General features: G+C 41.4%; 9 protein-coding genes and 1 pseudogene across 16 annotated transcripts; 6 read left to right on the forward strand and 4 right to left on the reverse strand.

Moving 5' to 3' along the window:
• Positions 1–3,007: 3,007 nt before the first annotated feature.
• tcf20 (transcription factor 20) lies at positions 3,008–13,674 on the forward strand. 4 transcript variants are annotated; one of them, XM_029437434.1, is made up of 5 exons: positions 3,008–10,203; positions 10,370–10,463; positions 10,933–10,996; positions 11,179–11,257; positions 12,078–13,674. In XM_029437434.1, the coding sequence occupies exons 1-5, from the start codon at positions 3,049–3,051 to the stop codon at positions 12,108–12,110; spliced, it is 7,425 nt and encodes a 2,474-aa protein (XP_029293294.1). In that variant the 5' UTR covers positions 3,008–3,048; the 3' UTR covers positions 12,111–13,674. The 4 variants fall into 4 exon arrangements, with proteins under 4 accessions (XP_029293294.1, XP_029293295.1, XP_029293297.1 ...); XM_029437435.1 differs by having other exon boundaries at positions 3,009–10,203; positions 11,179–11,270; XM_029437437.1 differs by having other exon boundaries at positions 3,009–10,203; positions 10,933–10,982.
• Positions 13,675–16,451: 2,777 nt separating this feature from the next.
• On the forward strand, positions 16,452–23,251 carry gsg1 (germ cell associated 1). The gene is made up of 4 exons (XM_029437054.1): positions 16,452–16,746; positions 19,387–19,434; positions 19,835–19,946; positions 22,506–23,251. Exons 1-4 carry the CDS (start codon positions 16,452–16,454, stop codon positions 22,969–22,971), a joined length of 921 nt encoding a protein of 306 aa, XP_029292914.1. The 3' UTR covers positions 22,972–23,251.
• A 208-nt stretch (positions 23,252–23,459) lies between these two features.
• On the reverse strand, positions 23,460–38,334 carry LOC115012046 (epithelial membrane protein 1). Of its 3 annotated transcripts, none has more exons than XM_029437464.1 (5): positions 29,169–29,239; positions 27,329–27,420; positions 25,872–25,980; positions 24,882–25,022; positions 23,460–24,795 (listed from the first exon to the last, which is right to left on the reverse strand). In XM_029437464.1, the coding sequence occupies exons 2-5, from the start codon at positions 27,404–27,406 to the stop codon at positions 24,635–24,637; spliced, it is 489 nt and encodes a 162-aa protein (XP_029293324.1). In that variant the 5' UTR covers positions 27,407–27,420; positions 29,169–29,239; the 3' UTR covers positions 23,460–24,634. The 3 variants fall into 3 exon arrangements, with proteins under 3 accessions (XP_029293324.1, XP_029293326.1, XP_029293325.1); XM_029437466.1 differs by lacking the exon at positions 29,169–29,239 and adding an exon at positions 38,286–38,334 and having other exon boundaries at positions 24,635–24,795; XM_029437465.1 differs by lacking the exon at positions 29,169–29,239 and adding an exon at positions 29,972–30,107 and having other exon boundaries at positions 24,635–24,795.
• Positions 38,335–38,386: 52 nt separating this feature from the next.
• On the forward strand, positions 38,387–49,161 carry LOC115012044 (uncharacterized). Its single transcript, XM_029437461.1, has 14 exons — positions 38,387–38,960; positions 39,920–40,075; positions 40,515–40,633; positions 40,989–41,166; positions 41,279–41,397; positions 42,143–43,910; positions 44,735–44,836; positions 45,096–45,271; positions 45,384–45,478; positions 46,310–46,440; positions 46,547–46,727; positions 47,614–47,767; positions 48,235–48,304; positions 48,716–49,161. Exons 1-14 carry the CDS (start codon positions 38,786–38,788, stop codon positions 48,733–48,735), a joined length of 3,444 nt encoding a protein of 1,147 aa, XP_029293321.1. The 5' UTR covers positions 38,387–38,785; the 3' UTR covers positions 48,736–49,161.
• Positions 48,807–56,392, reverse strand: cd9r (CD9 molecule related). Of its 2 annotated transcripts, none has more exons than XM_029437463.1 (9): positions 56,294–56,392; positions 55,950–56,047; positions 54,982–55,087; positions 54,771–54,868; positions 52,348–52,422; positions 52,139–52,240; positions 51,889–51,984; positions 51,574–51,657; positions 48,807–49,853 (listed from the first exon to the last, which is right to left on the reverse strand). In XM_029437463.1, exons 2-9 carry the CDS (start codon positions 56,013–56,015, stop codon positions 49,764–49,766), a joined length of 717 nt encoding a protein of 238 aa, XP_029293323.1. In that variant the 5' UTR covers positions 56,016–56,047; positions 56,294–56,392; the 3' UTR covers positions 48,807–49,763. The 2 variants fall into 2 exon arrangements, with proteins under 2 accessions (XP_029293323.1, XP_029293322.1); XM_029437462.1 differs by having other exon boundaries at positions 48,807–50,831.
• Positions 56,393–59,372: 2,980 nt separating this feature from the next.
• Positions 59,373–91,267, forward strand: LOC115011824 (RNA binding protein fox-1 homolog 2-like). The gene is made up of 9 exons (XM_029437056.1): positions 59,373–60,434; positions 69,387–69,437; positions 81,385–81,585; positions 82,603–82,776; positions 83,241–83,294; positions 84,027–84,119; positions 86,161–86,264; positions 87,366–87,441; positions 87,829–91,267. The coding sequence occupies exons 1-9, from the start codon at positions 60,186–60,188 to the stop codon at positions 87,871–87,873; spliced, it is 1,047 nt and encodes a 348-aa protein (XP_029292916.1). The 5' UTR covers positions 59,373–60,185; the 3' UTR covers positions 87,874–91,267.
• A 2,604-nt stretch (positions 91,268–93,871) lies between these two features.
• On the reverse strand, positions 93,872–100,723 carry LOC115011825 (G-protein coupled receptor family C group 5 member D). The gene is made up of 4 exons (XM_029437057.1): positions 100,697–100,723; positions 95,492–96,629; positions 94,171–94,226; positions 93,872–93,981 (listed from the first exon to the last, which is right to left on the reverse strand). Exons 1-4 carry the CDS (start codon positions 100,721–100,723, stop codon positions 93,904–93,906), a joined length of 1,299 nt encoding a protein of 432 aa, XP_029292917.1. The 3' UTR covers positions 93,872–93,903.
• Positions 100,724–101,410: 687 nt separating this feature from the next.
• pde6hb (phosphodiesterase 6H, cGMP-specific, cone, gamma, paralog b) lies at positions 101,411–101,755 on the reverse strand. Its single transcript, XM_029438284.1, has 2 exons — positions 101,613–101,755; positions 101,411–101,528 (listed from the first exon to the last, which is right to left on the reverse strand). Exons 1-2 carry the CDS (start codon positions 101,753–101,755, stop codon positions 101,411–101,413), a joined length of 261 nt encoding a protein of 86 aa, XP_029294144.1.
• Positions 101,756–126,331: 24,576 nt separating this feature from the next.
• On the forward strand, positions 126,332–129,753 carry mgp (matrix Gla protein). 2 transcript variants are annotated; one of them, XM_029438100.1, is made up of 5 exons: positions 126,332–126,440; positions 128,203–128,288; positions 128,399–128,428; positions 128,850–128,955; positions 129,252–129,753. In XM_029438100.1, exons 2-5 carry the CDS (start codon positions 128,228–128,230, stop codon positions 129,406–129,408), a joined length of 354 nt encoding a protein of 117 aa, XP_029293960.1. In that variant the 5' UTR covers positions 126,332–126,440; positions 128,203–128,227; the 3' UTR covers positions 129,409–129,753. The 2 variants fall into 2 exon arrangements, with proteins under 2 accessions (XP_029293960.1, XP_029293961.1); XM_029438101.1 differs by having other exon boundaries at positions 126,379–126,440; positions 128,207–128,288.
• A 5,286-nt stretch (positions 129,754–135,039) lies between these two features.
• LOC115011829 (pleckstrin homology domain-containing family F member 2-like) lies at positions 135,040–136,474 on the forward strand (annotated as a pseudogene).
• The last annotated feature ends 5,508 nt before the right edge of the window (positions 136,475–141,982 follow it).

The raw sequence follows: 141,982 nt of genomic DNA on the forward strand, positions 1-141,982 counted from the left end.
TAAACGCTGCCTGGCTGCCCCGTGCCTTTAGCCTCTTATAACTGCCGTTTTGTGCACGTTATTAAATGCTCGTAATAATGTAATAAACGCAAACTAGCTGGCTTGCTGGCTTGCTAACGAGTGGTTGTAGCTTAGCTAGCTAACCAACATATGCGGCTGCATCGCATATTTAATTTGCAGTATGTGAGGTATCTTAGCTAACGCTAACCTTACAGAGCTAAAAGTGGCAGCGCTACAAAGCTAATTGTATTGCGTATACCTTGCTATTGGCTAATGTAGCTACTAAAGCCAGTGCTGTGTTGATGACAATCTGAGACGACACACCATCAGAATATAACAGAGCTGGTGTTTAAGTATTATCTGCAAAGACATTGCGTATGCTCTTGTCAATTAGGCAGCCATGCAATTGATTGACTTGCTGACAAACTGCATTGAGCCAGTTTTTTTTTTATTAATGCTGCACTGTTCAGTGTATTGTGAATGCTGATGCCTGGTCGTGCACAGTGAGCTGCTGTGATTTAATTAGTAACCAAGGTAGGGGCTATTAGACAAGGAAATCAATAGTGTCCTTCTAACTTTCCCCAAATAATACACTGCATCACCCACTAGCTTTGACCCTTAGATATGACACTTGAACATTAGACCTGTATGCAGGATGTTCATCTCAGAAGACAAGGTATGACCAGTCTGTTTTGTAGCCCTCCTGGTCCTGTTTTTTCCCCCTTGTTCCTTCAGTTGCTCATCACTTTCTCTGTGGAGAAATAGCTATACATTGCATTGGTGAAGATAGGTTCACACTTATGATGAGATAGACAGACAAATAACAGTAGCTACCCACTGACTGATAGCTGTAATCATAAACAGTGAGGGTTTGTTATTGTGTGGCTCAGTGTAAGGCGACACTACTATAACAAAAATCAAAAGTTCTGTTAGAGCCGTTAACCGTTTTACAGTGGGACAATAGAGGCTTGTGTCACACGCAGGCAATTATGGGGACTGACCTCATAAAGATGGCGTCATGCCTTTAATTATCACCCATAATCATTAAAGCCCATTAAAACATTTTAAATACACTAACATTAATGGTCTTATGTCTAGTTCAAAGAGGCGGGCGATGGACTGCTTCTGTCTTGGCTTTACGGGGTTGTTTGTTTACATGTGAAGTAGTGTTTGTGTCCTTGTCTATGTTACTTTGTTGCCTTAATTGCATGCTGCCGCAAACACTCTTTTCTCTCCACCGACCCTGTTTGTTATCAGTCAGAAGAGACAGCTTAGGCATGTATTGTTTAAGCTCCAAACCACAGTAAAGGTGGTACTCCCAGTGCATATTAAAACAGGGGTGTTGCTATGAGACCAGCAAGCCTTCTTAACTTGAATGTGTGCAACAGGGAAGTAATGTTTACATTTTTGTTGGTTTATTGAATATATTTGTGATGGACCTACGTGGTTTCAGTGGTAAAAATACTGATGTAATATTTGATACCGTTTTTAATTTCAAAGCCTCAAAACTAAGTTCATTAATTAAGTTTGTATTTGAATTGATAAATATTTTGTAATTTACCACTGAATTGTTGAATAAAAATACTCTGACAAACAGACTAAACTAATCCCAAAAAAGCTTTTTAGTGTTATTGTTTGACCACAGTGCATTACTCTTTATATCTACTACAACAACAGACCCGTAGCACAAGGTATAGTAAATAAATAGTGCCTTTTCCTTTTTGTGTGGTAACTTTTTTTGATTAATCTTTTTTGTAATTGCAGAGTTGTGAAGGCTTCTGGTCAGCAGCTCCCGGAAAAGGAACTTCTCTGCCTGGAAATACTGAAGAGAAAACAGGAGCTTGAATTGACTGAACTCGAAGTGGAATAAATGGATTATCCTCCTTTTGGAAAATTGTTGCCCTGGAACTAGGTAGAATTAAATGATGGTTGACAGAAAGAAAGAAAGGTAAGGCAGCTACATGCTGAAGATACAGCAGAGCTCCAAGAAGAATCTGAACTCAAGAGTCAAGAAAAGAACAATTAATAAATAGGGACCAAAGATCTCTACAGTCCGAATGAATGCATGCCGTAGCAAAAAAACAGTATTTGAAAGGGAATGACCAAGAAAAGGAACATCTCAAAAAGTATTACACTCTGCATCCAAGAGCTGATGAGAATATCAATGGAGTGTTTGCCTCTGGGAGTGTTTAATGAGGGTCTGTATTCAGACCTCCTGATTCGAGTTACTGCAGTTTTGGTCTCGCATTGGTGTGAGTCAGGTCCTGGCAAACATATCGATGAACTGAAGGATTGTTGTGACAGAACACATTCTCAATGGTTTTATTGAGATTGTTTTTGCACACGATGCTATTGGACCACAACATAATTCAATCCTAACATAGCTCTGTTTGCTTGAGCTGTTATAATAGCGGAGCGTATACATGTAAAGACATTTGAGGTTGAACATATCACATGGTGGTGTGTCAGACGTCTATGATATCATTGCCTGCTCAGTGCCAAACTGCTTCACTTTTAATCTTGTATTTTTCTGCAGAAGAAGCCTGCTCACTACATCTTTATTATTTTCTTCTATTTCTTTCTTTTTTTTGAAATTCCATTTTTTGAGACCCAGCTGTAAAGTGAACCTTTTTTCTTTCTTTTTCTTTTTTCTTTTTTTAAGTGAAAACAATGATACCATTATCACATTGAAGAATTAAGACTTTTACCATTTGGCCTTTTCATATATTGATAAAGATCCTCTTCTTTTCAACGTCCCTACCCACTTTCTGATACAAGGAAGTGATTATAACATCTGCGATAAATATATATATATATATATATATATATATATATATATATACATATATATATATATATATCTATATATTCCTCAGCTTGAACTCTTTGCTTTTTCAAAGCATTTCCTTGTTTTACTGCCAGGCCATAGACTCTCTCTTTGTCATCTATGGTCACTGCCGTAAGCCTTCTTGTATCTGATCAGAAGCATTCCCTGGTATAGTCACTGACAGATATTTCCTGTTTTAATCCCAATTTGGAAAAAAAACAATGCAGAATTTTTCTAACAGCCCGGCTCCCCCTTCTCTCCCCCCGGGGTTCAGTGGGAGGGGTGCAGGGGGAACTCCGTATCCCCCTCAGCCAGCAGACCCCCAGATCTCCCCAAGGATGACAGATGATTACGCAGGGATGCAACAGCAGAGCCTGCACCGAGCCCATCACCACCCCAGTCAAGCCAGCCACATGCTTGCTTACAGTGCTAGAAACAGAGGGGCTGTGGAGGCACCACCAACACAGGGTAATATTCACAGCGCCAACACTAACAACCCTTACAGGAAGGACGCCATGGATTATTATTTTTCAATGGGTGGAAAAGACAGGCACAGAAGGGGGGGCATGGCCTATGGGGCAGGATTTGGGTACCCTAATATCGATGGACATATACCTCACCAGTACCGGCATGCTGGATCTGGCTCAGCACCAGCATCTGGCCTGATGTCACCATATCCAGTAGACTATGGTTCCAGTGCTAGTTCAGGTGGAGGTGCTGGTGCTGGAGCGTTTTCTCCTTCTCATCAGTACAATATGAGTCAGAATGCTGCAATGCAGTCAGTGCCAGGATCTCAGATGCAGCACCGCCAGCTTGGACAAACCTTCCCGACTGCCCACCATGGACAGCAGCATCGAAGCTATCCACACTCTGGGCACAGAATGACCCCTCAATACCCACTCTACTCCCCACAGGGTGGAGCATCCACAGCGTCGTCAGGAATGTACAGCCCCCCTCCACAGAGATATCTCGACGGGGCTGCTAGCACGGGGTTCGATCCCAAAGTCAACAGTTCTCCCAGTGTCAACTCCAGTTCAAACTCAGTCTCCAGTTCAGTTGCTGCTAACAATGTGGGGCCAATGGAAAATGTTCAACAGAGTTACCATGCTTCAAATTATCCTGGATATTCCCCACAGACACTTTCACTTCACAAGCAAGCCACACTACAGCACCGCAACTCACAGCACAATTTAGGGGTAGGTTATGACAATTCTCTCAAAATGCAGCACCAGGGCCCTTCTCCAGGCTCTGTTTATTCTAAACATCATCAAGCCTCCAATCCCAGTATACCTCAAGCAGCATCTCAAGAAATGGCCAAATCCCCAATGCATCCCAATGCTCAACAAACCCAAATTAACCAAAACTTTAGCCCGATATCCAACCCCTCACCAGCTGCCTCCGCAGTGCACTCCCCCAGTTGTAGCTCCTCTCCTTCCCCTTTGATGGGTGTCTCAGAGGTACATGGAAACCCCTCAAGTCATGGTCCTTCACATCCTCATACATCAAACCCCCGTAGCAGCCATGGTCAAGGAAGATTACTGCAGACCATGCCACAGTTAAGTCCCACACCCAATTCAAATAGCAGCATCAGTAGTTGTGGTAGCAGTGGCAGTCATAAAGCTCACAGCATGAGTGCAGTTGGAGGGAGCAGTTTTCCTCCAACAGGCCGCAACAAATTGGGTCTAGGCACAGGAATCGGATCTCGAGAGGAAGGCTCCGCTATTTATTCATCCTCTCCACTTGACAAAATGCAGGATGCTGGCCTGAATAGTCTTAATGCCTTGAGTTCACAAGTAGCCAATTTACCAAACACAGTTCAGCACATGCTCCTCACCGACTCTGTGCTTTCAATGAAGAAGGGGAAAGATACAGGGCAGATGCAACAGGCAACACACGGTGTACCCCCATCACAACCAAGGAGTCGAAATGCAAGTGCAGCCTCAAGTACTAGCACGGTTAAAGATGGAAGTGCACTTGGGATAGGCGATGGTGCCAGCTTAGATGCTGGTGCTGATGAAGACTCCTCATTGATGTCAGTTGGGGGCTCGTCGGGGACCAAGGTGGAGCGTGAGGAGCAGTTTTCTGAGGGGGAACATAGGAGAGTGAGGCAGATGAGTGGCGCAAGCAGTGGATCTGAACCAACTGGTTATAAACCTCCCTCTCAGAGTCAAACACAGACTGGGCAAGAATCAGCTGTTAAAAAAGTCCACACCGATTTACCGTCAAAAGAACCAAATGTTTCCAAAACAAAAAATGAAGCTCAAGGTCCATCTTCATCAACATCTCCGCCCTTTGGATGTCAATTATCAGAGACTGGCTCAACTTCACATTCAACACCTCCAGATTCTTCATCCCTGTCATCCACCTCCTCCAATATTCCTCCTCCACAGCCAAATTGTGTCTCAGAGCCTGGTCTAACATATAATGACCACAGAGGTGGCCATAGGAGGGCAACTGAAATTAAAAATGAAGTCATCAAAAATGAAAGTGAAGGCACAGTTGACAAAACGGAGAAGGGCAGTTGCCAAATGCAGCGAGATGGAGAAGTCAATTCACAAAATTGTCAGGACAAAGAAAACAGGTTGCACACTGCTTCCAGATCACACAATAATGAGAGGGTAGAAAAGCATACTTCTGATGAACAGCAGAGTGCCAGTGGTGTTGGTGTGATTGTTTCTGCTCGGTCTGATGGAAGTCACGCTGAAAAAAGCAAACATCCCCAGGACAACTGTATAGAAGAGAAACCCTCTTTCTTAAGAGAGTCAAGCAGTCATAACGGAGAGGAAGGTATAGATCTGAGTTTATATTCCTCCCTTCACCAGAAATCTACTTTTGGACGGCCTCAAAATCCTCCCCAGTCTGCACCACATAAATATGGCTACCAAGAATCAACATATGGCTCAGATTTGTCAATGAAAAACAGAGGCAGGGCTGGCCCAGCGGGTGTAATGGAATCAAATTCTAGATACTTTGGGTACCAACAGTCACAAGCTGGTTACAGCCCTGTGCATCCTAAAGATGCTGGTTCTGTAGCAGAGGCTTTGGTAAAGAGAGGGCAAGGAGCAGGAGTTAAAGGTCATGAGGATAATTCACAACAATTTCCAAGCCTTTTACAAGAAGTTCTTCAAGGTTACAATTTAGATAGACGATATGGCAGACCAGAGCAGGCATTTCCTGCCCATCTCCAACAACAACAGTTTCAAAGCAGACACCCGTATGGCATAACTGAGGCTTCGTCTCATTCTGGACAAATGGGTAGCTCTGGAAAGCCCCCACATGCAAACCAGAGGCATGGGAGTGAGCCTGATTTTACCACAGATTCTCAGTCCTCTGTGAAGTCAGAAGTGTCCATTACTAAGATATTGCAAAATGCTCAGAAAACCGAAGTGGGTGTGTCCCAGAGCCATTTAACACAGGCTGCAGATCCTCAGCAACCAACAAAACATATAAACTTAGCTGACTATTCTCTCCCACAGAGAAAAGTGTTATCTAATGTGTCCACTCCGTCCTCTGCTGTGCAGGAACTCCTCTTGCAAGAGCCAGAGCCACTAACAGGCAGCATTGGTCAAGCTGAGTCTCAAAAATCATCAGGCTCCATATTAGCCCCATCAGAGCGGCGCTCTGTCATCTGTGATGTGTCGCCAAACCGACGCAGCACACCAGAGAGGGACAGGGAAAGTGACAGAGAGAGAGAGCGGGAGAAAAGTCAGAGTGGAGCCTCTGTGATTCAACAGCCATTTTCCTCTCCAGGAGCAGCCAATGATCTGAGTAGAAAGGATATTGGAGAGAATAAAGTGGTGAAAATGGAAACGGCATCAAAAGAGGCCGGAACAGAAGCAGCAAATTTACAAACTGATCATCATGGCAGCGGCGGCGCTAATGAGGCTGATCTGGAGTTTCATTCCAAGTCTTTTCATTCATCTGTATTGAATGCTGACCCCTATAGGCGAGGTAATGTTGATATTACACCCTTGCCTTCTCATCTGTTGAGCACTAACCCTTTATCTTCACCTTCAAGGCATCAGTCCTATCTTCATGGTGTTGATTTAACAACTGGCAGTGGCAGCAGTTTTCCTGGATATCGATTTGGAGATGCAAGAGAAGGGAATATGATGCCACGCAGTAACCCCCATTTTTCCTCCCACCATCCATACCACAATTTATCCCCCCAGACTCAATCCACAAATAAGCTTCAAATGTATCCTCACCCTCGCGGCCCCCCTCATCACCCCCATGATATGAATGACTGGGTAAAAGCAATGAACAGGCCATCAAAGGAAATGATGATGCAGCCCGGTTCATCTCCAGGAAGACATAAGGTCAGCCAATCAGAACAGAGGCAAAGAATCTTACAAACCGAAATGCCGGCTGAACAACACACGGTCAAAACTTCTCTCCATCATCAAAGTGCTTTTTTTGATTTGAAAATGTGGGAGTCAACACACTCTGGAAGAGAAGGCGCTAGAATGTTAGAGGGAGACCCCTTCTTCAGAACACAACCACATCATGCTGCTCCTGTAGCTTCACATGTTCTGGTTCCTCCACAAATGACTCATGGCCAAAATGCTGCTGAACCGGAGGTCTCCAGAGGGGCCACAGAGGAAGCCAAACATTCCCTCCCACCTCCTCCCAGCTCCACTAAGCCTCCTGCTGAAATGAATTCCACTCAGCCACAGGTGCAGCGTCAGACTAAACCTGGGGGTTCTGGAGACACAAATCCGCTGATATTGCGAAGGAGAGTTCGTTCTTTTATCTCTCCTATTCCCGCTAAAAGGCAACTACAGGATGCCTCTCAGCAGAGGGCTGCCACAAATTCCCATCACTCCCCCGGGGCTCAGTCTGAGTCGAGCCATCACAATGAAGACGACTCATCCAGTTCAGATATCCCATGTCCCAGACTCTCCTCGCCTCTGCCCGGAGAGAACACCTATTCACAACCTCTATCTCCATCGGGTGGTAACACCAAGGCTTTGCCTCCCAGGAAAGGGCGAGGTTTGAAACTGGAGGCAATAGTGCAGAAAATCACACCAAATATTAAAAAGCCAGCAGGCCATGTTGATGATGAGTCAAATCATTACCCAGGCTTCTCTCACTCAGAAATACCACCGTTTAATGATTCACAGGACCAAGACCTGGCACATTTCCCCAGGGTTCTAGGAGGGGATGATAGTTACATGGATGAAAGTCACTCATTAAATGATATGATTCCCTTCAGAGGTATTGATGAGACTGGGCCTTTACCTCCGTCTGCCTACCCGTGTGATCCTCATCAAACGTCCCAAACCATAAAACAAGACTTTGACTTTGGATTAGGAGCCACTGGAGCATCAGCGTCTGGTGACAAGGAAGATTTTGCTTTGCTCGGACCTTTACCCCCTCCTCCGCCTCTTCCTTGCCCAGTCCAGGATTCCCCACCTCCATCTTCATCTGCCCTGTCAGATATTCAACATTTCACCAACACTTACCAGCAGCTTGAGACCAGAAGAGGAGAGCAGTCTGCTGAAAACCTTCTTCGACAGAAACTTCAAGAATCTGACATGGGGTTTGATGATTATCCCGGCAGTGACTACTATGGAACCACCCCACCCCACCATAGTGAGTCTCAAGGTCACATGCTGAATAGGCAACATCAGATGTCTTCTGGTAGGTCTAGTCTGTCACCACAAGATTCTAAGTTATCAGACAGTTCCGTGCCTAAAGGCTATTTCCCATCCGGCAAGAAGAAGGGCCGGCCCGTTGGGAGTGTGAATAAACAAAAACGAGCCCAGAACCAAGCCCAAACACAGGGGCCGGGCCAGCCTCAAGACCAGGCTCAGAACACAACTTCGAGTGCTCCTCCATACCCACTCACTCAAACTACAGTTGGTGCCACAACCCCACCGTTGGAGTACACTACCAGCAGCACACCACCACCACCCACTGCAGAACCCCCTCTGACAGACAATAAAAATACTCCCCCACTGACCCCACCTATTTTAACCCAGATAGTGAAAGTAGATGTTGAAAGTGAGGACACGCAGCCAGAGATCGAGGTCAAACCTGTGCGAAGGAGACGCAGGGTTGTGAAAGATGAAGACGGGTCGCTAGAAGCAAGAGGACGACAGAGGAGGAGAAGAAGAGCACCGACGGCACCACCAGTGGCCAAAGACGACCCAGATACACCTTTAGGGGTAGGAGGGAGCCCCGGCACAAATGGAGTATTCATGGATACAAATAGAAAGGGCCCGTTTGTTCCACACATACATGTGGAGAACAAAATACCAGAGATTGGGGCAGTGTGCACCATTGTAAATGCTGAGGAGGAGAAGATGAAAGGAGAGCGTAGTGCAGTCGGAGGAAAAGCAGGCGGGAGTGGAACTGATTGTCTCCTGACCTCAGCTCTTTCCTCACAGTTATCTAAGAGAGATAAAGAATCAGAGAAAAGGGAGACAGACGAAGTGGAAACTACACTTCAGTCAGGAAAAGCACTTCCTTCATCTGGCTATGTTGTTTCAGGCCCTGTGATTACTGAGACCAATCACTCGGGCCGCCTGCTCTGCTGCCTGTGTCAGAAATGGGCGAATTACAAACACCTTGGAGATCTCTACGGTCCTTTCTATCCAGCTGAATATGCCGCAAAGCTCCCCAAGAACCAGCCCCAGGTCCGACAATGTCAAGCGGCCACGGGCACAAGCAAAACTGGACCAAATTCAGACATAAGCTCAAATGCTTTGAGCACCATCCAAGACACGCAAACACAAGACGCTCAGTTTACCAAGCCCCCAACTGAGAGTGACTACGGCGTCAGCCTAGATTCAAACCCAATACCTCTCACCAAAATAGTCAGAACTACCCCCACAGCTGGTAGAGAGGAAATGATGATGCACATGACCGGCCAGTTCAGTAACACCGCCTCCTCTTCTTCCTCCTCCTCCTCCTCCACTTCCTCCTACACCAGTAAAACAGCCTCTCTAACCTGGGACATGAATCTAGATATCCGGCCTATCCCTAAACTTAAGAGAGAGCCAGACCTTGAGATTGAACAGCAACAGCCACAAATCCAGCAACAGCTGCAGCAGCCAACAGATGACGCTCAACAGCGACCTCCACACAGAAAGCTGACCTCACACCCCCGCTTTAAAAGGAGGCACAAATCTAGTGAGGATTCCCCCAGAATGGTGCCATCCAACAGTAAGGCGTCTCTGCCCTTCCAGCCTCCTCCACCCGCCTTGGACTCCCTGGGGCCCTTGGCACAACTGACCCAGCTGCCGCAGATGCCCATGGACCCAGAGGAGCTCTGGGTCCACGAAGGATGCATGGTGTGGACCAGTGGAGTGTATCTTGTCAATGGGAAACTGTATGGCCTGCAGGAGGCACTAGATGGTGCCAGAGAAACGGTGAGTGTCCTCTATATTTACCTGTTTTTGTTTTTGGGATATTTCATGTTTTTAACTTATGTCTGGTGTTGACTGTCACTGTTAGAAAGACACAACAAATGCTCTGCAGTATATTATTCATAGTGTAATGTGTTAAGTGATTTCTTCTTTCTTCTTCTCTGCTCAGTGCTGTTCGTACTGTGAGATGGTTGGCTCAACCCTGGGCTGCTACAGTAAAGGCTGCACACTTCGCTACCACTACCTGTGCGCTATTGAAGCAGGTGAGTGAATGCATTAAATACGAGCACTCTTTAAAAAGTAAGTTAAAGGAATACTTCACCCACAAAATGAACATTTTATCAGTTTATCAAATACTCAACCCTGTGTTAACTTGATTTCTTGAAGAGACTTTGTTTTTCTCGCATGCCTCCAAGGTGAACAAAGAATCCGTAAATAGAGAAAATGATTGATGAATTTAAGTAAATGGGGGCCAGTTTTGTTATTATATAGTTTTGCCCCAATTCATCAAGACTTTTCTTCGTTCACCGTGGAGGCATGTGAGAAAAACAAAATGTTCTGATGAGTAATTAATATACAAATGTTCATTTTGGGGGTAAAGTATTATTTAATGTAAAATACTGTTTTCCAATAATGGATGTTTGTGCATGTTTAAAACACAAATATTGTTTTTTACTGTAAGAGCTCTGTTTGGAAATATATGTGCCATACTTATATTCTCCCCTCTTCCAGATTGTTCTCTGAATGAAGATAACTTTTCACTGCGGTGTCCGAAGCACAAGGTAAAGAAGGAGAGGTTGGTCTTCGTTTTGTGTGATTCATTGAAAATCCTCTCTCTTTTTCATTTGCCGATCTAGTTCGTCATCACCCGATCACTATTTTTTAATCGTTTCTTTCAATCTCTTCCTCTAACCCTGGAAATGTTCTTTCTTTCTGTCTTTCTCTCTCTTTCTCGCGTCTCCTCTCTCTTTCACTCAGTTTACTCAGAGCATCCGGCCAGTGTACCTGGAGCAGTCAGAGAGAGGCTGAGGGAAACACAGAAGAAGAGGAGACACAGGTATCTAAGAGCTGTAAGTGTAGACTCGGTTGTGTGCGTTGTGTTCCTGTATTTGTGTGTTTGTAGCATGTACCATAGTCCTAACATTCAGGGTGTTCTCCTAAACACATTATGTGAACACACATTTGGGAATCATTATTTGGTTTCTCATTAATGGACCTTCTTTGAATGGGCACTAATTTGTTGCCTCAGGGCTGGTTATACCTTTTCTTTTCAGACAATTTAATTTCACACAGCAATACAATAGCTACTCCACTCTTTGTTGGCTGGTTCTTAGAAAAGAAATCCTCCTGCTCTCACACTCCTCACTTCATCTTAGTGGCTGCACCGCTGCCTGTCACTCCCTTTCACTACCTCCCCCTCACTTTCAATCAGCCTGTCCTCATGGAAACTGAAGGCACACCATAACTATTTTCTTTCTCAGTAAGGTTAAAGCAAGATTCTGATTTATTTCCCACTTAATTCATCACGTTTTGCAAAAATATATTCTTTTTGATGCGAATCAAATTTTACAATTGAAATACATTTTTTAAAATTCATTGGATAAAAAAACGAAAGAGAGATTTGGGTGTTTGCATCAATGCACACACATTTATTAGCATAATGTGTCTGTGAGTGAGTCAGATAATCAGTAAATGAGTCTGGCAATAATAACAGAACCTGTGATTTTCTGTCTATTGGTCCAATTCAGAAGACTTCTCACAGAGGTCGTCTCCATTAAAGAAATTGTGATGTGTGAAAGCATTTCATTCTTTGTATCAAAATGCGTGGGTCCTTGTTGATGATACTAATTTCAATTTGTTTGTGTTCCCTTTCCTAGGTTAGTTTGGACAATAGACGACTTAGAAAATGAGACTTGTCTGTGAAGCAGCCCAAAATGTGAAAGGACAGGACTGGCATCTGTGACAACGAGAACAACGAAAAGGGAATGTACAATTTCTCAACGGGAAGCAGCATTATTTACATTTGGAGAAAAGAAACCTTTTTTTTTCTAAGAGAATTGTTGCTCTTTACTTAAAAGCAGAAAAAAAAATACACAGACATGCAACATAGAGGAATGGAGCTACAAGTAAAACAAAACTACAAAGCGGAATAAAATGAGACGTCAAGACTGACGAAGGAACTAAAGGAACTTTTCTGAAGAGAACAAAAGAAACAAACTTCCTCTCTAGGCTTACTTTGATTTTTCTCAGACACCATTGAAGTGTAAAACTCTTTATCATCTATATTATCATTTACCTGTTTTTGTTTTGTTTTTTTAAGTGTTCTTTTGGTTGCTTTTAAAGAGGTGTATTGGGAGCAAGTTGGGTGTCTAACCCAGAGAAGAAATGGAGAGAGTTTTATATCCTCTCACAAGTAGTATCTTATCTTATGATATTAGGATGACCACAATTATAATTTTTTTTAGTCCTCATTATTATTTTTGTATCCTCGTCAGTATTTACTCATGAAAATGAAATGGATGTATCTCACTTTATATTCAGTCAACACATGAATTGGATTTATTTCTTTTTTTCATTCCTGGAGAGGGAGGAGCCAGAGTGATGTTGTCTGGAATGTCAGGGTCGAGTTTGCCACAAAGACATTATTGCCTTGGAGAACGGACATCTGTTGCCTTTCAAAAGTCACGTGTGTGAGTGAGTGAGTGTGCGTGTGTGCGAGAAAGTGAAAAAATGCCAATATCTTGGGTCTTTGATTCCATTTTTGGTCCTTTTGAAAAGTGTTCTTATTTTTCATCACTGGGGTTTTTACGGTACAGATAGTATTCATTAAAAATCCGATGGACACAATCTTATTTTTCAAAGTACAAATGTTCGTTATGTGCAAAGAGAAGGACAGAGCCTTGTAAGAGGAGATAACACTATGGACTAATGCGTGTCCGCCATCTCTAACCATGCTGACAGGAAAAAGATGAACAGGACACTGACAAGTTTTCATCTGTGTGGAACTGTGTACGGTGGTGCACATGTGCTTATGTTCTACGTTATGAAAACATTTTTGGAACTGGAAACTTTGGAGAGGGTGTCATATGAACGGCTGTGATTGGCCAACCATACTGGCTAATGGGGAGTAAGCCTTACCAAGTACTTCTGAATGGTTTCATTCTTTAGTAACACAGCAGCGATTTGATCGGGAGATGCAAAATCCATTCAAAAGAAGCATTGCCATAAAATTTAAAAGTGCGTCGTACATGGTGTTGTCTTTATCATTTTTTATTGTTATTCTTGTAAAAAAAAAAAAGTCAAGCTGAAAGAAGACAGTTACACTATCAAAACCATGCTGTATTAGAAACCTGTCAATATGTATATGAATTATGAATACACTTAAAAAATACTTCAAGTACACTCCTCTTCTTATTTCTGAAACTTAATGTTGTCACTTTAGTTGCACTGATAAATCCACCGGTTTCAGTTTTATCTGGTATTTTTCTGCCCCAATTTCTTTCCCACTTTTACCAAACTCTCTGTCTCTGCTTCCCGCTTCTTCTTTTTGCACATATATTCTCAATCATCTCTCTCTGGCTCATATGCACACAAGCTATCTCCGTCTCTATTTCTGTCTCTTTTCCTTGTTTCTTCTTCCTGCCTTTAAGTTTCATAACCCCCTTCTGACTCTTTCAAACTGTCTGTAGAAGACAGGTTGTGAATGCACTTTCTTGAGTGTAGAAACTGTTGTACCAGGTCAAGTCTGTGTTTCTGTCAATCTTGTGTCTGAAAAGTGTCATAATGAAGAATTTGACTTAAAGCTAAAACTAGAGCAGCTTCAATGTAAAAATTGAAAAAGTAAAATTTCTAATTTAGCTCAGGTTAAAAGTTCAAACAGATGTTAAAATGCATTTGTCATTAAAGATAAATCCAGAATTAAGTGGCATTTATATCATCGGGTGTAAACGGGTGCATTAGCTCAATATTTTCATCATAACGTCATAAATGCTGTTGACTCCTTATGAACCAAGATTTGTATTCTGCTGCATTGGCTTACAGTAGGTCAGGTACTTCTGCAGTTTGCGATGTTGCTACAGGGTAATGGATAGGTTAAATGGTCAAAATGGCTGAAATAGCTAGCTAAAAGTAATGATAAACATTAGAAATGGTTAGCTAAAAGTAATGATAAACAATAGAAATGGTTAGCTGAAAGTAATGATAAACAATAGAAATGGTTAGCTAAAAGTAATGATAAACAATAGAAATGGTTAGCTAAAAGTAATGATAAACAATAGAAATGGTTAGCTAAAAGTAATGATTAACAATAGAAATGGTTAGCTAAAAGTAATGATAAACAATAGAAATGGTTAGCTAAAAGTAATGATAAACATTAGAAATGGTTAGGTAAAAATAATGATAAACAATAGAAATGGTTAGCTAAAAGTAATGATAAACATTAGAAATGGTTAGCTAAAAATAATGATAAACAATAGAAATGGTTAGCTAAAAGTAATGATAAACAATAGAAATGGTTAGCTAAAAGTAATGATAAACAATAGAAATGGTTAGCTAAAAGTAATGATAAACATTAGAAATGGTTAGCTAAAAGTAATGATAAACAATAGAAATAGTTAGCTAAACGTAATGATAAACAATAGAAATGGTTAGCTAAAAATAATAAGAAACAATAGAAATGGTTAGCTAAAAGTAATGATAAACAATAGAAATAGTTAGCTAAACGTAATGATAAACAATAGAAATGGTTAGCTAAAAGTAATGATAAACATTAGAAATAGCTAGCTAAAAGTAATGATAAACAATAGAAATAGTTAGCTAAAAGTAATAATAAACAATAGAAATGGTAAGCTAAAAGTAATGATAAACAATAGAAATGGTTAGCTAAAAGTAATGATAAACATTAGAAATAGCTAGCTAAAAGTAATGGACAAATAGTTAGCTATTAATAATGGACAACAAGTTTAAATGGATAGCTAAAAGTAATTAAGAAACAATTAAATAATAGCTTAAACTAATGCATAAACAGTTAATAGTATGCTTTTTAAAAAATGGGGAAACGGTTGAAATAGCTAAAAGTAATGGATAAATGGTTGAAACGTCAAAGTAGTAGTACGAATGCAAACTTTACACAACCGGTCGGGTTAAATGTGAAAATAAAAATGAGTAACAATACAGGCCTATAATTTTATGTAATTAAAAGTATTGAACATCATCTAGTTTAGGATTTGATGTATTTTAAAAAGTGACTCCCCTCTTGTGGAGTCACCACCTCTCAAAGTCACTGAAAATTGGTGTATACATATGGTACTGCAAAGCAATATTGTCCAGTGTGTATCTGACATATGTATTCACTATTTCAAGGTCATGTTGATTTTCACATCAAAACAGTGAGTGCTGCATGCTTTTAGAGATGAATGGAATAGATCAAAATAAGTCTAGGAATGAAAACAGATGGAACAGAGTTGTCTGGTTTGGATTTATACGGATGGATTAAAGAAGAGGAGGGTGTGTGTGTGCTTGTGTGTGATGCTCACAGTTGTGTCCGACCGCTGGGGTTGGATCATAAAGACTGACAGTCACTCTGCTCGCAGAGGTCAGCGTGACGGCCAAACTCCTCCATCACTCTCACTATCTGATGAAGAGTGAAAGGGAGCGCAGGCGGGTAGAGGAGCAGGGCCGGATGTGTCTTTCACCTTCCACGCTTAACTCGATGAGAGAACTGAGGACAAAGTACGAAGTAAGAGAGGCCGAAGGAGGTGAGTGCTTTTCTTTCTCCTTCCTTCAAATGTAATTCCCTGCTTGACGTTAAGTGTTCAGAGGTATTGGTTGGAGCATCTGTCTCCAGGAGAGGTTCCATTGTGACAGCAATTTTTTGCCATTTTTCCTCTGATTCAGCCGTCTGTCTTCCCACCAATTACCGGTAGTGTGCTGTTTTTCTGTCACACTCTTTTTATTCTTTAAATGCGCTAAGTCATGTAAAACTGCTGGTTCCCCCGCACCTTCTCTTTCAATCAGCAATCATCTCAGGAAATTGGCTGCTTCTCCCTGGAAACTAAGAACATGCTGGTGATATTTTTAGTAACATGTAAGAGTGGAGGTGTACCTAAAGTCAGATAGATTCAAGTACCTATCAAGTAGATACAGTGCTGACATGCTACTTTTTTGTTTCTGACCATCTATGTATGCACACGTCTGTCTCTCCATCCTTACTATTCTTCCACCAGCCCAAGCCTTCATTTAATCCCTGCACGATGGCGTTCCTGAAGCAGATGCGCTCCCCGCGCCTCTCCTTTATCCAGACGATCGTGTCTCTCTTCATGGGTAGCCTTGCCCTCCTGTCCCCCTTCTGGTGCGAGGGTAGTCAGAAAGTACCCAAGCCACTGTGTTCGGCCATCAAGCAAAGCAACTGCATTCCCGTTCCCGGCGTCTCCAACTCCTCCAACATCCAGTTCTCCTGGGAGACGGGGGACGACCGCTTTGTCTTCCCCACCTTTCATACTGGCCTGTTTCTCATCTGCGAGGAGAACATCTACACAGACGCATTTGGTAAGAGAGAAAAATGGGTAGAAACACAAGACAGTTTGGAACTATTTAGAACATATTATTGATCTCTGTAGGGCCCATCATCATTAAGCAGGTTGTGGAAATTAATAAACCAGAGAAGATAACATTTGAATGAAGAAATCTATACAGAAGCACTGGCAGACCTCAGCTATACATGTAGCCATCTTTACAGTAAACAATCAGTATCACTGTAAGGGATTTCATAAGCATGCCACTACTCATAGATGCTGATCAGGTTGTGTGTAGCAGAGGATTTTCCCAAGGTGAGATAAGCATTGGCACAGAAACAGGAAGTGAAACAAACTAACTGTGGCACTAGTGCGACACACAATGAAGTAGGCCACAGGAGGGGATGCAATCCAAGGTGATGATGTGAATTGAGGCCACGGGTGTGTTCATTTGTATTTGTGTGTCTGAGTGAGTGTGTGTGTGTTTGGGTACGTGCTCAGCCCAAAGAGGATTATCATCAGTGTGTGTGCTGCTCACAGAGATTTAGACTTCAACAGCATGACTCAATTATGGATTAGAAACCCAGAGAGAGAGAAAGGTTAATAGGATTCACAAACATCGGCTGGGTTTTAACCGTCTCATTTGAGGCTGATTTGTAACTGATTTTAAGGTTTGAGTTTGAATGATGCCTGATACTGAAGTTCAACCAAAAGTGTCAACGAACTTACTATGTGGTGGATTATATGAATCAGTCCGTATTTTAGAATGAATAGTTTAAGTAATGGTTGGCAGTGGTGAAAGCAAACACCAATCCTCCTAATCTGTCCCTGCTACCTTAAATGTGCTTCTTGATGTATTAATCAAGAGTTCCAAATATTGTTAAACCATCATTTGTGCAACTTTTCTGTTTTAGTTTACTTATATCAACAGCAGTTTTTAGTGAAAAATCACCAAACTGCAACTAACAGTTGTTTTTATTCTCCATTAATTTGCTGATTTTCTTTTCTCGATTAAATCAATTAATCGTTTGGTCTTGTTTTGTCAGTAATAAAACCCAAAGATAATCACTTTAATATGATATAACATATATATCAGAGAAAAGCAGGACATCTGCATATTTGAGAGGCTGAAAATGGCATTTTCTGACATTTTTACATGAAAGATTACTTCACAATAGTTGGCGATTATTTTTCTGCTAATCGATTAAACAATTAGTCGACTAATCGTTGCATCTCTAAAACTATAGACAGACAAAGTAAGCGACTCACTAACATAACAGCTAACATGAACATAGTGGAGCACAGACATTTCTAACAGCAGCTGGTGGAGACCAAAACAGAGGTAAAAGGGGAAATCACTGTTTTATATTCACCAGGCATGACATGACAGCAAATTAATGATAATGTTGGCCCGTATCTGCTGGAAGTGTAAATGCTGTAGGCAACTGTATGCTAATGTTATCTACATCAATTTAAAATACATGTCAGTATTGTGGTGACAGCTTTGTCGCTGTTGACCCAAGTGGCCTAAATGTTTGTTACTCATGATCATTTGTTATTAGTGTTAATAATATTCTCTTCCAGGCGTCGATCTTGTGTTTGTTTGTGTCTGTCTGTCCGCAATTAATCTGGCACACTAACTGGACTAAGAAAACACATGCATGAAGAAAATCAATTGGACCACAAATACACAGCATTTAGAAAATAATGTGAGAAAACAAACAATTACAGAAAACGCTGCAAAAACTTAACACAACCAGATACAATGCAAATAGACAAAACTTAGGAGTGTGTTATTCATTTCTTTGTGCTTTATCTGTTTGCATCTGTTTTCTGAGTCACAGTGTGTTGAGTTTATAGGCCAATGTAATTTAGAGGCACATACGGTACACTGATTATTGCAGCTGTCATGTAGTCACATTGGTAAACAAGCCAAAAAGAAGCTTAACCGACTGCAGAAACAGGTTGTTCCTATTTTTCAAAAATGGCATTGCTAGCAGTAGAGGGGGGAAAAAACACATTTTAGGGATGAAAACAAAAAACTTTTATTAAAAAAATAAATAAAAAAAACCCCACCAAAAAAAGAACCACAGTTCGACTCATTTTGTGCTGCTATTGAGAGTCTTCCTGTAAACCTCATCCCTCAAGGTTTAAACCAAACAAATCTTATAATCTCCTATCAATTTAATTCAACTGTTACCTCAATCTGACCAGTTTGACAACACATACACAGCATTTAGAAAAGAAAATCTAGCAAAGTGAGGAAACAGTAGTCTTGGGAAGAACATATTTTAGGGGTGAAAACAAAATACTTTCATGTTGAAATTCACAAGTGCAATGAAAGACAGTACACAATGACAAAGTCTCATTTTGTGGCGCTACTAAGATTTTTCTCGTTGAGCCAAACAAATCTCATAATCTCCCATAAGCTTACTTCAGGCCATGTAAACACTTTTACCTCAATCTGGTTATTCACACAGTAATTAGATTGCAGTGTTCAATGTTCAATGTACACTATATGCACAGGCTGAAGGATGTTTGAACTCACTTCCGCTTGGAAATGGAGAAACAATGGTGCCTCTACAGTGACAGTCACTCTCTCAGGTGTTTATCTGTTTGTTCTAAAGCTAATATGTTGTACGTTTTTACTACACATTTGTCTTTTGATTCCTAGAGGAGAAGTGTCGAGGGTTTCATACTTTGACTCCGGGATCTGAAAAAGGTAAATGGATTCATCACGTTCTCCTGTGTTTTTGTGGGCACTTTGCTCTTGGTTGTCTGATTGTTTCGAATCCAAAACCTTCATCTGTCTTTGTGCTCAGCCTTTTCTCCTCCCTCCGCAGCAATGATGTGGCTGTCTCTTTCAATGGAGATCATGTATGTCGGTCTGCTGGTTATCAGCTGCACGCTGCTGTCTGTACAGTTGTGTATCAGGACCTGTTGTCCCTCCACGCAACGCTGGGGCGAGCTGCTCAACGCTTTTGCTGCTGTCTTCACAGTCCTGGGAGGTAGCTACTATTTTGGATCAATAATTGAATCAGACTTTGGTAACAACATAGAACAATCCGTTTCCTTTAAATTATTTAACCTGTTTGATATATTACTTCATTGCGTCTTTACAGGTCTGCTTGGGATGGTGGGTCACATGATGTTCATGCAGGTGTTTCAGACCACTGCCTCAATGGGACCAGAAGACTTCAAGCCTCACAGCTATGGCTACTCCTGGGCGTTCTAGTGAGTTCATTAAACGCACAATATGTCATTTCCCTCCCGCTGGGGGTCTCTCCATCAAAACAATGACAAAAGAGTTTTTTCGAGTTAGAGTTTGGTCGCGTCGTGAAATTCAGTGATCATGGGAGTTGTCGTCACCACAATCGCCGTCATTGCAGTCAGCTTCTCCCGGTTAGGACTCCTTTATTGTTCAGGAGGTTTTTACCGGGAGCCGAATTCTCCGCAGAGGTCTCCTCCTCTCCAAAACAAATCAAGCAGATGATAAAATCCGATAAAAAACCTGAATAAAGCAGTTTCACGCTAAAAATCAGCATTTCCCCAATGCTGTTCGGACGCCACTTGCCTGCTTGTTGTAACTTCCAATGACTAAAATCCTTCATCCGGTTAAAATATATACTTAAAAACAACCAATATCTAAAAAGTGAGTCGTAAAAAATGTGGCTTAAAAGTGGATAAACAAAACGTCTGTTGTGTCAGGCAACCACAACGCTGACGCACGCTCGAAGGGGATACGACGCCATTCCAGGCGACCAAACAAAACAGACTTGGATTAAAATGATGGATTTCTCTTTTTTGAAAATAGTTGGAAACATTTGGGATAATATAAGTACATAACTCAAAGTATATAACATGGGTCGTTTTTAGACATTTTAATGCATAAATGTTACATAATACATCTTTAAACACACTGTACACTAAAACCACAGACACACACACACACACACACACACACACACACACACACACACACACACACGGGGCCTGATTGAAACTTGAGTCAAGGATCCAGGCACAGTGAGCTCCTCAGTCAATTTAGTTGTTCCCTTTCGGACGCGGGCCGTAGTGTACTGAGGGTTATGGTTGTGCATTTACTTGCAAAGCCGATATTAAAAAGTTATGTGTCGTTCCTATTGGTATGGTGGAATGTTTTCATGTCTTCCTGCTGAGTCCTCGCCTGACTCACTTAAATTCCTGACATGAAAACAAGTTTTTCTTTTCTTGCGGTTCATCTGGGACGGGCTCTAACCCTGACAAACGTTTCTGCACCAAATTCCTTGAACTCTTCATGTGGGATCACTCCACACTTCCATTCAGCTGGGAGATGTAGTCCCTCCATGCTGTCCATTCTTTGTAGCATCACAGTCCATTTAAAATCCCAATTTTACCACCACAGAGTTTTCATGAATAAGGAACAGTGCATGCCGAACAGCCCTGAAGGCATCTGACATTCAGCGGCTCAGCCTCGTTCTTCTACAGTGTCACATGAACATGACCTCAGCGGGTTTCATAAAAAACACACGGTCAAACCAGTCAATACAAACACTTACGGCCCTCTTTGTGTTTGAATGTAAGAGGTCCATTTGAATGTGGAACATCCACGTCTAATTAAGAAGTTAACGCTCAAGTATCATGTTCATAACAAAATTATAATCATTGCCTTGTAAATAGTCTAAATATATGGAACTGGTATCTCAACGTTATGGGCCATAGTAAAGCTTTTCTCTATTATGGATGAATCTATGTATTCCTTACTGCTTCAGTGATGATTCATTTAGACCCCGGCATGACAAAGGAATTAGAGAAGTATTCCACCTTTTGATTATGGTATATTTACGTCTTTTAATTAAATAAATCTCGTAGCATCCACCCATAAATTGAGATATTTATAAGTCTGTCACATGGTTCAGTCAAATAGAGGCTCTCTGCAAGAACCGACATCTTATGAAATTAAGTGTATTCTGTACTTAAAAGTAACAACAAACTACTGAATCTCTCTGTCGTATAAAAGAGACATGGACATTAGTTAAGATAATAAGAAAATGGTCTTTTTTTCTGTATAAGAATTCATAAATGTGCATAAACTCTCTCGATTTAAAACTATTCACAGAATGTATTATACACCAGAGAAGCTGCACAAATGTAATTTTTGTGTATGAAAAAGAAATTATTTCATATGTTGGGTCTTGCTATATATTACAATTGCTTTTGTAATTAATATTATTTCTTCTCTTCAAGAAGACAAACAAACCATTTTGCATGAAACAGTAAGGAAATGCATCACTTGAAATCTGAATGTCCACCTACAATATCTCACTGGTTAAATACATTACCATTAATCTCACTTGACAAATTTACGATGGCGTATTAGGGCCATAATATTAATTTAAGAAATTAATTATGGAGCCGGCGGAGAGGCGTAACATTCTGAAATAAAACCTCTGAATTTACGAGATTAAAGTCGTAAATTTAAGAGAAAGAACGTGCAGCTGCGAGGCTTTAGAACAGCTTTAGAGCAACAACCGAACAACAAGACTTCTTTCAGAAATTCAAGTTTAAAGTCACAAGAAAACAACGTGGAAGTAAAGTTTTTTCTCGTTCCCCCCCCCCCCCCCCCCCCCCCTCGTTTGAAGGGTGGTTTAGCTTTTTGAAAAAGAAGAGCTGTCTTTTAAGTCAAAGCCAAAGAATGGAACCAGTATATAATTGGTTACACACCTTCTGCACAGGAATGTCAACACACAAACACAAGCAAACCACACGCTTGTTTCTCTCCGTCTCCATCAGCGTGGCCTGGTGTGCCTTCACTGTCTGCATGTCAGCCGGTGTCTCCACTCTGAACAACTACACCAAGAAGGTCCTGATGGTGGGACCCAGACGTATCTCCAGCCTCAACGCCTGCAGCTTTAACTTCGTGGGGCTCCTGCCACCTTATTACACCCCGGGGAACACAGCCATGGCCTGTCCCCCATCTCCCCCCCGGATCTCCCACTTGTCTCCCTACTACAAGCCCCCATTAGAAGCATTACCGGCCTCAACTCCGAGGCTCACGCACTCCGACGCCCTGCCCTCTCTCCCCCACTCCAACTCCTTCCCTCCTCCCCTCTCCCACCACGCGCCTGCATCCCCGTTCCACTGCCTCTCCCTCCCCTCTCCGTCTCCAGCACACAGCCAGTCCGTCTCCGTCCGCCTGACTCTGCCAGGACACCAGGAGAACCATTACGGGCCGGAGGAGGACTACAGTCCACTTTGAACTACTGCATGTATCCAGACTGGAGTCTTTCTATGGCTGTAGGAACTGTGGCTGTCTTCGTAATGCAATTTAATGTTTGTTAGAGTTACATTTACATGGTCAGCAGTCAAGTGACCCATAAATCAGCTTTGATCATCACTCACTCAGTTTTAACAAAGGAACGTGTAAATGCAGAGGACACCAATGTTTTTTAAACTGTTTTTTAGTACAGAAATGCTTCATTTACTGTATTATTTATAAATAATCTTACTCAAACTATTTGCCATTGTCACAGTTTAAACAGTGTAAATCTTGTTTTGGCTAATGCACAAAATTGTAATGAATGTTATCATTAAACTGCTGCCGTTTGAAACATTTCACTGCTTTTTGTCAGCCTCAAATGAAAAACAATCATTCAAACCACAATGGAATATAATTAAACACATTTTCAACTACTCGTTCTCATAATCATGACAAATAGAGAAGAAACTAAAAAATGACTTCAATAATTGGTTGAAAATCAAGTTTTAATATTGTAAAAATCATTGTCTTTGTAATCCATGATGAGAAATAATGGTAGCAAAAATAAACATACAGATAGACATACAGAGTATTACGGGAAACAAAACATATTTACATATCATATCTCACGCTTTAGGAGTCAAGGCAGTTCCCTTTCTGTCACGCTGGGTGGAAACAGATATTATCGGTATATGGTTGGATTAACAGTCAGATAAGAGCTTTTATTAGTGGATTTAGGTAAAATGGCGAGTTTCATACATACGAGGTAAGTGGAACTCAAAAGCTTTCAAATATTGCTGCGTTTGCTGCACTTAGGGACGAAAAATTGATTTTTGGTCCCTTTAATTTTAATGGCTTTGTATTAACTGTCAATACAACGATGTAGTGTCAGAGTTTGTATATGCTTTGGCTTTGCACTTACACACTTCAACCAGTTTGATGTCTTCGTAATCACAAATAATTACAAGACAAACTCAGCTGTATTATTTTACAGATTTTATATTTTATATCATCACATAGTCTTCTCATTAGATTACACACATATCCGCAACAGGAGACATATGAATGTTTTTTTAAAACACATATTTAAACTCTGTTTAATTAGTGGCACATTATATAAAGTAAGACCAGAGCAGATAACTTGATAAACTAACAATACAATAACACAACAACAACAAAAAACTAAAATCCTAAACTCGCCCCTTTTTATCCAACACTCATATCCATATGTAAATGTGCATTACGAAAACAAAGACCACAGATATTACTCTTCAACCTGCCAGACTTGATGGATCTTAATGTATCATAGCATCTTACACCTTAAGGCACATTGTGTTCAGTAAACATCAAACATATTCTTAATCCTTAGATGCCTGAGAAATCTGGCCCAAACTCTGGGATGAAAACACTCAAATACAACTGTGATTGATTGAGCCAAAAAGTGTGAAACCCTGACTATCCGACAGCAGACTCAATTAACTAATAGTATGTATTTGAGAGGATCGTCAGGTCTGCTTTATCTGTAGCTGAATCTACACTAGCAGCTCAAATCTGATGTCAAATATAAACACTTTACACCATCTGTGACTAAAACCAGATTTCAGCCGAAAGAGTAGATCCAGCCGAAGGTTTGGGCTGGTTGGAGCTAGCTCTAGTGTCCTTCTCACGCTGTCTTCTTGCGCAGCACAAAGTAAATGATGGAGGAGATGAACGTGAGAGCGAAGGCGATCCACGCCAGGATGAAGCAGTGACCATACCAGCCAAAGTTCTCGTCCAAGTGAAATTGGTTTGTGTAGATGGAGGCTGCGATCATGATGCACAGGCCTGGAGGAGAAGGAGACATGGGCGTCAGTGAGGCCAAAGGAAGAGAGAAGAGTAGTGAAGATACAGAAAGATACAAAGATACTTACAGGCAAGGAGCTGAAAGATGCCTGAGATGGTGAACCTCTGTCCTTTCTGGAGCGTGAAGAGCTGAGCCACAAACACAAAGATGCCCAGGATGGAGAATATACAAGCGAGCACTGAGCTGGCCTGCACTGCCTGGAGGTAATCTGCAGGGGGAGACAGACAGAGAGAGCAACACAATGAAGATGCTGTGTGTGCGCGTGTTTGTGATGCCAGGTGTGTCCTAAATATGTGCTAAACATCACAATGACACACCCAGGAAACAGTAACGCTACAGTGACACTGTGTTTTTGTAAAATCTTGTCAGAATGGGAGGAATGTTATGTTCAAACACCCTAAATATTTCAGCCCCCTAAAGTCAAACAACAACATTTTATAAACTTGTATGACCAAACCTACACATCACCATACATAAGGTTTAGGAGATAAACACAAGTCATTCATTTCAGTTTTGCTACACAATTGGGTCTCTTTGGTGTTATATGGCAGCATCATTTTGAGCTATACTGGTCATAATTTGCAATGCAAAACATTTTTATTTGGATAACTGCAAACCCATGGTGTGTCTCCAATTCATTTACGTGCCCAGGTTCTGGGAGGATGCCAGAAGAAATAGCACTATAAAATGAGATTGCAGCTGCATGTTTGTACACCTTTTCTTTTTCATATCATTAATCAGAATCACACCCAGTGAGGCCTGACGAAAAAGATTAGCTGAGATTTTGAGCCTTAAACTCTTAATAAATGATGCCAAAAGAAAGGTAATTTATGCATGAATAATTGTGGTTATGTTTTAGAGAAGGGGCTTTAATAAAATGCGGTTATTTCAGCCACTGGTGTGGATTAAAGGCAGGACAAGGAACGCTAAGTCTTACAGTGTAGCAGAAAATCAATTAAGCATTGTATGCAAACTTCTGTTGAATTACAAATTATGTATTTTAAAACTTCCTTTGTCACTCTGCTTCTTAGCAGCACGGGCGGTGAGTCTGACTTACCCTGTGGGTAGTGTGAACCTGTGGGAATATCGGTTAAGTTCCACACTCCGTTAGTTTGTATCCACCGGCCCCACACATCAGTGGAAATGTTAGGCATCATCCACCAGGCCTAAAGGGGAAGGGCAGAGAAACAAAATGTTACTTTTAAAATCATGTTTCGACTTTATCGCAGCGTTTGCATAAATATGGATAACCAACTTACACTGCTGAAGGAAAGTAAATGAATCAATACTAGAGCAGGAAAGAAATAGGGAAAGTTCAAAACAGGAGAGTGTGTAAACATAGCGGTAGAGCCAGAGTGTGTGTTCACCCTGTGTTCTGACCATGGACTGTGTATAAGAAGTGGACTTGGATGCTTAAGAGTGGGATAAGTCGTTGGAAAAGAGTTTTTGCAAAGTTTCGCAAATCTAGGGTCACCATCTAGACATGACGCATTTTGGCCATTGCAATCTTGTTTTCTGGTTGTCGCGATCTTGGGTTTTTTGAAACCAGCAGTAACACGAGAGGGTGGAGCTAAGTACAATCGAACTCTGAACATCACATTTATAGGGCGACCAAAATGTTACAATTAACTTTCATGAACTGAAAACAGGGTTAATGCTGTAAGACGAAAACGCGGATAACACCAAATCGGACAACGCGGTGGTAGCGACCTGTCGATCACAAGGTAGCCCCACTCTAAAACATACCGAGCTTTATCGTCTATTTTAATCTCAGTGGGACCATCATTTACAAAATTAACATCATGCTGTATTAAAGAAGTCTTGAAACTAGCGATTGACACTGTAAACATATTAGGAAAATGTTTGCTGAGGTAATAAATCAAGTCGGGTAATTTTCTCGTAGACTTCTACATAATCTGACTCCTTTTTTCAACCGGTGTAGCTGCCCCCTGCTGGATAATAGAGAGGATGCAAGTTTAAAGCACTTCCGCATTGACTTTACTTTTCAGACCCGGAGGTTGCCGTTTGGTTCTGACGTGTATTTGAAGACTGCAGGCAAAAGGGATGATAATCAAAGGGGGAATGCACATCCGCTGTCACTGTGGCATTCCCCAGGTCTCACTCCAGTATGTGCAACACTCACTTCAACACAGGCAGGAATCTGACATATTTCCATGTGTATGTGCACCGTCAAAATGACACTTTGCCTGCAGTTTAAATGCACTCAGTGGCACCAGGTGACGACACCATGGCCACATCTGTCAAATCTCAAATGTGTGGTCCTAAAAAGAACAGAGCACTTAACTTTTTGCTGTCTGTCAGCATGCGAGAAGAAGCACATCACTCTTCAGCTCTGTTATTTGAACACTCAAACTAGGGTGGAGGTTAGGGATTATGCAAGGACAATTATGCCTTGAGGCCGCGAGGAGTCTATGGAGAATGTGGGTAGTGCTGCTCCGTACAGGTGTGTGGAAATAAAACCTCCAACACTCCAAACAGCAAAAATGTACTTACATTGTCAATGGTGGCCACCAGGAGGACGATGACGCCTATGATGTGAAGGACAAAGATGGCAGCGAGGAGAATCAGCATGATGACGAACGGTGCTAGAGAGAGAGAGAGAAGCACAAGAGGAAACTTGTCACACCACTTTCCACCTTTTATTATGCAGGATGAATATAACTGGAGGGCTAACAACCTAATAAAACACACACAGCTACTATGAGCAGAAAGAGTCAAATGTGGCCAATAACAAAGGCTCCATACTTCCTGCCTGGTTTCAGAAAGGCAGCCATTAATGACAGCTCCATGCACGCACACATATCTTCATAAACACACTCAGAGCAGCAAAGCAAGGCTAAAACCTGGCACCCACTCAGGGTGTGGCTTCACAACTTCTAATTACTTTGAGTTACAGCTAACGCTCTTCCAGTAAAATGCTTGCAAATAGACAGCGAGTTAATGTTCATATCGCGAATGCAGAGGTGTTGATATATATTTGTGCAGACAGAGATCGGAGAGGAATCAGTTGGGCAATACTGTTTGCGAGAGTGTTAGGGAGGGAAGTTCATGGCGGGTAGATGAGTTTGGGCTTGTCTTGTGCTCCCAAGATTACCGCCACTCCTTAAAATAACTGTCAAGAATACCTGCTTTCCAGCGGCCTTGCTCCCCCCGATTTGAATTACGACACACTAATATACAGCGTAAGCTCTGCTATCCGCTGCTCCTGAGGCCTTTTTACGGTTACTGCAATGGTTATACTTCACTGCTCCCTCCACAGGTGGCTCTGCCCTGAGATATATTTTTTGTTACATTCTCACTTGTGTGGGAACTATCCGCGACTGTAATCCAGTGCCGAGGCCGCACTGGGTGTGAACAGAGGAAGAGGCACATCTGGAATGTGCTGCTTCTCTGCACGATAAAAAGGAGCGGTCAAGGGCTGGGTCCACACACACACACACACACACACACACACACACACACACACACACACACACACACACACACACACACACACACACACACACACACACACACACACACACACACACACTTGCCAGCTCACTCACACGCAACCACAGACAGACAGCCACCGGGGAGGACGCGCTGGTACATATGTGATCACTTCTGATGCATCTTTACAAATACTCCCCATCTTTCATCTGATTTAAAAAGCTACAGTGAAGGAAAAGTTTTGAAACATTTGTATCATTTCTGCCCTGAGAGCTCAAACACAGACTTGTGTTGTCTTCTGCCAGATGAGCAAACTTTAATGAGCAAACTTCTGGATGGAAAAAACAAGTTAGTACGTTGAATGCTCAGCAGTTTATCTTGAATATAAAACACACTTGTGGAATACTTTGATCAGATTCCAAATTCTTGCTTAAAAACAAGACGTGTCAACTGTTGCAGCTGGGATGTTTTTAGATCTGGCTGTGGCGTATTTTCCATTACGCAAAAAGAAAAAAAATGGAAATACATGTGGCTGAGGCAACGTTTGAGCATGAAAGCAGGAAAGTTTGTTGTGGGTCTTTTTAAAAGAACAATTTACATTCAAACACTTTAGCAGTGCTACAGGAGCTGAACACATCTGGAAGGCAGCCTCTCGTCACCTGGCCAGTAAGGAGGGAGTTACTGTTATTCTATAGCAAAGTTACCTGTGAAGGTGAACAGGTATGGGAGAGATACACTCACACACACACACCGGCCTTCACTCTGTTCAGTTTTTTTTCAATAAGAATAAAAACCTGCACAACTCCTATTAAAATACCACAGTTGTATCATTCTGAAGCATCTATGAAGAAGTCAGACACACAGAGGGATTCAAAAAGTACGAGAAGGATCTTTGACTTACTGTTTGATGCCTGTGAATGTCTCCACGTCTAATTCCTCCTGCTCTCAAGGACACTAATTTCAGACTCAGAGTCTAAATGCACAAACACTAGGAGCTAACCGTCCGCCCACTTTTCACCCAGCCCTCTTTTTAAGTCCACACCCCAGACAAGCCTCTAGCTGGTTTAAACATAATCTCCCCCCTCCCTCCCTCCCTTCCAATCTACTCTTCATTCCCTGTCCCACCCTATCTTTCTTTCTCTCTACTTTACACACATGCAAAGGCTCAAGGCCCGCCACTATTTCCACAACTTTTGTGGGAACAGGCAATATATATTTTTTCCTTTTGTGTTTGGTGTATCACTCAGCGGGTGAGGATAATTTTCTCTGGTAATGACTCACTGATGTTTGAGGGGGGAACTCCCATAACATTTCACCTTATTGACAACGACTCTCCGCATGCTGCCATGGTGACAGACTGCAGCCAGGGCCAAATCACAATCACGTCGTTTCTGTTGCGTGTATAAACAAACAGTCAAACTCGCGGGCACACACAACTGTAAGTGTAGTGTTTCTTCCTGGTCGCCGCCCTCCTTCTTTTCCCGCTTTTGTTGCAGAGGAAGGAGTTTCAGGATGAAGGAATGTTGTTGGTTGTGAAGGGAGAAGGAGGTGGGGGCAAATGAGTGCAAGTCATAGCTTGAGTGAGAGAGGGAGGGGATGAGAACGGAGGGAGGAAGAGATGAAGGCAATGAGAGAGGTATTTAAAGGGGTTGGGGTTTGTTGGAGACGTTTCACATAGATGCAAGTTAATTAATTATTACTCACCATGATTGTTTTATAGCTGTTGACTGATATGATCCTAATGATTCCAATGAGTCAAAGTCATCTGCTCCTTGAAGGGATCACATGCGTTTAGTTTGAGGGAGAATCTGTTGACAGACCTGAGACTTGATCTAATAATATCACATCACATATTAACATTTGCTTGTTCGTCACAGAGCTACAAATTGTGGTTCCTGAGAGCAAATAACTGTAACTCGTCTAATAATTAAAGAAGGTCACCATAAAGTATTGGACAGTTTCAGAGAGCCAGGAGGATATTTATATGTTGGACACATTCTTTTTTTATTAATCATTCTTCATACTTTTTTTTTGTTTTTTTGTGCAAGTAGTTTAATAGTTTTTTTCATTGTTTTAAATGTTTTTATTTTCTCCTTATGACTCTATGACTCGCTGATAATGTGTTTAGTTAGGATATATATATATATATATATATATATATATATATATATATATTTATTTATTTATACATATATTGTCATGATGTGTATTTTGAGTTTCTTCAACCTGTGTCTCACTGCCTACTGTTTTAAGAACATTAAAATAAATAGATTGCAAAAAAAAAAAGAAATTCACAACACACAGCACAGTAAAAAGACACCAAAACAGCGTTTAACTAGATTCTTTTCAAAATAGTTTTATGAAGTGGTTTGATTTTAAAACAGCTGTAAAGGTTTGGGCGGGGACATACTTTAAGTAGAGACCATAAATATCTGTGGGGGGGTTCAGTATTCAGCAATGATACTTAAACATGAAACATTTGAAATGCTAAAATACTGAAATAGTTGAACTCAAAGTGAAATTACTACAAGAAGGTCAAATGTATGATGGAGTATTTTGGCCCTTATGGGTAAAACATGTGGGGTAATATTCAGAGAACAAACTTTAATATTCTCTGAGATTATAAAGTTATACATTTGCGAGAAACAATCTTTCTTTTGCCAAGAAACCACATCGCTTCACTTTGCGAGGTTGGATCAACCTAATCTCACCACAGGGCCCCCCGCTTGTCGTGTCTTATGCCTTCTGTTGATGATCTAATCAAATTATACTTTGCAATCAAATTTAGCAATAAGGAAATACTTGTGATTTTAGCCAATCAAAGATATCTGTTGCACCTCCTCACTAACATGTGCGTGTGGAATTCATGGTTTACCGGTCTGTGGTGTGATGAAGTTGAGCCAGCCTTGCAAAGTGAAACCATGTGGTTCCATTTCTTGACAGAAAGGAGCTCCTTTTCGTAGACTGTTTTTCCCCTCACAAATGTAGGACTTTATAACCTCAGAGAACATGCAAGCTTTTTTCTCGTAAATGTACAACTTTAATCTTGGACATTGTTTTTTCCTTGTAATATCCCTCCCCCGGCTCTGTCGTTGATTTATTTGTACCCACAATGGCCCTAATATGCCGTCGTAGAGATTGTAGTTAAATACAGAAAATAACAATAAAGATATAAATATGAAAAGTCTACTAATAAAAGTCGGGCAGGAAAGTCAGATGCACACAAGTAGATAGAGACAGACAAAAATACTCTGGGCGTGGACTGGGAGACTGAGGTCACTTGTTTGCTTCGGGTGAGTATAAAAACATGCAGATACACCAATAGAAGTCTGAGTCAAAGGCTCAGCAGAGCACCTGGTCTGTCTCATGTCAGGCTGCCTCAGCCTCAACTATAAGCCAGCAGGATAATAACTGGCTTCAGAAGTAATTTACCTGCAAATACAGAGACCTTGAAATGCAGCAGAGCCTGCTGGAGTTTACAGCACGGCCACTTGTGTGGCTACAATCTGCTGGGGTCAGGAAGTTACACACACGCGCACGCACATGCATGCATACACACAAAAACACTATAGCCTGACCTCTTTCTTAGGAATGAAACTAAGGCTCTTCTCCTTTTGTGAAAGCTAAGATGAATACTGTGTAGTTTAATGTGGTTGTCATGGAAAATAACCTTTTTCATACGTAGACAGAGGGAAATGTTGAACTAAATGAGGCCTCTGCCATGGTAACACCTTATGCACATCACCCATTTCCATGACAACACTATCACCCTCCACGGGAGCCACAGTAAGTAATATACCACCCATGTTACTGCTTAAAATGGCTGAATGAGTCTTCATCAGGGATCCTACACATCACCCAGACTCAAATGTCCAGACTTCTCTGACCATATTTGAGTGCAAATAGCTATATGTTTAATATGTAAATATATGGTTTTAAAATCCAATTGTTCACATGTGTTCTGACTACGTGTGCTAGTATGCTGGCAAATATTTGCCAGAAGATTGTAGCTCGATGCTGTAGCTCAAACAAATCAATCTGACACCAAACCCAGACAAGTTAATGCACGCTATTTTATTCAAGCTGCAATGCTAAAACAGGGCAATGTTATTCTGTTTTTGTCACGTAAATAACTGTATAACTTCAACACTTACAGTAACAGAATGGATGTGTTCTGAATGAATGAATATATACTTGCATTACTTTTAACATCGCTCAGGCTCTCTGGCTGTATGATCAGTTTATTTTATAAATGTATTAGAAAAACAGAATAGGGGCAATAGTCTGGAAATACAAATATTTTTCCATACTGATTAAGAACATGAAAATGATTAAAAATCTAATTCCATAATCTTCCATATTGCAAAGCAACCCTGATCCATTCATTCATGTCCAACAGTCTGAATTTTAGACACCACACCGTAAGCACACTAATTAACGTCCTAAGTGTTGCAGCCAAATCCCTATGGGAAACAAAGTCAGTCAATTGAAAATTTGCAATTCAGGTTTGGAAAGTAGTTGTTTAATCTTGTCAAAATCTACACTACTCCAAAGACCGACTCAAACAGCTACACCCAAGCTCAAAGACCACACCCTACTTGCATATGAGTATGGTGATTGGGATCATTTCAGGACCTTAACATTTTTTTGTTGTTGAATGATCTTCAACTACATACGACGGCGTATTAGGGCCATAGTATAGGTTAAAAAAATAAAGAGAGAGAACTTGAGATAAAAAAAAACAACAACAAAGAGGTTTTTTTAGTTGTAAATGTTACTTTACTCTTGAAATTCTGAGGTTTCTTTTCTGGGAATATGTAGTTATATGAATATGTCTTGTATAGCCCTTATACACCATCTCAACTATAACTTCTGGTGAGACACAACCTGATCATAACGTAAAAAAACACAGGTGAGACTAACTGAGAAAAAGAATTGAGGAGAAAGAATGTAGTCGGACCTGATTCTGCTATGGGCGTGTCGACCCCACCTTGTAGGTGAGCTAATCCAAGGTTTGTTTTGTAACATACAGTTATATGGCACTCCCTCCTGCCTGTTCCACATAGCATAACTCCAGAGTTATTGAGTGAAACCAACATACATGCCTGTGGAATAAAGGTTTTCGCCACTTGAGTTATGAACATTTTTGGGAGATGAAATGCCATGAGTCATGCATCCGCCATCTATCAATTTTCAGAGTAAAAACACGAGCAAGTGTTTGACCACGCCAACGTCAACTCTACGTATCAGGGGGGCGGGGCAGGAGCTTAGCCGTAACACGTTTTTTTGGATCCAAACACAAGTTGGCAAATCAGATGCCTTTATAACTACTGAAGACCAATGGGATCGCTTGCTCAACAATCAGCCCTTTGTCGTGCTGCCATTGCTGATCAGTACTGGAAAAACCAGAGTCATAAAGGATCACTTGTGATATTGTCCAATCTGCTAAGTGTTGTGTGCACAAGTATTAAAGCTGAAACCTTGAAATACTTTCTCAGGGTTTGCTGGTTGAGTGGTTCTATTGGTTCAAGTGCACGGTTTACTATGCAACGTGGGGTCACTGAGGAGCTGACTGCATGGCTGCTATTCAAAAACTGACTGAAATCCCTTTGACATTTTACATGTTGGTAAAATTAATTACGTGGCTTGTCAAGAGGACAGTTACAATAACTTTTCCAACATCCTCAACAAGCACTCCTCTTTCATAGTATCAAAGCTGTGGCGCTGAGTCTTGCATTCTTAATGGCTGGTTATTTGTTAAGTTGGCAATGTTAGACATCCATCGCTTTGACACATGTTACATTGGTCAGAAAAAAGAGCATCAGCTGAATGCCAAAAATATCAAATTCCTTGTGAATGGACAAACAACGCCTATAGATGAACAGATTGCTATTTTTGGTTGAGTAATATCAAAATCCTTTGATTAGGTGTTTGAGAGGAGTCTCAGTGAGGGAGTATTTCAACACGACTGTGTGAAACAAAGCCAGCAGAGCGGTGCCTACATGCCAAGGGAGTGAGCCTGACCACAGCCAAGTCACTGCTGCTTTACACAATAGTAAAGCTCTATGTCTGTGGTCGACTGTCTCACTCTGCTCATTCCTTCTCTGTCTTACACAATGTCGCACCCTGCCCTGAGATTTCTAAACTCTTATTAGAAAACAGCCCAAGTGTATATTTACAGGATTTCATAGACTTTGGATGTGAGTGTGCTTCCAGTGTCACCGGGCTGGTTTTGATGGTAAGTTACCGCACAGGCATGTCAGTCACACACATACTCCCACGTATATCGACATACATGTACACATCTTATCTAAAGTAGTGATGCATACTCATCATCCTCTAAGAGAGTAACACATTGCCAGAGGCACAGTATTAACAACACGCGCACACACACACACACACACACACACACACACACACACACACACAGCTTCCTTTTTCTTACTGTTTCATTCTCCAGTAATAGTCACCTCCCCAGTGTATGCCCATGTTATGGCCTTCTGCCTGACAATGACTCATTATTTTAAGGAAACCTCAGTTTCACTTAATCAGTAAGGAAATAAAGGCCTTAAAAAAATCATGCATATTCAAAACGTTGAAGTGTTCAGTCGTGGACGAACAGGCAGCATGGCAACGCTAAACACTGCATTAAACTCAAGCACAAGCTAATTATTATGTAGATTTACTGCAATATTTATTTTTCATACCGCCTCTGATTGACCTACCCTGATATTATTACCAATCTCACTCCTCATGGCTAAACCTATCCAGCCCAACCAACCAAGGCAACAAGTACTAGCCAATTAGAGGAGAAGTAGGGTGGGTCATTCCTTCGCCATAGTAGGAAAAACATTTGTGACGATGTGCTGTCATTCTTCATAATAATAAGCCATGTGCTTTGGTTGTTGCATGGGGAGTTTGTCAGAACAATTGGCCGTTTGTTTTCGGAATGACAGGCTCTCTGTCCAATGGGAAATCTTTTGGACTATTGAGGTTTTGAAATAATGGGCCTTCAGAATAATGGTCAGTCCCATTGGTTGCAGGTTCAATTTAGGATTAAAATGACCTACAGTTTTATTATTATAGTATTGGTAAGCACATTTTAAATGACCATTCCATTCCATATGGTGTACAACAGGGTTCAGTACTTGGTCCACACCTTTATCAATTGCACATGATTAAAGAAAACCAAATTATACAAGACACTGTACATTTTGACAGCTATGCGGACGACACACGACTCTCTACATATCGCTAGCACGAGCACCGTACACCAAAACAACTAGACACTAGGAAACCATCACTATGATGAACAGTTCATTTGGTTTGTACTTATAATCTATCACATTACTCATTCAATATTTATTAATTTGCACTATTTATATTTGTTTACAATTAATAGAACCCCTTCACTTGTATATAGTCATTGTATGTTATTGGTCATTCGTGACCTATTTTAGTCAACTACTTGGATGTACATAATAGCCATGTTTGTTTTTACCTATCTTTGATAAGCTTTGTAGCCCTTGTTATTAGCTGTATGTCTATTTCTATCTTCCAGTAAATTGTTCTGTGTGTCAATACATTGTGAACAACATAAAACTGGAGTCAAATCCCTTTGATTTCCACTGTTTAAAATGTTAAATGTTTTTTATGTATACAATTTGATGTCAAGCACTTTCAATTGCATTTGTATGAAATGTGCAAAACAAAACAAGTGTGTTCAGTATTTTTTTTACATACACTGTTAAATTGTGTTTGAATTGTTGTGCATAACTCTACATTTCAGTTTTTCAGGAGGATAAAATATTGATATTATCAGAGAAGCTACATAATGTGGTACAAGGCAAAAACCCATGTAGGAGGTAGACAGATTGAAGTAAACTTAGAGTGAAGGGGCAATCAAAATCAAATTAAGACATCAAAGAATATGCTGAACGTGTAGCTAAGAGAATGTTTCTCTCAGCATTTGCATGCGCCCTGTTGGCTGCCTGCCTTGTGGTTTGAATGAAAATCAGCCAGGAGCAGCTTCAGGAGTCTATTATGAACCAAGCATGGCGCGCTGTACTTTTTGAAGGCTGCAGTACAGCTTCAAGTGGGGCGAACATTGTGTGTGTCAGCTGCGGTGCCTTAGCCGCCGTTTACATTCAATAAAAAAAGAATTCCTCATATTTAGTCGAGCCGGCCCGTTTCCATGGTTACTGGCCAGGGGTTTTCATTCTTGATTCACTTCCTCACCCTGAGCGCTCTTTCTGTAGACCGTACTCTTTTTCTTTCCCCTCCCTCGCTGACATTACTACATTTAACTCCAGTTTTCTCCTCACGTGACTTCTTCTCCTCTCTGGGAACATTTCTGCTCCTCCTGTTTCCTGCTCTGTGCCACCCCTGCGTTTATGTCGCCCCCACAAAGCTTTGCTCTCTCAATGAAATCCAGACATACACACACAGTACTCTCGCGCCGAGTCGAAAGAAAACAACTCCTGGCTGTAGCTAGGCAACTCCAAATATGAGTCATCTCACTGCCGCGCCCATCATCAACTGATCAACCCCCCCCCCCCCCCCCACACACTCATTGACACACACACACACACACAGTTTCAGCGCCTCTTTATGAAGCATTCAAACTGTGTGGCCGTGTGGTTAATCTAATTCCTCACAGCTCTTATTGTAACGTAGTGTTGAGGAAGAGGTGAAAAACAGCTCTTTTAAGTGTTAAACTGTGAGAACATCACCAGTCTGCCCTCAGTTGATAACATCATGACCACAATGCGATGACTGATCACAACTTGGCAGAGTCAACAATCGTCAGATGGTGGAAACAAACTAACAGTGCTCTTGTTTCTTGGCGGTTTGGGTTATGTACAGATAATATCTGTGTGGCGTTTAAAAAACATTTATTAGATATGTTTCAGGCCAGATAGCAGTTGGGAAGATCACTGGCTGGCAATGAAGATTTCATTTAATTTCAGTAAAGTATAGTATGAAATGCAAATAAATATAAATTAAACACAAAAGTTAGGTGGTAAATGAATCTTCAAACGTGACTTGCTGCACGGCTTATTCCAATCAATCAGATGATGGGTTCAGTTTGACAAAACAGAGAGGAGATTATTTAAAAAGAGGGCAAAGGTCAAAGGACCTGAATGAGGGTCAGGGTGGCATGAGATCTGTCAGAGGGGAACAGATGTATTTGAGTAAATGCATATCTAAAAAAAAATTCTAAAGAATAATTCAACTATTCACTATAGTTAATGGTATTGGCAGATGTGAAACAATAAATATGAATTGAATAAAGTGTGTGACTGTGTGTGGATAGGTTGAAATGAATTTATCAGAGAAATGGACAGTTGCTGATTTAGTGCAATGCAGTACCGCCATCTAGTGGACAGAAAAGTAGATTGTGTCCAAGGTTTGTACAGGCCATACTCAGTAGATATCCTACTTAAGTAAAAAGTACTTATCATGCAGAAAACTGGCCCTTGTGACTGACAATTTATTATATATTATATTATTGTTATTAACGATGTATCAAAACGTATACCAAATGTACTGTTCTGAGGGTTCAACAAAATGTATTTATTTTTTTGACTTTTCTCTAATCATTTCAATTATATTCAATACTACATCATTACTTTGAAATACTACATTATTACTTTGAAATACTACATTATTACTTTGAAATACTACATCATTACTTTGAAATACTACATCATTACTTTGAAATACTACATTATTACTTTGAAATACTACATCATTACTTTGAAATACTACATCATTACTTTGAAATACTACATCATTACTTTGAGATATTAAGTCATTACTTTGAAATACTACATTATTACTTTGAAATACTACATCATTACTTTGAAATACTACATTATTACTTTGAAATACTACATCATTACTTTGAGATATTAAGTCATTATTTTGAGATACTAAGTCATTATTTCGAGAAAGTCTGTCATGACTTAAAGGATTTTTTTTTCATCACAATGCTTATTCCTCTTCTTTTACTTGCCTTAATGGGCTTCCATGGAGATCATGAAACTAGCAACAGTTGTAAGTTAGCATTTTCCACCTGGGTCATTGAGGCTAATTAATGAGCAGGTGCGTTGGCATGAAGTCTACATAAACACCGCTGCTGGTCCCTCTGCCCCGGTGTTTTGGTGCGCAGAGAGAAACTCTTATTTGAAATGCATTTGAAACAAAAAGGATGCCTCTTCGGGGTCCTTCTCATTTACACCATCACAACAATAACTTTTCCTTCTGTGGGCTGGTGTGAGCCCGCTGTGTATTCCCAACCCAACTCTCACGTGGCTCTTCACAACGACAGGAGCAGCATTTTGACGACGAAAGGCCTCCCTCACCCCTCTGACCGAGAGGGCCGAGAGTGGCTACACCTCGACTCAAGGCGGGGGAAAGAGTCGAGAAATCTCCCGTACTTTCACAACTTCAAAGACAAGGACGGGACATGGGCATGAGACCTCTGCAGGGCCTGAACACACACGCGAACCAAAAATGGCGTCTACTTCCACTGACAAACGCTTCAGAATCCGTCACAAACCGAAGCGAAGCGACCCTCCAAATAATGAATGTGGCAAAGGGATAATTCAGCATGTCACCGCGGGACCGTTTCATCTGACTGCGGAACTTGAAACAAACCCTATTGGCTACCAATCAGATTCTGCTTCAGGTAAGCTACGTGGGTTCTCTCCACACTTTCTAGTTTAATTTCACTGAGCCTCGCTAAAAAGTTTAAAAATGTTTTTAAAATTAGAATCCCCATTTATAAAATAAATGTATCCTGTGTGTAGAAACTTTCCTCAAGACATCCTTGCATATGGGTCACTCCATGAAAAAGAATGCATGAGAAACTGGATGGACTGACTAATGGATTTTTGGAAGTTTCGGCAATTGCTTATTTTTCACTAAATTGTGTTTGGAATTTGCCCTCAACAGCCAAAAAAACCCCTAAGGATAATTTGCAACATGGATTCATGCAAATAATTCTTAGGGAATGTTTTACATTGATGAAATTAATAAAAATTAATATATTATCAGAAGAATCACTAGTTTTTGCTTTCTTGCAAGCACACTAGTATTAGTATAGTTGTATCACGTATAGAAGGTATCTGGTCCAGCATACCGCATGGAGTGCCACACTTCTTGCTAAACATAGTTGCAGAGCTGAAAAATGCCACTTTAAAGATATTTAAATTTTTTCTTAAGAGTTATTTAAATTTCCTTGAAACACTTTTTTTTAAAATTATTTATGAGAAAGTGTTAATATTTATTTCAGATAACTAACACATTTAAGATGTTATATTAATCCATTTAATGATGACTTTCCATTCCATTCAGTGGTTTTACTTCATAGGTAGATATTTATACTATGTTGACTTCAAGGTTTTATTTCTCTGTGATACCTATTGCGATGTTTTTCATTGGGTTAAGGTCATTAGTAAGTTACAGCTTGTAATGGCGTCTCCTTTAATTTATAGGGATTGTGTAAATGTTTTTGTACATAGTCATTAGTAATTTAAAGAAATTATAATCTTATATTTTTTTTAATCTGATTAATTTACTGTGAGGCCTTTTATGTTTATTTATAATGATACAGACACTGAATTCCCCGTTATTTTCGTTCATCAGTCCAGGCTCAGGGAGGCCAGGAGGGGATCAGAGGTCAGTGGCTCAGCATCTCAGAGGAGAGCTGGCAGAGGTTGCAGCCTGTGGTGGATTGTAGAGACGACGCCATGACCCTCACTGTCAGGAGGAGACGAGCTGTACAACTCCAGCTGGGCCGAGGTGAGGCTGCAGGCTCTCCATTTACAAATACTCCAGCGTTGTTTCTGGGATAGTGACATTGTTATACTTAGCTTATATTTGGAGACGTCCCACATAGTATAGTAGTGGCTGGTGTCGACTTGAGTTTTGACATGAATCTATTTTCACATTTTTGAAATCAAAGGTATAATATCTTTCTTTTCTGCATTAATCACCGGGTCTGTTTGTTTTGGAGAGGAAGAGAAATCTGTAGATAATTCAGCAATGAAGGAATCCTAACCGGGGGAAGCTGACTCCAATGACGGCAATGGTGCCGAAGACAACAACTCCCATGATCCCGCACTACTTCACGACGTCACCAAACTCAGTCTTTTGTTATTGTTTTGATTGAGAGACGCCTAGTGGCAAAATATTACATATTGAGCGTTAAAGGTTTTGTTTCAATGTCTTTGTGTCTCAGTGAATGAGTCACCCGTGCCCCTGTCGCAGCTGCCACCACAGTGTGGCTACTCTGTTCTCACCACATGGAGAGACCTCAGTCTGACGGCTCGGTACGATGCCTGCCATGTCACACAGAAGGTATAGGATCCACACAATACGTTTTAGATACCAATGCACAGATTAGTTTATTACAGGAGGCTTCAACTGACTCAGGGTCTCTGCAGGTTTTCAGGGTTAAAGTTGTAGAAAATCAGATAAAAAGGTCTAGTTTAGCTCGTTATTTATTCATCTCTTCATTGTGTCTGACAATCTTTTTTAGTCACAGATGAATCAGACCTTTCAGTGCAGTCTAATGTCATCTTGACAAGATAGTTGGGGACTTTAATGGAGTGTTGACTCATTTCTTTCCTTAATTATAGACGAGTCTTCTCTAATGGAGGTGAAATGTTTTAGCCAATAGCAGTAAAAGTATAAAAGAATGCTGTTTGTTCAGGATGACCGTTATGTGTTGCCTCTGATGTGGAGGGGCACTCCAGTCGAGATGTCCTGCAAAGCCTCGCGGATCCAGATCCAGCCTCAGGCCGTGAGCCCTTCCTCCCTCTGCTGCTCCCCGTACGGTATGACTGTCAAACTGCAGGGACTCTATGCTACAGAGGATCTGAGGGTAAATGGTAAACACAAAAACTAAATATAATTTTCTTTCTATTAGCACTCAGTTGACTCGAAGGATTTTCTTATCAATGGTTTTCCAGACTTTTAAAATAAATGGCTTTTTCACTACAGTCAGAGGAGAATGGACCCCTTTGGTGGAGTTGGCCGAGCAGTGTGGCTACACACTGGACAGACGAGATGCTGAGATTGTAATCGCTGCTCCATTCATCACATGTGGCATCACAGTAAAGGTGAATTTTAGAAAAGTCACTATTCATGAGACATTGAAATTTCATTTTCAGAATTAAAGTATCTAAAAAGTAACTGGATGCCAAAAGTATGCAAATGGTGTCGCATGATAAATAACTCTGTTTTGCATTTATGTAAAATTTAGAAATGTGTTGACGGAGGAATACATGAAGTACAACATCTGAATGAAGCAAAATATCTTCAAGCATCAAAATTACTTTTAAAGATATCAAATCAATCACTAAAAATGATAAATAAAACCAAAGGGAGGGGGTTGTAATCTGAGAAGATAATTTCAAGATGAAAGATTAACAGACTATTGCACATCCTCACTAACGTGTGGTATTCCCCGTCTGGTGTGAAGAGATTGATCCAACCTTGCAAAGTGAAGAGACGTGGTTCCTTGATAAAAAAAAAAAACAACCCCCGCAATTCTTCCACATGTTCTTTTTTTCTTGTAAATGTGTGACTTTAATCTTGGATTATATCGAAGTATATATTTTTCAGAATATTTCCCCCCTCTCCCAGCTCCATATTAATTTTTTCTACAATGGCCCTGATTGTAAATATGACTTTTTAATTCCAAAACGTATATAGAAACATCAAAGACTTTATGAGGAACATGTGTGCAGCATGTCTAAATGAGTTCAGGTGTCAGATTTACCCTCCAGTCCTGAACATAACTTCATGTATTCTGTTATTGCCTATAAATAGTCTCTCACAGAAAACCTTCTGATCTCTTTTTAGGATGGAAAATACACTCTTTCCCTTCAGATGGGGGAGAAGACCTTCACACTGGCCTGTCCTGTCTCTCCCCCTGAAGAACTCACGCTAACCCATCAGCCTCTGGGCAACAGCCCTCATCTAACCAGTGGGCCAACAGAGGACATGCCAGAATCCCTGGAGCCTTTTCCATGGGCTCCACCTTTCTTCCTGGCCCCGCCTTACTATCCCCACCCGACGTATCACAACAAGTATCCTGATCCTGATGGACACGATGCATATAACCCTCTTACTCCCTCATCTCCGACTCCTGAGCCTACATTTGGTCCACAGCCTCTCCCTCCTGTTGTCTCCCGGCCAGACTATCAGGATTACCCCCACCAGATTCCTGTACATCTGGGTGGCCACACTTCTCTGGCCTCTTCAGATGATGTGGCAGATTCAAGTCAGGTGAATCCAGATGGGCAACAAAAGCACAAAACTCCTGTCTTGGGCTCAATGAAGCTCCGTGCCGCACACTCGCCCTCCTCAGATACAGGCTTTCAAATTCAAGTTGAAGCACCTCCTCTCCAGCCCCCAAGCCACATGTTCAATCCATACTATCACTACTACCATCACCCTAAAATCCCTCTTACTGGCCACGGCCCCGATCCAGGTGCTGAGGTGACGAGAGATCTGTCTTTTACTAATCATCATATCCCTGAATTTCCAGAGTGGCCCCCCGACGTGCAGCAGTCTGAGGCTCTCAGCAGAGTCACCTCACACCAGGTCTCTCAGCCCGTGCCTGAGGGTGCCTCTCCTCTTTCCAGCCTTCCAGCAAGTCCTCCACAAACCTCTGCCCCTGATGCACCTCCTCCTCCACAGCCCTATCCATACCACTATTACTTTCCACATATTGCTAGGGTCGGGGCCAAAAGATTGCCTCCGCTCAATCCTGAAACGCCTCCAAATATGTCCAATGATCAAAACGCAAATTCGGGCAACTCTGATCATCCACTTCCTCACTCCGCACAAGTTCATGACAAATACAACTTAAATCCTTACATTGATTTACAAAACCTAGATACAATTATTAACTTTCAAAAGAGTAGTCCAGAATTGATCAAACTTCCACTTACAAAAGATGATGATGATGATGTGTTTAAAGCAGAGTTGTTTTACGGTAGGAGACACTCTTCCTCTGCGACTCCTGCAGTCCAACCTCCCCTCCCCCCCTCTTACCCTCCTGGACCAGACACTGTTGCATTTGAACAACTCTCTTTCCCCACTCCATCACCCCACCATAATCTTCCTTCTTACCCGTACTACTACCACCCTTATTATCACTACTATCAGATGTATTATGGACCTGAGAGTTTACTCAACCCTGCGTCTCCAACTTCATCCAAAGAAGCTTTGGACTCTCTACTTCAAGCGTCTTCCTCCCCACCACAGCATCCGTCCTATCGCATACATCAAACCACTCCAGCACCCACAAAATTAGTTTACAATGGCCCCCTAAACCCCCTACAATACTATTACCACCTGTACTACCAGCCAAAAGTGTCTGCAAACAACCAAGAGCTCCATCCTGCAGGCAGTTTGAACTCTGAAAAGGCATCAGAATCTCAGCTTCCCTCAGACCACAGCGGGTTGGATTGGCTGGTTCATGCTGCTGAAGCAGGATATCCCAGCATCCCTCAGCCACTTCATAACCTCAATTCCCATTATATCACTCAGAAACAGCCATATGATGCTCTTGGGCATCCTGCTGGAGAAGAAGCAGAAGAGCGGCTGGATAGTGAAATGAAAGGTGACGTAGAAATTCTAGCAGCTGTAAAATCTTGAGATGCTTTTACATAAGTTTATGTATTTTTGCAGCGATGGACTATGTACTCGAATCTTGTACTTCAGTAAAAGTATAAATGCCACAGTGGAGAAATACTCTAGTAAAAGTTATTCATTCAAGATTTTACTTAAGTACAAAAGTATACATATCAAAATAAACTTAAGTGAAAGCACTAATTCTGCACAAGTGCCTATTTCAGAATAATATGCATTATGTTATTGGATTATAATTATTGATGTATTGTATTCATCACTTTAATGTTGCTGCTGGTAAGAGGAGCATTTACTTTCCTTTACTATAGATAGATGTTTATCTTAACCTATTGTAATACATGATAAAATATTCGTTGATTATACAGTATTTGTATTATAAATCAGAATCTCAATGACTGAGGCTGTCAGATCATTTTAGTGAAAGTAAAAACAAAATGTATTTATATATTTGCCTCCTGAGTTGTAGTGGAGCAGAAAATGGAAGTACTCGAGTAAAAAAACCTCAAATTTGTACTTGAGTGCAGTACTCGATTAAATGTACTTAGTTACTGTCCACCATTATGTTTTTCGAGACGTAGCTTTAAGTGTTTGACTTCAGGTCACCACAAGGAAGCAGAACGTTAGTCAGCCCTGACAGGACAAAGGTTTAGCTTCTGCTCCCAACTGTAACTCGACACCGGTATGGAAAACAAGTTGTGAGGAATTCTCTTTATGAATCTATCATCACTCGGGCTGCTGAATAGCAGCATTCAAGTATAACCGGCTTTCATCTGTTTGTTTACTTTGCCTGCCTAGATCATCTGAATGCCAACCCGTCCACTCCCTCTGCCTCGCCCTGTGGCCTTGGCCCTGTGTCAGGTCTCGGCTCTCAGGGCTGCTGCTCGTACCCTGTGAAGGGTGAGTCCCTCCCAACACAGATTCTGTCAAAACACGTCGGACAAAGTGAATCCAGTGTGTGTGTATTATTTTGTGTTAATGCTGAATCTGCAAGGTACCTAAAGCTGTCAAAATAAATGTAGTGGAGTATAAAGTACAATATTTCCCTCTGAGATGTAGTGGAGTAGAAGTATAAAGTAGGATAAGATGTAAAGTTTAAGTACAGTGCTTAAGCAAATGTACTTAGTTAATTTCTGTGTGTGTGTGTGTGTGTCAACAGACTGCACAATGGGACAGCATTTAATCTTTGCGGTGCCTGACTCTGTGGGGGAGCCCACGGTGGCCCCCGCTGCTCGTCCCTCTGAGGTCAGTAATGTGTCCTGCACGCTGCAGAAGCTGACCTCTGACCCCGACATCTACATGATCCCCCTGGACGGCTGTGGAGTGAGCAGACATGTAAGGCAGGGCAATGTGACCTCACTCCTGATCACTGGGTTTACTGGAGAAATGTGTCACATTGGCGCTTCCTGAAATAAGGTAAAACAAATGTCCAATATTATTTCCTTAGGTGTTTGGTGAGACGGTGGTTCATCTGGTGGAAGTCCATGGTATCCACTATCTTCAACAAGACCACAGTTCTGTGATTGAGATCTCTCCTGTCAGGTATGACATTACTGTTGAAACGAACAGTTTTTAAATACAGAGTGAAATATTAACTTTATTTTAAAATGGCATCTTTGACACCATCTGTTTTTCTTTCTCTTCAGCGCTGCAGTTAAACATTTGCATTGCAAAGATTGTACTAGTGACACGTAGGTTATCCCTTAGCTTTATGTGTTAGATTTATTTATTTTTCTTTAAAGGAACAGTTCATCCCATAATCAAAAATACATATTGTGAGATGTAAACAGCTCAGGAGATGCTAAAATCAGTTCCTCAGTCAAGGACTTCCACAAATCATCCACAGACACCTGCTGGTCTATTAAACACTTTAATGCAATCAGTCAAATGCATAAAGCATGTTTCTGAATATTGGCTTTTTGTCCCATTTAAAAGAATTGCTGCAAAGTAAATTAACTACTGTTAGTCAAATGTGACAGGTATTTACAGATTCATGCAATTACCTCAAAATCACAGCTTCACAATCTCGGCTTTAACTACCTAATAAACAAGTTACTAAACTAATTAGAACACAGAGCTGTAGATACGTTTGTTTGGGACCTGACTGTATAATCCCTGTACCGTCATCGGTCAGGAATACAGCTGCCACCATTCGAAGCAGCTGCTCACAAAACGCCACCAGATACACACATACATGCCCACCTCCATTAATGGATAAATGATAAACGTTGTGTCAGAATAAACAAGGTGGACACATAGCCGGATGACTTTAATAATTACTGCGTGTCAAAGATGTTGACACTTTCTGCATCCACTCTGTTGGATTAGTTTCCACCAACTTGCATAACGTGTGCTGCCTGTGTTGATCTGCAGGTTGATGGTGGAATGTAGTTCCTCCCCAGGTTCTCCAGGGGAAGTGAGGCTGCACGTGATGGCACCACCTCCTCCACCTCCGGTTCAGTCTACACCAGCCACCGTCACGGTGCAGCTGAGAGTTGCCACAGGTGATTGTCTTCTCTTTTAATTAGCACATCATGCTTTTGGACATTTTCATCTGCTGTTCAAAATCAGCAACAGACTTGGCATAATTATTTCTTATTTTCCTCATAGATGAGTCCTTCACCAGCTTCCACCCTAAGGCTCACCTGCCTCTCAGCCTCGTGCGAGGCAGAGCAGTTTATGTGCAGCTGAGCCTGCTGGACGCCCCCGAGCCCGGCCTACTGCTGCTGGTTCACTCCTGTTTGGCTTACACTCATGCTCCATACACCAGCTGGATGCCAGTTTATGATGGGTATGTTATACAGAGATAAAAGGGATTGTTTGTATTCAGATCATTATTGGCAGCTTTAGTCGTGAAACAGACAAAGCAGGCGATGACTGACATAATCCCATGAAAAGATTATAGCTAGTTGAAGTCAAAAAACGGTGTGCCTCGACTGTTTTTAAAAATGTCTTCATGCTGATTCCCCCTGAATGTTGCTTTATAGTAAAAATCTGAATAGTTTAAAGAACAAGTAATGAACGTATCCCCGAAGTAGTAAGTGTTCACGTTTTATGTAGATGTGAAATGTTAATTCTTTACATTGAGTTGGTGTTGTTGTTACACATCAAGCTTTTGACTTCATCTGTACAGTACGTGGTTTGATTCTCACATCTGCAGGTGTCAACGGTCCATGTCAATATATTATTATAATCTCCTTCAGATACCAATATTGTTAGAAGTTTTGTTGAGTTGAGATTAAATCTGACCAGCTATCTGCTGCAAATTATGGAACGTATTGTTGCGCCTTTAATAAAGGTTCTTGTCCCGGGATATGACCACACAGCTCATGACGCGCTGGGTCAGAGTTCTGTCATAATCAGTATTCATGATCCGCGAGAGATGATTCATAGAATTTGGTAACCCCCTTTTTATTCATCGTCAAGTCAGTATTTCCCCAATAAAATGTATTTTGATTGTGACAAAATATCTCAAACTAATAGCTGGATATTTCTAAGTCTTTAATGTTGTCGTGGAGAAATCTAATCAGCAGCAGATGATCATCAAAGTGACGGAGAACATCTCTGCTCCTATTGTTTGGTGTAAATTGTCTTGCATCTGTAAATCTAAAGGAGCGTACTCTGCTCTGTAGCGATTATCAGTTGTAACAGTGCTTTCACCGCTGTGTGTTGCTCAGTTGTCCGGGACGGAGTGATTCACAGCTGCTTTCCTCCCCGCGCTCCGACCCCCACCACATCCAGAGGATCGTAATCTCTGGCTTCCAGGCTCTGCCCTCAGAAAGCCCCTCCTACATGGCTGAAGGAGGATACCCTCACCTAGAGGACCCAGAGGTACCTCCCACTTACCAAACATGCTCCATTAAAAAATAAACATGTATTGATGTACGAGACTTATAATGTAGCCGTTTCAAGTTCGGGCTGCCTTGAGAGGAGACGCTACAGGGATGGTGTTAACATTTTAACTAATGGAAATCATCCTGAAACTTCCATCACTTGATCACTTGGATTACAAGTGATTCAGTGATTTTTGGATTACAAGTTTTCTGAAATGTTGTGTTTAAATATACCTTAACTTATTTAGCATGTTTTAGGAATACAATGTTGTATAAAATGTGTTTTCTTCCCCCTCGTCTGAAAGACATTATGGAAGCAAAATAGCTCTTAAAACTGACATGTTTTTTGCCTGTTGTCCTTAAAACACAATGGAGACCATCCATAATGGTGGCTGTGTAGACGAGCATTACAGTAATTATGTACTAAAACCATTTCAATGTTTCCTGTTGTCCTTTTTGCTTCAGATCTTCTTCATGTGTTTGACAGAAGTGTGCTACGCTGCAGATGGCGACTGCACTGTCAGCTGCATCAACAGTAAGTTTAACAGTGGGAACGGAGTGCTCCAGTCTTATCGGGGCACAAGGTTGTTGTATATTAATTAGAAAGATATTCCTTATAATATGAAGACTTGAGGGTTCCAGACTTGACTGATCTAATTTAACATAAAACTTTAGTCTCTACAAACGGCCAGAACCTGCAATGACTCTGTGGTTCACTGAGCATTTCTACACCAGCTGCACAGAAAGACACCTTTTTGAATGCACTAAATGTACTGTGGCTACATAATTTCCCTCACGCAACCCAAGTAACCTTGGAATTGTGAAATGTGACAAAGGGCTTGACAAACACATGCTCTGCTAAAAGCCAAAAGCACAATAAAGCTACAGAAGAATGAAATGGGTGACAACACAGGATGTGACATTAACTTCTTTTTCTTCCTCATAGGTCCCACCAGTGACGTGTGAGCGACGAAATAAACTTGTTACACATCTGCACTCTTGTTTTGTTTCATGGAAATAACAGATACAAGTCTTGGTGATATGGTGGCGGTAATATTTATTTAAAAACTTGAGAACATTCGTGAAAGAAAAGAAGCTAAACAGTTTTCATTCTAAACCGAACACTTAATGCATTTTTGTTTGGTCACAGAAGCGGGAACATGAGGGAATGAAAAAGTTTAACGAATGTGCGATGATGGCAAAGTGTTTCCTCTGTGTCAAAGCAGCATTTACAGAAGCTCTGAAGCCACTTGAACTGTTCAGTCAGTTAACCGCCTCTTACAGGAGCTGATGACTGAGCAACATTTCTGTCACACTCTAGAAGGCCCATGACTTTATTCCCAGTCCTGCGGCCCTCTGAACAATCATGGATAGAAAACATTAAATGGAATACAATTTTTGAAAAACTATGGCAAAGGATAAATCACTTGTTTACCAATGTAACATTACTCAATGTAACACGCACATACATTACTGCCATTGGCGCGCGCATTAAACAGTGTTTAAATTGTATAAATGATTAATTCAAACAGTGGTATTTCCCAGTGGCTCAGTGTATTTAACTCTTCCACATAAATCGACAGACTAAAGCACAAAACTTTAAGAAAAAAAACTAACGGACGTTTGGAAGTTTAATTCAAACAAAGTCTTCCCTTCTCTTCCTCAGTTTATTAAACAGATGTGTCAGATTACTTATCGTACGCCCACAATGATGTAGAGGCCTGTCAGGCTGGAACACACTTGCTGTCAAGCTGTGACAGTTTCTAGCTAGATGAATAATAAAATCGTAAAATATTCATTGTCATTAGCTCTGAACAAAGCAGGTATTTGTGTTTCTGCTCACAATGGGTCAAATTATTAAAACAAATTTAAATTGTAGTTCAGTTCCAAAACTAGTGCGATCTGTAAACTTTTTGTTTTTTTGCTGGTTTAACTTTAAGTCCAGCGATGGATCTCCATCCATGAGGGTCAGGGTTGAAAACGGAATCTTCTCGTTAGTACACATTGGAATAGTACGCAGTGCCCGCCTGCTGGTCTCTCTTGGTCTGTTTCAGGAGGATAGTGCTGCAGACCAGGGCAGTAATCTGTCATGCAGAAGGAGGAGGGAAGTAAAGAGCAGAGATGGAACAGCGAGCAGTGAAAAACCTGCTTCCTACTCATCACCTCCCAGAATTAAACCAGCCACAGAATGAGTTTGAGAGAGAGTGAGTGAGAGAGTGAGAGAGAGATATACCAGCTCATGCTAGCACTTTGCATTCAGCCACACAAAGAGAAGCTTGTGTGGAAGGCAACATTTGCCATGAGGAATAAGTAGACACTTAAGAAAAATAATCCAACCCTGGATATGTATTCTTGAACTGTAGATATACAGATTACAAATGAGATTTGAGAGGATATATCTCTGCAAAAGAGAGTCCCAGCAGCAGCTTCCTTCAATGGTGGGACAGCAAAAAACTAATTTCCATTTTATGGGGGGGAGGAGGTGATTTATATTATGTAGTTTTAGTGTTTTACAATCATTTTTATACGCCATAACTATAGAATTTCTTAAAATGCAAGAGAAGCCATTGCTCTTTTACTTAAATGTGTGTCAATCCCCACTGTAGCAGTGCTTGGAATATCAGCATTTGGCCAATAATCTGAGGGGAAAGAATCCATCCAACAGTTCCAACAGAGAAAGTGCCGGTATAATTGTGTCAACGGTCTTTCATTTTGAATTTGTCTTTTTTAAAGGAGCTGAACACCCTGCGGTGAGCATGCACAGAAGAGCTGAGAATGTTCAGAGGGGAAGAGAATGGATAAAAACACCAACGTGTATTCTATATGCCAGAGTGATCAAGCCGGCGAGAGTGAAACTAAGGTGTAGCCAGAGGGATGTTGGTCATAGAGAGAGGAGTGAAGACGATGGGGTCTTGGTCAGGGTAGAGGTAGGTGGAGACAAATTCATGCTGAGATGATTGAGGGTTAGGCGGGACTGAAGTGACTGGTAGAGTCAGGATCATGTACTGAGGAGATGACTGGATCTTTTTACTGATGGTGATGCTGCAAATCAAAGCTATGATCTTTGGAAACCAATGATGATGAGGAGAATGAAAGAGTGAAGGAAAAGAGGGTTTTTTTTTTTTAAACAAGACAGGGGTAGGAGTTTTGACAGACAAAGGAGTGCAGAGGGATTAGAACATGGCTAACTTTATGAACAACAAGAGCAAAAGTCTTACTTTTCCTCCTTGTCCCTACATCGGTCAGTTACGACTGTAATTTGATGTTAATTAAATACTACATCGTTGTACATTATTTACTGTGTTGTGTAGAGTGTCTGCAGTGTAAATAAGGGTAATTGTTTTTTTGGGTACAATACATAGTGGTGATGCGGTCAGAATATGTTTTCACTTTAACAAGACAAAACGTTGACAGCCATGCTAGCAGCTATCTGAGACTACTTAAAAAAAAGATTGCCTTTTTAAACCCTTTTATATCACATCTTCAGTCATATCGTGCACCTTTGTGGAGCCACAGTCCGGTCGCTCTGTGTCGTGCTACATTTGAAGTCTGCCCACTTCTTCGTGGTCCAATCAAATGCGAAAGGTTTGATTTAAATACCTCGAAACTGCTCAAATATTCCATTTCACTGGGGCTTACGTCACAGTCGCATGCCAACAGGCTAAACTAAGATAATAAATCTGACATAACATACCGGCTGAACATTTGAATGTTAGCATCGTCACTGTGACCATGTGACAATGTGACCATGCTGATGTTAGCAACTAGCTCAAAGCACATGTTTTTGTATTCACATCTACTTACCAAAAGAGCTCCAGTTCCAACAAAGAAGCCCATGACCAGTGGTGCTTTACTGTTAAAGACATCTATGATGACCGCGGGACAGACCTGTAGGAAGACCAAGACGGGAGACACAGTTAGCGCCCTCTACTGTAGCTAACTCAGTCTACAGAATACAGAAGTTAATTTCCCAGTAGTAGAGCCAAGAAAAGGGTTCATTTATTCTCAGCTTTAATCAAAAGTCAACCTACATCGTACTAGTGTCTTTGTTGAACACATAACTCAAATCCATACAAGACTCAACACGTATACCAACTGTGTTTCATGGCACTAACTTACATCCATCTTGATGTACTCCCATATCCCATTTGGTTTGGGACAGGTGTTTACAACATACTCAAGCACCGGGACCCCGGTCACCCCACAGCAGTGAAGCTACAGAGGGGGAGAAGAAGGGAGATTAGGAACACAAGAGGTCATTAACCTCATATTTGACATTTCACATAAGTAGAATCAATGTGGAGCCACAAACACATTTTGGGTTAAACAGTTTTTGAACAGGAAGAAAGGAAACAAAGCTTGTGCTTACCATCTCGTGGATGAATGTGAGCGTGACAGCGATGACTGGGTCTCTCGTGGTCAAATACAGAGTATAAATGCTACTGTAGAACTCCACCATCCTCAATCCAATCTTCAGAATAAAACAGTCATGATCATGCATACAGGAAATTCAGTGATTTATTTTTGATTCTGTTTTTCATCCTTTCTTTTGTTTTCCTCCCCTGACATTTCCCTTACCTCAAATGTCCTGGAATAAGCAGCCACTGCAATAACAACATCAGCTATCGCCAGAATGGTCACCAGGGCAGAGAACTGAACGGAGAAGAGGTCATACTTAAACTTAATGGTACAGGTTAATGTGATAAACACACAGGAACAAACAAACAAACAGCAGAGGACTTGAGCCACCACTTTCTCCCTACACCATGCATGGTTATTTTCCCAATATTTTGACAAGAGCGTCTGTAAATGTTGGTGATACAAAATGTTGTAGTGGTCTATTTGTATTACTGGCCACTGAGCCATACAACTCACACAACTCTTGATTAAGTGCAACAAGTAATGATTTAGAGCATTCCTGACATGTTCAGGCTGATGCTCTTCGTGAAACCTGTACAGAGAAGCAGGCGGTTTCATTAATGTGAGTCATAATAAAAGTTAATTCCCTATTTATTCGTTGCCTATAGCCTGATATCAGCTTTATATTCACAACTGCGCGACAGCCCTTTCTTCCTACAGCACACGTAGCCTCCCGCCTTTGTGCTTTGTAACAGTTCAGGAATGTCTCTAGATTTTCCTTCATGGACACTGAGATTAGATAAAACTGGAAAACACCATTATACAGGACATCTGAGGAAAAACACTGAAGTGGCAATCAAAGATAATTTGACAAACGTGCGGGTTGATTTAGCATGTTTGAACCTAACTGTTTATAGTTGAGGGAATTACTAGTTTATTATACCCACATTGTTGGGGGTATAATGTTGCACACCAGACTCCAGGGCGCTCCGCAGAGCTGTGAGTAACTGAAGGATCTTTTTACATTGCCCGTTACTCCCTCGCACATGGAGGTTTCTCAACAGGAAACTGAGACGGCTACGATATTACGTGGTTGCAAATCTTGAGAAAATATGTTTCTCCGCTGCAGGTTTCAGGAAATTCTAGTGGTGATATTGAAGCACAACCATAGATAAAGTGGTACCAAGAAACAACAGACACTAAGAATTACAACTCCTCCATATTACTTTAACTGTTTGCCCTTACAAAGCATCGGCACTGAGCCTTAGGGAGGAACTACACAGACACTTCTGACACGTTCAGGTGTGCAGCTGGTCTTATCTACTAGATAACTCTGAACCTTGGCCTTGAATGAAAAGTAGGCTTCGGTCTCTGAAAGAAAGCCATTCACCAGCCTCCTATAAGTGCCCCACTTCAGTTATTTATGGAATGCTTGCTTATATTGTGAAAGAGAACACACTATATATATATATATATATATATATATATATATATATATATATATATATATATATATATATATATATATATATATATATATATATATATATATATATATATAAATAATTTGCACTTGAGCAGTCTAGTAGCTTTTTGTTTTTCCTGGTTCTTGATTTTAACACAAAAATAAACATATTGGTTCTTAAGGTTTGTTGTGCTCCGTCTGCTTTCTGTAAGGTTACATGCATGAGTATTCTGAGCTCTGAAACACGTCACCGCCACAATTAATCAATTTCTGTCTTAGCCTGTACGAATACATCTGCGACTGTCTGACATTTAAGCAGTGTGTTGATGAGGAGGCAGGTGGTGATGGCTCCTCTGGATGCTAGTGAGGGGAACTTTAGTTATTTGGCTCTCGTGCAAAGAAACTTATATAAGCTCTTTGACACTGCACACATGAATTTGCATGCATGCAGGCACAAAATATTTAAATGAAAGCCTGTGCCTTGTTGCTTTTACAGTATTTCTATGACAGCAGAACTGAGTGCGGGCCCTGGCGCACTGTATTTCCTGATTATGTCAAACGTATCCTGAGGTTGCCATTATAAGAAATTAATAAATAAAACAAAGATAGAAATAAAAGTGCAGGTTAATTTTGAAAAATTATATATATATAAATAAATAAATAAACATAATGTAATGCATTTATTTAAATAAAAAAATATTTAAATAAGAAAATTAATATAGGGAAATAAATAAAAACAGAAATAAATGTAAACAGAAAAAGATACATTGGGAAATAATTAAATCAAAAATAAGTCATTTTCATTTATGCTTTTATTTCTACATTTCCTTTTTTCTTATTTTATTTATCGAGTCATTTGTTTATTTATTATAATGGCTCCTTTAAACCTCCAGTGACCAAGTCTCTCTTGAGAATGATACCCCGTGTTTAAATTAGATTACCTGTATAAATTAAAATAATTATATAGTTTGTCACATTTGCAGTTTCTATTATTATGTCCTTCATTTTTGTCAGTGTAACGGAAAAAACTGAACATCAACCGTTCCTTCTAATCAAAGATTTTGTCTCAAAAATTATTCAGATAAACACAAAGTTAATTTTGCATTAGTTACAGTACGTCCATTGTGTAAGGAAGGGTATTACTTTACAAGGAAGTTACTGTGTTAACAAGTCTCACCACTTGCAGAGCACATCTTTTCTCATTGCAGGCCCCGTAGTCTCCAAACACCACCACAATCAGCATCACTGAGCCGAGCGCAATCAGTACAGTTACAGCTGATTAAAAAAAAGAGATACAGATCAGTGATTGAATATGTATCAGAGGCTAAATATCTTTATGCATTTATTTTTGGAGAAAATACACAAATTTGCTTAACATATGTACTGACCTATAACAAATGCACTTGAGTTGAGGGCCTCTATTTCGAAGATGCCTCTGGTGCTGTCGCTGAACCTCAGCCACAGACCGAGACCCAGAAAGGCCAACCCCACCAGCTGCCAAACCACAGGAATAAAAATAAAAACACACTCACAATGTGCAGTACACCAACATCCCCAAAGACATGGTTTCACATATTCAAATCTGAAAACATCTGTATGTGGTTAAATCCAGTGTGGCATTTTTGGGTGGACAGCTGAAGGTGAGTTTTTATTCCCACTGAAATAACAGGTGGCCTGTAGCTTCTTTCAGAGAACAAGAGCAGCATGAGACCAAATGGGACAGCTAGGTAAACTAATTCCTGTAACCGAAACACAATGCAACAAGACCACACATGAAGAGCACAAAAGAGCAGGTTAGAATAGGGTATTTAAGAATAGAATTTGGGAAAACTTGAATATATATACATATATATATATATATATATATATATATATATATATATATATATATATAATATGGTTGATTTATAGTATCTCAAAACCTGTCCTTTTATTGTATATGTATCATTATTAATTTGAACGTTTTCTTTCATGTACAAAAAAGAAAGAAGAAAAAGAAGAAAATATAAAAGGAGAAGATATAACGTTATGGATATCTATCTCAATAAAAAGATAATAGAAATGACTAAATCAAAGCTAACATCTTGTTGGGTGTGACAGTAGAGGCGGGCAGTATGTCTTCAAGCATGGAGAGGTTTTTGTTTTCAAGAAAAGAAAGTAGCTGGTAGGTAGCATGGGCTGGCATTCAGCAGAAACGAAACCTAAAGGGAGCCAACCTGAGTGCACAAACAGCTTTTAATGGGACCTTAAAAAACCTGCTTTTTCTCCATAAAGAACTTACACTAAACACAATATAGTCCAATAAGGTAAACATTCGTGGTGTTTTTTCTTCTTCTTCATGATTTGACAGACTTACCGCAAAGAAGATGTTGAAAAGGATGAGGATGTATTTGCAGACGAGGCTGCATCCGTCCAGTGCCATGATTGTTTGCAGTGTGTATCCACTCTTGAGGTCTGTGAAGGTTTATACAGTAAAAACGCATTACCTCACCACTTCTGCATGGCACATCACTGCGTATATCAGAAATACACATGTGTACATACATTGGCTACATACTTTGGGTTATATTTTACATGTAAAAATCGTATTAAGCAATTAGTAATACATTTAAAACATCGTAACCGTGCTCTTTCTTAGAAATACATCAACCTAATATGGAAGACATGCTACACACGACATTAACTTCATTTCATAAATACCTGGATTTGTTAAACACTTTGGCGGTAGCTCTTCTCAGACAGCGAACATCTACAGGTTACACCTTCTCAATCTCACTGCTTGCCTCTTTTACTGCCCCAATCTGCGTCATGTCCCGCCTCTCTGACCTCGTCTCATTGGCTGAGCGGAGTGACGGACACGAGGCACCACCTATGAGCAGGTGTTGGCGTATAGTGAAACTTTAGGAAATAAGAGCTACGGAATGTTAAAGGCTGAGTTCTTTATTTAACGATTCACAGAACGGTTTAACTTTTAATATAAATGCATGTTTAAACTAAACACATATCACAGGCATTAATAGACAAATGTGGGGCCAAACTAAACATTGTATTATCCCATTATAACTCTTTATCATGCAGAAAATCTATCAAAATACTACTGGACATTTTTCAACTGTTGTTATTGTGAAACTTAAACCCCAGCTGAAAGCAAAGTAGGAAACAAAGGACAGGAAATGCCATGGTGGCAAAGTTAAAGTGCACCAACCCACTGACATTCATAATTTCTGTGAGTTGTATACAGAAAGACAAATATGTTTCTGCAGTAGAGAGAGACAGAGAATATACAATTCACAGAACACAATTCACCAAAAAGCAACAGTGACGAAGTACTGTACTCTTTCGAGGTACTTTTTACTTTTACTTTTATACTTTTATAGTATTTCCATGTCATGCTACTTTACACTTCTACTCCGCTACATCTCAGTGGGAAATATTGTACTTATATTACTCCACTACACTTATTTGACAGCTTTAGTTACTTTGCAGATTCTGATTATTAATACAAATGATAAATCAACTAATAAATTATGATATATACTTGTATAGCTACCCAGCAGTATATAAGGTGATTAAAATTACTTGATGTATATGGGTGATTCATCATTGTTGTGTCCCTGGCAAAAATAAGAAAAACAAAAACATATTTCCTATTTTTTATTTTTGTGACACTTAACACCAAAAGGAACATACACAAATTAAATCATAGACCAGTTATTATTTTTATTACATAAAAGTGGCCTTTTATGTGTTGTGTAGGTCAATATTTGGTAGATCGAAAATATGTTTATTGGCTGTTGTTTCCAAATAGCTCATCTATCCTTTACATTTAGAAATAATAAGAAAAACAACATTTGGTATTGTCTATTTTGTGTTTATTTAATGCTAGCTCTAAAGCAGATGTTAGCATGCTAACATATCATGAGATGTTCTTTAAAATGTGACAAAATGTAATTTCCATCACTTTGATTATTGTGATGGAAATGATAATTTGAGTGTCATGGCTTATATCAGTGAAAATAATGTATATTAAATATAATGTCAGTGGGGTCACTGATAGCTGGGGCACCAGCTTTTTAAATGAGCTTGTCAACTGTGAAACATTGATCTGTGCAAATCTATACAACCAAGAGGCTAGGCCTATGGGAGGTAAAATGACATAACTCAAAAACACTAATTTCTGTTTAAATTCAGTAAAATAGAGTGAGCGTGGCTTCTAGCGTGCACAGGGGGCATGCAACTGAACTAAGGCTGCAAGTAACAATCATTTCCATTTGTCAATTTATCTGCAGATTATTTTCTAAATTCATCGATTAATCTACTGATTACACCCTCGATCAATCATTTGCCAATGAAATTTCAGAAAATTGTGGAATTGATGGTTTTATCTGTCCGTTTTACGACCATCTATGATGAAGAACAGCAGATATTGTTTGACTTTTCTGACTGATTGTGAAAAAAACAACACTAACGACACCAGTATACTATTAAAGTGTGCATTGTGAAGACTACAGAAACTGTAGAAAATATTCACTAAAATACAGATGTTCCTACAGATACCATGGTATATTTTTCACAACCAATATATTTCTATGACCCGTGAGGTCTGTGGCTGTATAACAGAGAGTAATGGCTCTCACAGCCTCCGTCAGTGAAACGGGCGGCTGTGGGGAGCATTGTGACCTCACTGCCGTTCATCATTGCAGTTTCAGTGGGTGGCAGAGGGACAGGTAGCAGGAGAGAGACAGAGGTTGGTAGAGTGAGTGACTCAGAGGAAGAGAAAAAAAAAGCACACACACAATAATAGACTCCACTCTCAGTCGCTCATATGCACACATTTACACACCGGCAGTCAGACTAAAGTGACAGCAATCATCTGTTTGGAGGCAGGCAGGTGAAGTGAGGATTCAGTGCAGATTTGATCTGTACGTGTGTGTGTGTGTGTGTGTGTGTGTGTGTGTTTGTGTGTCCCGATAGTCCTCTCTTTGATGTATCCCCTCTCTCTCAGTTGTTGCAACTTTGCTACTATAAATATTTCTAAACCACAGCAACCATATTTGATTTGTGTTGCTTTTGTATGAATTATATGACAACAATTTCACAAGAGAGTAGTGATTTCTTTTCTCTCAAAATGGAAATACCCTTCCCTTCAGACGCTGTGTCGTGTAAAACCCACCAGGGGGCGCAAAAACATTAAAAAAACAAAAACATAACTGCTCATCATTCAGTTATCATTCTTTCAAAAATAATCCAACTCAGGCAGGAGCCAGTTTGTTGCTCATTTTGATTTGTATTTTATTTCCGTCCATGAAACTTTAGGTCATTTATATCTTTTTTCCTGCATTTTTTAATTTACCAGTTAATAATTAAAATATATCCAAAAATACACATACAAACTACAAATGTGATTGAATGTACATAATTTCTAAATCTGAGAATCCATTGTGTTTTTGTCAATGCAAACACACGCTAGAGAAATATTGTGTTATGATACTGCGTGGCCGTGGATGTAAAAAATAAATGTATAACTTCTCGTATAACATTCATTATGTACCTATATATTAAAGTCTTCTTCAGTTCTGTGGTAAAATGTAGCTTTTATTTTGTTTGTTGACATTTTTCATAAATTGTATTATTCTTTCATTGTTCTGAAATGTTTCGTAGCAAATCTTTTGGCTGTGTTATGAGCAGCACAATAGAAACATCTTCATTGTAATTCGGCTAAACATTGATATACGTGAGGATAAGAGAGGAGGGGGCGCTCTGGTGGTGGTGGTGGGAATCGGGGAAAAGCAGCAGAAGGAGACAGAGGAAACGCAGACCTCAGAGCAGCCCACCTCACCTCACTGTCCCCGCTCTGCTCTCGGTGTCCGTTAACTAAGCTGACCGCGGATCAGCGCACGAGCTCCCTCCACTCTACGAGTCTCACCAACTGGGACTCAAACCAGAGGAAATCGTGTTCGTCGGCAGCCAAGTCCGCACGCCAAGAAGACACATCCATAGCAGACCACGGCGAGGGGACGGACGGTGTGATAAGAAGGGACTGGAATCAAGGGGGAAGGCTGGTAGGAACAACAGAGGAGCTTAATACAAACACACATTTAGAGGAGAGAGGACTGCCTGGCCCCGCACAAGGAGAAGTATTACGCGAAGCTAATTTCCAACATTTTCTATTATTGGCAGCGCGAGTGTGCTCCCCGAGCCACATTTATAAAGAGAGCTAGCGGAATGTAATGCTAGCATGCTAGCTTATGTTAGCTGGCTAATTAGCTTGTCAGGCATCCAAGAGTAAGACGTGTGATCTTTATTAAAATAGGTCACTGTTTGGCGTCGTTTTACTTTTTGGGAAAACAAGCTGTACTTTATGTGCTTTGTCCAGGGCATGGTCATAATGTTCTGCCTTGAATAGCTAACGCCAAGTTAGACAATAAACAGTACCAGCTGCCTTTTTATTGATGTAAACCAGTTAATTTACCCATCTACGCTTTTTTTTTGGGAAAAACCGAATCCATTGTGAATATCGAGCTGTGGACAAATCTAACGGAGAAAAAAGGGTAAAAAAACAGACTTTTGACTGGTGACTGTCTGCCGTCCAATGTTAATGTCGACCGACGTTGCATCTATAATGCTTCCCGTTAGTCGGGGAATAATGGAAAGAGACATTGATACAGCAGCCGGACCCCTTGCAAACGCGGCCGGGGGTCCAGCAGCTGTCCGCGGGATGAAGCGAGGAGACCCGGAGCCCGACGCTCAAACAGCCGCTGCCCTGCCGGACTTAGCCGGGGCGGAGTGCAAAAGACCAAGGATAGACGGGACCGGCAGTGTTGTTGGGGACATTGGACAGGTAAGAATGCAACGACACATATTTGTATCGTTTAGTTTCCACCTCCGCTTCATGTGTGCAGCATTGAACCAAAGTATCATCTGCCCTCCCCTTTCTTCTTCTTCTTCTTCTTCTTCTTCTTCTTCTTCTTCTTCTTCTTCTTCTTCTTCTTCTTCTTCTTCTTCTTCTTCTTCTCCAGTAAAAGCTTTTGTTCCCAAGCATCAGCAGGGAGTGATGATAATGTTTTGACAGGCCCCCATTTTCTCATCAACAACGTAATCATGCATCATTGCAGCAAATGGAAAATCCTTTAATTGAAACCAAATTAGAGATTTATGAATTACACAAAAAGTATGGCTTGCTGAAACACTGTAGCTGTGCTCCGTGAGGGAGCATGACCAAGACAGACAAAGGTAATATGATACAGGCTCCATTGCTATGACAGGCAGCAGCACAGCAAAGATCAGACCCATTCATCATGCCTGTGTTACAGAAAGTAACCCAGTCTTTCAAGCGCTGTATTTCTTTTTCTATTCATATGGATGAAATCTCCCAAAGTCATGCCATCAAATCCTGATACACACCGCATGTGCCATTTTTCGCTTCATGTCCCCCCCTGATTGTCGCTAGGTGTTAAAAGAGAGAGGCAGACAGGGATTGGGGGAGGGGTCACCACAGTGAAAGACAAAGAACAGAGCCTTTTGGTGCCGGCTGAAGGAGCAAGGGGGCTCAAGCGGGGCCCTCCTTAACACAGGTCTTCCCTGCTTTTATGTCTCGACTGCTGAGGCAGCATCAACAACCATTCCCGCCTCCGCCGGGTTTATCTGTGTATATTACAATAAACCAGGCACGGAGTGCACCTCTGGATCTATTGCTATTCATTTCTCTCTCATAAACACGTGCGCTACACATTATTCTTACACCTACACATGCTTTGAAGTGTCCATAATCCAGCAGCACAGGGGAACAAACGGGACTAACGGCAGTGGAAGGGCAGGTGGACATGGTTTGAGGTCATCTGCAGGTAATTGAATCTAGGAGAACTGGTCAAATTCTTTAATTGGCTGTGTAGCTGACCTGCTGCAGTGACACAAAGGTCCTGCGTAATGCTTGGCGAGCTTCACAGAGGATGGATGCTGATGATGGGGAAAGGTTATAGCCCGCCGGCAAAGATGATGTGACAATGAGCAGCGTGGCATGGGGAGGATTGTCGCTGCTCATCAGTTGTATTGATCGCTGGGCACTGGGGGGTCAGCCTGGAAATATGAGGAAGAGGAGCCGAGACTGGAGGGAGGGGTGAGTTGATGGAAAGTGATAAGTGGATGCACATAGGAAGAGGAAAAAGGGTAAAGAGGTGGAGGACAAAGGGCAACAAAGAGTGGGGTTTGAGTGGACTCGATATTTGGGGAGAAATGTAGCGAGGATTAAAGGATGGAAGCAAAGAGCGAGCGGACAGAAAGGGAATCGGAGGTGTTACTTTGCATCCATCAGGGAGCATGATAAAGGATGAGAGGAAAGTGATGAATGGCAGGAATGACACCATCAGTTAGCGGGGGAGATAAGCAGGAGGATAGGCTGTGAATGATGCATGGTGGAATAACACTTAAGGCAAAAGGGTAAATAAAATAGAAAATGACATTGAGGGCTTATGCAGTCATGGTGGTTGCATGGCAGCCTCTCGCTGTGGCTGCGTGCGTGCTCGGGATGAGGAAGAGGAGTTCAGGGGACTCTCCGAGAACTAAATGCACCCAACAATTACCATAGTATTCCCATCGAGAGCTCCAGGCAGTAGATTGCTGACCTTCCAGGCTGACTGTAAATCAGGACTGTAATAATAAATGAGAGTGCCGCCCCCCCCGCTGCCTCATACAAACTGCAGACCCCCCTCACACCCGCCTGCTACCCTCTAGCTGTCCTCTGATTTCTCCCCCCAGCATATTTCCAGATTGCTAATTGACTCCTGGTTCACAGGCTTTTCAGTGTGCCAGTGAGGTGAATCACCCCTCCCCCTCCCCCCTCCACACTTTTCTCTGCTGTCCCATCTCACCCCCCCCCCCCACCACCATCTTTGATTATCACCCCCTTTTCTCGGCCCATCTCCAAGCACTCAAATCTATGCGATCACTTTTTGTCCCCCAGCTCCACCTCTGCCTCTGCCTCATCTCTTGTTTTCCTCCTCCGTGCCTCGTCCCTCCTTGTCTCTTTTTATTTTTATCCCACTCTCTGTAGTATTGATGCTTCCCCTTGAGGCAGTGCTGCGGTCCACTCTGTGTACAGTTTATAACTCTCTCTCTCTGTTTCGGAGAGCCGATTTGTCCTATCGTTGGCAGTAAAGAGGCTTTGTGTCGCGCTAACGAGATCAAAGCTCATTTAGGAGAGGGCATTAACCAGACTGATCGCTTTAACGGGCCAGAGCAAAGGGAGGGGGGGGCACGGGCTGGGTTGGTATGATCGGACAGATCACTGAGACATGTTGTTATACCAGTAGTGAGTTTGGGTTTCAGAATGCTCACCACAACTATTGTTCATTACGTTTCACTGTGCCTTGTTTCTGAACACTTTCGTAAACTTCTGTGTCTGCCCAGGAGCTAAATGAGAAATGTAATCTGTCATATTTGTTGCTAATGAAAATGAATTGCGGCCAACTGTCAACTGTTTTTCTTGAACTAAAATGCACTCAAAAAAAAAATCCCTTTTATTTATTAATCAGTATAACATAAAAATCAGTTTAGTAGTATCTGATGGGTATTTGTTATTATATTTGACATGTCATAGACTTGTATGTTGTAAAGTAAACAAAATGATGAACACAATCATTTGCTTGGTGTCTCTAATCATTGACTGTGAGGCGGCAAGATAAAATGCTATTGCAGCCTCTGGTCACAGTTCCAGATAAGCCCAGTGGTTACATGGCTGCAACAGTAACCTGCGTGTACCCAGAGAGCCCATGTGTAACTGTAGCATAATAGTCCAAGTGTCCTTCAGAAGTCAGCCGCCTGCGTTATTTACAGAAAAGAAGGAGAATCTGCAGAAGGGGAACAGTATTGCAGAGCGCCAGAGCTCATACTGATGTGTTTTGTTACAGAGGGTCGTACACGATCTCACTAGCTCTCACGTTCTGCTCCCTGCTGCTATCTAATGATTGCTGTTAAACTTTGAGCCGCAGCACGGCGGAGGAGTCACCCTTGACTTTTGAACCGGCAACGATAAGCTAATAATTCCTCACACAAAGTTGCTCAACTCCTATTTTCACTCTCTCTCTCTTTCTGTGTATGGGTGTGTGTTCAGCTCGAGTCACCTTGCTTTATTGTGCAAAACGAGCATAAAGGAATAATCGTGTCGAAGTGGAAAGGCACCATTCATAAAAATAGGAAAACAGAACAGTGATCCCTCTCTGGTTCTCCCTCTGTACTCTTGTAAGCAGCTCCTTAACATGACACTCGCATGTTAACTCTCCCTTTATGGTCATCATGTCACTGTTCACCCCCCCCACCCTACATACCGCCTCCCTCCCCATGGCTGCCCCCAAACTGTCACATGTGCTCCCATCTCCACCCACACGCTGAGTGAAATGTCAATTCAGTGTTTCCCTTGCATGGGGTCAGCTATGATGCACTGCCACAGTGTTGTCACAGCTGCCACGGTGTCATGAATAATGAAAATTCAGTTGTGAAATGTTCCTGGATCTACTAAGTTGTGTGTTTCTCCTCTTTTTTAAGGTCAGCAGCCATCAGCCATGTCTAATCTGTGTACCAAGTACTTCATTAAGAGGATCAGTTGATGCCGAGTACTGATGAGACACATTATCAAATAATTATACTACTGACAATCTGTTAGAGCGTGAAATGAAAGCCTCGCATAGATGAGTGTTCTAGTTTCGTGTATTCGGCACTGTAACATAATGCACACCCGTGGTGCACTACAGCCTGAAATAATTAAATCTGACAGAAAACAATGAAGCAGCCTGAGCAGCATATTGATGCAAGTGATGTAAAAATCTTTGAAATGAAATTATGAAATAAACTAAAACGCACTGCCTGAATTTTATTATTATTAATTACTGGTATTAAAGTTATTCCAATAAGGGCATGTGATTTAAAGGTATCTAGACGTATAATCAAGTATATAAACAGGCGAGTTACAGGACATCGTTTTACGTTCAAAACGTCTATTAAGGTTTTCAAATGAAGCTTTGTCATATTTGTGAGACGTCAAAACAATAAAAAATAGATTTTTGTTATTGTAGTTATATAAATGTTAATCATGGTGCTGCTGGGCCACCCCGTTAATACAGATGCGTGCCTCTTTGTGTACGGCAAGCGGGAGAGCGATCAGTTTTTTGACCGTCGTGAAAATGGAAACGCATATGAAAACGCAAACTATATGGATTGAAGCAGAATATTTGGTTAGATAAAAACATGTTGTGACTTCTGGAAATGATTACATCTATCATTTAAAAATGCTCTGGAGTTATTGTAAAAGTTTGGATCACACAAGTCTGAAACAATCCTACGTAGCCACCACTGGAATATAGTAATGGTATAATACTAATAATATTAGTGTAGCCTCGTCTTTATCTGCTACTGTGCAGAAATACTGGGTTTAAACATAATAAATAGACTTGCCAAAAAAAAAAGGATTCAAATATTGATTTAGATTTTGGAATGTTATGAATGAAGCTTCAAACTCTGCAATTCACAAATGCAATGTTGTGATTTTTTCAGGAACATTAAAAAAACATTGCAGCCCAAGCACAGGATAGTAGAGGGTGCTGCACGTAGGCCCACAACTGCAGGTCATCTGTTGTCAGTAGGCCGAGAGGAGACGCTCGTCAATAAATCCAGCCAGCAAATGTCCCACAGCCACACGAGCTGTTAGTGTCCGATTGGAAACTTGTATCAGGTTCATATCAGAGGTGTCTAACGCCTACTCTTTTAGAAGGTACATCCATTACTTTAAAAAGAAAATGGGTTGCTGTAGCTTTGCCATTCTGTGGGTACATTTTGGTCTGGACATAATTCTGTGAAATAAGCCTTCAGTCTGAGGAGAGACTGCAATTCATCTTTGCTTTCTTCTCCTCCTCTTGGTTGTCTTTTGTCTGTCTTCACGTCCCCGCGTATCGGCTATCTCCATTGCATTTGTCATTTTCAACCTCATTATTTTGGCTTTGATACCTTTTTTTTTTTTTGGAGCATATCACATTGACAAATCACATTCATCTCTTTCTGCCCCGTGCCCTTCGGGTTCTACTTCAGTTTCTGCATTTTATGGTGGCTCTGTTAGATCCTCATTACCAGTGTTCATCTCCATTTTTCTCCCCCGCTCAGTTGTGATTTATTGACTCCATAGAGTTTTGTGGTTGCTGATGATATTGGACCAAAAAATGAATGATTGGCTTTCAATGTCTCTGATCCAGTGATGTTAGCGAGGCTGTTTAAAAGTCATTTGACCTGATCCAGGCTCTTGGATCTTCATCACACCTTCTGCTGCTCAAACTCTTTAGTAATTTGTATAATGCTTTTGTGCAAGGTGTCAGGATTTTGGTTATTTTGATAATGATAATGATGGTAGCAGGTGGGATTTTTGTACATTTGGTGATAAAAGCCAAACCTCGACACCGTCCACCTCCTCAGGCTGTTCTTTTGGAGACTGCTGGATGCCTGCAGCAGCCCCCTTAATTACCCCGCTCCCCTCCTCCCTCTGTCTCCCTCCCCTCACCATCTGTTGACCTCATGTCATTTTGCTTCCTCCACCACTGCTGCTCCGTTTTCTCCTGCTCTTACCCGTTTGCTCCAGCAACTCCACAACTTCTTTCCTTCTCCTAAAATAGCAAGTTGGAGAGAGTGAAAATAAACAAGAGCGACGCCCTTTAGTTTTGCCCTCCGTGGAGTCTGAGAGGGGGACAGAGAGAGAGAGCGGGAGAGGGAGAGAGTAAGTGTGTTTATGTGTGTGTGACTGGTTTTCTGTGCTTTTGCTGATCCCTGCCAGTGCAGTCTGAAGCCCTCAGTCAGCCAGCCGGCGCCTTCAAAGGCTCCTCCTCGCTCACAAACCATATGGAATTATCTTAATGGAAACTTGCAGAAGTGCATTACGAAAGCCCAGCTTTCAACACGGACGGGCTTAGTGATGCATGCCGTGTTCATTTTTCATAAAAGAAAAAGAAAAAGCATGGCAAGCATAAATGAGGCTGCCTTTTGTATACTTTTTAAGACACGCAGGCATGTAAAATACTATATAAAGTGTGTGTGTGTGTGTGTGCTTTAGTGCGGATAAACAAGAGTCTCTGAAAACTAGGTATCAAGTTCAGACCCCCGATCCCTTCCCCCGCCCCTTTAAGAAAATATAAATCACATGACATTCCTCTCTTATGACTCATTGTCTCCGTTTCACAAATGTTTTACTGCTTTATATTTCTCTCCCCGTTCTTGGCTTTGGCCGTCTTATTCCCCACATTCCTCCACCTCCTGTGTGTGTGTCTGTCTCTGCCCTTATTTATTTTATTCTGTTATTTCTTTCTTTTCTTCTTTTTCTTTCTTTCTCCTCTGTCCTACCCCCATCCATCCACCCTGCTCCCTCCCTCTTCTCTTCTCTGTCAGACAGATTGATTCCAGATGTTGCTAAACTCTACCCTAACTCTCCCTCCTCCTGCTCTTCTACGTAAACTCCTCCTCCTCTTTCTCTTTCTTTTTTCCACTCCGACCACAGTAGAACCAACAGTGACTCTATAATTTGATGGTCGGCTGTAATTTTGGTTTAGATTACACTGGCATTTCAGTTTTCCTCCCAGTTTTTGTAGCTAGTGCAGCGCCTTCACCCAGACTGCAAATGTGATAAACACTGATTCTTCACATTTGAATCCCCTGCAATTGTTTGTAGTAATATGGTTAAATCTTCGTTGGTGGCCCACCTGTACAGAAATCTCCTAGGTTTTTCTTTTCCAGTTCAGTCCTATTGGAAATGCAGTCAGTGTTGCTAACTCCCAAAATGCATCTGTTTTTCATTTAAAATAGGGAAAGTATTCTCATTCCGGTTGACATTGCCCAAGGCTTTGTAGACGTGAGACTCTGCTCTAAACTGCGGCCTTCTACTACCTTTCCATCTGTGTGGTGGTGAGCACCAGCAGCTTTTTACACAGTAAGAATTTAGCTGAATATGAGCCTGTCCATTTCCCCCCCCTGTAATTGCGGCGCACCAAGGAGAGTGTTCCCCCTGGGGACGAGGCACGAGGGGGAAATTGGTTCCAGATGAAACAGGAAGTGGAGTATGGAGACAAAGAAAGGGCTGTTTCAGACAGGGGAAAGGGAGGACGGCCCGCGAGTCCACACACACACACACACACACACACACACACACACACAGTCAAGAGTTTTTTGCATCAAAAGAAAATGCTTTATTTCTGATCTGTACCGTTTCTTTAAAAATAATGTAACCTCATGCTTCGCTTCCCGCTCCGTCTAGACACTCCTTCATTCATCCATACGTCATCACCACATCTGTTTTTGCTCTCAGCCAACACATCTCCAAGTCCTAGTCTGTAAAAGAGTTGCACTGCAAAATCTAGCTCTGCTTTGATATGTTTGTCTGTAAACAGTTTGTCATTCTTCTGTCACCGTGGCCCTCCGTCTAAGACACTCGCCCTTGATTGGCTGGATGAATGCTATCAGGAAGTGATTTCCGCAGGAGGCAGCTCGAGGGTCAGGGCCAAGTGGTTAAGTCTGTTGACACTCTTCAGAAGCCAAATCTGCCCCTCTCATTACTGCGGCGTGACACGGCCCACTCGCAAGCTGTTTGCTGAATGGACCCGTGCGTTGAGGCCGAGGGGGCAGCACATGGATTTGAAACATTTTGCCTGCTCCTCAGTCCGGCAGATTACATGTAATAAAAAAACATCAGCAGTTCTAAGGGACTACAACCCCATCCCCCAACACACATATACACACATGCATCTTTCTCTCCTCCTCCCCTCCCCCCTTTCTCCCCTTGTGAGACTCATGCCTCAAGGAGAGCAGAGACATGAGTCTCACCAGGCAGTCATGTTTTCTCTGCAAGGTATGCCAACAGGCTAGTCTCTCTCTGTCTCTGTCTCGCTCCCTCTCTCTCTCTCTTTTTCTCTTTCTCTTTCTCTGTCTCTCTGTCTTTTCTTTTGCCTCCTCTTCATCTCACTCCGCAGCAAACAATGGCTTCTCTCGCTGGGGCAAAAATGACACGGAGGAGAAAATAATAGTTGAAAAGAGAGGGAGAGAGACAGAAATAATCTAATTAAAAGTAATTACAGAGCAATTAACCACAACACTGGTTTCTGGTGCAGGGTCGATGAGGGATGGGGGGCTTACCCTCTGCGAGTGGATTCTGATTGGTTAGTATGGCTGGATATGAAAGATCTGCCGTAGTGGTTCACCAGTCATGGAATCCACAGACTGCGGTTAACTGTTAACTTAATTCACTCCGTCTCTCCTTCATGGAAGTGACTTCTGTCCTTGTTTGAACTTTGTCCTGTTACTTTAGCATCATTTCAGTTTTTCATAATCATAGGCATTGACACAAAATAGGTTGGGACTACGTTTACATGCACACTAATACTCCACTATTATTCTGAATATGACAAAATGTAGGTTTTGATACAGGTCGTGTAAACGGCTAAATCTGTTTGGATATTACAAAATAGGCCTGATCCTGGCAAACCAAGTTCACCACCGCCATCTTATTTTAACCGCTGCGTGTCAACGGAAATATTAGTTTGCATTAGACATGTAAACAGCTTAGTGGGGATGTTGTCTTTTTTTTAGGAATAAGGAAAGAACGCTTTATACAAATGTTTTCTCTACTTAGTTTGAAAACAAGCTGGGTGGAGATTTTTGTCTGAGAGTGCGTTTCATCTGAAATGTAAAAGTTTTTGGTCCGTCATGCTGCATCCACTCATCTTTCAAAAGCCCAGCCACTCACACCGCTCTCTCCTCCTGTTGTCTCTTGCAGAACAACGAGCCGTTAAACCCCGGTTTCCATGGATACGCACCTCACAGTCAGGTAAGCGATTAGTGACGGCTTGCAAAACCCTCTACAGCAAATAAAAAAATAGTAATGTCATGCAGAATCCTAGAGTCACTTGAGATATGTGTTCGGCCACCCAGCCAACTTTGAACAAATCAAACGCCCCATTGAGTCTTTTTCTCGAGGGATGTAAAGGAAGATCTCCACTGTTGTGAGACGAGAAGGAAAATAGCGAAAGGCACTCTTGCTAGTCTGATTCCTCTAAAATTTAGAGCAAAAGTGTGACATCTGACCAGTACTCTATTACACCACGACATCATTATCGAGACAATTCTGAAGTTCTGCGTGGGCGCTTTTAATTTTTCCTCTGCTACAGCCTATGGTTGCATATAAATGATGGCTGTGAGAAGAACTGATGAAAGGGGACAGGTAGACATTGAGCTTCTCTTTCAAAGGCTTGACCCTCAGAAAGAGAAATTAGGCTATCGCCTTCTTTAAACTAAGCGCTACACACTCTCTCTGTTTGCAGCACTGTCTCACAATACAGTTTCTATCCTCTCACACTGTCTCTCCTTTTCATTCAAAGTGTCACTCCATGCATATTGCTCTCGGTAATGAGTGCCTTATGTGTGCAGCGTAGCGTCAGGGACCGACTATTTCCTTATCTACCTTGGAGCAGCAGAGCACATTGAGCGGCTCAAACCAGCTCTGTGTGTGTGTGTGTGTGTGTGTGTGTGTGTGTGTGTGTGTGCGTGCGCAAGTTAGAAAGGCCTCTGTATCTGAGAGATTATGTGCGTGCGCCTTTTGTCTCTGGTTGTGTGCGTGCGTCTCTAGTTGATGTTTGGGATGTGCAGCTCTCTGGCAGTGCCACAGGAGGGGAGTGTTGGTCTGCGTGCCTGTGCACCCCAGCCTCCCTCCCCAAATCACAACATGGGAGATTCTCACAACCCCTCTCATGTATTCTTTTTTTACATCCTCTACTCTGCTTGACTCCTTGGTATCTCCTTTCTTGGGAATACAGCTCTCTGAGAGAGCGAGAGGGAGACTCAAAGAGGAGGACACTGTAAGAAATTGGTTTTCTGGGTTTGAATTTAATTTCATGTTCAATTTCCCTTCCCTTATGACAAGTATTTTGTTTTGGTGTAGATCTGACAAAAAAAAGGAATAGGAGGATGATGCAGGGAAGTGGAGCAGAGGTAAAACAGAAATGAGTTATTTAAGATGGCTTGCCTGCAGGACACAGAATCATTCACTAGTCATTTTCACAGTTAGAGCAGACTTCCAGTCTTGGCCCTGCCTGGGTTCATCTGTAAGACAAACACCTGGGCAGAGAACACTTGTGATCTGCAGTACGTCTTAACTCCCCTTGTCATCTGTTAAATTCAAAGCCAAGGCACAGTACTGCATTTGTTTAATAAATGATTTAGAAGTCGGCCCTGATAATATATTCTGCCCTTGAGCACACATACTAGGAGACTCCTGCACACTGGCTGCTGGTTATCATGCAAATGAGGATAGCCCAGCCGGGCTTATTGGCTTGTTCATTGCTGCAGTATATTTGTCTTGGTAATGCTCCTGTCTAGTGTTATGTATGCATGTTTGAACTGCCTGTAGGTCTGCCTGTGTCAATATGAGTGGGTTAAGTGGTGACAGGCTGTGTGTGTGTGTGTGTGTGTGTGTGTGTGTGTGTGTGTGTGTGTGTGTACCCACACAAGTCTGTCTCCTGCTGTTTAGGTCACAGAAGTCATCTGGGTTAACAACAAACATAGAAGCTTTTTCTTATAGCATTACTGCATTTAAATCTAATTTCATGGGCTGCAACTAATAATTATTGCTTAATCTGCTGATTATTTTCTATATTAATCGATTCATTGTTTGGTCCAGGGCTATATAGGTATTTTCATATCTAGATAGCGATATAGCATGTTCCTTGTAATTCAATGAATATATAGTCTATATAAAATAACCACATAGTAAAGCCTATTTGTGAATTACACACTTGACAAATAATTATTTTATTTTTACTTTACTTTTGTGAAAATTAAGTTTTCAGTCTTTATATATCTATATATATATAGATATATAGATGTATAGATATCGTCATATTGCCCAGCCATAGTTTGGTTTATAAAATAATGAAAAATGTCCATCCCAGTTTCTCAAAGTCCAAGGTCTTTAAATGTCTTGTCTGTCCGTCCAAAACCCAAAGATATTCAGTTAAATATGTTATAAACCAGAAAAAAGCCAATCGATTAGTCGACCAATTGTTGAACCACCGACACTCTACATTCATAACCTTCGCATGGGTAATTGCAATTCTCCTGAAAAATGTTCCTCTAAAAAAAGACTGAGCTATTGATTGTCTGTATCTGCTGCTGTGCTTGAAGGTGCAGGCCTTTGTTTGAATTAGCTGATGAGCGTGTGTTGGATATATAGCCCTTTGTTTGAGTCCACGTGTGCCAGCCAAAGTGCAGCAGCATGAGTATGATCACAGCACACACTTTGTGTACATTATGTGCAAGTGTTTGTGTGTGACGGGCTGCATGTGTTTATCACAGTGTTCAGTCTGTGTGCTTAATCCTCAGATCATCCCCTATTCATCCTCTCATCCTCCTCACTTACAGCCCTAATCCTGTCATCCCGGGCTCTTTTATTTCACCCAGCCCTTTATCCATTTATCCCTCTATCCCGTTATCTCTCGCTTGCATCCACTGCCTCTCTGTCCCTTCCCCCACTCCAGCCCAGCTCTCTTCTTTTACCCCTTTCCCCCCCCCCCCCCATCACCTCCAATCACTTATCTTGCCCTCCCTCTATCCATCCATCCATCCCTCTGGAGCCAGTTCTAGCCAGCCTCAGCAGATGTCTGAAAGCTTGGCATCATGGCTCTTTTCCCCGCAGAGTTCAGTCCCTCCCATATGAAAATGCGGTGCAAGGAACTGCACTCTCATCTCAGCCAATTAAGCGCCTCCTAACAATACTGTAGTGGGAAGTGAGGGAAGTGAGCCTGAGCCAGAAGAAAAAGGCGCAATGCAGCGAAATACAGATTCATGTGCAGGTTGAGGTTTAGATACTGGAATCGGGGCTGGCGCTCCCTCAGTTTTGTGCGACTTCCATCTGTGTGAAGCTGCAGCTGCAGCAGAGAGATGGAGATCTAGGAGCCTACCCACGCAGCTTTAGCTACCTAGCTGTCTACCGACTGGCCTACCTACCGCTGCTTTTTGGAGCTGACAGGCTGCCACGCAATAAATAAATCATCAAAAAAACGCTGCAATGCAGTGGGGGTCGCCTTCTTGTTCCTGTACTCTCAGGCAGCCGGTGCTTGGATAGAAGACAGCGTTCTCCTTCCTTCCTGTTCCTTTTTTCTCTCCAGGCGTTTGAGGAACAACTTTCTTACTCCATCCAGAAACAGGGTTAGATGGCTACACGGAAGGGATGGATGCTTTTGATGGATAGGAGGGACTGAGGTTCAGAGAAGGAGGGAAAGTTTTTAAAAGAGGGGCGGGAACAAGAGGAAGCAGGACGTGTAACGCCAGCGTGTGAGTGACAGACGCAGAGCAAAGAGAAGAGGAGAGAAGAGGCTCAGCCTGTCAGGAGGAGAGAGACAGAAAGGCCCGAGGGGGATCACAGCAGCAGGGCCGTGGAGACTGAAGAAAAAGAGTGACAGGCGGACAAGGCTTGCGTGCCTGAAGTGGTAGAAGGGACACCGGCGAAGAGAAGGAGGAGGAAGAGGGAGTGAACGAGGGAGAATTTGAATGTGTGAGACAGACGTGGACTGAAGCCATCGTCAGCTCATGGTCTTAGAGCAGCACAGGCAGGGGAGAGGAGGCACAGGAGGAGAAATAGAGACACACAGGGAAGGGGAGATCTGGTCAGCAGTTGTTCCTCTAGATCAGACCATGATGGGGCTGTACTACCAAGCAATGCTACCGGTAAGTTCAGAGCTTCTTTCTATAAACAACTTTTCTGCACATGTTGACAACTGCAAGAACAGAACTAGAAAAACAAAAGACAATTAATGATTTAGTGTCATTAGTTTAGCTAGAATTAACGGAACAGTAATTGGTGGTGTTTCTGGCCTGTTTTTGGTTTGCGATGTGTTGGCCCAGGTGAGGCCTTGCTGTCAGATAGTTGGCAGGGCATCAGAGTAACAGCAGGGCTTGTCCCAGCAGCTCTTGCTCCTTTCACTTTTTAACCCTTTGCGCTCAAGTATCTTTAATTATTTTGGAAGGAATCATGCTAATAGCTTGTTTCCGCTCTAATTTAGTCCTTGTGCCACTGGACTGGAGACAATATACAGAGAGGTGTCCGTCTAGTTGTGTGCTGCTGACAACATTCGTGTGACTATATTCAAATAGTTACACTGCACCACGTAATGTTTATACAGTTGGCGTGTGCTAGGCAGCTTTTAGCATATGGTGGGCGTGTCTGTGCTACTTTAGCTGACAGACAGCCTGAGGATGAGAGCTGTTCTCTGGCTCTGTTCTAGCACGTCCTGCTATCTGGTCTTGGGTTCCTTTGGGCCTTCAGGGGGGCTGCTGGGATTCAGGGAGGTGGCAGGGGAGGTACACGCAGACACGAGGTAGCAACTCCCGCCCGATCGCCTGCGTTGACATGCTTGTACAGTTGGTATTGCATGCCGAGTGCACACATGTGTCATGTTGTATTTCATATTTCTGTGCGTGTGTCATGTCACGTCATGTGCAGGCTGAGATTTTGTCAAGCGATTCAACGTTGTCATCCAAGCTGTCCATGCAGTTTAAATTTCATCCGTCTGTGGATTGAGGGAGACAGGTGCCAAGGCACAGTTGTTTCTGCGCACACACAAACACACGTTCACACACAAAGGCCAGTTGTTGCCAGGAGTACTTCACTATCCCCCCTCTTAGGATAACAAACTCAGACACACTGTTAATGAATACACAGTAACATCACCGTCTTTCTGTAACATACCCAATACCTGCATTTGCTCATAGGACATCAGCGTCAACACGCGTCCTGCCGTTCCGACCACATCACAGCGAAATCACAGAATTACAGCAAAGAGTATTCAATAGTCAATTAATCACTGCAGTGTTTATAATTAAGATGCAATGGATAGACTTTGTAGAATAGTTTTCTGTATGTGGTACAACAACCTACACCTCTGCTGCAACATGGTGAAGTAGAGGTGTGAGTTCTCTTTTTGCTCTGCCTCTCCCCCCATGTTTTCCTCCCCCCGTAGGCCAGAGCAGCTGTAAGCTAAACACATTATTCCTCTTCAAAGAGAATGACGGCAAATGGAGGATGGTGGTAGTAACTAGAAGGGTGAAGGGGGTGGGGGGTTAGTTCCATGTGGGAATGCACTTTAAAGGTGACACACCACCAGTCACACTGTCCTCCGTAAACTTTATGGTACCGTCCTCTATTTTGGGTGACACACAGTTTACAGTGTGTCTTTGATCAGGAGATACTGTTGAATCCTTGTGCCTCATTTCCACTGTATGGTTCGACTCACTTTTGGTAGCAGGTCCTTTTTTCTTTATTTTGTTTTCCACTGCACCTCTTACCGCGTCACTGTAGGCAGGATTCCCAGCTGATAGCCTTAGCAACGCACAGCGTGAAACTGGCGTGGCATCATCTTCAACGCAACGCTCGCTGAATCCTTTAATCGGCAACCAAACAGAAACGTCTGCACTTCGTTAAGTGTTTAGCGTAGTTTTTGGCCTGTATTGAGGCTAGCCTGGCTATTTAAAAAGGTTATATTTGTGAAGCCCGTCTCGTGTCACGCTAGTGACGATTCTCTCTGACCAATACGTGTTTTAACTCCACCTTTTTAGTACCGGCTCAGCTCGCTTGGAACCTCGAGGCGGCACCAACATAATGTAACGGGTCTAATGGAGAGTTTAGTAGAGTTGTGCAAGACGCAAATCTACATCCTAAAAATGAAGTTATTACAATGGGCACTTTCTTTTCATAGTTCAACAAAATCATGTCAACGTTTCCGGTTGTCTGAAAACATGTATCCACAGTCGGTGCACTAGCGTTTTATCCTTACGTCTCTCTCTGTATTTGTAGACGTCTAGAGGTGTTGCATCATCCATATAGCCTACCTGCTTAGCGCTGAGCCCATGGGGAAGGGTGTCAAGCCATGCCAAGCCGCTGTTACACTGAGCGGCATCTGAGTATTTAGGATCTCTAACTTTTCCACCTCCAATATTATCTCCACAAGACTGCTTGGTTAGCCAGCTTACCACAACAGGCCTTTGCAAGGGATCCACACCCAAGTCTGTCCCCCTCAGGGTTCTGTGTACACGTCTGTTTGTGAGAGCGGAGCTGCGTGCACATGAGAAATGTTGTACAACTGCACAGGTAACCCTGTGTTTTTGGCTGTAAGTGTCATGTTAAAACAACACTGAATACGCTGCCAACAGCATATTTAACTTCATTGATTATGATTATGATTATTAAGGTTGCTTCCTTGTGTGTAGAAAGTGACTTCCCACTCGCAGAAACGCAGTCTCTCCACAGATTAAGCACTAAACCAAAGTGTCTTCAGTATTGGTGGCTTAATGCACTGTGTGCCACTTCTCCACCTCAGGGTTGACCGTTTCCTCTCTACCCATGCAGCCGTGATGTTATTGTCCAACACTAATGCCGCTCTAACTGCCACCGCCCAAGGTTGTATGCAGTGGTTCGAGGTGTGAAAACACTCGGCATGTTACCTCACAACAAAGCGAATGCGCATAAACACAGACAGGCAATGCAACGCACGGATGTGATGCAGCAGAGCACTAAATGTATGCAGCATCTCTTAGGATACCTACCCCTGCATGGCAAGTAGCACTGTAACGTTGAAGCTCGGCACACACTGAACCCTAAGCTGACAGTGCAGCAGTAAGTCCCTGCCGTTGGGCTTCTGAATTTAAACTTCTCCTGCAGAAAGTCGTGACAGCAGTGTAAAAATTCCCAATCTTACTGTGTCTACTCAGAATTAGCAATGCAGGATTTTACTTAACTCGCGGACCTGGCACTGCAACAAGCATATAAAAACATTAAAATTCTGTCTTTGTTGTCTTTGTATTGGTTTTAATGGATTCTTGGTGGTGTCGGGCGACGAGCTCGTCCTGCTGCGTTCTCTCTACATCATTCTGGATTAAAGGTTGGGTATATTCCTGTATAATATGTAACATTTGTGCATTAACATTTCAAAAAGTACTAGACATATGTTATACATTTTTTTTAATCCATCAGTAGAAACATTTTGGACGCTTCATTGTGCTTTAGCTGAGGGTTGTCTGCGTCCAGTCAGGAATATTATGCTGCCTACGGGATCGCTCACAGATGTTCATACATTCTCAGACTCCATACAAATATTTTAATCAACTGACTGAATTAAGTCGATTAAAGAAGGAAACCATATTCAGTTTTAGTACATTTTGTTGTATTTATGTTATTATTTTGATTTAGAAAGACTTTTGAAAGTTTGTCATTGTTTGTAGTAAAATTAACACTTTAAAAAATATTTTTTAGCCTGCTTATTGTTCATCTATAAGAACTAAGGCTACAACTAACGGTTATTTTCATTATCAAGTCATTACTGATTTCTTTCTCTTAAGAGGTTTGCCTAGAATGCCAGAAATAGTAGTGAAGAATTCCAGTTCTAGTCTTTTATTAGCGTCGGTCAGAACAATGATGAGCAGGCGGTGCGGTTCTTTTGTTATTCTGCACAAGCAAGCCATGTTGCTACTGAAAACACAACCTGTCCTTTGTTTTATTTCTAATAATTAAATTTCTACATATGTTATGGTCTGTTGTGATTGGTCTAAAGAAAAACACATCTGAATGGTGCATAGGAATTTACATCTTTCTTTAGATGCTATTGCCCTGCCCAAGGTGAGTCAGCGTGTTGGAGAGAGGGCTGTCAGTGTGATGGTGCTGCTGATGGTGATGATGTGTCAAAAACAGATCTCAGCACTGTCGGACACGGAGCTGCTGACACTGACCGACGGCATCGTGTTCGCTTGCAGTTTAAATGGGAATTAAAGCGTTTAAGGATCCCTGTTGTTACATAATGACACTTATCTTATGTGGGTGGAAATGCACTCAGTGACTGCTGTGTATTAAGAGCTTCAACATGAAGTTCTGTTCCGTTTTTCTTGCCTAATAACCACCCATGGGTGCTCTGGTTCTCATCCACTGAACTATTGATGCATCTCTAAGGAACAGCCTTTCTGTAATCTGATTGGTCCACAGTCAGGAAGGGGAGACGGGAGCTTCTCCGCAGAGGCAACTGTATAAGGAGATGGGCTGCGGCCTACGCTTTGATGGACATCACAGTGCAGCAGAAGCTTTGAGTGACTTGAGGGCCGGGTGTCGGTGGTTTTAAAAGGGGGGGGGGGAAATATCTCCCTCTGGCTTTCATCAAGCGTGGCAGGCAAAAAATGAAGAGGGAAGGGGGAGGAAGAGGAGGGGGGTGATCGCAGGCATACTTAGTTCTCCAACCACAGGATCAGAAAAGAGACGGATTGCAGAGGGAGAAGAAGCCGTAAAGAGTATTTCTGTATTGCAGCCAGGCAACTTGGATAGGTTGTTAATAGACAAATTGTTATGAATTTGCATGATTGATGAGTTTCAGTAGCTGTTCACTCAGCTTTTTCTGTGGCTGGTGTGTGATCTTCACTTGGGTGGTTAGAGGCTAAAGTCAGCAGACAGACATTAGACGCACGCTTGAAAAGGTTTGCCGTGAAAAGGCCCCTCCTCTCCCTCATCCTCTCCGTGTATGGAAAAACATATGGTGTCTCAGGTAACACGACTGCTGCGTGTCTGTGTGTGTGCATGCATGAGGTGAGAGTGAAACCTTATGGATGAATAGGTATTCCTCCAGATGGTCCTCTTTCTTCCTTAATTTGCGATATTAGATCGTTGATTAAAAAAACATCTCAGTCAGTACTTGATCTTTGTTTTCAGCTTCGCTCAGATTGCTTTTCATCTCATTTAAATAACGAAGCCTAGCTTGTTTAAAATGTATCACTGATTCTTCCAATTCTGTATCTTATCTCACAATGTCAGAATTCAGTCTGGAAAGTTGGGACCAGATATAACGCTAATGGAGCATGTCATTATTCCCCATAATCCCCTTCCCCCCTCCCGTTTCTTTTTTCCATTATTTCTTTTTTCCTTTCTCCCCCTCTCCTTTTCACTATATGATGCTGCCATGTAGGGCAGTGCAGCTCCTTAGTCAGCGGGTCAGGAATGCCTGTGTGGACTTAAGGGGGTCCTGTACTCGACTCTTAATCCACATGACAGCTTCCATCTGTTTGCCTGTTTATTAGTTCATCAATTCATCCACTTAATTGTCGTGTGTACTTGGTTATCTAAAGCAAACTCTAGAATGACAATAACACAAGCACTGCCAGTGTTCTTTTAAACCTCTGCAGCAGAAGCATAACTATTATGACCCCTTAAAATGCTTTTTGCTCATCATGTGGGAGCTTTGTGTTGTGGCATCTAGTCCAGTTGGCTCAGGCTTGGCAGTGCTTTAGTCAGCGAGGAACCATGCGATAGAAGACAAAGTTGTTTTTATGAACCATGAGCTGCTTCTCTGGCCCCTTAAGCAGTCTGTGAAAAGCACATGATGATGATAATGATGAAGGTATGACTTCTCTGTTAATGAAACATGTCAGTTCAGTGCTGTACCGACGAAGTTGGAAGCTTCATCCATAATGCTGATGTTTTTTATATTTTTGCATTTTCTTTTGCATGTCCATTCATTCTATGTGAAGCTGGTATTTCTGCACAGTTGCAGATAAAGATTAGGCTTAGTTTATATTAGTAGTATTATCACACCATTTGTAGAATTCGATTCCAGTGGCGGCTGCGAAGGATTGTTTCCGTGTGATCCAAACTTTTCCAAGAACTCCAGAGTTGTTTTAGTCAAAATGTATTGAAAAAATATAGAAGTAATTATTTCACCACATGTTTTTATCTAAACAAATATTCTGCTTCAATCCATGTTTGTTGGCGTTTAAGCCTTTAAAAAAACAACATTTCCACTGCAGTCGAAAAACGCTGCACACAGGGAAGCCGGCACTGACGAGTTCTAGTCATTAAAGAAAACATTTAAAAAAAGAATAATTCATTTAATCCCATTCATCACTTTATTCAAATTGAAGATTTTCCTCTGGGATTTTTATTTTAGGTTGATGTCATCAAATATGAAGACAGACATTCGTAATTTAATTCAAAAACCTTAATACAAGCTTTGAATGTAAAACAATGACCTTCGGTACATTAGGTCAGGGAGACAATGTTATTTATATATCAATAATCAAATCACACTCTCAAATTCTCCTTGACTTTCATTCTGTGAGGCTTAAAACACAGATGAGACTCTTGTTCATACAGGAGGAGGTCTACTCAGCTTTAACCTTCTTGTTCTGTTGTCACTCTTTTTTCTAATTCTTTTGGTGTGTGTGTGTGTGTGTGTGTGTGTGTGTGTGTGTGTGTGTGTGTGTGTGTTTTGGTGTGTGTGTGTGTGTGTGTGTGTGTGTGTGTGTGTGTGTGTGTGTGTGTGTGTGTGTGTGTCAGCCTCAGCCCTGGGCTACTATATCCCTATAGGACACACCCTTTAGTGACTGAATACAGGCTACTGCATGTTTATGAGCTCACATGCCCTAACAAGCACACTGATATAGCCTCGTCGATGAATTTTAATGGCTTATCGTTTCTTTCTGAACAGGTTTTTGATGGTTCCCGTCAGAAACCCTAGCAGATGCTTAACACAATCAACTTTCACACATTCTTCCATAACATACATTCAGCCATACCCCAGTAAAAACGTGTCAGCGGACGAGTTTCACACGTTTTTTTCCATCCTGTTTTTGGATCACGCAGCCTCCTCTATCTTTTGGGCCAGACCCCAGAAGCTGTCTGTCTTGCAGATGGGCCTCTTTAGCCTCAGCTGGCTGTTTACAGCCAATGCGGTAGACACTGCAGAAGAACAGTGAGCAGTCAGGCTATGGGATTAGAGCGAGGGAGAGGGTACGTTTTCTTTGCGGCATCTTACTTATTCTGTCTAATTAAAAAAGCTGTCTGGAGACCGAGTGTCTTGCGGCGTCACCTAGCCCACGGCAGAGACCAGAGTCGTGGTTAATGGTGGATGCTGTGTGTCATGCTGCCTGGCCTGGTGTGGAAGCAGCAGCCTTGACCTCGCTCTTTTTAAAATGTATTTCTTAGCCTTCTTTTACAGCTCATTCTGTACCTCCCTGTCCGTCTCCCTTTCTTTTACTCTTTAAAACTTAGTCCAAGATGCCCTTGAGTTTGTGAAATGATTTGAAGCAAGCAACATTGCAGAGTCACCACACACACACACACACACACACACACACACACACACACACACACACACACACACAGTTGCAAGATAACGTGTGTGTGCGTTGGCGCGGCACAGCTATAAAGAATCTGTAGACAATCCTGCTGCTGATACAGTTGTAACAGAGAAAAGAGCCTGAGGCTGAATTCCCAGCTGATCCGCCGGTAATCTGAATTATAGATGTTCTCTAAAAGAAATCCCAAAAATACAGGAACATGTATCCGCACAATGCAGCAGTAGCTGTAAACATGTCACGGTTAACATGGCACAGTTAGTGTTTATCTCCCATTCATCCCATACAAGCATCTTTTGTATCTCAAACCGTGTATCAAATTTTCTGAATCTTAATAATGGATGTGTTTGCTGTAAATATTTCATGGTCTGCTGACTGAAAACTGTCAGAGATATGGAGGTAGAGGGAGGGGGAGAGGGTAGCAGGGAGGGAATGGGGGAGTGATGCGAGAGAGAGAGAGAGAGAGAGAGAGTGAAATTTAATAGGCAGGATTTTAACCCCCTCACTCTGCATTCATCAGGACGCGACGAGCACTGCTCCCGGAGAACATATGTTAAGTTGTCTTCTTCTCTTCTTTCCTCTCCTCTTCTCCCCCCTCCCCTCCCTCGCTCCCTCAGGGCTCTCAGGATTCGACAGGAGGACAGGAGGGATTGGTGGCCCCACCCTTTTCAGCGTTCCCCCCTCCACCCCCTCCTCAAAACGGGCTGCCAGGGACCGAGTTTGGCCCCGGGGCCATGTTTGTTGCTGGGGGCCCAGGCACAGCCGAGGTAGGGGCTGGTGCTAATGGAGCCACCTCCCCTACCACAACCAACAACAACGTAAGCACTGTCTTCATAAAGCCTTCGGTAGTTATCCGTCAATGTACGGGATGTTTGTTGTGTCTGTTTTTCTCAAACTTGATGTAGTTGTGAAGCAACTAATATTTGTATTCAGTAACATTGCAGTTGTAGTGCTACACTAATGATTCTAGTCATAAACCCTGACTTATGTCTGCCATCAGATCCAATGTCGCGTCTCCACTTTCATCCACAATGAGATATACTGGATGCTGTGCCGTTCTTTTTCTTTATTTGTATTTCTTTACAGACATTCATAGGCCCAGAGGGTCAATCTTTATGACTTTTGGGTAATCCCCCTGACTTCAACTGTATTTCCTTCAGCATGTTGACATTTTTATTTTAAATTGAAATATCTGAACAGCTGTAAAATGGATCGTCATGACATTTTTAACAGACATTCATGGTCCCCAGAGAGTGAATCATAATGAATCTTTGGTGATGGACTGATTTTCCTTTAGTGGCGGCAGCAGGTGGACATTTTAGTTTTTTTATTTCATTTGATTTACATAACATTTGGTTCAGTCAGTTGTGATCCGGTGATCCTTCACTTCCCATATAGTCCCATGATTAGGTCAAAATACTGTTTATGACCAAACTTTAGTGTTATTCAGTAATTGTTAGCATCATAATAAGTTAAACAAAGATGGTGAACATTATACTTGCTAAGCATGTTAGCATGGTGACATTAGCATTTAGCTAAGTACAGCCTCACAGAGCTGCAAGCATGGCTGGCATGAGAATCATATTTCCTTTTTAAGATGCAGTTGAGATTATAATCATTTCATGATGATATCAAGACTGCACACAAATAGCTCTCTGCATTGTGTACTCACAAACCCTGCGTTGTTTCCGTTCGGGTTGCCTTTAAAAGAACATGTGGCAGAGCTTTAACTTGCTACAATAATTATCATAAGACGTTTTATCACCTTTTAGCGTACGCCTTCCTCACCCCTTCTTCTTTCTCTCTCTCTCTCTCTCTCTCTCTCTCCCCCACAGGGAAAGGCAGAGGAGGTGTCCCAGGGAGAGGCGGGTGTACAGTGCGGCGCAGGAGACACAGGAGCAGGAGACTCTGTGGAAGACCTCTCAGAGGACAAGGGGACCCCCAAACGCCTGCACGTCTCAAACATCCCCTTCCGCTTCCGGGACCCTGACCTCAGGCAGATGTTTGGGGTAAGAAAGTTGGGAATGTTGTGGGCCTCGTTTTTAATGGGATCAATAAATCAGTCTAGACACCCCGGGACCTCCATGGAGGGGCGCAGGCTCACGAAGGGTGGGGTTTAAGGAGAGGCGAAACAGTCCAAACTACAACAAAGGAGAAACCCTCATGGGTGTTCTCTTGGTGCTTGAGGGGACGATTGGTCGTTATGCGTGTCAGTGCGTTAGCATGAGTGACCAAGTGAGATGGAAAAAAGGGGACTGAGCAGAGTTTAATGCAAAGCGATGAAAGGAAAAACATGTAAATGTGGGACGTTGTGTAATAGTGACACCTAGTGCTAAGCAGTTGTAACTCAGTGTCAGAAGCTTCTGTGCAGTGATGCCGTCTTAAAAGACCGACGTGCGAGACAACTCAAAGATGTCATTGATTGCTTTCTTTGCTTATGTTTGCTAATTTCTTCCCTCCAATTTATTTGCAGCAATATGGGAAGATTCTGGATGTAGAGATTATTTTCAATGAGAGGGGTTCAAAGGTAAGTTCACAGACGACATGTTGTTCTCTGAAACTACTCCGAGTTCTACTACATCACAGTCCTTCCTCACTGTCGACAGTACTTCTCACTTTGTGATGTGGCATCACTAGCCCACGGGGAATCTCTGTTATGAAACGTATTAGCTCTTAGACGACGTCAGAGTGCACCAAGGTCTAAGGATTCACAGTCTCCTCTCTGCCACAATCCCTTCTGACGTTTCCTCAATTCTTGGAGTCACGTTTTTGTATTTGAAATATGTCGACTAATTGCAATTATGTAAACACACAAAGGCAGAACTAAGACAAAAGGTAACATTTATTATTGCTAAACTTGAAGAAATAAATACTTTTACTAATAAGTTTTTAGTATCAGTGACTTCAAGAATAACAAGTTCAAGTTGTACAACAAATATAAAAAGCCGCCTGTTGCGTGACTTAAGCTAGCTGCCTTATTTATTTCACAGAGCTTTCCTAGAGAAAAGTAACAATAACAACAAAAGTGGCATTCTGTGTGATGTTTCAACGAATCATAATAATGCTTGACTCTGTGTGTAGGCTTACTGTCCATCAGTAGCAATGTCTAGGTTATTGTGTAGAATTTATAATTATTTAATCCATATTTGGAAGTTATGGATCTTTTCAGAATCTTGGAAGATAAGATTCTCGATTCTTATGTCAATCGATTTCCCCCTGACTCACCACCAATCTCTCTAACTTCTGCCGTGTACCACAGGGGTTTGGCTTTGTGACATTTGAGACCAGCGCAGACGCAGAGAGAGCCAGGGAAAAGCTCCACGGCACATTGGTGGAAGGTCGTAAGATTGAGGTAATTTTTCTCGCTCTCTCCCTCGTTCTTTTCTGTCTCCTCTCTGTACTCATAATTCTGCTTGATCGCTGACTGCTAGCTAGCTCCCATCCCCCCTTTAGTGATATGCTCTGATGCAGCCCACTGGTATCCCACTCCCTGGTTCTCTGTCCATTGTGTTTTCATTTCAAAAGACTTATTTCTTCTTCTTTTTTTGATTGTTTTTGTGGTGGGAATGATCGGGGGTGCAAGAACACAACATAAGGCATGCTGGGTCCTTTTCCTCTGCAGCATTTGTTTTCCACACATTAAGCTATTGCCTCTTCACCTCTCCAACTCGGAGCCACACTGATGTTTTTCCCGCAACATTTGAATGATGTTTGTGTAGTTGGCACCGGAGGGCACGAGAGGAACGCAGTGAAAGGATGATGCATGGCAGATTGCTGTCAGATGCTCTTATTTTTCTCCCCTTAGTGTTGAAATCCTTCTGTGTTCCCCTCTCCCGGTGCTGTGGCTAAGTGGTTTTGACAAGCTTATGGCTCCTGGTGCAACAGCAGCATGCTGGGAATCACGGCAACACTGACGCATGTTCACTTTATGGAAGTCTGGATTCTTAAAGATCTGTGCACTTGAGTTTTTGTTTATGTAAAGTCCATGTGTGCGTGTGTGTGTGTGTGTGTGTTAAGGTTGATTTTCTTAAATATTGTTTTTTCTTTCCAACTAAAGCATGCACGTTTCTTTGAAAGCAGTTTTTCTTCTTTATTTTCATCGGGGTGTCAATCAGCCAGTTGTCCATATTGGATCTGTGACCCACATTGCTGTAAACCAGGATTTCTGCATGGGCTTACTGTGGTAGTTTGTGTGGGTGTGGGTGGATGCAAGTCAGTTCCTGCATGATGGATGGATTTGAGTTCTGTACTCTCAGTTCTGCTGCGGTGTGGTCAGGAATGCGAGACAGCCACCTGCATCCACTGGTGCAACATACTTCCTCCGCCACCTCCCACCTTCAGTCAATCAGCAAGCTCAATGGATACTGATGGAGCCAGTTTACCCTGCATCAGTCTTGCCCTTGTGTTCAGTCAACAACCTGTGTTGTCCTTTGCATTGCTGTAACCTGACTCTGTTTCTCTCCCCACATTTTGCATGACATATCAGTCACTCGTATTAATCAGCGAGCAGTTTGTTCCTTGTTTTCAGTCGTCACTTTGCATGTTCCTCTGTTGTACTCCAGTGGTGGTGTTGGGCTGTAGCGAGTCATGCATCAGCTGCATGCTGGGCCAACAACAGGAGTCTGCAGTATCTTTCTGTCTGGTTGTGGTGCATGGGCTTGAAGGAGACAAAAGGCTGCCGTAGGACAAATCGTGGATTTGTGTTTATACATTCTTTCAACTGAGGAGAAAAAGGGCCGCACATTTCTATTTGAGGCAATGCCATGTGGCAGTTCTCCTTTCTTGCAAATGTTGCTGCGTTGCGCTCGCTTTAACCGGTTAAATCATTTCAGAGTTTGTTGAATTATGTTTTTTTTTTAGAAATGAAGAAAAATAACTAATAATCCTATAGTAATTCAGAAACTCTGAAATAAAGGCCTACTGTATACCATGGTTATACATTGTGTGTGTGTGTGTGTGTGTGTGTGTGTGGTGTGTGTGTGTGTGTGTGTGTGTGTGTGTGTGTGTGTGTGTGTGTGTGTGTGTGTGTGTGTGTGTGTGTGTGTGTGTGTGACTGCAGTTCACTGCTCTCCACTGGCATGAGTTTAGATGACGTAGGCTGCATGGTTGGTATTTTAGTGTGGACATTTGTGAGGCAGTACTGCAGACAACTGGATTCTTTTTCTTGCATGTTTATTCTGTACGGCCATTTGTTGAATCAGTTTTTGGCGATGAGACTGTTAACTTGTTCAGTTGGCATGAATTCAGTTGCACTTGGGTGCTCTAGTCTTGCATATTTCTTAGGTTGAAATGTCAGTATATTCTATCTCTATATGGCCCCATTCATCTCCCCACACCTTAGCTCAGGTGTCTCCCCTTCACACATGAGTTACTTTTTCTGTGTGTCTCTCTAGGGAGGCTACCCTGCTGCTGCTGCTGCCGCCGCCGCCGCCTATCGCTACGCCCAGCCAGCAGCCGTAACCGGAGCAACCGCTGCAGCTGCCGCCTACAGTGACAGGTGAGGTCAACACAGGACACACACACACACACACACACACACACACACACACACACACTTGACTGTACAACAGAACTGCAGGCTGTAAAGACGCTCCGTGGCGGTTTTCTTTAGCAGAAGTGAGGATCTTGTAAAGAGGACTCCGAGGCGCAGGATTAATGCATTATGCAACGCTTCATGAGAACAGAGAGACGATACTGCTAATAGAATTCTGCATGTGTACAAGGACATTTATCTTCAGTAGCGCAGCACTAATGGATACACATGGGTGAGATGAGAGTGAAAGACAGACTTTAGTCATCGTGCATGTGAGGAGAAGAAGCAGTGTGACATGTACCTGAATGATTCGTAATAAACTTAATGTTCAACACCAAATCACTTCTGATAATTACTAAACACTGAAACCTGTTTTCCAGTTTTAGTTTTCCAGCAGTGTTTGTTGGGTGTATTTATAGTGTCTCAGAAGGATGTAGCGACATATACGTGCAGGATACTTGGCTGTGATGTTTCATGTTCAACCTTCGCCATGAATTGTGCGATTTGAAGCAATTGCGTCATAGCAACACCTGCAATTTCAAGTCAGATCAAACAATATTGTTTCAGTTGAGTTTCCTACAATGACTGTTAACTGAGAACAGTATTTTCCTTTGTGCCTTTGTATATAAGAAACCACAAAACAGTCAATCCAATACTTTATAATAGTGATATAATCTAAAACTGGGCGCCTCTCTTCTTCGCCCTCTGTTTTGAAGCGGGTTGCATTCCCCCTAACCAACTTCTCGGCAGTTTACGTCTGATGCGTTCCCATGCCAACATACTGGCTGTTCCGAGGTTTAAAGAGACGAGTTCAGAGCTTTGAATCTGCCCGCTCCATCGAGATGACGAGTTGACCTTTCTGCCTGATATCAGGCATAGAGCAGAGCGAAGTAAAAACGATGTCGGGCGATAATGCCGTCTACAGTGCACAGCTTGACGACAGCTTGAGCCCCGCGGCGCCCATCGGCTCCATCGATTTCCACCGGGAAACATTGTTTCACGTCACGATATAATTTCACTGAACTCAAATGTATAACTTCCTGTGTGTTGTGTTTGTGTTGCTAGTTATGGCCGGGTGTACACTACAGATCCCTACCACGGTTTAACTCCAGCTGCTGCTGCTTACGGAGTGGGAGCCATGGTGAGTAAACTCGACACGAGCTCTGCCAAACAACCAGCATTGAACATAAACAAGTTGTATTTTTATAGAGGGGGGGTTAAAGGTTCGGCACTTTCTTTATTGAGAGGGGAAATGGAATACAATGTTTACGCACGGGGTCTGCACATGTAAAGCTCTCCTTTGGATCCACCATAGAACTTTCTTTTGTGTGTCCTCAGCAGGACATTGCACTCACATTGCAAGTGAGTCAAGAAGAAATGAATAAGTGCACATTTGCAGTCGCAATAAATGTATCATTTGTGGATTTAAAGTATAACTGTATATACTACATTTTATCTATAAAGAATCATACATAGCTGTAAGTTCCTTGTTTCCGCTCTGACGTGTTGTCCCTTCTGTCTCTTTCAGGCCAGTTTATACCGGGCAGGATACAGTAGGTTTGCTCCTTACTAAAACCACAAATCCCACCCGAGGAATTTCACATCGCTCCAAAAAACCCTTTTTCAAGCTCTTTGTTTGGCAGCAGCTCCCCTCCATTTCTCTGCAGGCGGACTCTAGTGACAACTCGTGTGTTTCTTTGTTTTTCTGTCTTTTTTCTTTTGTGGCGAGAGAGGTCATTTGCCACATCATCAACTCAAACTCTGTTTTCTGTACTCTGTGTCCGTCGCTGACACGGAAACAACGACTTAAACTGCCAGGAGTGTCTCCCACATAAAACAAAAAGCCAGAGCCTGCTACTTTGAACTACGGGGCAAAATTTAGGACGGTTTTTAAAACACTACGGGACCTGGAAGGAGAGAGACTGCTGTTCCTGTGCCGTCCTGCACACCTTTCCCCCTCTGAACTTACAGTATGTCCACTGCCCTGTAAGCCCTAATCAGACCTATATACACACACTTACTACAAGTATACAGTTTCCTCCACATTTTGCTTTAGTGTTGGCCCACACAGAATGATGCCACCGCACAGCATTACTATAGAAGGTACTTCTGTTTTTAAACACTACATTGACGTAAAGCTACAGCCCCGTGCAGCAGAGACGGACGTCCCTCTGGTTTAACATCGTGGTGTAATAATGAAACTCGGACTACACGATACAGAAGACGTAGGAATTATTCTTGTTGTTTTGTAAAGCTGGAGCACCGAACATTCACCCGGAGGGAACTGGGAGCATCTTGACTGACAGAAACCACTGTTGTCCTGGCAACGACAAACATTGCATGAAAAAAAAATCTTCTTTTTTTCATTCTCCAGCATTTCACGACTCCCCCCCCCCCCCCCCCCCCCCCCCCGAATCTAAAAGGAAACACAAGAAAACAAAATGTAAAAAAAAAAATGTAAAAACGAAAGAAATTCAAAAAAACGTGAAAGTGACGAGGAAAGAAAACAAGTGACTTTGTTTCTGCATTACCTCACTTTTTATTTTATTTAGTTTCGCTGCCATTGATAGGAAGTTGCATAGAAAAGTCGTTATATATTCAGCCATTCATTTGTCCTCATTGCTGTTCTACACATTCTCCACTTATAGCTGTAAACAACACTAAGACGGGACGTGGACAGTTTGAGCCGACCCTGTATGTATTCAGTGCACCTCCCCTCTAAAGGCTCATCCTCGATGTGCTCGTAGCGCTCCTTTCAAAAAAGGACCCGGCCCATTTCTCTCTCCGTCTCCTAAACCCGTCAGACATTCCAGCTGTAGCAGCGAATGAACGGGTCGGACGGACAAACTCACCGAACACACGTGAACTAGATTTAGCAGATTTTGAAGCAGGAACACCCACACAGGGAACTCATCATCCGCCAAATGGGAATCCCTCCTGGCCAATAAGAGATATTTCTGCCTCCAGGCTTCGGGTAGGCCACATTAGAATACATTTGAAACAAAGAGATCGCAGTCATGTAATGAGAATTCATCATTGTTCTATTTATATTCATCCTTTTTAATGTGACAGGACACTACATGATTTTGTCATTTTAAATCCGTCATTATGCTCTCTGGGATTGTTCGGTCCGAGTAGTTTTAAAGTTCTCCTTACCGGTCATAATAACGACTGGCAGCCAGATGGTTTATAGACCAAGTGTCTGTCCTGTATGTATCACATCTCCATATACTCTCACTATGTTGTTATTGCTATTATTTGCCTTTTTTGGTTCCAAAGATTTTCTGAAGAAAAGCACATTTTTGGTCCTGATGTATTTCTTAGTTTTGTGGTTGTTTTCTTTTCTTTTTTGTCGTGCCTTTACTTTTATTATATATATATATATTTCTTTATTTTTCAGTCCAGTGTTGAAACAGCACCCTGAGAAATGTCATTGAAGCAGCGTCTACGAAAAGACAGAGGACACATTTATAAGGTTGCCGCAGTTTTGGGAATTCTGACCCACAAATACAACAAAATTGAATCCAGTCCACACACTCATTTTCTTTTTTGTTAACACATGAAACACGCTGTCGATGCAGAGCTGTTGGCTGCAGACAAGGGAAATCAGAGCAGACGGAGTCATGAGGGATATGCAGAAAGACGGAGCAGATCTTTTGGATTGCTTTTGCCATTAGGGCCAAATTACAGGCAAAGTAAATGGAGGGAAACGTCCACACAATGTCCAAAGTGCCCCGTAGCCCAGCAGTGGCCACCTTTTTCGAACAACGAAGCAATGTGTGGGTGGTTAGCGGAGGGATATTGTGATGGTGAACGTGAGAAGCTGAGCCATTAATCATTAGCTGACAGGATAACAACGTCCCCAGCTGTTTTCTTATTTCAGAGGGTACAGTGCGAGGAGGGGAAATGTTTTTGTATGATTGTGAAAACTGTGTGCAGTAGGTCCAATGAGTATTTTTGACGCGCATTACCTCCTTTTTTTTTTTTTTTTTTTCTTTTTTTTGTCTTTATTATTCCTTACAAGTATTATCAGAAGTGTTGCTATGCATGCTTTTGTGAGAGAGGAAGGATTGTCAAGTCAGAGAAATCTTTTTTCATTTGTGCATGAATTCAAATCATAGTGCTGGAGGAGGAAGATCAGGAGGAGGAGGATGGGGGGTGTTTACAAAGCAGGAGGAGGAGAGAACTCTGTTGTGTGATGCGAGGGGACGGGAGTAAAGGTCTGGTGGAGAGTCTCTGGGTGGGGAAGGGGAGAAGCAAGTTGCTTTATTGAAGCAGATTTGGTCCGCTTCAATAATCCAGGTTATCGCTGCTCTGTGCCTCTGTGGTCGCCGTGGTAATCACCAGCCTTATCGCATGTGTAAAGTTTAATTTGGTGCGTCTGGACCCCTGTGGTTCCCTCAGAAACTAACATTAACGACCACCTCGTGATAATTCGGCTTTGAGATCATCTCTGTAAAGATGAGGCTGGTGATGTGGCTGCAGCTGCTGCAGAGATGCTCATTTAGCAACATCTCCACCTCGCTCATCCGGTTGGCAGAAAAAGCGGTGCATTGAGGTTGGTGTAATGGTTATTGAGCAGCCACTGTGGTGCAGCTGCGGGTGGCGTTTGCTTGTTTTTGTCTCTTCTAATTGGGAGTAAATCTGATTTGGAAGGCTGCAGAAATGAGCGCAGAGGTGCATGCTGGGACAAGCAGGAGTTCTCCTCGGCCGCTGACCCCGACTCCCCTGCACTGTGCTCAAGTCAACCCAGTGGGAGGGTTTTTTTGTACAGGGATTTCATAAATGAGTTTGAATTGCATGTGGATTTTTTTTTGTAACGTCACATGCTCTTAAAAGCTCATTGTTTTCCAATAAGTGACATGTATTTTCTCACAATGTTTTATTTTGCCATCCTTGTGTCTGCCTTCTGTTTATTCTCTCCATTATTATTGAATGTATATAATAAATAAACTGTTTGGTTTTTATACTGGTCTGTGAATACTTATTACATATATACTTTTCTCAGGTTATTAAAGGGCCCCAAAATCAAAAATTCATATGTTCCCTCTTACCTGGAGTGCTATTGAGAGTGTCGAGTATCGCCCGTAGAGATGTCTGCGCAGTGATACGGTTGGTGGCTGTAGTTCGGTAGAAAGAAAATAGTTCCTACATGAAACTGCTCACAACAAGTTCTGTGGATTATCTTCAGTAACCGGGTCATGAGTTCTATAAAGAGACATTACTGTTGAGTTTTTCAAATGTATTTTTGTTGCTTTGAGCTCCACAAGCCGAGAGCATCTAGTTCCATTATATTGAGAGAAGACAGACATCTGTACAGCTGATATCTCCAACACTCTGCAACTCACACCAAAACAATCTACATTGATAAACAGCACTACAGGTAAGAGGACACATACGTATATTTGATTTTGGGTTGAACTTGCTTTCACATTGTGCACCAGAGCCTTCGTATAATAGTTATCAGGAGGTGATGGAGCACACTCCCAGATATGTGTCTTTGATTCTGGAGCTGGTAACCACTACGACATTTCCTTCCCACGATTGTGTAAGGCTTATCATTTTCTTTCCAGTGTTTGGCTGCAATGAGGTTATCCAATCAGGAGAGAGGCCGCTTTGAATAGACACCCGAAAAGAGATAAAGCTGTTTCTGATTAAACATGATACAGGAGGTGAGAGGAATGCTGCAACCTTATGATTACAGGCTAACCAAGACCCACGTCTCACACTGTGCACACTTTTCAAACAGCCAGTGCGAGTCAGATGATTGATGGAGAATAACACCGCTCGGCCGGGTTTCATTGACCAAATTCTACTGCGCGATAAACTCTTGTGCCACCTCGAACTTTCCATCGCTGCCAAGGGTGGGGGACAATCTGGAACAATCTTTAATTGCATCTGGAGTTAATGGCCGTAAATGGGTTGGATGAGGCGGGAAACCTCATATCCCTGCTAATTGCTCTAATGCACAAGAGGCCTATTGCCAATTTGATGGCATGCTCTCTCTGAGTAATTGAAGTTGAGTTAATTGGAAGAATAGATTGAAGGCCGTCGGATAAGAGGGAGGAGGGGGGGGGGGGGGTGAAGATGGTATCTATTGAAGTGAGGAATTGACCTTTTGTGTGGGTGGCAGTCACTGCAGGGCCACTGTGGGAGAAACATAAGACAGAATCTGTCTGAAACTATTAATATTGATTGAGTTTAATTAATATTATATAGTATTTATTGTGAAAATGATATCATAGGAATGATGTATTAAATAGTATCATACTGCCACGTTTACTAAAACACTTTTTCTTTCAGACGGTTTAAGTTTGTCAGTCCCTTCTGACGAGTTCAGTCTTAGCACGCCTAAACACTGCCCCCTGGTGGCCAGACTCTGGTACCGCATCTGTGGTTGAGCCTCCAGTGTGCAGCAGGCATGGCACTGAATGTGGCTGAGAGAGTAATTGATTTCTTGACGTGCCATCTGTGCAGAGTGGGGGAAGCAAAGGTTTAAGAATATGACGGACACATGTTTTATGTATGAACATTTTATTGAGCATGTATAGAAAATCATAAGAGTATGTATTGCTGGACACCCTGTATACCTCGTATCTTTCTATTCACACAGAACACATTGTTTCTCGGTGCAGCAGCACCAACAGATCCCAGCGACTGTAATGTAACTTTGAATGTGAAGATGTTAATCAGTGATGGCACGAGCCTCCGCACAGGTCCACTGTCCTGTCCTCCTGTCTTGTCTCATCTAATTTCCTCTCATCCCTCCACTCTACCGTTCAATGCCTCTGCTCCGCTCAGCAGTTTGGCACCTTCAGAGATGCAGTTTCACACCTCCTCTACCTCCTCAGGGCTTTACCATCTCAGAGCAGCACACTCGCACAAACATACCATCATAAAGAAGCCCGAAGAAGCATTTGTGTTGTGGATTTCCCGCCAGAATTAAGCTGAATCCCATCCATGATGAAACTGGAGCAGATTCAGAGTCATTTTGCTGAGTCTCTTTCTTCTTTTTGGGACTGAGGACTTTACATCCCACTGGCACATTAAAAAAAAAAACCATTTCTTATAACACTAAAGGAAAAATATTTACATTCAAGAAAATGATACACAGAAAAACACACTTTTGTGCCAAGTACTTTAAATCATTCAATCAATCAATTACTCACCCCGTGTTACCTTGAATTATTGCCTTTACGGTGAATGAAGTGTCAAAAAACTAAGAAAATACTTAATGAATTAAAGTGAAAGGGAGCCACGTTTAACAGCAAAGCACTCACACGGAGGAGTAGTGCGCCTGCGCCACCGTGACAGTTTGTAAACTGATGTTTTGATATAAATTTGCTGTGGTTAAATGTGGCCCCCATTAACTTCCATTCATCAAATATGTTCTCAATTTTTGATTCTTTGTTCACTGTGTAGGCATGCCAGAGAACTTCTTCAAGAATGTGTGAGTAATTGATGTACAACTGATCATTTTGGGGGAGAAGTATTCCTTTGAGCACAGATCAGTGCATGAGTTGGATCACCCTCGACTCTGGCTTTAATATAGATCAGTTTATGTGCACGTGTGTGTGAGAACCAGACATGAGAAGGATTGCATTCAATATTCATCATAAGGTTCCAGGTAGTTGGTGGTCTGCGGGCGAGGAATGGTGTAATCTTTGTCAGGGTCGATGTCCTGAAACACACACAGAAATATAGAATCACACGTTCATCGTGTCACTGCAGTTAACGCCTTTGATAAACTGTGCTTTCGATAACCTTACAGTGTGACTTGGCGTTAATCGCCTGCAGTAGTGAAAGGTCACGGTGTTTAATTGCAGAGTGTGTGAAGTCCGATTGTCAATCCTAATGGTTTATTACTCACTGTCATGGAGAATCCAGACTCGTAGGGTGATCGCAGCGATTGCTCGGCCGGCCTGCCTGAGGGGAGATGATGCAGCTCGCTAATTATCGGTTCATTAGCCTATATACTGTTCATCATAAAGGCTCACAGTGAGCGCAGAGCTGACTGCTCGTGGAATACATTTTGTAATGTTGGACATCGGCTCCATATTTAATTCTGGCTTGTAGTAATAGTTCTGCTGTCAGAGAATGTGGGATTGCAGCCCTTGTAGAGTAGCAAAGGGTTTCATAATTTAGTTGTTGCTTTTTGACTAAAAGGAGCTTAAAGCAAGACTGAAATAATACATATTCCCTTTACAAACGAAAAGTTGAATTCATAAGCAGCCTCACTTGGTCTGGTATGACTACTAGCTTATAGCGGCTAATGTTAGCTAACGTTAGCAAACTTCAGATGGATGTTGCTGTTACTGACATTAAAGTCGGTCTAACTTCAGAACGTCTCTCTAGTTGTGCTACAGTTTGTCATTTACTTTTATTACACAGTAGTCACTTTCCACAGAAAAAGTAACATAGTCTCGCTTTAGTGATTTAGTAGTTGGGTTTCACTCCCATCAGGTTACATGTCAGTTTGTCATCATTGAAGAAAAGTCATTTTTAAGAAACGGTGCCAAAAGGTAGTCTGTTATGCTCTGCTTCTGCTTAAATGTGAATATTTATTTGTATTATTTTTCCTCTGTGGTAGTAAATTAAATATTTTCGGTTTTCGACTTTTGGTTCTGACCCATTCTTGGAATCTATCGACTATCAGTTTGGTGACGATTCAGCCTCCAGTTCCAATGTAACCAGGGGATACCAGGGCACAGACTTCCTCTTCTGTGCGCTGTTCTTTGTTTACAGTCCGATTAGCAACTTGAGAGTCCAAGTAGAGAGACGAGAACTTTGGCTATACAGACATTTGCATATGAATGCAGATAAAAAAAAATGTATTTAAACAAAATCATGGTCAGATGATAGCAGATGGGTTCCGATATTGCACTGGAGCCAATGTCTTCCACCTCTTCTGCTCTCCACACAGACTGTTAAGCTGCAATCGACCAAAGCCCACTCAAACGTAATTTGTCAATACTGCTCAAACTTCAAACAGAACCCAGAACGCTTCTGATACCAACATCTTGTCCCAGATCCTGCATTCATAAGAATCTGTTTATAGAGCAATGTGAAGATGTCACCTTGTTGTGGGGATTTTGTCCTATTTTATGATATTTTAGAGACCAAAATGAAATGAAATGATTGATCAATTAGGAAATTAATTCTTTGTGTTTGACTAACGCAGAGTTTCTCACCTGTTCTGTTCTCGCTTTCACTGTCAAAGCTTCCGTTTTCTCTACCTCTCTTCGGGCTGGCCAGTCCTGGGATATCAGCACTGGGGCTGGTCCAGCCTGCAAAGCTCAGTGGGATGTCTTTGGACTTGGCCTCGCCCCTGCAGAAGAAGGCGATCTGGGAAAACCCGTGCCCCATCAGTAACACCCAGCCGTTTGCCACCAATGCGATGCAAATCACTGGGTCGTTCCATTGCGGCCGACGGCCCACCTCGCGGTTTCCCCTGATGAGCATGGTGATCCACACCACCCAGATGGAGGCGGAGAGCAGCAGTGTGAGGCAGAGCAGTGTGGCCTGTGCTTGGCTCTGTTGGCGGACTGCCCCGGTGTAGCCGTAGCTGTATGTGGAGCAGGAGCGGCACAGGAAGTTCAGGGAGATGATCAAGCTGATAGCCAGCAGGCACAGCACGTAGATCTGTTGCATGACAAATTCCTTCTCGCTGTATGCACAAGGTTTGTTATCCCTGACCAACACTACGATCAGCCACTGGGTAGAGATTATAACCTGCACGGTGAAGAGCCCCAGGGCCAGGGCGGGCTCCCCCCAGCCCCGCGCCGCTGCGAAGCCCAGCAGAGCCAGGCAGTGAGCCAGCAGGCAGGAGAATGCGAGGGAGAAGAGCACACTAAAGAGGAAGATCCTGGTGGGGCAGGTCTGAGGGGTGAGTTGGATGATGAAGGAGAAGGTGATGGCAAAGATCCCAGCTGTGGCTAACAGGAACATGGACATGCAGGCCACCGTGCCCCCGATGCTGCTGTGCTGGGCCCTTGCAGAAGTACAGAGCCACATGGACCAGAGCAGCAGGCCGATGAGCAGAAACATGCTGAACAGGAAGCCTGAGGAGGCCAGGGTCTCCAGAACAATACCCCATGTTGCCCGGCGGTCACACAGGTACCGATAGATGGGGTTCAGTCCTTTGCCGCAGCCCGGCACGCGCTTCAAGGAAGTATCATTTGAGGAAGGAGAGGAAATGGTTGTGGTGTTGAGTGAGCTGCTGTTGGTTGACTGGCAGAGACAGGTGAGAGGGACACAGAGGAGGAGGAGGAGGGGGAACAGGGATTTGTGCTTCCCGGATAAAAAGGCCATATTCATTTCCGAAATCCACTTCGGGATTCAGTCCGTCCTTTTAAGTGTCCTTTGATATTGAAGATCTTTTTCCTTTAAACAAAAAGAACAAAATCAAATCGAAGTACAAGTTTCCTTAAAAGCACAACATGTAATCTTCTGCACATGAGGGTCCCTCAATCAAAACAACAACAAAAGACAGAGTTTGATGGTGTCGTGAAGTAGCGTGGGATCATGGGAGTTGTTGTCTTTAGCACCGTTGCGGTCAGCTTCTCCCAGTTAGGATTCCTTCATTTTTTATCTTTCAGGAGGTCAGGTGACCTCTCTGGTCACCTGACCTCCTGACCTCCAAAATCAGTGTTTCTGCTTTACTGTTCGGATTCCACTGACATTTGAACTTGTTTCTCTGATTACTTAAGATCCAAAACATCCAATGACTAAAATATTTCATCCAGTTAAAATACATAGTTAAGAAATTACCCAGATTTAAAAGTAATTATCATAAAAATGTGGCTTAAAAATTGATACAAAGTAAATTAAAGACAGCTTCTAGCAGACAACCACAACACTGACGCATGCGCAAAGGGAATTGTTGCATTTACAGGCGGCCAAATGAAATGAACTGTTGTTTTTGATAAAAATTGCAGATTTCTCTAGGTTTGAAATTTGAAGTAAGTAATGCAGAAATGTTATATATACTGTATATACATATAAGCACAATAACAACGCCTTGACTGACGAGAAACAAAACAAGCAGGATGAAATGGACGACAGGATTAAACTGAGGTCACAGCGTGGAAAAGGACAGAGCGGATTGACAGCAGGAGGAGGGAGCACATAAACATGCCAGAACAAGGCAGAGTGTGTTAGACCGGGCTGACAAGGGAGGAAAAACAACTACATGGAGGTGAGGCTGGGAAAGAGCAGCAGACAGGAAAGGTATAACTATTCTGCTACATCAGCTCATAAAACTGCAGCAGACAGACGGGGATACACACAGACGGGGGGGTAGCTGATGGCTGATTGCCACTTCCTCCAGCCTGTAACAGAGCCTTTGTTTCAGAGAATCAAAGATGACCTTTAGTAGGATTATCACTCGATAAATATGACTCGACTTTGCCCGTACACTGGCCTTCATTTGTATAGTATAGAGATTATACACTGGTGGGAAGATTTGTAAAACAATGGCTTGAAAGCACACCACTTAATGGGATTATTTCCATGTTCTATGGCTTTGATCAGCTGATTGTAATGTCCTTTTATGATGATTTGTAGCCAAATATAAAAGCTGTTATTCAGCTATGTTACTCAGTATTATAAGCAAAATAGATGTAGATCTTTAATAATAATAAAAACTATTAAAGCTACATTTCACAATAAGAGCCCTCTTTCAAAGCAGGACACAACCTTTATAAAAACAACATTTTTGGAACTTACCTTCTATCTTTGGTAAATGTGAGATGAAACACTTCTAAATCCAACTCCAAAAGTCTTGATTTAAAGTTTGGCTGGAGGTGTTGCAATAAACGGTTGCTTAATGCGCCTCCTATCCTAATGATGTTCCCATATCTCTGCCAGTCCGAGGTAACAGGAAGAGTACAAGAGGAGGAAGAGGGGGAAGCGATGGAGTCGCTGAGGTCTGAAGGGAGAAAAGATTGTTTTCACCTGACATTAACAGGTTGGGCAGAGAAACCTGCACCCCTACTCGTACCTCCCTGTCAGACCCCTCCTATCTCTGTGTCCCTCCCTCAGAATAAAGGTGGGGCTCACACACCTGGAAGTGATGATGCACACAACACTCACAGGGAGGGAGAGTTCACCCCTCCCTAGTTATGAATCCAATTTCCCATAAGAATTTGCATCCTTTTTTAGATAACCAGAGTGTGTTGAGCGAGTGCAGTGTGAGATATTCATGTGAGACACATGATCAGAGGCTTGTTGTTGTAATGGAGTTCAGTTGAGAGTCCAACTGACTTATCCTCCTCGGGGTTCACACCAGGACCGGCCGTCACCTTGGTTACTGCTAAATCACAGCAACAACATTTGGATTAGGTGAGTTAGCCCCAGGTGGAGTTGCATCAGGAAGAGAGAGTGCTTTCAACTGTTGTCTTTTACAAGCCCATACGTAACACCTCAGCTCATGCCTGTACAAGCAGAACTTTCAGGGTGTGTCTGGTTGAAACTTTAGTCACTCGCTAACTGTAAACTCCAGTCGTGTAAAACACAACTTTCTAATCATCAAGCTGCAGGAGCAGAATGTATGCACACATGTGTGTGTGTGTGTGTATATAGTAGGTAACAGCACATCATGTCTTATCCACTGAATGTTTCAAACCTAATGTCTCCCTGAGGTGTCACCTAATGCCAGAGGAATTCAAGCATGACATCATTTATTTTAACAATCCCACACGATACCCTGTCACTGTCATTATGTCGGGCTGAAATGAGAAGAAGTGAACAGATTCTCAGGCACGCCGTGCTGATAGCAGGTCATTATTTTGAAAGAGAAACCATAGCAACGCAAGTGTTTAGGAAAATGTGTTGATGGATAACACTAGCCGTGTTTGTCAAGTGAATTTTAAATAAACTTTTGAAATGTCGCAAAAAAAAGAAATGCAAATTTGGCGACTTCTATCAACTGGTTTGGAGCGAATAAACCCGGCTTCATGCAGTTTCAGCAGAAGTCGCGGTTTCAGCTACACATGCTTTAAAATGGGCTTAAAAATATGTGAATGGAAACACAGTGTTAAATGATGTTGGCAGAAGCCATGTGGTAGTGTTTAGCAATGGGACCATAAATTGTTTACTGAGCTCATAAATCAAGTGTGAGGTCGGCTCCTTTTCTCACACACTTCTATACAATGTGACCAAACAGTGAAGTCGCCCCTGCTGGCTATTAGAAAGATTACAGGTTCCTGGTTTGGGTTAAAAAACTATGTCCATGTTTGTTATGCAACATAACGTTACTTAAATGATGTCACTTTGCTTACGTAGCCTACTTGGTTAAAATAACTTAACATCGACTTTTGGTTTCTCACGGGACACTAACTCGGGTGTCCTGGGTGAAAGTCCCGTGTTTGTTTGTCCCATCCCCCCTCCCCTCCTGCTTCATATCATGTCACTGGACCTCATCTTTTGGTCCCGGTATAATTACTACGGCCACTAGAGGTAGTCGTCGTGGAGCAACCACATGAAGAGATAACGGTATTCTGAACCTACTCGTAGACTAAAGCGGTTGTTTCCACATCAGGATGTATTGTAATAACCTTGGTGACCCTTAAACCTTTCAGAGCACCATCACCAGGTCAAAAGTTCAATTTCCTCTTTCAGTGGTTCATGGCTTTCCCATCAGCCTCAGCTGTGAGCTGTGTTCAGTGCTAATTAGCCAATGTTAGCATGCTAACATGCTAACATGGTGAACATGATAAATAAAGCATGTTAGCTTTGTCATTGTGAGCGTGTTGATGTTAGCATTTAGCTCAAAGCCCTGCTGTTTCTAAACACAGCCTCACAGAGCTGCTAGCACGGCTCTAGACTCTTATATATGAGATATATTCATGAGTAGAAAAGGATTATATCATTCTATATACGAGAATATAATATATCATGAATCATAAGCTCCAGGACTTACTGTTGTACTATAGTAAGGAGTTTTATTTATGAGCTCCTTACTTACTTTTGTACTTAGTACCAGATCTCACTTATTTTTCTTTGGGAGATTAGAAAGAACAGTTTCCTGTTAATACAATTTCTTGTTGTTTTCCTTTTCCACCAAAGAGCCTCATGGGAGTGGGTTGATGTCAGGAAGCCTTAAAATGAGCGGTAATTATTATTAGATGTACTCCGACAGCAATGTAGTTATGACACGGAAGGAAATGTCATCAATTTAAGTTAGAAGACTGCTGGGAAATGTTATTTAGATGTCATCCGAGGTGCGTATTAGTGATATCATGATTGTTTCCCTTTGTTGGACATGTTGTTGCTTGTGATTCATTTAAAACCTGCCATATGTTTTTCATCTTTATTAGGTGTTCCAGGAGAAAAAAAGAGACGAACAACATGAGTACTTAAAATATTCTCATTTTACTGCAGCTATCATGACCTACCAGTTCACAGTACATTCTCTGTGGCATTGTGCTTGCAATACAAAACAAACAGTACATGCCTTGTGTTTGCTCTAAGGAGGGATATGGGTTCAGATAGCAGCAAGGAGAGAGATGGGATAAAAGGGAGTTCATCCTCCATGATCACGTGAAAAGTGCATTGTAGTTTTCATCGTTACAGCATATTGCACGCTCTCCTTGCATCCCCTGGTGTTCACTGTAACCTTGTGTGCACAAGGAGTAGAAAATACAATGCAAAATAAAAGCGATTGGAAGTACAAAAGGTACGATGGAAGTTCAAGGTCAAAAGGTTCAACGCTGAGAACAAAATATTTACATTTTCATAGACAGCTAGAAGAAAATTCAAGCTAGTAATAACTAGTGGTTTGCTTGCGTCCATTGCCGGAGGTGAGGAGGGGGAGAAGTCGGAAAATACGATGGATGAAGGGAACAAGGTAGGTAGAGTTATTTTTTCTCGTCTTCTCATTTCAAGTATATATAATATAAACCGTATCATATAATAATATAAAAATAACACCATTATTATGCTTTTTTTATCCACTTAGTGGAGCCAAGCATGAGGTAGTTAGACGAGAGGACATTAGGGGGTTCGCTGGAAGCCTTATCGTGGCCGAGCGGGGATGCAGGGAAGGCAGGGCGCAGAGGATTAGACAGAAGAGACGTGCAGGCAGGCAAGGAAGGCAGGAGGCAGTAGGTTTAGATGATGCCATATTTGGCCAAGTCGCTGAGCTCCATGTCGCCGAAGGCTTCCCATGGGCACACCACTGTGATGTCTGTGCCAAGACCCTCCATGCCGGGGATATCGTCACCAAAGCTGGAGGAGAGAAAACAAAGAGGTCATTGACTCTGTTTTGATTGTTTGCACGTACTGTATGTGTAAATATAAATCTTTTGTTACCCCTTCTGGCCTGGCTTTGGGGCCTTGCTCTTGAATGTACGGGTCTGCCTCTGCTTGAATTTGGGTGGTCCCTTCTTGGGCGTGGTGGGGCCCACTGTTGCACTAGGGGCCAGGGCGCTTCCTGCAGGGGGGGCGGCGTTCATTTCTGCTGAGGGTCTCTAAAAGACAGAAGGCATTTTTTGTGTCACAACAGAGATTTCTTCTTCCTCTAGTCCCCTCTTTCTCTCTCTGCTGCCCTCTGCTAATCCTGTTTCCTCTCAATGCCAATCAGTGGAGATTATGCAGATTACTTCGAACAGCCAGATTAGTTCTAATCCCGCTGTGATCCGCAGCAGACTAATTGCCCTTCCTGAACAACAACCGACTTTTCAACTCAGACACCCATTCGACTGATGATGTTTGCTTTAAGATACTGATACTGAAATGACTAACTATTACAGTCGCATCATGGGCATCTATTTCTCTTGCTAGCCCAGTGAGGCTGCATCAATCAGTAAGTCTGTCATTGTTTCTTCCTGTTCTTTGACCTGCCAGTCTCTTGAACAAATCGTCCCTGTCTGACCTTCTTGTCCTTATCTCCAACTGATCTGAATCAGTATCCCGCCTGAGCTCCATTTCTCTTCCTCTGATCGCTGACCCTGGTAATCCTGTTATAACAATTTGACAGCGGTGGAAAACACCCTGCTGTAACTCAAATATATGCGCCACCTGCATCAGCGGCAGCAGATCTAGATTGCCTGTAGTGTGTATAAAGTATAAAGGCTCCCCTGCTCTCATGATGCTGCCCAACATGATGTCAGCCATCTGTTGCTGTGATCATTGCCCCTAAAGTCAATCCTCTTTACGCTGCGGCATTAGAAAACACACACCTGTCCCCTCCTTTCAGTTTCTACTCATGCCTTTCTTTGCTTTTGTTCTTTTTAAAGTATTGCATTGAATGAATGCATTTGATTATATCTATACTTCAACCTACAATTTTTATCCAGTTATTAGCCATTTAATGTGCAACACCATTATTCTTATTCTTTCTTCTTCTTCTTCACTTCATTCTTTCAAACTGCACTTGTACCAGTTTACAGTTTTAGCCATCCTGAGTGCCGACTCATTTGACCTATAACCAGTCCACAGGTAGCTACATTTACCTTGGAAACATTATAAACAAAGCTGTTTTAATTAAGGTAGATTGTACATTTTTTAAATGACTCTAGTAAGGTTGTTCTTACCTGTTGTCACAGATATCCCAAGAGGCCACCGCCGATCTCCGCTCAGAGAAAGTGCTTTGTTCTTCTTCTTGAGTTTGTGAAGTGTCATCCCGTGCTGTGCCCTTTTATCTTCACCTCTAATCCCCACATCGTCCTCTTTCCAGTCACATGGGCCCAGAAAAGGGTCAAACCTTTTCACCAAAGCCAGCGTCTTCTCCCCTCCACCCCTCCCCTCCTTTCCCCTACCCTAATTGTCTTTATTCCCATCACCCAATTTACTGGGTAGATAATGTCAAGGATTAATCTGGAAGGATTTGATCAGGCTTATCCCTCTAAACCCCAGGACGCCTGCATTCAGCTTTGCTGTGAGGCGACAACCTGCTTGTGTTTCATGTCCATGTGAGATGCTGTTTGCACGTGTGGGATTAGATTACATTTATAATGTGAAAGAATATAGTTTCTTATGACTAAAACAAACAAAAAGAAGCTCAATACAAGCAGAAGAGCTGCCGGACATCTGAAGATGTGAAAATGTTGTTATTGTCCTACCAAAAAGTGTAGGTATCCTCCCCTTCAGTTGAAGCTTTAGGTACACCTCATTTTGTAAGTATATTCCTTGTATGTGAAAATCTACTTGGCACTAAACCGGATTCTGATTCTGAAGAAACATTTCTTCCACATTAGAGGTAATTACACGTCTGTATCTATGACAGAAAGTTTTGTCGTAATGGTTTGACCCCTGTGTGTGGATCTGAAGGGAGGAACCCAGATTAACTTGTTTGGAAGCGGAACAAATTCAGAGAAAAAGCCACGACACAGAGAGCTGATGGGAAGTTATGTAACCAGACATGTAAATTCTTCAAATTATCCAACCATAATACCAACTCACACAGACACAGGGAAAACTCCACACAGATGGCGTGGTAGGGCATTTTACCTTGTTAGAGGTCTGCGATCTCCATGGGCCCTTCTGGTTAAATATCTATCCAGTGTGTTGCTTTTACAATATTCTCTCCAACTGATGAAGCAAGGGTCACTAAGTTTTTAGAGTAATGATGAAAGTAGGTTAGTTTTCAAAGATGAATATTTAATTTTAGAATGAAAACCTACATTTATTCAGCAGTTATTTATCATTTCATATATTGGTTTGGATTTGGGGTTGATCCTATGCTGCACATTTGTCAGCTGAGGTTAACATGTGCACCATTTCCCAAAACTATACTATGCCAGTATGCTGAAAATGTTTATGGTCACTTTCCAGAAATGTACAATTAACTCAAATATACAAGTGGCTAAGTAGCAAAGATATTCCTCAGTATTAACAATTGACTGGACTGAACTGTTCGACGTGCACTGTTGACAGCTCTATATTGTAGGTCAATATGTCACTCTTGGAGCTCACTCTTCTTATGTCTGTGCGTATGCCGCGCTAATACTAAGGCTACTAATTAGGTTAGCTAAGGGTCTCAGTACTGAAAAATAGACCTGCAGCAGCAGTATGACGCAAAGCATACGTCTGTAGGTGTGTGTGGCACATGTTCAGCTTCACAGGCACGTTTTTCACAGCTTGTCAAACATCAGCTAAGTATGACTTCAACTGACAAATCTGTTCTTTCATGAAGCTCATGAATTCCTGCCTGTGTTCAGAGGAAACATACTCTTTTTATTTCCAAGCTCTCTGGTTTCAGGACCGCCGTATACAGTGCAGGCATACAGTACATCTGATCTGTTGGATGGAGGTTTGCTTCCCACTCTGCAAAAAGCTCAAGGAGACCACGATTGACTATTCTTGGCATATGAATGCACCTTTTTTATTTTATTTTATTTATCAAAAAGGGTCTAGACAGGACTGAACCACAGTCTCTACTGTCCCTTTAAACTCAGATGCTGAACTCCAAGACACATTCATATGTTTAAATTCTAAGCCTTAAAAATAGGAAAGGTGACTATTTGCATAAACCGTTTGAAGTCTTCTTTTAAAGATATCATTTAGGAGTATTAGGGAAGAGACCCCAGACACATAAACCTCCACTCAGCTTGCAGTCACCCCTCTATTGTGCTTTGATCCTCACTGCACCCAGTAAGGGTGAAATATAAGCTGTATTCTTTGCCATTTTTGCCTTTATTTGGGACAGTGTAGAAATGGGGGATACAGAGAGAGGGGTATGACATGCAACAGAATTCACGGCAACGATATTATCACGACATCTATAGAACATTTGGCTGAAAGATTTCCTTCAGTCAAATTCATCTTTAACTGTATTGTGTGTTTTGTCTCTTTTTTGGGCAAATGAAATATGAGTGAAGGGAGGTTGAGGGAGTCTGTAACTTTAACTATACAAAAGAGTACAAAAAACGAATTTGAAGGATTTAAGAGGCGGTGGATTATTTATTTCATATGTGTATTATTAACAACATGATATCAATATTTTATTTTAAAATTTCTGTTAGGCTTTTTGTCAATACCGGTATTTCTCGACACCCCTACTATTATGATTGGAGAGAGACTGTATGTTTCATATTTCTGTATGTATTTTTGCTATATTGGGGAAAATACAGCAGAGGAGTTATGCTGGGGAGAATTTCAAAGGATTTTAATGGATGTTTTGATACTTTTTCTAGCATGAAAACTTCTTACCGTTTAAACCTTTTTAAGACAGAAACCACAAAGTTTTAAAAGTCACCTTTCAAGCCTACATGAGGTGAGTGTTAACATATAGCTCAGACTGTCTGGTGCTGGTGAGCTAAGAGCATGGTGGGCCAGTATTAGTGTTGGCATTTGTAGAGTGCTTTCAGTGAGCGATGTACAGCACGTCACCCACAGCCTATCACACTCCCTAATCCCATTTGAACACTTGCCTATGGGATATTAACAGCAACATTGACCTCTGACTACAGTACTGCACTCATACATACACATTCCCAACATTTATTTTCATCAGACGTAGGCCCACAGCCCCATCAGAGGACACCAGCAGTCAGTGCCCCTGTAACACTGAGCTTGGACCCACTTTATTTTGATGAGCACACCATGCGGCCAATCACATGCGAGGACAGACTAGGATCATACCATTATGTGAAAGAAGGAAGGGGGGTAGACGCTCCAAAGACAGCGAGTGTAGTGGTACAGTCCAGGTGCACACAGAGAGACAGAGAGACGGGGGATTTAAATACAAGCGCCTCGGGAGAAAGTGAAGAAATGAGCGAAAACCGAAAAAGAAGCACTGCACTAAAGACTTTTAAGTGTTATAATGTTAAGACTTTGGCCTTTATTTATTTGATTTGTTTGCTGTGGTTCTGTGTTAAGTTGTTCATTTAAAGCAGGGGTGGGGAACCTTTTTCCTATCAAGGGCCATTTTATGTTTTACAACATCCTTCGAGGGCCATATTAATTATTGAACTCATAACCTCTGCAAGACACAGCCCATTCATTTCACCTTTCTTTTATGCTGTGCAAAAAAGCTACTTTTCTATCCATGTATCTTTCTGTTTTAGCAGAAATTAGCTATCCTGAATTTCCCTCGGGGTAAATAAAATATCTATCTATCCTTTTATTAGTCCCACAACGGGGAAATGTATCTTGTCACAGCAAAAGAACATATGAAGTAAAAAGGCAATAAACAATAATTAAATAGAATAAAAAATAATGTAAGTACCAAGAGGTTGATAGAAAATAAAGTGAGTATTGTAAATGGCAGTGATAACTGCACAGCAGTGGTGGAACAGTCTGTTCTTGGTGTGGTGGTCTACCTCTCTATCTGTCTATGTTTGTATGTTACGCTCTGCAGAGAGCTGCTTGTTGGGCCAAACTCCGCCGAAGAGCGTTAACTTTATCCAAACGCACTCGTCCTTTCAGCTCGTGCAGTTCGGCATGTAATGTAATGACGCTCGAGATTATTTTTCATCAATGCAAGCGCGTCCGCACAAACTACTAGACACACTGGCCTTTTACTTCCACAAAGTAAATCGGTCGTCCATTTCTCCTGGAAAGTGCAACATTCCGCATCCAGCTTTCTCTTCTTTACACTCGCCATTCTTGGCCAGGAAAAACAGTCAGTCGCCCGATTTATTCTATTGCCATCTAGATTTTTGTGGGTTTTTTTCTAGTGTTTTTTTTTTCCCGGAGGCCAGAGGTTCCCCACCCCTGATTTAAAGGTTTGATTAAAATGTTAAACAACAGTCACTGTATTATTTCTTTTGTAACGAAAAAAATGCATAAAAATAAGGCTTTTATGAAAACACTGAATGAAAAATTGCTTACCAACATAAACCATTTATAATTGCTAAATTAGGCTAAAATAGAAGGCTCCGAGTGACACTAAATGAAGAGCCATTTGGGAGCCAAAAGAGCCGGACCTCCCATCACTAGAATGAACAGTCTGACTCGTTACCATGGGAACCTAAATAAAAACACGCATGCCATCATTGATCACTGGAGAGATGCTGTCATCAGTCAGGAACATACCAATCATGGTATTGTTTTTGTTGTGCGCTATAATTTATACCTAACTAAAAATATTGAAGGCTTGAACACTGCTTCGTCTCTTGTCCCGGGTTGAATGTACATCGGGTTGAATGTGCCCCTCTGACAAAACACTTGGTCCCAGCCAGGCCCCCCGAGTGATATTGGTCATGAACCGCCACTGATGAGATCACTGCCAGATTTGTGATGTTTTTGGTTAATTTGCCTTGATGCCATCGTCTTCTGTTTATTCCATATTTTTATATTTGGTACCCAGTTGTTTTCCTGATCCATGTCATCTGTCCTTTATCTCTCTTGATTAAGAAACACTTTGTAACTGCTTTCAGATGAGCTCGGAAATGAATAATTCATAAAGAATAATATTAGATATTACAATCTTAACAACCCTGCTTTGCATTTTAAATCAGTCATTTTAATTCCAGTTCAGTCAGTATTCACAGGCCTCTTCTTCATGGCTTACAGAAATGTATTTCAAATGCAACTAATGATTTTACTCATTTATGCAAACACATTATGCATTTCCATTTCCTTCCATGCGTCTTTAAGCTTTGAAGTGCAAAATCCCTTCAGTGTTAGCCTCAAACCTTACTTTCATAGCAACTAGTAAATGTACTTTATATATGGATTTGCCTGTAGTAAATATATTCATTTTCTATTTGATTGAAATGATTTTTTCATACACTTTATATTTATTTTTAAAAGCATTACAATTTCTTTGTATTTCTGTTCTGTTCAATAAGCATTTACAGAACACCCTGGAGTCATGGCGATGACTTGTTAGCATACTGACTGACTTTGCGTTCAGTAACTTGTGGCTTTATACCAGTTTACTTTGCAAAATAGACACATTTTGTATTGCAGTATGAAAATAGATGAGTTGTCCTTTTCATTGTTATTGCAAATATCTATTTCTGTCTTTAGTATCTTTCCAGGGATGCTGGCTTCCAGGGTTTTTCTTGGTGAGTCAGTGTTATGTAAGACTTTAAGAAGCCAGCGTGCGGAGCTAATTGTACACTGGGAAGAATTCTCTGATGGGCAGATTGACCTGAATCTCATTTCAGAGGCTTACGTTGTTTGTCGTCATCAGAACATTCTAAAAACATTTTCAGGATTTAGTCAGGTGAAAATCGTATAGTAGACATTTATTAAGCTACATATCTCAGTGAGAATTTCTCCAGTTGCTGCAGTCGTGTTAGTGTGATTTTGTGACATTTTAAGACACAAATGTTTCATCTATCAACATATTGAAGCTTGACATTAAGAAGTTCTTTCACTCAAAACAATCTGAACATTTGATTCTCCTGTGTGCATACGCGTTGTACGTGCAGCTAGAGCGACTTCCCTGGCTGGCACTTTGCCAAACTATCCCCCCTTCTCTTCTGAAACGCCTCAGCGAGTCTTAGAAATTTGGATTACGCTGCAGAAATTAAGAACTTTTCACAGAAGAGTCTCAGCGACGGCCCCTTTGCCATAAAATCCTTTTATTTGTTCGCCTTGCAGATTGAGTCAAGCTGTGAGCTACATGTGAAGCAGAAAGTCTGTGGGTGTGCAATTATTAATATGCCATATTTCATTTGAGGCAGGAATGAAAACATTGAGCAAAACGAAAGGAAGGAGGCATAGACAACTTTGCTTTCCTGCAGCCATTATGGCAAAGTCAGAATAAAAAAACTGGAGAATAAACATTGAGATTCATGTTGCACAGTATATGCTAAATATTATTTGTCCAACCCCGACCTTGGCTTTGATGTTTGATGTTGAGAAATTCAATTCAAGGACAATTTGAGAATTTCTTCATGGGAAAACGTGCGTCTCACTGGTGTTGCATCAGAAACCATCCTCAAAATGACTGTTTGCAAAAAGATGGTCTCCTATGCGTAGGCGGACCTGATGTGAGGTTTGACATGAAGGACGATTGGTTTCAATCTCGGTGAATGGAAAGAAGGTTATTGTCTGAAATTGAACACAGAGTATCACACAAACTTCAAGAAATGTAGAGACACAGCAGAGAAGACGTGTGCAGACGTGGCCTGGGCTTTGATGTTGGGGGGAATCAGAAATGATAGAGAGAAGAAATAGCAATAAAGTGGATCGTTTTTACTTTTTTGTTTAACAAAGGTGGTGTTGCATTTGTCACATGAGTCAGCAGCGGTTGGGTCTGAAGAATACAAGTCTTGGGTGTGGTGTTAGAAACAAGTGAGCGTACCAGACCTCTGTAGCCGCTTCCCTTCGGGGCTCGAGGCTACATTAGCCCAGTGGTGGGCCGTCAGGGCCAGCAAGGCCTTCTCTGCTGGCCTAAACATCATCAGAATATACACATAAGTACCCCTGAGTAAGGTTCTTAACCCTGAGCTGCTCCAGGGAGACTGTCCCTGTACTTAGTTCACTGTAAGTCGCTCTGGATAAGAGCGTCTGCTAAATGACCTGTAATGTTATAGGAGCAAAATGCTAAATTGAAGGGGGAATTATTTTGAATATCTGTTTTTTATTTTGGTATTGTAACAAATCTATTGTTCACAACTGGTTGCAAGCACATTTGAAGGAGTAATGTTTACCTGAGCAGAGTGAAGTCACGCTCTCTCTGTGTGTGTGTGTGTTGTAATCCGAGCGTCTCTATTCTTACCTTATGTAACCGGGCCGACCGCATGTGCATTGTAGTGCATGTGAGTCCAGTGTGCGTCGTAATGGCCTCTGTCATAAGGGTGTTTCCGCTGATGACGCCGCCCTAACCCACGATGCTCTCTTCAAATGCACTTCTCCTGTGATTCCCACCTCATGTTAACACTATTAGCTCTGTCAGCACTGACTCCGTTGTTTGCACTTTTAGCACTGTTAGCACCGTTAGCTGCTAGCCGCCCACTCAGCCGTCACCATGTTGAGCCGTGTGAAGGCAATCCCTCAATCACAGCTATGTTTTACAATTTCAAATTGAGAATCTTGAAAAACAAAAAAGTTCTAGGAGAGCAAGTAGCTCACTACAACTGAACACGCAACGCTTGACACTCAAGAATTCAGTCCAACAGAAAAATAAATGAAGTTGCCGGTGTACAGGCAGAGAAACTTTCCGCAGGACTTCTGGCCTGATGAAATTCCATACACACAAACTGCAAAACAGTTTACAAAAACATGAGATTGAGCAGGACTCACAATAGTCTCACTGAGGAGAGAAGCACACCAGAAAGATGAACTCACAGAGAGCACAAGAGGTTTACTCTGCCCTCCTCTTTGTTAGGACGTTATGTTTTCGATTTGGTTTGTTTGTCTGTTTTTCAGCCGGATTACAGAAAAGCTACTTTTCATGAAACTTGGTGGAAATCAATTACAGAGCAGGGAGGAGGATAGTTGTAAGAGTGGATAGATTTCTTACACAGGCTTAACAAATATCAAAATCAACATTATGTGAGTAAAGGCTGTTTTATTGCTTTTACTCAAAAGCTTACCAGCCTGCTATGTATTTGTCACGTCTTTAACCCCATAACAAATGTATAATATTTCTTCTGCTTTCCTCATTACATGCCTTTAAATTGATTACTCCCTGAGGGCACAGCAGACTGTAAAGCTGCAGTGAGAAACATAAAAACCTGTTTATACATAATGCCGAGGAACATCTGAATCATACGCACGAGGTGTGAGACTCAAAAAGGGGCCAAAATGTGTTTCGAGATAAGAGAAATGATCACTGAGAATAAACTTGACCTGAAAAGGACGGGTTTGGTTTTTCATCCTCACACTTCCGATGCCCACGTTGTGATAATAGTCGAGCCAACTGCTCAGAGTGGGTGTGGAAGAGCAAGGGAGAGAGGTTTAGAAAGACAGGAGAGGAAAACATTGAAAGTGAGGTACAGTGGATTTGAAAAGAGAGGGTTAGGCTGTAATCTGGGCTTTAAAGCTTCAATTGGTATTAAGAGAGGACACTTATTAGATTGGAGAACGCTCCCTGTTCTCCTCGGATGGAGAGACTAATTGGATATCACCAAATCAGAGAGGCTGACGTCGTAATGACACAGGACAGGAGGTTGATGACACTCACACTGACTTGCAAGCAATGCAAATGGAATTAAAAGCAATTAATAGAGGCTGAGGCAACCTAAAAACAGAAACACACACAGTAACATGCATGCACACATAACACGCACAGCATACACGCATGTATATGCTGCTATGTCAACCCACTACTGAGGGAGAAATAGGAGGAACAGGCTCAGGGATTAATGTGCGTCTCTGAGTGTTGGCATGCGTAACATGTCAGGAGAATGAATGCTTCTGCTGTAATTAGATTCCTCACTCCTCGCCTGCTACATATTACACAAATCAGTTCACTATGCCGCGAAAGCTGCGAGGCAACCGGGAGAAAAGGAAAAAAGGTTAGAGAAAGGATTTTGCGTGTCTGAATGCAGAAAGGAGCGATTAAAGAAAGCAAAGTTGAATTAAGGAGAAATTTGGTAGCAGAAGTTTATTCAGCGTCGCAAGTGCTCAAAGGCATCTCTGGAGGCTTTTGCACACTAGAGGGAAATTATTCCTTTGAGTTGATGCGATGTGATTTTACATTCTGCGGTGTCACGAGGTCATTTTTCTCTCTTATACCCAGCGAGTGTAGAGCAGCTCTCTGTGTCTCTGTTCCCTCTAGTTTCATGTTGTGCACATGTTTCCTGCGTTTGCCTGCAGACCTAATTAATGCTGCATTCATTTCTGGATTGGAATGAAAAGGAATGAGCTTATTTATGAATGTTTTTATTTATTTAAATTAATGAGTAAGCTGGCGTTGCGGTTTCATTACCGATCTGTCAACGCCATATATTGTGTTTAGCATTAAACATATAAGCACTAATTACTTATTTTACTGCTGTAAACATCCTGAGAGCTTTTAACGGAAACATCTGTTTGAGCTAGTATTAAAAAAAAAAAGACATATTTCAGTGCTAGGTGTTTTTCTCTTTCACACACTAATACACATTCACAACAACACAGATACACCTTTTAGATGGTTCATCTGCTTTTCAGACTGGCAGTTTTTGCCGCATAACTTGATTTACTGTTACTGAACAAGATGAATGCTTATTTATATGTTTATGTCTTTGGCCGCAGCCCGTTAAATTCACAATCTGTTCAGCTTTAATATTCAGCCCCATGTGTGTACAATGCAGGATAAGCCCTTGGCTTGCTAAACACCCCATTTCCAGCCTGCAGTGTAGTAATGTATTCATTAATACTTAACAGAGTCTATAACAATGCGATGCTGTGATTGAGGCTTTTAGGCAGTCATTAAAACCCAGGAATCCCAGGAACACACATCATTATAGATCCTATATGTTGCGAGAGGCTGTGAGATAATAAAATCGACATCATGCGCAGCTATTTAATCGAGACAACAAACCCTGTGAACTCTCAAAGCACACCTGGAGTCTGGTACATGAAGCTGTCTCTCTAACTCAACATAAAGCTCTTAGAAATGCAAAGCTACAAATGATCAGAGAGTCTGAGAGTATTTTAATACTGAGTATAGGCCAACTTAATCTAATCCAATGTTTTGTTGATTTCTTCCTTCATATTACAGCTGCACAACATACTATGGCTACATTTCATACAGTAAAATTAGTAAATCAATTTAAATCAGAACGGCAGAATGGAGCTGCTATAATAATATTTTTGTAAAATGCGCTGTAGTATTTAGTATAATATTAATGCATAATATTAGGCTGTGAGAGTCTTCAGTTTGCAATTCTGAAGATGCTTTTTATAACCAACAGCAGAACGGGAGAGTTCTGCTTCACAAAATGACAACAAAGATAAACAAAATGACAAAAGATATACACACATACACACACACAACTAAAGATATACACAGAATTTATTTTAGAATAAAACAGCTAGAAAGAGACAATATGACCAAAAAGAACCAAACTGAAAAATGTAGCTGCAAAAACCTTTTACATCTGGCCTTCCAACTCCAGACCAAAGTGTCCATGGGGACATTGTGTTGTATATTTGTAGAGTTTTTTTAAATGGCTCAGACGCAACTCTGCTACAGTATATTTAGTTTCCTATACACTACAGTGAACGTTGACAGCCTCCTCTGCACCCAGATCCCAGCTGTAGTCATGTGGAGCCCAGGTGGAAGTTTCACTTTAGTCCCTCACCCACTCACACTGTTACAATGTGCACACGGCAGAAAAAGGAAGATGGTGTGAGAAAGAGATCCTATAGAAAACCAGGGACACAGAAGAGACAAGTCTGGAGGAAAAGAGTGAACAAGTAGAAATAGGAGGAAAGAGCGAGGGGAATAAAGAATTGATGCTACAGCTCCCTACAAGAGTAAAAGGAGGTAAATCTTCAGACGGTGCTCCGAGATACGAGACAAAAGAAGAGAAGAGATAAGGGAAGAGCACGTTCCACCTCCCCCTGTTACCACTGTCAGGGCTAATATCTCATTACCAGTCTTAGCTGGCGGCTCTCAGGCAGTCAGGGAGAGGTCAGGAAAGCTCCAGAGAGACAGGCTAACAGTGAGGCTCTTGTTGAGCTTAATAGCATAAAAGTCAAGAGACTCTGAGAGACTCTGAGGAATCATGAGGAGATGCTTTCATTTAGATCATTATGGGAACTGAACTATATGTAACACTCACGTGAATATACATATTCATATGTTGTTTTTAAATCAGCAGAGGAGCCAAAATATCTTAAAAAATGGAGACTTCTCATGCTCACTAGTGTATCTCACTTTAAGATGTTTGGTATTTCATTCACAGAGAGAAGAGGAGACGAGAGGAGACGAGAGGAGACGAGAGGAGACGAGAGGAGACGAGAGGAGACGAGAGAAGAGGATAGGAGAGGAAAGAAGAGAAGACGGGAAGTGAGAGGAGAATGGAAAAGAGGAGATAGTAAAGGAGAGGAGAAGAGACAATATCTTCTAAGTGTATTAAATGTATGCATTATTGTGTAGGTTTAATACATGTACATAGTTCAGTCCATGATGCAAGCAATAGGGTTTGTTGAAGGGTTCGTGTTCCACAAAGCATTACTGGTCATCACTCTTTTACACCTGCAGGGGGCAGATGAGTCTCACTCAGCAGAGCAGTGTTGCAGCCATCCTGCAGGTGTAAACCTCTTCTTAGTTCAAAGTGGCAGAGAGGGTGGAAGAGGACAGATTACCACCGGTTTCACACTGCTTTATATCTGACCACAGCTCAGCATCACATACACTTCATGCATACCAGAGTCAGCTATGAATAAAGTATGTGGTTTTGTGGGTAGTGCTCTTGGCTCTGTGTGTGGACTTCTAATCCTCTGCACAATATTATTTGGGCGTTAGTTGCAGTGGACTGAGGCTCCTCTGCTAAGGCCTGTGCTTATGTATACTTTCTTTTGTTATAGGCTAACATACCAATAGGCATTGGTACTGTGCTAACCTCTAATTGATTTGGTTTATGACAAGCAGTATGATTTATCTGGTCAACAGTAATTGTTTCTATCTTTGACCACAAGAGGGCAGACACACTTTAAAACAAACTCACAACAACAAAACTATGATATACAATCAGCTTATCAAGTTCTAATTTATTCAATATTGATTGTTGTGTTTCCACTCATGACTCATCTCTGCTTGAGATGAGATATACTGATTCCACAATGTACACTGTGAAACTTTGCAAGCTGGTTTAACTTCCCAAGACTAAGGTTTTACAGCCAGACAGAGACGGTTCAGAAAGGAGACGGCGCACTGACAGCCAATGTCCTGTATCTGTCACATGGGTTCTGCCACTGCAGCGCCTTTTAGGAGACTAGCAGCAGGTCCTGAGTCTGTTCACTGCAATGAGAGAAGTAAACGTGAGACCAATTATTTTACCCAATATTCACCAAAGTAAATAATGGACTAATTTTTAACAAGCCACATATCTTCTGAAAATGTAATTTACTTGGTCTAGCGTTAGCTATACTGAAGATTTAAGCTAACGTTTGTGAACACACTAGCTAACCAATTTCCGTAATGTTATATATGGCTGTTAGCTGTGCAAATATATATAATGTTAGCAATAGAAGATATGTATATATACACATTACACCACACCCACGTAGGAGACAGGAAGTAAATAACATTTCATTCTATTGCCGCCAATTAAGCCCCCAGGAACAGTGCCGGGCTTTGAAGCCAATCTGGGTTTGTCACATGATGCCATTGGGCCCAAAAATACTTTTTTCCCATAGACTTACATTGGGAAAGAGACATCTGTAAATTGTATACATTTTTACATCGGACCAACTTCCTAGTATGAACCCTTATTTAAATCAGTGGGTCCTAAAAGTTGTAAAATGCACTAATAACTGAATCCAGAGTTATTATCCTTCCATCCATGTGAATGATGAGACCCAGCGGCTGGAAAGCTGGGGTTAAAGGAAATGCTAGTGCGTTTGCTCTGTGGGCCCCATGGATGCGGGAGATCCGAGTAATTTTATACTTGTAAATCGACACGACATGAGATTAAAGAGTGGAGCTAAATACAACCCAAACTTTCACGGTCACCTCCTGCTGGCCATACAAAGAATTCAAGTTTCAGGCACTCCAGCGTTGGCTTCACTTTTCAGACCCGGAGGATGCCACTTGGTTCAGCTAAAACAAACACGTATGTTACCCTGCCACATTCTTCTCATAAACTTTACAAGTGTAGGGGGTAGGAAAAGAACATGATTTGCATTGTTTGTATTAGTATCTGAGGAACCAACCGTGAATTAGCTTAATATTTATTAAAATACACACAGCAAGGCTCCATCATGTATGTTTTCTTTAAATCCCTGAAAAAGAATGGTCTCTGGAGAGATTTAATTCAAACGATGCATGCTGGGAAGTCTCCTAATAAAATAACACATTCATTCAAATCAACATTTGAAGTCACACGACTGAAACTCAGAAGAACTCATGTTTCTGACTTCTGAAATGTGTCTGAAAATAGAAAATTTAAGTTTTAACTTTCAACTTTTTTTTTGGTCCTAGATCTCATCTCTAAGTTACCGGTGGAACGGTCTACTCAGCGCTCAAGATTATGAAACTTTATCATAACACATCCTGCCTTGGTCATTTGGGGATACAGCGCAACAGAACATTTTTTCTCCAAGACAGTGGTCTCCTAAAATAAGTTGACAGCTGAGAGAATGTGAGTTTTAAAGAAGCTGAAGGGGTTGTTGAGTGCAACCACCGGCCCCGTGGCTTCCTGTCACACTGCCTACGTGTCACCACTCAGTTGCAGACAATGTGTTGGTTCGCTGCTTGGCCTGTTGTGTTACTGGCTTCATATATGTAATTACACTGACCACTTTTGACAACCACAAAGGGAGAGAAAAGATAGAGGGCTGGGGTAAGAGAGATGGAAAAAAAATACAGATAAAGAGAAGGCGACACACAAAGAGATGAGATGCCATCAAATGTGAATGACGAGCTGAATTTTCAGTTGCAGAATATTGACAATATGACAAAAATAACAAAATGACTGATGGTTTATAACAGATACTGCAGCAGCCTTCAAGTATGGCAGTATGGACCCTTTTAACTGTTAAAAAGACAACTTTGGTTAAACGATATAAAAAGGTGCAAAAATTGGGCTGAGTTGATCAAATGCTTTTATTTGTACCGCACACTTTGTATCAAAAAAGATTAAATAAAGTATTTTCTGTTGTAGGTAATATACATATGTGTAAGTTTTGTCACCCCCACCATATCAGAAATTGGAGAATTAGGAGGAATAACGTTAGGTGTTGGTGACCTCTCATAATAAGCGCTAACTTCGTTAGCTAAAGCTACTTGTATGGCCAAAGAAAAAACATAGAGGAAACTGTTAAAGTGTTCTCTCCCTTTCTACAATTACCAAAGGTGCAATAGTTATAGGCATCTAAATATTTTTAAGTACTCCATTTCTCTTTAATGGATACACTGTTTCTCTATCAAGTGTGTTAGGCCATTAGGCTACTGCAAGCAATCCTGTCAGATCGTCCATCCATTGAGTCAGCATGTAACGTTAGGGGTCGGCCAATCTGGTCCCTTGGGATAATGTTGACTTTCTCAAGTAACACTCACGTTCCATTATATTCCATTATGCCAATAGATCCCCCTAAATCCTACACAGGGATCGTTTAAGGCTTGGTCACATCAGAAAGTAGAGTTCTGGTGGTGTGTCTGCTGGGCTAAATGGTGAACTGATGTAGCTGGCAAGCTTACCGTTAACGTGCTAACCAGCTAGGCTAGTGCTTGTTGGTTACAATGGCTTAGAGTGTGTCTCTATTTTATCTATACTGGGCCATTCCCCTGGCATATGTTCACCATTGTAAACCATTCTGCTTAATAATAATGTACATTAGAGGGAAATAATGCTTTCCCAGCTTGTTAGCTTGTTAGCTTAGCTTGGTCACTAATAGGACAATGCATTTATTTAAAAGAAATACCATCGACGAGGGGATAACTGTCTGTAAAACATTCCTCTTGTGTGTAGCAGTTTATATTCCGACAAAAGAGATGAAATAAAAGTGATTAGGGGAACACAGCTGATAAGCTACAACAGTTTCCTCCTTTTGGTCTCGACATCTTGCTTTTGGTCAAAGGTGCAAATTTGCATGTCCGAGTTCACCCAAGTTGAACCACATATTACATTTACATACTGTGCCTGTGCACAGTCAGCTCAAAGTCCGGCAGTAATGTTTAAGTTTAGAATCCCAAAATGAACCGATGTAGAGTCCAAGATATTTGACTTTGTCTTTGTATAATTAGCAGGAATACAAAGCCAAGAGGAACAGATTCAGAACCAACAACGGAGAATGGCACAGGAAGGAGAAGTTAATAAGATGATAGGAAAGACTGAAGAGAAAAATAATTAAGAATTATTGCTAAAAAAGGCTGAAGATAAAGAGGAAAGGAGAGTGCATAGTTGATTCTTATTTATAGATGAACAGATTGCTGCAGTTAGTGTGTTTGTGGTCGTGCATAACAATCAGAGTGGGGATCTTGGTTTGAGGAAATTCTTGCACAGCAGACACAGAGCAATCTGCTGTGCTTTCATATTACTGCACTCGTCTACACGTCATAGACGGAGCCGCCGTCTGTGATTGCTTTTTTGTGCTGTCTGTTTGTGAAAAGCTATCTGATGCAGTGTGTTTCTGTGGGTGAACGTTTGTGCCTGTGGGTGAGATTCCTTACAGGAGTAGGTGGGTGCTGGTCGTATGCCCTGCAGATCAGTTTGTTAGAGTTGGCACCACAGAAGAGCAGTGGGGCACCAAAGTAAACGGCACATAAAACGAAAAAGTTGGAAAGTGCTCTTATGAGAAATAGTGGCAGATCTTACCGCAGAAACACACACACGCACACGCACACGCACACGTGCAGCGTCTCCTGAATTGACCCCAGTCATTAACACGCTGAAGAAATACTTAAATAAATTAGTCTGTGTTTAAAATGTTACAGCTTGCATGCCGAAGCCACACCTGCATCCTGGTTCGCTGCAGTTTTATATCAACACGTCTCAATAGACTTAGAATAAAGTTAAATAAAGTTCAAATCTATGTGGTGGGCTACAAGTAGGACTATCTTGTGAAATCTCTCACTGAGGATTAAACCCAAAATTATGCAGGACTCAACCTGATGCCATTTTCCTCCGACTGAGGCAAACTATTTCCTAATTGGAATTATGTACTTATGTGATCTCTCTGTAATAACAGGCTGGCTGCAGGAGCGAGGGATTACAGGAGATGGAGGGAAATAGGTGAGAAACTGTGCAGCGTTTGTCTTTGGGAGCCAGCTCGCTCACTTATCCCCACCACCAATCAGCTCGACAGTTAGAAGATTTGTTTGGAGAGACTCTGGATGAGGATTGTTTAAATATTATGAGTCATTTGTGGTTCAACATCCAAAATCCGCCTCAAAACATTGATTCAGCCAGAGGAATTAGCAAACCAAATATATTTCTACTCAATCATGTAAGAGTAGGGATTACTTTAATTCAGTGATTGCCGGAGTAGAAGCTGTTCTTTATTAGCGACATTAGCATTCGAAACGTGCTCTGGCAAGCATCGTATTGTTACTTTTAAGGGACATAGGAAAAACTTGAGAATTTATGGACTAATGGGGTAGTTGCATAAGTGCATAAATTTAAAAAAAGACACATTTAAAGGAATAGTTCAACATTTTGGGAAATTACAGTACATGTGAAGCTACAATTGTTTAGCTTAACGTAGCATTAAGACTGCAAACAGGGGAAACAGCTAGCCTGGCTCTGCTCAAAGGTCTGCATACCACTGAGGAGATTCTTGCTTATTTTTATGTTATAAAGTGAAACATAAGTTTCCGGCCCCTTCCCTACCTCAACGATCCATAACCAGCCGCTGTCTCCTGTCACATATTTACAGTATATCTCAAAAGTGAGTACACCCTTTAGATTTTTGCAAATATTCTGTTATATCCTTTCAGGGGATAACATTATCCTACTGAAACTTTGATATAACTTAAAGTAGTCAGTGTGTTGCTTGAATAACAGTATAGATTTATTGTCCTTTGAAAATTACTCAGTACACAGCTGTTAATGTCTAAACAGCTGGCAACAAAAGTGAGTACACCCCATAGTGAACATGTCCTAATTGTGCCCAATGATGTTGTTTTCCCGCCCTGGTGTCATGTGACTCGTTAGTGTTACAAGGATTCAGGTGTAAATGATAAGCAGGGCTGTTAAATTTGGTGTTTTGGGCACAATTCTCTCTGAATGCTGGACAACATGGCACCTCATGGCAAGGAACTCTCTGAGCGGCTGAAAAAAAGGATTATTGCGCTTCACAAAGATGGCCTTGGCTATAAGAAGATTGCCAACACCATGAAAATGAGTTGCAGCACAGTGGCTAAGATCATACAGCGGTTTTCCAGGACAGGTTCCACTCGGAACAGGCCTCGCCAGGGTCGACCAAAGAAGTTGAGTCCACGTGCTCAGCGTCATATCCAGAGGTTGGTTTCCAAAAATAGACGTGCGAGTGCTTCCAGCATTGCTGCAGAGGTTGCAGAAGTGGGATGTCAGCCTGTCAGTGCCCAGACCATACGCCACACACTGCATCAAATCGGTTTGTATGGCCGTCGCCCCAGACAGAAGCCCCTTCTGAAACCGATGCATAAGAAAGCCCGCAAACAGTTTGCTGAAGACAATGAATCCAAGAACATGAGTTACTGGAACCATGTCCTGTGGTCTGATGAGACCAAAATAAACCTGTTTGGGTCAGATGGTGTCCGGCGTGTGTGGCGGCACCCTGGTGAGGAGTACCAAGACAAATGTGTTTTGCCTACAGTCAAGCATGGTGGTGGCAGCATCATGGTCTGGGGCTGCATGAGTGCTGCCGGCACTGGGGAGCTGCATTTCATTGAGGGACACATGAATTCCAATATATACTGTGACATCCTGCAGCAGAGCATGATCCCCTCTCTTCGGAAACTGGGCCGTAGGGCAGTTTTCCAACATAATGACCCTAAACACACCTCCAAGATGACAACGGCCTTGCTGAAGAAGCTGAAGGTTAAGGTGATGGACTGGCCAAGTATGTCTCCAGACCTAAACCCAATTGAGCACATGTGGGGCATCCTCAAGAGGAAGGTGGAGGAGTGCAAGGTGTCCAACATCCGTGCGCTCCGTGATGTCGTCGTGGAGGAGTGGAAGAAGATTCCAGAAGCAACCTGTGCAGCTCTGGTGAATTCCATGCCCAGGAGGGTTAAAGCAGTGCTAGATAACAATGGTGGTCACACAAAATATTGACACTTTGGGCACAATTTAGACATGTTCACTATGGGGTGTACTCACTTTTGTTGCCAGCTGTTTAGACATTAACAGCTGTGTACTGAGTAATTTTCAAAGGACAATAAATCTATACTGTTATTCAAGCAGCACACTGACTACTTTAAGTTATATCAAAGTTTCAGTAGGATAATGTTATCCCCTGAAAGGATATAACAGAATATTTGCAAAAATCTAAAGGGTGTACTCACTTTTGAGATATACTGTATATTTACATACAGACATGAGAGGTATAGTCGTGGAATGTATCATATAGTCTTCTGGTTATATTTTCTCTTTATAAAGTAGATTTTTGGCCTCACAGCGACTCACCTGTGTTTTCTCACAGTTGTCATACACATGTCTGATATCCGTGTCTGCTAGCATTTGACAAACAGTAGGTGCCACTGTGAGCATATTGTCAGGCAATCAGCAGACAGGTGTTAACGGTTGTAATTAACAGGTGTGATGTCTCTGTGCCTTTGTTCCCATTTGGTAAACAGAAATGTGCATTACCTGCTGTCTTGTCAAAGCAATTGTACTGTATAAATGATGTTTGTGTATACTCGGGGTCAGATACTTGTAGCACACGCTGCAGGTTTTCTGTCCTTTCAACTGAAACTGATTCATTCTTTTGAACACTTTTCTCTTCATTAAATAACACCAAAGCTTCAACTTCTATATTTGTTTATTTCTTATCGGAACTGACCTTCTCAACTGACTCGAGGCAAGAAAGCACCGAAACGTTTCTTATAAGATGTTAAATTATTCTTTTAACTTTAAAATTTCAAAACAAACCAGTTGAGAATTTATGCAATCTCATACAGCAACTCTAAATTCAAGAGGTCAGTTTTGGTCTCCAGGCATACTTTTTTATGCTTTTACTTTTTCCACTGATGCCTTGAGGAGAGCCAAAGCATGAATGTCTGATGTGAGAACTCACATCAGACATTCATGCTTTGGCTCTCCTCCCTTCTACGTGAGGGATGCAATTCCACCTGCCTTAAACAAAGTTCAAGTCAATTTCCCTAATGAAAATGTGTTATTAGTCGTCCATATTTCTCCAGCACAGAGTGTGTGTGTGGAGGAAGGCCTGAGATTTGGTGGAGAGCTGAAGTCGGGCCTGATAAAACAAATGGTACATGATCCCTTTGCACACATACCTACACTGTATGTGTGGCCAGAATTGTGTCAATAGGTGATGAAGCCAGAAGGAAAAAAAGAGAAATGACGGGAAACCCCCCCTCCACTACATTTAGTTTCAAATGACTCCCCAAAAAGAAAGATATCTAGGAGGGCCCTCAGAGAGCGCAGACATCTGCGAAGGCTGTTTGCATAAGTGAAAAATTATCTGCCTCTTGATTAGGATCTGCTCCAAAATTTATTGGGTTCTTCTTTGGCCCGTGCTACACCCTTCCACCACATTTCATGACAACCGGCCAGTTGTTTTTCCATAATCCTGCTGACAAACAGACAAACAACCGACTCGAAAACATAACCTCCTTTTGCTGCTGCACACGTGTAAATCCCATATATTTGGATAAAATTAGTCAGAATCAGTCAATAACAAATAAACAGTCCATGTGTCCTGCAGGATGCCAGTGTTATGCAACACCCATAAAACTGCAAGATGACATTCATATGGTAAAATTCACAGCCGCAGGACAACAGGACCATCAGAGGCTGAGAGATGAGTAATGTCTGTCCTTCATACCACAGACAGAGCCGGGGAACGAGTTCCCCTCACATGATGTTTTCTGACTCACTCACGCCTTAAACTGTTTTCAAATAGAATTTTTAAAAAGTGAATCACAGCAAAATTAGTTCTAAACATAGTGGGAAAAATACCTGGACTTGCCAGTTTAAGGGGTAAACTTTATTTGGGAGTTGCTGAGGAATTAATGTTTGTCTGTCTGTGTTCTGACCGACGGCCACAGTGCAGCCACACGCTCACCTGCTAAACCACTGAGGGAAATGCAAGCCTGCCCAGACAGGTCAGAAAATGTGTTTTTGCAGACATTATTTGGATAGTTTACACATTTGTGGTCATGGCCTCATTATGAAATTCATGTAGCCTACTTTCCTTCACTTTTTCCACAATAATTCTCCCGCCAAATGCTCATTCTTTCCTTCCATTCCTCCTTCTTCCACGCGTATCCTGCACCTTTCCCAAAGACTCTTGCTTTCATAATGTTTAGCCTCAATAGAGTCTGATCCAGTAATTTTCCCTCTCCAGGGTCACGTTGCGTCTGTCGCTTCCTCCTACCTGCCTAACTTGAATTGGCCTTTTATAACCTCCTGCTCCTGTAATGACCTCTCTCTTCAGTCCAAGCCCAGATGTCCTGCACAGGTGGGTTCTGTTAGTCAAAACCCTCGCGCTCAGCTCTGCCGGGCGTGTCCCATCCTGTTTTTCACTTCCCTCTGTTTTTCATGTGTCATTTATCTGGGCTTCTGGCACACTTCACTGCTAATAAATAAACAGGATTATGGCCCTCTTATGTGCATTCATAACATTTCTCAAGAGTTTTGTTGCACCGCATAGATACACAGAAAGGCTGAGGGTGGCTGGTCAGAGCGGGACATTAACCCGTGTGCCTCACTTAAACATCTTTTTATCCGATGTCCTTAGTGGACAAAATGATCCAAAAAACTGCCATTAAATGATTATTATTAATATTTGTTTCCACTTTCACTGAGTAACATTTCTTTAACTAAACTTTAACCATAACTACCAAATATTAATTCATGTTAAGAAAGTTAACTCTTTAAATGCCAGTTTGTTATGAAAAGAAACCACGAACATGTAATTATGTCTGTATAGTAAATGTAAGGGGGATCTTTTATTTCTTCAGTCTGAGATGTCAATGATTAGAAACATTGATTTTGAGGCATTAAAAAAAAACAATTTTATTCATTAAAATAAATCCCCCTTGTTACCTTAGAAAACAAAAATGTCCCCTTCATAAAACTGCTATAAAAAGACTATATATTAATATAATGTTCTAGTTTTTTAACCAACATTAGTTAACAAATATTTTCATTTTCAAAATGTTATCCCATTAAATGCCAGTTTGTTTACATAAAGCCACTGTTTGTTTTTTTATTACATTTTTAGACGCCTCAATCTGGTGGAAAATAGTCAAAAGTACAATTTTGAAGGCAGGGCTGTAGAAGTAAAGCCTGATATAACATATATAATGATTATATGCCGTAATGGCCGAGGGATTCAAAGATTTGGTTTCAATGGGACATTTTTGTCCTTAAGAGTCTGTTTTTTCAGCTACACAGATTATTATAGACTTATTATAGGAGCGGAGGTTGATCTTCCAAAATTGGAGAATAGAACTCCACACCCATGCCAAAATATTTACCATACGCATTAACATAACCAAAGAAGCGAAAAATACAAAACACTAAAATGTCCCTAGTGAGGCACAAGGGTTAACTGTTTAAGACGGAGTGAGAAAAGGGGAAATTACTGAAGTAGCATGGAGGTAAATAGAGGTGATGCGCATGAAGAGAACAGCAGAAAAACGACTTAAGAGAGGAGGGTGACTATTTTTTCCATGCAATCACCCACTCTTTCTCCTTCGCCCTTTCCTGTTGCCAGATTAGAAACAAATTGAAACTACTTGACTAAAGTCTTTAAAAATCTAAAAGAAAACAGTCCCACATTCAACTTTCTTTCCTTTCTTTGTGTTGGTATCTGCCTGTGCAAATTGGACATTAATTATCTGCGCTAGAGGAACAAACCGCCGCTCAGTGGTTCCAGAGTTTACAGCCTAATAAGACCAAATCACTGACTGTCTGCAGCCTCAGCGCCAAAAACATCCAAGACTGCAACATGTGCTTTCTCTCTCTCTCTCTGCTCCATCTGAATTCCCCCTCTTGCTCTTATCTGTTGGCTGGGTGTATCTCCATCTTTATGTCTGCCTTAATGTTTATCTGTCTGTCTGTATTCAGCTGATTCCTGGCATAGCCCGTTCCCCTATTCCGGTTTGTTTACTTTTTGCTTTCACACAGCTATTCACAGAAGTTCTAGCTGAGCCAAATGTGATGTGGTGTTACGTAACTCTCAGATCTACACCATGGGGTTGTTGTTCTGACTAACTTTAACGTAGGTGTACTAAAAACCTTCTAGATTAATGTAGATTGTTTTGGTGTGAGTTGCAGAGTGTTGGAGATATCAGCTGTAGCAGATGTCTGTCTTCTCTCAATATAATGGAACTAGATGCTCTCGGCTTGTGGAGCTCAAAGCAACAAAAATACATTTGAAAAACTCAACAGTAATGTCTCTTTATAGAAATCATGACCCGGTTACTGAAGACAATCCACAGAACTTGTTGTGAGCAGTTTCATGTTGGAACTATTTTCCTTCTATCTGCAGAAGGAAGCGTGCATGTACTCAGCTAACGTTACAGCTGAGCCGGGGAAGACACTATTAATGTTTACATCACAAGCGTCTCGTCCATGAGTACATGCACGCTTCCTTCTGCACAGTGATACGGTTGGCGGGTGTAGTTCGGTAGAAATAAAATAGTTCCTACATGAAACTGCTCACAACAAGTTCTGTGGATTATCTTCAGTAACCGGGTCATGATTTCTATAAAGAGACATTACTGTTGAGTTTTTCAAATGTATTTTTGTTGCTTTGAGCTCCACAAGCCGAGAGCATCTAGTTCCAATATATTGAGAGAAGACAGACATCTGTACAGCTGATATCTCCAACACTCTGCAACTCACACCAAAACAATCTAGACTAAACAGCTCTACAGGTAAGAAGAAAATATGTAGTTTTGATTTTGGTGCGAACTGTCTATTTTAAATGATGGTCAATGTAGTTTGCTCTCATGAACAACTAAATACCACCTCAAGTATTGCTGTTCATGTTTGTCAGAGAGACATTTGGGGCCAAAAAGTAGAGTCAGTCCATGTGTGGAGGTCTTTTCATATCATGCTGCCATGATGGCAAACGGCAGCAAATATTATCAGGTACCTGCTATGAGGCAGGTTTGATGTCCCCGTGCCAGCCTTCCCTCTCCCTCCTCTCTGTCTCTCTGTTTACCCCCAGCTTGTTTTTCTCCCTTCTTCTTTGAAGACGTGGGAGTCGAGGAGAGAGTGAGTTAATACCACAGTCTGATTAAATGCTGGAAAAGAGGGCTGATAGTACGAGAAGGGAGGAGAAAGGGCGAGGGCTAAGGGGGAGGTGGGTGGGAGGGAGTCGGTGGGTAGAAATGAAGGGGTGGGGGGAAGAGAGGTGAGTATAAAAAGCCTTGCTGTGAAGAATTAGGAAATATTCCTGAGGAGAAAATACACACCGAAAGAGATATTTCCAAGACTTCTCACTCCATAATTATCTTTCACGGTAAGTACATTAAAACAATATTAAAGGCAGATTAAAAAGTAGAAATAGTTTACATCTTTTAAACAAACTTTGGCTGATTTGACTGATTTTTTTTTGTATAATGCTGCAACATGCAACAGGCCTATAGTTCTCGTCTGTGTGTGTAAAAAGTGCTCAATGTGTAGCTTCAGGTTGGTTTGTGGCTCGCCCAGCATCATGCCTGTGGCTTTTTCCAATGAGGTGGGCACATTGTGCCCACAGGGAATAAGAACCCACCAGGACCCCTGCTAAGACACAGACAGGCATAAAACTCTGTAGACACTTATGTCAGCACACACACACACACGCGCACGCACATACTACACATCTAGATGTCTTCTGCCAATCTTTGTGAACTTTGGGCCGGAGGCTCTCTGTTTCCGTGCCCACTGCGAGTCTGGGTATGACGCCAAGATATGCCTGAGGGGATGATGATGTTATGAGTGCTGTGTGTGTGTGTGTGTGTGTGTGTGTGTGTGTGTGTGTGTGTGTGTGTGTGTGTGTGTGTGTGTGTGTTGTGTGTGTGTGTGTGTGTGTGTGTATGCATAATGAAAGCTTCTATTGATGGTGAAAAGTAGGGCTACTGAAACGTCCAAATCCCACAAACATAAGATGGGGATGAAAGCTTCTCTGCACTGCAAGCATGTTAATGTGTGTTGTGTGTGTGTGTGTGTGTGTGCGTGTGTGTGTGTGTTGGGCTGCTACACACATATGGCATTACTGTTTGCACAGATGTCACACACCTTACCTGAGGTTACTTGTGCATGTGATAGATTGCAGATGTGTGCAGAGCCACATGGAATACCTGCCTCTTTATAATAATCACATATGATTAATGGGCAGCACCACCTAATGTAAGAATTCCAATATATTATTTCCATGGAAAGTGTAATTAATATTTGTGAACATGAGCTCCTCTCTCTCAAAGCCAGAAACCACAGAAGTCTCAAACGTGTGATGTCATCAAGTATAAGGTCCTGGAGCTGCTCCAGAGACTATAAGTGGGAGATTTTGTGGACCCACAGAATGTTTCTTTGTTAATGAGCTTCATTTTATTCTAGTGTCCTCAGTTCTGAAACAGAAAATGTACTTTTACACCTCAGAACATTCCTCTGGCTCCTCAGTGTCGTCTATAACAACTTTCCCTAACTCATCGTCCTATGGAGCCGTTCTTTATACTTGATGACATCACACAGTAGAGTTTTAGACCTCTAGCTTTTCTGATAATATGTTTGGACTGTCTTAGACCAGAGAAATCACATGTATGAATTTAGAAAATAGGCGTAGCTCCTTTTTAAAGTTAAGTCTTTTTGGCAGTTAGACAGCTTTTCTGTTATTTGCCTGCAAACTGAGGTTCCAACTTTTAAGTGGTGTTCGTGGATTGGTCCTGACTTAAGTCCAGCGCTCTAAATAGTCCGTTGGACACTTTTTTTATTTCTGTGAAAATCTGCTTTTATGAATATATATAACTTTGGTTTGTGCCACGTATAAATTCTGCAGCAACATGCCAGCACGTATAGATGTAGACTATGTGTACGGGTGAAATGAACAAAACCTCAGGCACAGATTTAGAAACTTTACCACCTTCAGCCCTCTATCCCTGCTTGTGGTTCTGTCTTGTTTACCCACAGTTCCAAAATCTTAACCACTTTCTCTCTATTTTTTGTTATTTTTCACCTTCTGTTCCTATCTAACTCGTACTTTGCGACTCACTGAAAGACCTTTTTGTCTTCTTTTCCCGCAGACAGGCAGATAAAACAAGCCCCAGGATGAGGAGCCTTCTTCAGTTTCTGGCAGTCTGTGCTGCGGTCTCTTTCTGCGTCTGCTATGGTACAGATCCCTGCGAAAACCTCACTTTTCCATCATTATCTCTTCATAACATATAACATATCCCATTTATCATCATTTATGATTAACCCGGTTCCATGTTTTTCCCATAGAGTCTCATGAAAGCACAGAATCCGTTGAAGGTGATTAAATGTTGTCTCTCGCTCATGGAAAAACATGCATGCAATTCTAACAAATGTCACATCGCCTGCTTCACAATATATTGTATTTAATGTGAAACACTGCATGAAAAAACATGTTTCATGCACTTATCAATTTTGAGAGTGTGTCTTCCATAACATGTCTTCTTTCAGACTAGTGGAAAGCAAACATCCAAAAATACACATTTAGGAGTTTATTTTATTCACTTTTATTCTAAATTCAACAAAAGGTAACGTCACATGATGCCTCATCTGCATATTCAAACATAACATTTCAGAAAACTTGTAATACATGTAAGTACTCACCCCGCCCTTTCATCTCACCTGGCCCACCTCAGTTGCATGATGGGCATGCCTTACCTGAATAAATTGATTTTTGTCAAGTAAACATTTGTGGTTCCAGATTTGTTTGTGCCTCCAAACCAAGCCAACTCGTTCATCACGCCACAGAGGGGTAACGTATACAACCCACCCAGAGGGAACGGCCACAACTATTACAACTTCATGAGGTAGGAGACACAACCCCAGACATGCATACACAGCACATATGCCTTCATATTGAACATATGTAAAACCACAAACCCGCAGAGACAGGCACACACATTATAGTAGGGCATTAAGGCAAAACCTAATTAGACTATTAACGTCTACATATGCTCGACACAAAGACTAAACGGTAGAATGCACGAAGAAGAAAGGCAACCAAACAAAGACCCAAGCTGTTTCTGATTACATTCCTCTTCCTCCTTCTCACCATTCTTCCCTCTAACTGTCTGCCTGTGTGTGTCTGTCCCCTCTCGTCCAGGACGATAAAGTCTCCAGCGGAGAGGCGTGCAGAGACCTGCGAGGACTACTCTCCCTGTCGCCTCTACGCCTATCGCAACGGCTTTCAGCAGGCCTACCAGAGATACTTTGCTGCTCGAAATCAACCCCAGAGACCAGCCGGGACTCGTCGATACTAAACAGAAAGTATCTGCAGAATTATCATTATCGTCTGGGAATGAAGGGCGTCCCTTCATTCCACATATCACAACTTTTATATAATTTATGTGATTGTTTTTGTGGCCTCTTCTGGATGTGAAATGAATCCTAGAAGAAAAACACATTTTTATAAACAGCCAGTGTGGCTCACAACCCATCATTACACACGTGTAGACATCCATGGCCCTTCTCTTTGTGTAATCTCAGGATAACTTTTATCCACTATTATCACACCTTCACAGCATTTATGAGCTTTATCCACTTATGTATCCAGGCCAGCACTGCTCTCAGTGATTGTTTCCATCGCTTTGAAAAACTCAAATAAAATCCCCTTGAGTGGGTTTCTTTCCTCAATCCTGTTTGTGCGATTTCTTTGCCACATGTGTGAGAACACTTGGTCTAATTACTGTGACACTCGAGATGAAATGAGCTGAATCTACAGCTCCATGTGTGTTAAAGACCTGGAATAGTGTTGAATGTGTCTCAGGTTAAGTGAATATTTTCTTATTTGTTCTAGGAGATTAACATAGAGACTACAGAACAGCCAGGGAAAAGATTTAACAAATAACTTTATTCATAAAAACAGATTTTTTTGTAACATGTCATTTAAAATATTGGATATTGTTTTTCTTGTCCAATGGCTCTTGAGATCATTAATGGGTTTGGAACGAGGAACACATCTGCTGTACACATTTGTGTTTGTTAGAACTACAACTCGAGCTGCAGTTTTCAGCTTCTCAAATATGGAGATTTCTTTCTTTTCTCTGTTTTTTTGGTCTTTTTATCATAATAAACTGAATATTTTTGGGTTCTGGGTAAAACAAGACATTTCAAGACATCACCTTGAACTCACTATTTTCTGACATTTTATAAACCAAACAATTAACCGATTCATCTAGAAAATAATCTGCAGATTAAACGCTAATATAAATCATCGTTAGTTGCAGTTGTGAGTTCATTGTTCCTCATTATTAGGCCATGTGAGTCGCTTGAAGAAATATTTTTATGGGACTACTAACAACTCATAGACATCGGAAACATGACAAAGAGCCACAAACTGCACGCTCACAATCCAAAAAGGTTCTGAGCCACTAGTTTCCGAAAGTATCTTAAAAGTACCTCAACACTGCACTGAATTACAGTACTGAAGTAAGTATTTAGTTAGTATCCACCACTGGCTTGTTGAGAGGTTAAACAAGGACCCACGTTGCTGCTGACTTCAATATGTGTTGTCAAGATCTGGATGTCATAATGGATGTTGTTGTTTTCATGTTGCCACAAGGCCGCAAAAGTGCACAATTAAAGTTGTACTTAGGTTGAATCATTAAAGTCTGTCAAGGCGCTGACATTGACCGAGACAGTCAAATTACACACCATATAAAACTGTCAGGAAAAGCAACAAGTCATAACTTAAGGAAGGTCTGTCGTATACTGCATTCAATTTACCAAAAACTAAATAATTAGATTATTTTTTTTACATGTTCTGCTTCCACTGTGTGAAGCTTTCCTCCACTTTATCGGCAAACTACCCTGTTTTTTTTCAAATTACCCATTCACAAATCTTCTAAATGTTGCTTCATTTCTGTAGGAAATCGCTGCGGTTTGCAATAAAAGAGATGGCCCCTGTTTTAAAATTATGTCACATAATGTGGGACGGCGGTTTCTCCGTTTCAGTTTGTGTTACATGCCTTTCTCTGCTGCTGCTGCTGCTGCTGCTGCTGCTGCTGTTGCTGCTGCTGCTGCTGCTGCTGCTGCTGGCTGCTGGCTGCTGCTGGCTGCTGGCTGCTGCTGCTGCTGCTGCTGCTGCTGCTGCTGCTGCTGCTGCTGCTTCTGCTGCTGCTGCTTCTGCTGCTGCTGCTTCTGCTGCTGCTGCTTCTGCTGCTGCTGCTGCTGCTCTGTGACCTAAATGTATAAGTGTGTGGGTGTAAAACTCTGACCTCTCCAGGCTGCACGCTGGCATTGCATTCCTAAGATTTCATTAAATGTTTTATTGCTGACACCAGGAAGTCCGTTGATGTGATTCCACATCATTCTGCATCTCTGTTTAGTGTTTAAGCAGCTCAAATGACGGAAACAAGGTGTCAGCTATCTTTCATTGAAAGACGCATCCAATGGCTGATATCTGTGTTTGTGAGTCGCCCACATTTGTTTATTTCCACGGAAGCCCTGAGAGGCAAGTTGGGCATTTATTTAATGTTATAAGTTGTTTTCTCTCCTGTGTTTATGAATTAAGAGCAGATGCAAAAAATGTTTTTCCTCGATAATCTTTCTAAGTTCCTTAAAAAACTTACCAAGTGTTTGTTGTAATACTCACATATGTTGTGTGTTAGCAAGTTATGTAACATAACTGTCATGTCTTTTTGTATAACTTGCTCACACACAATATTATGGTTAGCATGCAAAGAGAAATTAAAATTCACCTGGAAGAAAAGATGAATGCCTACACACAGTCTCTGTCTCTGATCAAACAGTTTATGCTATTACAGTTGATATATACCGCGTGAACTCAGAGCAAATGTTCTGTAGTAGTATTTGTATTCTCACTGTGGCTCCACATCATTTAAACCAGACACTGAAAGTGGTTGCTAAGTTTAGCTTATTCCTTATTCCTTATTCCTTTAAAGTTTAAAGGAATGTATAGTTAGTATAAGCTAAACTAATAAATCTTTTGAAATCATCCATTACATTTTTTTTAATTAATTAATCAATCTTCTCGACTGACTGAGCGTTATTTTGTCCAAATTACATAATAATAATAATAATAATGATGTTCAGCTCGCATCAAAATATGTAATTGGCTTGTATGCTTTAAAGCAGCTAGTTAAAAAACGTTACAAAGCTCCCCCTGTTCTGTTTCTGTCTCTGTTACCTCTGTCACGTCCTTTTGCACTAAGACAAACACAAATACTGATGAAGATAAGAAACTGGAATACAGGACAACAAAGTGTTTTATCTGTGAGAGTCTGTGAGAGTCTTCTCTGACTACATACTCCACTGCTGTGAACATCAGCAAGAAATCAACCCCAAGTCTCCACAGAAATGTGCAGCGAAGGCTTGTTGTTGGGCTGCATGATGTAATGTTTAAAGCAGTGGTTCTCAACCTTTTATGGGCCAGTGCCCCCCTATCCATTATCCAGGTCCATTACCGCCCCCCATCAAATAAAATGTAGGCTTCCTGTTTGTCTCCCTGAATTCTAATGTTGATTATTATTCTGTTTGTATTATTCTAATTATTATTCTTAGTATATTAATTTAGTATTTCAATTCTTATAATATTTTTCTTATTATTAGGTTGCTATATTATGTTATTATAAAAACTAAAATTCTCTGAGATTGAAGTTACATAACACAATTTCAAAATAATAATAAATATTATATTATTGTCAAGTTATTTTACTTGTAAAAGTAGGTGTCAGTCCGGACTAAGATTTATTACCTGATGTATTACAAAAATAACAAGACAGAAAAAAATCGATGTGGAATATCTTTGATCTCTTATAATGAACTTTTCGTTTAATTAAACCAACTCCATCTGAAACAGACGTGTTTTTTAATAAGCAATAGACCTTAAAGAGAAACTCAGAACCAAGAGTTATAAGAGTGTCTGAGAGAAAGGTAACATGACAAGAGTGTTGGGAGCGAGAGGTGGTTTCAGGACTCGGGACAGCACCACGACGGTCCATAGAGAAGAGCTGCTGCCATCTGCTGTCCACAGCGGGACACATCAAATGATGGCTGGAAACTTGTGGAGAGAGAGAGAGAGAGAGAGAGAGACTGTGGAAATATTTAAAGACATTGAACATTGTGCAATATAATGTCAGTCAGCAGCTTCAGTACAAAGAGCCCCAACTTTTATGTATTTTTACATAGGCAGGGGGATAACTTAACTTCATCCTTAATAGTTCCCACTTTAGTTTGTGTGGTGTGGTGTCAGTTCAGGTGATCAGGATTACTACACAGATGTGGAAATGAATGTACATTTAAAAATAATTTCTATAGCTTGACGGGTTGTTTTGATCATAAAGTAAAATACTATATTGTTCAGTTCCAGATACCTGTGACTAAATGTTGTGCCTTTGTAGACACACTGTGATGTGTATGTTGTACACATGTGTAAATGATCAACTGAGGCATAATATTGTTGAATTTGCACTTATTTTTCTTAAGAATCTTCAGGTTGTTCATAATGTTTTGTAAAAGATAGTTTATTAAATGTGAACATTTTCAGAATGTACTTGTACTTTTTTGTACTGAAACAAATGCAGAGTTGTTGTTATTTATAGGTTATTATGCTGTCGTTTTACTGGTCCGGCCCACTTGAGATCAAATTGGGCTCCATGTGGCCCCTGAACTAAAATTAGTTTGACATCCTGGTCTAAATGAAGAGGGAAAGCACCTTTGGAGATCCCCTGGTGTAGCTAAATCCTGTAACAGTTGTTGAGCTTGTGAGGGGGGCATGTGTTTGGAAAAGATGTCATAATGAAATAAAAATTGAAAAAATATTTAAAAATCCAATAAATTCTGTTCCAAAGATTTAACTCGGCCACCGGTTTTAACAACTGTAAGAACGCCAAATTCTTTCTCATCATGGGTGAGTCGTTTCTTTCGAATGTAGTGTCAAACCTGTTTGACTTCTCCTCACACTGAACAAGGAAATGTTGCCTATTTTACTGGAATAAGACACATTTGAAAACCTCTTATTATATTATATTATAAATGTTACTTAAAAAAGTAAAAGTTCAGAAATATTAGCAAGAAAATTAACTTCAACAGAGAAAGTATTCATTATGCAGAGCAGCCCTTGTCAGTGTTATATATAATATATTATTGAATCATTGTTATTGATGCATTAACATGAAAGTTTTAATGTTGTAAATTATCAAGGTGTCACTAATATCAATGTTTATTTGTATAGAGACAGGTATGTAGCATAAACCTATGCCACACCACATTATTCATTTGCAATGCCAGTCCCTAGATGGGCCTTTAAAATACATAAAACTCAACAAGAAATACATAAGAGACTTAGAACTCAAAAACCCAAACTCAAAACAAAACAACAAGAAGCACCAGCTCATTCATGACTGCATCACTGATCCCTCTTTACAAAATGTTTGAGTTTGAGTGTAAAATGATTCCAGTCAGGATCCAGTTTGAGTTCTGTAACAAGGCTTTATATGTTATAAACTGAGGAGCATATGTTTTGCATGTAAATTATTTTGCAAAACATTTAACTAGCAACTGTGTCTGTTAAATAACTTTAGAGGAATAACAAATACAATATTTTCCTCTGAAATGTACAGTGGAAGTATAAAGTAATATCAAATGTTAATACCAAAGCACAAGTAGCTCATAATTGTACTACTTTTCACATGTTATTGTTTGTTTTGAAATTGCAGAGTAACTTTTAAACAATCATTCTAAATGTGCTCCAGCATTCTGCCCCACACCCCTCCTTTCCTTTCTTGTGTAACTGGTTTGTCTTCAGTCTAACCTTGGGAATTTTCATTGCGACATCATGAAACAAGCCTTTATAAGACTCCAGTCACGCAGCCTGCGCTGAGACCTTGTGCATGTGTTCCCAGTGCTACGACAGAAATTATTTCGCCATCATGGAGCAGGTAACGTTTGAGAAGGAGAACCGTGAGCGTATCCAGGCAGTGGTGAATTCATTTGGATCAGCAGGGGGGTCTCTATTACAGCCAGGCCGGGTTCTGATGGGACAGGGACGCCTGATGAAGCAGGGTCGTCGGAAGCCCGAGCCTAAAATGTTCATCCTCTTCAACGATGTGCTGGTGTACGGCAGCATTATTCTGAATGGCCGCTGGCACAAAAAACCGAAGGTCATCCCTCTAGGTGAGCAACTCTTCTGCTTCTCCTCTGGCTGAGCAAAACACTTGATCCAGTCAGACAGAAAATGTCCCCTGAAGAGAAGGACAATGATCAAATAGCACTTGTGTCTATAACTCCGTACAAGCTATAGTGACCAAGTATTTGTTATTATTTTGGTGTTGCCTTTTCACAACTTTGCATTCGTGTCCAGGAGTTTTAAGATATAGCAATACAATGCAGGTAAATGGAATTTCATGTATGCTGCACAACACAAACCACTTAACCACTTAAACTACTTTCAACTGAGCAAATTGCAGTACGGTGTTTCTGGATATACCCATTACCAGTTTGTTTGTGAGTTTGTTTAATGTCATTTTTAATGCTTGGAAAACCTCAAATCTAAATTATATTTACTTTCATTGCATTGATGCAGCTGAAGACGTTTCAAAGGTGGATATCTCAAACCTCAGCCTGTAAAACAAAATGATCAGTAGAGCTAAATATCACCAGAGTCAGAACATGTGTTGATTTGACTGCATTATAGTCTTTCTGGACAAGCATGTTGACCATACCATAGCATCCATGTGTTTTTGTTATTAAAATGCCATCTTCACGGTCATTTCAGAGGGCATCCAGTTGGAGGACATGGAAGACAGTGAAGGATTGAGTAACCAATGGCTGATACGTACACCACGAAAGTCGTTTTTTGTGTCCGCCGATTCACATGAGGGGAAGCAGGCCTGGATGCAACACATCAAAGACTGTCGGTCAAACCTGCTTCAGGGGGGCGGCAGCCAACCTGATTTCAAGTTTGCTGTCACATGGATCCCAGACCAGGCCGCCTTCAAATGCATGCGCTGCTTCAACAATTTTACTCCAACCAAACGCAGACACCACTGCCGAAAATGTGGCTTTTTGGTCTGCAATACATGCTCCAAGCATCGCACCGTGATCAGCCACATTCACCCCACAAAGCGATTGAGGATCTGCCGTCTCTGCCAAGCTCGGAATGAGGAAGATGAGAAGTCTTGCATGAGAGGAAACAACACAGGGAATAGCTCAGAGGAGGACAATGAGGCAGCATCCAGTGATGAAGAAGTGGAAGAGGAGAAGACACAGAATGTTTGCAGCAGCTGGTGCAACTCACAGAATTCCACCTGGAAACAAATAGACACCTATGATTACCCAAGACCAATGCATTAGCGGCCCAAATAAAAACATAACGACATCAAGACTATTACAGTCTCTCAGACATTTTCACCATCAGTAAGCATTATATTTTACAAAGACCTGTATTATAACAATGGACTTTTGGGATGGATTATGGTGACGCAAAGCTGATCCAGTTAAATACAATGGAGACGAGTTAGAAGTCAATAGAGAAAATTCTTAAAAAGATAATTGTATGTATTGTATATATGCCATATGCTGTGATTTGTGCACTTTTTACATTTCTTGATTCATGCAACACTTGGAGTCACAAGGCACCTTTATCTTTGTCAGACGATGTTGAGAAGAACAGGTTATTCAGGCATGTGTCGGTCACTGTTTATTTAGGCTTATGAAAAAGCATTTGTATGTCTACTCTTTTATTTAGCTTTGAAATTATCCAAAAAAACAATAAAGCACTTAGAACAACTCTGTTGTAATTATCTAATTATTCAGAGTCATGTACACATACACCGATCTTTTTCTGTCACGATTCTGATACATTACATACATTTCTTCCTCAATTTAAAATCTGGATAACTCCATTGCGTTATCAAATAAATAAATAATTATGAAACGTCACATGAATTCATTAGAATAAGATACATGGAACAATCATTTGTGAAATAATTTAAGAAATAATTAACATCAACTCATTATTATAAACTATTATTTAATCCTTTTTATTTTCATGAAAACTGAATTTAAAATACTAATTCATAATAGACGCAAACAGAAGATAGCCAACAATGCAAATACAGACTATTCACTTTGATGCTGAGCAATAAGCTCACACGCTGGCTAGGTAGGTAGCATGAGTAGCCTTGTTAAGCTAAGGCTTACAAGCTACAGAGTTAAGTTACTATATCTGGGTTTATTTATAGCAGCAGCCTCTAGCTAGCTAGAACAATGTTAGCATAGCTGTTGCTCTAGCTAACAGAAGCTACATGGCTAAATCCTGTAACAGTTGTTGAGCTTGTGAGGGGGGCAAGTGTTTGGAAAAGATGTCATAATGAAATAAAAACTGAAATAATATTTAAAAATCCAATAAATTCTGTTCCAAAGATTTAACTCGGCCACCGGTTTTAACAACTGTAAGAACGCCAAATTCTTTCTCATCATGGGTGAGTCGTTTCTTTCGAATGTAGTGTCAAACCTGTTTGACTTCTCCTCACACTGAACAAGGAAATGTTGCCTATTTTACTGGAATAAGACACATTTGAAAACCTCTTATTATATTATATTATAAATGTTACTTAAAAAAGTAAAAGTTCAGAAATATTAGCAAGAAAAATCGATGTGGAATATCTTTGATCTCTTATAATGAACTTTTCGTTTAATTAAACCAACTCCATCTGAAACAGACGTGTTTTTTAATAAGCAATAGACCTTAAAGAGAAACTCAGAACCAAGAGTTATAAGAGTGTCTGAGAGAAAGGTAACATGACAAGAGTGTTGGGAGCGAGAGGTGGTTTCAGGACTCGGGACAGCACCACGACGGTCCATAGAGAAGAGCTGCTGCCATCTGCTGTCCACAGCGGGACACATCAAATGATGGCTGGAAACTTGTGGAGAGAGAGAGAGAGAGAGAGAGACTGTGGAAATATTTAAAGACATTGAACATTGTGCAATATAATGTCAGTCAGCAGCTTCAGTACAAAGAGCCCCAACTTTTATGTATTTTTACATAGGCAGGGGGATAACTTAACTTCATCCTTAATAGTTCCCACTTTAGTTTGTGTGGTGTGGTGTCAGTTCAGGTGATCAGGATTACTACACAGATGTGGAAATGAATGTACATTTAAAAATAATTTCTATAGCTTGACGGGTTGTTTTGATCATAAAGTAAAATACTATATTGTTCAGTTCCAGATACCTGTGACTAAATGTTGTGCCTTTGTAGACACACTGTGATGTGTATGTTGTACACATGTGTAAATGATCAACTGAGGCATAATATTGTTGAATTTGCACTTATTTTTCTTAAGAATCTTCAGGTTGTTCATAATGTTTTGTAAAAGATAGTTTATTAAATGTGAACATTTTCAGAATGTACTTGTACTTTTTTGTACTGAAACAAATGCAGAGTTGTTGTTATTTATAGGTTATTATGCTGTCGTTTTACTGGTCCGGCCCACTTGAGATCAAATTGGGCTCCATGTGGCCCCTGAACTAAAATTAGTTTGACATCCTGGTCTAAATGAAGAGGGAAAGCACCTTTGGAGATCCCCTGGTGTAGCTAAATCCTGTAACAGTTGTTGAGCTTGTGAGGGGGGCATGTGTTTGGAAAAGATGTCATAATGAAATAAAAATTGAAAAAATATTTAAAAATCCAATAAATTCTGTTCCAAAGATTTAACTCGGCCACCGGTTTTAACAACTGTAAGAACGCCAAATTCTTTCTCATCATGGGTGAGTCGTTTCTTTCGAATGTAGTGTCAAACCTGTTTGACTTCTCCTCACACTGAACAAGGAAATGTTGCCTATTTTACTGGAATAAGACACATTTGAAAACCTCTTATTATATTATATTATAAATGTTACTTAAAAAAGTAAAAGTTCAGAAATATTAGCAAGAAAATTAACTTCAACAGAGAAAGTATTCATTATGCAGAGCAGCCCTTGTCAGTGTTATATATAATATATTATTGAATCATTGTTATTGATGCATTAACATGAAAGTTTTAATGTTGTAAATTATCAAGGTGTCACTAATATCAATGTTTATTTGTATAGAGACAGGTATGTAGCATAAACCTATGCCACACCACAGCATTCATTTGCAATGCCCGTCCCTAGATGGGCCTTTAAAATACATAAAACTCAACAAGAAATACATAAGAGACTTAGAACTCAAAAACTTGATGAAGTCAAAGCAGTGTTGCCAACTCCTCAGTAAGGAAAGTTGCTATTGGCTGTCCAAAAAGTCGCTAAATTACGTCATCTTCTAATTTGCATAATTTACCATTTGCATGTAATAGACGGAATCGAAGTTTCGGGCTTCCGTTTGAATCGCAATGCATGCTGGTGTGGCAAGCCTAGAAAAGTGAGCACCAACTCTACAAGGGCCGCCATATTGGATTTCTTCTCTACTTGACTTTGCGTGCGGGTCTCCTCTCTGCTCTGACTGCAGCTGCTCCGCGAGGCAGCTGTGAGACTGACCGCCTGTGAGAGCTTTGGGACGGCGCAGGGCTCACGGCAGCACCCGTTGCTCGTTGAGGACAGTAACTGCAGGACGATACGTGCTTCACATCAGAGTCTCCAAAATTCTCCAATAACACCAGAAAAAGTCGCTAGTAGCTTTTGACGAAAGAGGGTTTGGAAAGCCGCTAGATTTAGCGAGAAAGTCGCCAAGTTGGCAACTCTGAGTCAAAGCTGTGTAACCTGCATAGTGTTGGGTTTTGAGGCCCAAAGGGCGCTGAGATAGTCTTTCAATTGAATCCAGTAAACTTCTAGTTGATCAAGATACTTATTTATTTAAAGTGATGATGACAGCAATGTCAAAAAATACCCTCAGCCGAGGACACTTTCACACACCAAGTCCACAGTCCGAATCAATAAAGAGCCAGTTAGCTGTCTGTTGGTACAAGTGAAAGTGTTACAAAAACATCATAATCATTTTGCTATATTCTCTACAGAAGGGTGTCGTCGTCCCTCATTGGTCCATGTTGGCGCGGTTATGCCCCTTGGTGGGCCGTCTTGTAGGTGGCGAGATGGAGGTAGACCTGAAACTCTTTGAAGAGAACCTACAGTGCTTCACATTCATAACTAATATAGTGCTCATTATACATTTGTGCAGAAATACATGTTGTGCAATAATACATTTAGATTGAGGTGGACGAGTGCATGTGATAATCATTAAATGTGACACAATACATAATACATTTTGATTGAGGTGTACGAGTACATGTGATAATCATTAAATGTGACACAATACAATCAGGAGTTTATTTACTTCACAATAGCATGTCCCCCAAAGAGCTCATGGAACACATTAATGAAGCAATGGTAAATCCCCGAATTTTGGAAGTTGAACATTAGCTCCTATAATAAGTCTATAATAAACTGTGTAGCCAAAACACAGACACTCAGAGCCTTAATGTCCCAAATGAAACCCATTAAACCCACAACGTGTGATCCCACTGCCATTACAACATAAACAGATTCATTCTATTATATCAGGCTTTCAATCTAGAGCCCTTGTTTAAAAAATGTAGTTTTAAGTATTTTCCAAGTATTTGTAGTTTGAGCCATTTTCGTATGTTTGCCTTAACGGAAAGATATATGTAATTAACCCTTTCTGCTAGTTTGTTTACATAATGTCATGTCTCGTCAAGTTTGTTTTCATGTTGTACTTATTTTTCTATTTTATTTCCTTGCCAGATTTAGCTTGTTAGTCAGGTTCATGTTTATTCTTATTGGTTGTTTGGTCACCTCTTATCCCTCATGCCAAATTCCTTTACGTCCTGCTTTTGTGTGGTTTCCCGCCAGCGTCAATACAGATATTTCATAAAAACAAGCAGGGCTATTACATACAACCCATTAAAACACAGTGTCTGCTCTATTAGCCTACAAATAATTTTAAATGGTTTTTAATAATAATTGATAAAAGATGCAAATATAGACTAGAAACAAGATATTTAAACTTGCTCGGCCGACACTGACTCACTGCGGAGTTGCCAGTTTTGGCGGTCTATCAGCACTACAATGGTGAATGTGCTCTTGGACGGGTAGATACATGGTGTGCTAGTATAGAAATAAATGAACTTAAGGTCATTAAAAATATGTTATCATAAGCATGCTTATGAATATGGACATTTGCTAAAAAATCATTTATATCGCTAAATTGGAGCATTTAAATTGGAGGATACTACGACCAACCTGGCACTTCATACTTGCGTTAGCTTGGCTCCGGTCGACTCGTTTCACCATTTCATGCTAGTTAGCACGTGTTTCTACAGACGTAAAATGGATCGATTTCTTATAAAAAAGTATACCAAATACCATCTTTATGACAGCAGTCATTTTCCACCCACAGCTTCTTTTCAGCAGGATCTGCTCTTTGCTGTAGGTCTTTTAAGTCAGTGGGGGAGAGTGGCTGGGTTCAAAACATTACATCTTTTCACAGTGATGTTAGGCATGTCAAGCAAACGGGTGTTATATCTCCGAGGAAAGTGATGAGTTTTGTTCTAACAAAAATAGAGAGGTGAGGTAAGAGGAGAATCAAATCCAAATAACCCACAACCACCCTCTGCTGTGAGCACATAGGCGTCCTTACAGGGGATGTTGGACACTACTTCGATCTTGTGATTGACAAGTCGACCAGGGCTTCTGGGTGGAGGTTTCTCTATTGTTTTAGTACAGTTAGTAAGTTGTAATAGATTGACACCAATAATAGAACACATGGCCTTGTTTGTAAATGGCAATATAATTGCAAGTATATTTGTCTTGTTGGTAATTATCACATGTTTAAGGCTAGAGTGCTTGATCACAACTATATCCGACAATTTTGTT

Source organism: Cottoperca gobio, chromosome 8 (genome assembly GCF_900634415.1).
Source record: "Cottoperca gobio chromosome 8, fCotGob3.1, whole genome shotgun sequence".
In the NCBI taxonomy this organism is placed as follows: domain Eukaryota; kingdom Metazoa; phylum Chordata; class Actinopteri; order Perciformes; family Bovichtidae; genus Cottoperca; species Cottoperca gobio.

Excerpts from the sequence above, each read along its gene's own strand:
- gsg1 (XM_029437054.1), top strand. The coding sequence starts at position 16,452 with ATGGCGTTCCTGAAGCAGATGCGCTCCCCGCGCCTCTCCTTTATCCAG. Across the intron at positions 16,747-19,386 it reads CATCTACACAGACGCATTTG|AGGAGAAGTGTCGAGGGTTT; the intron begins GTAAGAGAGAAA and ends TTTGATTCCTAG. Across the intron at positions 19,435-19,834 it reads GACTCCGGGATCTGAAAAAG|GTCTGCTTGGGATGGTGGGT; the intron begins GTAAATGGATTC and ends GCGTCTTTACAG.
- LOC115011824 (XM_029437056.1), top strand. The coding sequence starts at position 60,186 with ATGTTAATGTCGACCGACGTTGCATCTATAATGCTTCCCGTTAGTCGG. Across the intron at positions 60,435-69,386 it reads TTGTTGGGGACATTGGACAG|AACAACGAGCCGTTAAACCC; the intron begins GTAAGAATGCAA and ends TGTCTCTTGCAG. Across the intron at positions 82,777-83,240 it reads ACCTCAGGCAGATGTTTGGG|CAATATGGGAAGATTCTGGA; the intron begins GTAAGAAAGTTG and ends ATTTATTTGCAG.
- LOC115012044 (XM_029437461.1), top strand. The coding sequence starts at position 38,786 with ATGGCGTCTACTTCCACTGACAAACGCTTCAGAATCCGTCACAAACCG. Across the intron at positions 40,634-40,988 it reads CCTGCCATGTCACACAGAAG|GATGACCGTTATGTGTTGCC; the intron begins GTATAGGATCCA and ends CTGTTTGTTCAG. Across the intron at positions 45,479-46,309 it reads ATTGAGATCTCTCCTGTCAG|GTTGATGGTGGAATGTAGTT; the intron begins GTATGACATTAC and ends GTTGATCTGCAG.
- tcf20 (XM_029437434.1), top strand. The coding sequence starts at position 3,049 with ATGCAGAATTTTTCTAACAGCCCGGCTCCCCCTTCTCTCCCCCCGGGG. Across the intron at positions 10,204-10,369 it reads TAGATGGTGCCAGAGAAACG|TGCTGTTCGTACTGTGAGAT; the intron begins GTGAGTGTCCTC and ends TTCTCTGCTCAG. Across the intron at positions 10,997-11,178 it reads CACAAGGTAAAGAAGGAGAG|TTTACTCAGAGCATCCGGCC; the intron begins GTTGGTCTTCGT and ends TCTTTCACTCAG.
- LOC115011825 (XM_029437057.1), bottom strand. The coding sequence starts at position 100,723 with ATGCCACAGAGAATGTACTGTGAACTG. Across the intron at positions 96,630-100,696 it reads AGAGAATGTACTGTGAACTG|TGGATTTCGGAAATGAATAT; the intron begins GTAGGTCATGAT and ends TGAATCCCGAAG. Across the intron at positions 94,227-95,491 it reads TGAAAGCGAGAACAGAACAG|GCAGGCCGGCCGAGCAATCG; the intron begins GTGAGAAACTCT and ends ATCTCCCCTCAG.
- pde6hb (XM_029438284.1), bottom strand. The coding sequence starts at position 101,755 with ATGAACGCCGCCCCCCCTGCAGGAAGCGCCCTGGCCCCTAGTGCAACA. Across the intron at positions 101,529-101,612 it reads CCAAAGCCAGGCCAGAAGGG|CTTTGGTGACGATATCCCCG; the intron begins GTAACAAAAGAT and ends TCTCTCCTCCAG.
- mgp (XM_029438100.1), top strand. The coding sequence starts at position 128,228 with ATGAGGAGCCTTCTTCAGTTTCTGGCAGTCTGTGCTGCGGTCTCTTTC. Across the intron at positions 128,289-128,398 it reads CTCTTTCTGCGTCTGCTATG|AGTCTCATGAAAGCACAGAA; the intron begins GTACAGATCCCT and ends TTTTTCCCATAG. Across the intron at positions 128,956-129,251 it reads AACTATTACAACTTCATGAG|GACGATAAAGTCTCCAGCGG; the intron begins GTAGGAGACACA and ends CCTCTCGTCCAG.
- cd9r (XM_029437462.1), bottom strand. The coding sequence starts at position 56,015 with ATGGCACTGGACGGATGCAGCCTCGTCTGCAAATACATCCTCATCCTT. Across the intron at positions 52,241-52,347 it reads CTTATTCCAGGACATTTGAG|ATTGGATTGAGGATGGTGGA; the intron begins GTAAGGGAAATG and ends TTTATTCTGAAG. Across the intron at positions 50,832-51,573 it reads TTGGAACTGGAGCTCTTTTG|ATCATAGCTTTGATTTGCAG; the intron begins GTAAGTAGATGT and ends TGGTTTCCAAAG.
- LOC115012046 (XM_029437464.1), bottom strand. The coding sequence starts at position 27,406 with ATGCTGATTCTCCTCGCTGCCATCTTTGTCCTTCACATCATAGGCGTC. Across the intron at positions 25,981-27,328 it reads TGGTGGCCACCATTGACAAT|GCCTGGTGGATGATGCCTAA; the intron begins GTAAGTACATTT and ends CTTCCCCTTTAG. Across the intron at positions 24,796-24,881 it reads CATCTTTCAGCTCCTTGCCT|GCCTGTGCATCATGATCGCA; the intron begins GTAAGTATCTTT and ends CTTCTCCTCCAG.